This window comes from Gavia stellata, chromosome 6 (assembly GCF_030936135.1).
Source record: "Gavia stellata isolate bGavSte3 chromosome 6, bGavSte3.hap2, whole genome shotgun sequence".
NCBI lineage: Eukaryota > Metazoa > Chordata > Aves > Gaviiformes > Gaviidae > Gavia > Gavia stellata.
In genome coordinates, this window is record NC_082599.1 from 62,770,865 (window position 1) to 62,915,043 (window position 144,179).

A 144,179-nucleotide genomic window follows, 5' to 3' on the forward strand; every position below is an offset into this window, starting at 1 on the left:
GAGAAGGTTGTGCTTCTGTAATGCGGTGGACTGGACATAAACTGCAGGGCTTCAGCAGCAGGTTGCAGAGGTGACATGCAGAAGATCATGTATGGCACTGTGCCAGTCACAGCCAATACCAGATAACTCTGAAATCAATGTAAACAACCCACCACACCCCAAAACTTCAGAGGAGCACGTGGCACCCCAGCTCACACAAATTTAAGAGATAGCAGCAGCGACTTAGGGAGGAAAAGAGGAAAGGTACTGAGAAGAAGCAGAGGAGACATGAAAGGAGAAATGGAGGAGACATGTAGAAGGAGACGTTGTTGGAGACACAGCTGAAGATGCACTGCTGAAAAGAAGTGCTCTATCCCTGTGGAGGTACACCCTGAAGGGGACTGCAGGGCATGGGTGAGCCATACCAGAGCAGAGGAAAATGAGTAAGAAGCAAGGAGCAGCAGAAAGAAACCATTACACAAATTACTCCACCCTCTTGCACCGCCCGTCGCCTCACCAAGGGAATGAATTTGAGTAGGCAGTAATCTGTAGTGGGCATCAAGGACTCATTCTTCCCAGGCAGTTTTCCACAGCCAATGCATAAATTGCCTAGTCAGCAACCACCTGGCTTGCTGGCTGGAGCTGGCAATCACAGCCACAGTTGCACATCGATGGTCCCCAAACACACCACTTCAGTGAATAAGGCTTCAGGGTTCCGGAAAACAGGCGTTGCATTTCTTATAGAGGTGACTCAATCCAGGGCCACCCTGAAAGCCAGATTATGACTGCGGAGCAGCACGTATCTATTGCCTTGGCTGTAAAGATTAGCCACGTGTGCCTAATAAATCCCTGAACCCTCACCTGGTGCCCACTGAAAGGGGCTTGGCAAAGCTGGGGAAAGGGGTCATTTTGGGCCCAGGGGATGTTAAAGAATCCTGCAGGGCTGTGACCTATCCCTGCTTCCTGGCCAGGGTTTGGAGATTAGCTTGGAGCTGTAGGGAGCTGTTGGGGCTAGCCCCTGCACAGCCTCTCTATCATATCCACACACACACACGCTCTTTTCCGGAAGGTTTATCTAAGTCATTCTTTGTACAGAAGCCACTGCATGCTTATGATCCCTTTTTCCTTGCACTTTTCTGAACCTTCCCCTGTTCTGTTGTGCTCTTTTTGAGATGGAGGAGCCAGATTTGTGTACAGTATTTATCAATTTATACACTGTCTTGACGCCTTCTGTTTTATTCTTTATTCCTTTCCTAGCAATGTTTAATAATTGATTTGCTTTCTTCCACACTACTGGGCACAGAGAAGACATTTTCATACAACTACCTGTTATAACTGTTGCACTAGCTCAGGGCTCTTTGTTTCAAATGTGAAGATAGGACAGTTTCCTTCCATATGCACTACTTCACATTGAGCTTCCCTAAATTCCATCTGCCATTTTTTGCCCATACACTCAGTATCCTAAGACTCTTCTGCTTGCAGTTCTTCTAGCCTGCCATTGCCTAAATAGCATTGTACCATCAGCAGACTCTGACACTGCCATTTCCAGATCCTTGAGAAATGTGTTGCACAGATCAGGTTCCAGAACACATCCTTGTGGGACTTATCGGTGGCCTCCTTTTATCGTGAAAATGGACTATTGACTCCTACTGTCTCATTTCCTGTCTTTCAACCAGTTATTTACCCCTGCAATTATTTATTTCTTGGCAGTTAACTTTTAAGAGCTTTTGATGAGTGACCTCTCCAAATACCTTCCAGAAATCCATGGTCAGGATTCCAGGGTCTACCTCCCTTAGCCACAAGCTTGTTGACTCAGAAACGTTTCAGTAGGATTGTGAGGCAGCTCTTCCCTTTACAAAAGCCATTTTGACTCATCCCTATTACAGCATCTTTATGCATATGCTCACTAACTCTAATCTATCATACAGTTCCCATTAAATTGCCTGCAGACATCAGGCCTGTTCTTTTCTAGATTTCTTATGGCATCATTTTAAAAAGTTGACGTTACAGCTGACACATCCCTGTCTCCTGCCACCAAAGCAGTTTTATACTAGAGGTTGTACAGGACAGTTTGTAGTTCACCCTTGAATTCTTTTAGAATTGCTGGTTATATACCATCTGGTCCTTGTGATTCCTTACTATTAATTTTGCCTATATGTTCAGTTACCTGTATGTTCCATGCTGACTCTTTCAAGACACAACCCCTGGTGAGTCCCCCCATGAAGAAGAAGGGCTGGCTTGGGAATCTCGTCCAGCTCTGCTGTAGTGAACACAGATGTAAAGAATTAATTTAAATTTTCTGTTATTTTCTCTGTATGCTCCTTTAAATTTCTTTTCATTTTCCTGGTGCTGCAGACTGTCTGGCAGGCTTCCAGGGCCTGAAGTGTTTGAAAAGAGATTTATTATTAGATTTTATGCCTTATGCAAGTTGTTCCTCAAACCCTTTTGGCCTGTCTCATGGTGTGGTTTACTTTTCATCTGTCACAAGTTCGGATTCTATTTTCAATTTTAGGTCTAAATTTAGCTTTTGGAAGGATGCTTCTGAAAAGCTGTCCCCAGCAACAGGCTCCCTTGTCCCTGCTGCTTAATCATGGCAGGTTCCTTTTTCCCCTTATATGCATTTGCCCTGAGCCTCCAGTATGGTATCCTTAAAGCTTCCATGTAACCCTCAAAGACACAATTATTTTAGCTGCCCCTCCATTTTTAACAAGCTTCTTCATTTTTTGGTAGTTTCCTTCTTTTTTTTTTTTTTTTAAATGAAAGCACCTGCTGGTGGACTTTTTTTTCTGCTTGTCTATAAGGGCTTTATGTAAGGCAGGAAAGGACAAAAGAGACAGAACATCACTGTGTGCCACAACGGACTATGCCCCCAGCACCTTATAACTCTTCACTTGCCTTCTGGAGGGGTACACAGTACTGTATTAAACTACTGCTTCTGGCCGCAGGGATTGTAACCCCAATGGCATTTGGAAACACCTAGGAACAGCTCCTTTAAAAAACCGGAACTCCGGGAATCCTTTGCACAAAAGGGTATTGTGTGGACGCAGGAGACTCATGCTGAACATCTAGACTTGCAGGTGATCGGCAGTAGTCCATTTTGTCTTCCTCACCAGAATCTCAGAATCATGCCAACCTTACTCTCTTCATGTCAAGCCATCTCCCGAGTGGTCACTGATCCTTGCATGGGCTGGCTGGTCCTTAAAAATGACTATACCATGATGCCGGTTCAGGAGTGAATATGTTTCTATTAGCAGACCTATATTCCTTGGCATGCTGGCACTGACAGTTATGGCTAGGGACTCCCTTCCTTCTGCTTCCCTACCTCATCTCCCCTCTCCCTTGAAGGGAGTTTACCAGAATCCCTGCTGCACGTAGGAGAGATCCGTGACTGTAAGGGCCCTGAGTACATCTCCCCCATGTCCCTTCCCACCACCCTGGGAATTTGCTGACTCTCAGCTCCCAGCTCTACTTCCCATATGGAGTTTCCTGACAGTCATACTGGTCAGATGGAAAAAAGCAGCCACTGAGAAATAAGTGATAAATGGCAAAAGGATGGGGAGATAAATATTGAAGCATGACAAAGTAGAAACAAAAAATCTGTTTCAAGGGAGGGTGTATGATATAGTGGGGAGATCCTTGCCCCTATCCCTGCACTGAAAAGGAGAAATGATGAGGAAAAGATAAAAAGACTATTTTGGCCAAATTAAAGAAGAGAATAAAACCACATGCCTGTACAGAAATGCGGGGCAATTAAGTTAGGCTATCAGGAGTGGCTCGGATTGGCCCAATGCAAATTTGAGACACGAAAAGAAAAAAACCTCAGAACTGTTTAGATAAAAAGGGAAAAAGGGGAACAAAAGAAAAGCTGTATAGACCTAATTGTTGGTGTTTGCGCAGCAGCACATACAGGTGCCAATCCCTATAGTGCTTTTCCATACCACAACTGGTTTTTTGGTGGTAGCAAAACAGAGTGTGGACACTGAAGTGGCAGTGCTGTGGTATTCATGCAAAGCAGTGTTAAAGATTTGTAGTTCTATGCGAATGTTGTGGTCACATCTCTACAGCAGCGACAGAGAAGTCTATGGGAACCAGAGGACTATCGCAAGTTTTTTGACAGCAGCAGGAAAACCGTACATCACCTCTGAAAGGGTGCCACTGCCACACACCTTTCCTTGCAACCTCAGATGGTCAGTGTTTACGTACAGCAAAGCACTTCAAACACACTCAAAATCCAATGGCAAAACATGCAGCATCTTCATAAGGCCGTTGCCATACCGGTTCGCAAGCTTCCTTTGCAGCAGTGGCAGGAGTCTGGGGTGCATTTCAACAGCTAGTGTTTCTACAGTAAGCCCACTGGTTCTTTAAGGGCTTTGGAGCCATGAACTTTTCCCGGTAGGAGGGGAAGAGCTGTGCGGCAAATGGAACTTTGAGCGGAGAATTTCACCAGGAGGGTGTGGAGGGCAGAACGCAGAGACTGGGGCAGCAGCGCTCCTGAGGTGCCGTTCTTCAGAGCTGCAGATGCTATGGAATTGTGAACTTACTCTGCAGTGTCTGAGAAGATCAGCAGCTCTGTGAGGACTCGGGAGCCACACTGCAGCAGTGCAGGCGTCGAACTGTCCTGCAGACGTATGGTAACCATGGCACCCCAAACCTCTGCAGGGAGGTGTGAATCATACCACGGTTAAACACCGGTGCCGAAACCCGCAGTATGACAAAGCGTGCGGTTATACGGAGTTCTTGTAGCTGGAGCGTGATAAGATTTGTCTGCAGCTGTAGTATGGGAATCCTTGCGTGGGTTTTCCAACGGGAGCTTACGTTCCGGCACCCATTTGGGATGACACCTCCCTCCAGCAGCGCACGCAGGGTGCCACAGCCTGATGACACTTCCCTACTTTCTACCCCCTGCCTAGAGAAAGCACCTCTTCTCCTCACCGAGACAGAGCGACGAGCTGGCCCGCACCCACCCTCCTGCCCTCGGCCCCCTCAGCCGGGCTCTGAAACGCAGCCAGCACCGCTGAGACAGGCCGCAGCGGGCAGGCCGAGCGCCAGCCCACCGGCCGGTGTACTGCCAGCGCTGTCGCCGTGAGTGTCCCGTTCCCCCTCCTCCGCAGCCCCAGACCCGCCTCCCGACCTCCCGCTTCCTCCGCCGCCGACAGCCGCAGCTCCGCCCGCCCCGCCGAGCCCCCGGCCGCGCTCCCGCCCCTCCCGCCTCATGCCCGCCTCTGCTCGCGCGCTGGCGCTCGGAGCCCCAGTGCGCCTGCGCGTCGCCGGGAAAGGGGGGGGGGGGCGTGGGGGGCGCAGGGACGGGCTGTGCGCATGCGCGGCGGCCAGGAAGCCGGACCTCGGCGCGCGAAGGAGGGGACGGTTTGCCTTGGCATGGCGGAGGCGCGGCCCGGCGCAGGTAAGCGCGGCTGCTGTGCTGGGGGCGGGGGGAGCTGGGGAGAGGGGGCCGGTGGGTCGGGAGTGGAGGGGAGGAGCAGTCGGCGCTCCGCAGCGGTGCCGCGGGGCAGAGGGTCGAGCCGTGGCGGTGGCGGCCGAGCGCTGGCGCGCTGAGGGGAGCGGGCTGCGGTACCACCTGTTGCCGCCGCCCCGCCCGCCGCAACTTCGCGGCGCTCAAAATGGCTGGGCTCGCCTTTGCCGCAGGGCGCGGCGGGGAAACTTCGCCGGCCGAGGGACGCGCGGGCTTCTGGCGTGCGGCAGAGGAAGGGGAACGCCAGGAAGAACGTAAAGAGCCGGCTGGTTGCTGGAAAACTTCCCGCTTGCCCGTGGACACCAGCAGCGGTGCCCGCGCGGGGCCGCCTGGGCTCTCCCAGCCCCACGGGCTGCTGTGGAATTGCGGCGTTTCGTGGGGTCTCGGCGGGGTGTGGGAGCAGAGGGCCGGGGCGTGCAGGAGGTGGCTGCCTGGAGCGGGTGCCATCGGCCCGGAGTGGTTGAGGGGGGGCTCACGGGTGGAGAGCAGCTTGGGGAGCCGGCCCGGAGCGGGGTCGGACGCCTCAAGTGCAAGAAAAGATTTTGTTTGTTTTGTTTGTTTTTCCCTGCTGACTTTTATAACGCAGGGTTAATTCAGACTAACTTTCGTTTTACTAGGTGTGGCTGCTGAGGAGGAGGGTGAACAGCCTTTCAAGATCCATATTCCAGCCTCGCATTTAATGATTTGTCATGTATTACAGGCACTTAATGATGGAAGAACCCTTATGTAATTGCGTCTTGAGCGTGTAACTAGAATTAACGCTGTTGCCCAGAGTCATTCATGATATTTAGTGTTTTCATCCTGTGTTTCGATTTTCTTGCAGTCTGGGTAGACTTTTCAGGTAATCAATGTCGCTTTGGGGTCACTTGGTGAGCTAACTCATTTCATTGTTTATAGAGTTGTTAGATTTCTAAGATCTAAAGCCAGGAAGAATCCTGGGCTTTTGTGGCTGGGATGAAGGAGAAAATACGAATTTCTGCTTTTGCAGCACCCTGATGTTAATTCAGATTAGGGTTATCATTAGCCTACATCCCAAATAGCATCTTCTGTCTCCTCTCCTCTGTTCTTGGCTGCCTGGCTATCATGACGGAAAAGTTACTTGGGTTCATTTTTTGATGGGATGAAAACGGGTCCATAGCTGCCTTGTGGGAAGTGGAGTAGCCTGGGACATGGTTCAGAGAGCAGAGACTGATAGTTTCAGTAAAGAGAAGCTGGTGCAGGCAAACGTCTGCTTGTCTGTTTATCTTCCATGCTCTCAGGCTGTGAGTCAGCTCCGGTCCCTTTTGTACAGAGTATATGTGTTGGAATAAAGGGTCTTAAATAGGTATACTGAGCTAAAAATAGCTTTACTGAAAAGCAGTAGATTAGTCTGGGTGGTACACAATTTCTACATTTGCTTTATAATACTTCAGCTAACACAGATATTCTCACATGGCATTAAGTTCTGGAGTTCATTCCTTGTTATGGTCATACACATTATGTTATCAAGAATTATCTCATAGGTAAGTTTCGAATTGTGCTTGTGCAGTATTAGGATGGAAACTGGCTTTTGACCTGCAACTTCATGGACAGAGTGAATGTATGATTTTGAGCACTTAAATATGAAAGCCATTTCTGCTCTCAGGGTAGATCAGGGGAAGCAGTTGAGGTCAAAGAATGACAGTTTTTGGTCATGGCAGGTGTGCAGCCCATCCAGGATATTTTGCCAATAGCGAACGATTGTTGAGACCCAGGGAACGAGTATAAGAAGCAAAGGGGAAGAATATAAGAAAAAAGGCCATTGTAGAATCATTATTCACATTGATATATCTCTCTAGTTTCCAGTCCAGTGCACTCAGAAGGGACAGGTGGTACTTGTGTTTAATAGCTGTTAGTAGATATTTTTTTTTCCCCATCCGTTGCCGTAATTGCTGTTGAATGTAGTTTTGTTTTTTTGCTTTCATGATGACAGGTGGGTCATTATACGTGGTACAATGCATCATTAAACTGAAGATATCAGGGAGTTGCTATAAAGCATTGAGTAGCCCACTGTAAGGGTGAACAGGAAAGTGAAAACTTGTGATATGTTTATTCTCCTTATGCAAAATCCATTCTCTAGTAAGTACTTCTCTTAGGATGATGAAGCTACTTACGGGGAAGTTGTACTTCTTTCCCTACTTGTGTATTTCTTGTATGTCATCTTGAAATGGGCTAGCTGAAACTTCATGTTCTGTTCAAAATGCGAATGCACTGAATTTGGACAATAGCATCAAAAGACAAAAACATAGCACTGTGCACCAATATACACAGGGGGGTAATGAGCTGGAAAGCAGCTCTGCAGACAGGGACCTTGGGGTCATTGGTGGACTATAAAGCAGACCATGAGTCAGCAATGCACCCTCTCTGCAAGGAAGGCCAACAGTATCTTAGACTACATGAGGAAGAGCATTGCCAGTTTGTCAAGGGAGGTGCACCTTCCCCTCTGCCCAGCACTGGTGAGGCCACCCCTGTAGTACTGTGTCCAGTTCTGGGCTCCCCTGTACAAGGAAGACATGGACTTATTGGAGTGAAGGGCCACGAAGATGATTAAGGGATTGGAGCATCCCTCATATGAGGAGAGGCTGAGAGAGCTGGCACTCTTCCGTCTGGAGAAGAGAAGGCTTGGAGTGATCTTAGTGCTCTATACAAATACCTGATGGGAGGGAGTGAAGAATAAGGAGCCAGATTCTTCGCAGTGGTATTAAGTGAAAGGACAAGAGGTAACAGGTACAAATTAAAACACATGAAATTCCATCTGAACACAAGAAAAAGCCTTTTTACTGTGAGGTTGGTTGTACACTGGAACAGGTTGCTCAGAGAGGTTGTGGCCTCTCTGTCCTTGGAGATATTCAAAACCCAGCTGGACACAGTCGCAGGCAACTTGCTCTAGCTGACCCTGTTTGAGCAGGGTGTTTGGACTAGGTGATCTCAAAAGGTCCTTTCCAACCTCAGCCATTCTGTGATTCTACGGTAATGATGATATTCTGTGTTAATCTTTCTCTAACAATTTCTGGCAAGAGTTGTGGGAAGGGAGCATATCTTTTATAAACAATAAGTTTTGGGCAGGCAGATTGTTTTGCATGAAAATGGGTTGCACTGCTTGAGTCTTTAAGCCTGAAACTGTAACTCCTGTTTAGGAAGAAATCCAGCCTTTTGTAGATCTGTGTCGTCTCTGCAAATGATAGGATGCAGTAGGTGAGTATATAAAATGATCAAGGAAGACAGGAAAGATCAAGCTTGGTGTTCTGTGAGGAAGAGGTTTAAAGCTTCCAACGCGAAGCGAAAAGCCTCAGATTTCCATAATGCACCGTTCCTGGGTTGGTTTTTTTTTGTGGTACAGTGTAATATAGGTACCATAAGACCTTCAGGGAGTGTCTTCCCTGTAACTTGCGCTTTGTTGTCAGCTTACTGGACCAGTTCTTGTCTGGATATATGCAGTGCTGACACAAATAGATTGTTGTGTACTCACTCTGTACTGTCATCTGTCTTTAGATGAAAGAATAGTTTATTTGAATTGCTTTAAAACTGAAGACGTCCGTCCTGAAATTTCCTTTGTCTTCTACTGGGAGCCAGTATATAAACAGAACGTATAATCATAGAATATCCTGAGTTGGAAGGGACTCACAAGAGTCATTGAGGCCAACTCCTGACTCAACACAGGGCAACTTAAAAGTTAAACCAGATATCTAAGAGTGTTATCTAAATGCTTCTTGAACACTGAAAGGCTTGGGGCCATGACCACCTCCCTGAGAAGCCTTTTGCAGTGCTTGACCACCCTCTAATTGAAGAATTTTTTCCTAATACTGCCCAACCTGAACTTCCCTTGACACAGCTTTAAGCCATTCGCTCACGTCCTATTGCTGGCCATCAGGGAGAAGAGATCAGCACCTCCCTCTGCACTCCCCCTCATGAGGAAGAACAGGCATGAAACCATATGATTTTCATACGCTTGGTTTTAATTCACATTCAAGCTCTTAGGGGTATTAAAATCTGCAATGTAGGGGTTGTTTCTGTGAATTTCTTTGTTTATTTTATAGAAATACAGGCTGGAATCTAGCTTTGGAGGTTCCCTTTTTCTTGGGATTTTTGTGTATGTACATGTAAATGTGTCAGGAAATTTGAGCCAATGTTAGCTACTGATTATTACACTTGTATCTGCATTTTGCTGTTTCTTGTCTTGGCAGACAGAAATCAGTTTTAGTAGAAGTTACCAGTTCTTTGGAATTTTTTTTTTAATGTAAAAGCTGACTGTAAGAATAGGAATCCTATTCATGGGTGATATAAAAAGTCCTAATGAATTATTCATGTTTTGGAGGTGCTTTTAAATATCTGAATCCTGGTTTCCCATCTGTTTCTTCAAACTTAATAGATTATTTCGAAAGTGCTTTCAAAAATATCACTTCCACAGCTACATTTCAAGTCCTGGTTATGCTTCTTGAAGGCCATGCTCAAAAATCAATTTGACTGTATTTTAGAAAAGCAGCATGTTAAAGCCATGTCCGGCATGTTTTTTATGTCAGTATAAGATAGTATGTTTTACTGATCTGCAAAACATACTCAAGCTTATTTACTGCATTCATTTGAAAGCCCTCTGCAGCAATCTTTGTAATTCATGCATACATTTTACATACCACATCTCATAACCGAAGAAACAATGGTCTTTAATAACAGAATATACCTTTTAGAGCCAAGCTGTGTGATTTTTGAAAAATATATTTTTATTAAACATTGAGAAGCCATTTGGTTTACCTTGTTACGTCTATCCATCAGACTTTAAATTTTAGGGTATCCAAAAGAAATCTTAAACGAACTAATAAAATGGGTTGTTTCAAATAACGTTTGTATGTAATTATAGGATTGTATCTTATCTTCAAATCAAAATATATGAAACTCTATTTTAAGTAATCTATACTGAATGACTGCTCTTTACATTATAATGTAAAAGGACTACAGTTCATGTTTGTAGTCCTCTTTATTAGTGATAGAAAAGAAACTGGCAAAACATTGGAAAACCTGAAAGTATAGTTGTAGAAAGTAAGAAGGACAACTTTATATTTTGAGTTCTTTACACAGGATACATGTGCTAAGATGAGAAAAACAGAATGTTTCCAAGGAAGCTGCTTGCAGTCCAGATTCTTCCAGATGTATAAGCCTAATATTTTGTACCTATTAGGCTCTGCAGTCCTGATAATAGGACTGGAAGGGACCTACAGCAATCATCGAGTCCAACTGCCTGACCAAAGTTAAAGCACAGTTATTAAGGGGATCATCCAAATGCCTCTTAAACACTGACAGGCACGGGGCATCGACCACCTCTCCAGGAAGCCTGTTCCAGGCTTTGACCACCCTCTCGGTAAAAAAAGTTTTCCTCATGTCAAGGCCAAACCTCCCCTGAGGGACGCAGCTTCGAGCAGTTCCCACGCATCCTGGCACTGGGTCCCAGGGAGAAGAGCTCAGCACCTCCCTCTCCACGTCCCTTCCCCCTGAGTTAAGATTGATTCTTAACTCAATCCCCAGCTGTTTTGAAAGATCTCTGTCTGGTGTTCTGATGCCATTGTCTCAAAATCAGGTTAGTATTACAGCTTAAAAAATCCCCCACAAACAATTTGCATTTGCCATTTGTATTTAGTGTAATAATAATATATAATATTATATAGCATAGCATATAATAATATGATATACTATGTTATATTAATAACATACTATAGCATTAATATATATTAGTATAGTAAATATAAATGATATATAATAATATGTAATTATATATATCGTCTTTGCAAAGACAAAAAAACAAAGTTATTTTAACTGAGTCTCTCTTTAAAAACAAGTTTGAATTAGGTTATGTGGTTAAGAAATCCTTAAATGTAATTCTAAATTCCTAACTTTTAGTAAGTTTAAAGCTTCACTTCCACAAAGTTGTATGTTATATTTTTTTTCTTTGGCCACCAAATCCCTCATGGGAGTTATGACTATTCCTAGAGGTTTAAAAAAAAGCTCTCTCATTTGAAAGTAAATGAAATTCACTGAAAAAAAAAAAGTTAATGCTTTGAAGTGTTCAAAATGTTAATTTCCACAATCTTTATTGAAAAGTTAAAATAATAGGTAGTTGAGAGACCCAGATAGCATGAGCCTTTCGGAGAGTCTCTTATGTTCATAGTGCTTGATTCTTTCTTTGAATTGTCCTGAACCAGGAATAAACTGCACCTGCCCTACTGTCAGAGGTAACCTACCTAACCTGTAAAATGGGCACTGCCTCCATGAGAGATTTTAGTAGCCTCTTCTCTTTTTTACACTGCTGTTTAAGACCTAACCAGTCTGCCACAGCCCATTAAACTGTCCCTGATATTCACCTGATAATTCCTGTGGCCCGCTGGCACGATGTGGTACGAAATTGAGCAACATAGGATTTCTAAGGTGCACCTCTTTCTTTTATCCAGAGACATAAAAATGACAGGAGACCTCTCAAGTAGAAGCATGGTTCATGTTGGTGATGTTGTAACAGAAAAATCATTTTGCAAAGCTGCCCTGCGTAGTCCCTCTACCATTTAATGTGTCTGTATGTAGAACAGTGTTCCTGCAAGCATTTACTACTGCTACTCGTTGGCTGATGGATTTTAATTCATATTGAAAATTCTGTGTAATATTAAAATCTCAGATGTAGACATTGTATTTAAAGGACCCCTTTTTCTTCAGATTTGTGTGTGTATGTAAACATGCTAGGAAAAACTTCAGCACATGTTAAATGCTGATTATCGCACCTGCATGTCTTTTATACGTACAGTGCTGCTTCAAATGTATTTCTTCACCTTACGTTTTTATATTCTTATCTTAACTCTGGGTCATCACAGACTTTCTCTGAAGATGACAAGAGAAGGTAACTTCCACAAAGCACTGCATGATTCAACTCCAGTTTCTGGAAACTTGTTTGCAGTTGGTCTGTCGAGTGTGGGATTGATTGAACTTCTGGGCCTTTGCATGTATAGCAATTTTGCTGAAAAGAAATGTTTACTATTTAATAGTCTTATAGGTGTGTTTTTTTGTTTTTTTTTTTCTTTTTAGGTGCACTGAATTTCAATCCTGATGCTGCTGATTCCATTCCAGGAGAAAGACAACCTGCAGATATAAACTGGGTAAATAAAGATAGGAAAGACTCTAATGGCAGTCAGAATAGAAGTAATTTACCATTTCCTAGTGTGTCTTCTGAAAGAGGTCCAGATTATGAAAGCTCTTCCGCAAAGCATCATGGCTTTTGTAATCCAGAAAGTCAGTATGGGAATTCTGAAGACTTCCACCAATATTTGGGTACCAGTAAAAGTTTGAAGAATCGCAGCTTGCAAAGCCAGAGATGGCACAGGTCAAGAAACGATAGCACATGTACTAGAAGTAAGATAAGGCAAAGTACTGCTGATGCTGCTGCAGATCCAGGAGTTTCAGGTGCTGCCATAGTACCTGGGAGAAGAGCACCTCCCAGAGGGTACAATGACTTTCTCTCCTCAGAGAGTGACAGGGAGGTACCTCATGCAGATAGCAGAGGAGCAAAGCCAAAGAAAACACATCTGATGCATGCATCTGGAAGAGGTTTCAGGGAGAAGGGAAAGCAAGTACATGACCGGGAAAAGAGAGTGAGCTCTAAACAGAAAGTAGAGCTGTTTGAAAACGTTCCATCATTGGATTTGACTCAGTCTGACTCTTCAGAATCGTCTGTTGGAAAGGCATTCTGTGATGCGCCTGTTGGTAGCGGGGATGAGCAGAAAGGCTACAATTACGTAAACAAAAGATATCCCCGGAAGCCTGTGTGGAATAAACCCCCGGTAGAAAAGGAGTGTCAGAAAAGACATGATTCTCACCGTAGTAAAAATACAAAAGTAAGTAAGAAGTCTTCTCTTGCATATACTCCAAAAGAGAAAAATGAGAGGAAGAAAGAACTCTCTGTTCACAAAAATGATGAAAACTTGACCAGTGAAATCAGGCATCAGTTGTCTGATTCTGTCAGGTGTAATGGAAGAAAGTTCCTGCTAAAGGGCGATCAGGCACCTGCACTTCATTTCAGCTGGACCCAGTACTGGAAAAAGCAAAGTGATGTACCAAAAAACAAAGAAACTCATACAGGTAAGCTTTCTAGACTGTCCTGTACTCCCGTATTAAAGATACGATCTGGAATAATTTAAACTGCCTTCACATTTGACTAGCTGAAGAGGCTTATTATTTCACATTAGGTCAGTATCAGTTTCAGAGGGTAGAATTAAATGTAAATGTGTGGTTTCTGAGTGGGGAGGTGTTCTGTAAGTTTACTAAGGAAGAACAGATTTTGTTTAAAGTTTTTCTTGTTTTACTACCAAACTGCAAATGATGCCCTGGCCAGGTACCAAGTTAAAACATGTATATTGCGGGAATTGGGAGTAAAATTCTGAGCATTCTGAACAATGGGACCTGAGGGGGACAATCCTAAAACTGATTTTTGCAGAAGTTTTCTCATGTTGTATGTAGAAGTAGGAAAATGCCAGGTAGAGGAACTGTATTCTGCTTCTAACTGGATTTTTTTGCCCTTTTTTTGCAACGGTAGTATCAAAAGGTAATTAGAAATAGAGAAAGTCTCTGGATACTATTTTTGGAAGTGGAGAATAGAAATGTGTGCCGTTGACAGTGTAAAGCAGACCCACAGGTTTTGACTCTCTGAGTGAATTTTGTGCCAACTCATACCATTAGGGACTGAGAACATTAAATGGAAATCAGCTGAATCTCTTGACTACCACATTACTGGTTTCTGTTTCTAGACAACCTAGGTAGCTTTTTCTTACTGTTTTAGATAAGCTTAAGTGTGCACTGAAAAAATAATCTTACGTTATTCATAGCATCCAGCAGAAGTCGTCCTGTTTTCTCTCTCCTTATTGCCTCTGAAAGAAAGATGTTTTTTTGGTTTGTTTTTTTTTTGGTCCCTTTCCAGTTGAACAAACACTAAGAATTATATTCAGTTGGTTTTTTACAAAGCATCTCAACCTGATCTCCTGCTGCCCAGAATGATAGAGATGGGTAGACTAGTTCCTGTTATCTTAACTGTGATATTGAATCTTTTGAAGATTTTGCTTCTCAGGGTCTCTTCTCTTTCAGAGCTGAGAAAATAGTAGCATAATTGGGAAGCATAAGATAGCTCCAGTCAGAAACTTTATTCCCTTAGGGGAAGCTCAAGGATCAGGATCCTCCTTGATCCTTTCTAACTGAAATACGTTAACTTCAATGCTCCTGGGTTCTACTCAAAACATAAAATTAAAGATACCTCAGTCTTTCTCCCAGCATTATTATTAAATGAAAAACATCATAAGCAATAAGCAGGAAGAGAAGCAGTAATCTTTTAGAGGGAACTTGCCTCCAAAATGGCAGTCTTTCTTTGCATGCTTTAGTTGGGAGCTATTTTGGAAACGGTATCTGCCACTATTTTCAGGGGACTGAGTCTGTGCTTTTTAACTATTTATGGGACAGCTGTCCTTTCTGAGTACAGTATAGCGTTAGTATTCTGGAAAAAAGCAGTATGTTTTAGGTGGGGATGCTTTCTTTGCAGCAGGTAATATTCGTGGGATACCAAAAGCAGAAATGACTGTTAATTCTAAATCTTGTGGTCCTTGATGCAGGAGGGCTGGAAAAGACGCTTGTAAGTGCTTCTGTCCTATTAAGGAGCGCAAACAGTGTCAACTCTTCCAAGTTTCCAGGCATCCATGGGCTTGCTTTCAGTCATGTGTGGTACAAGCACATTTTGAATTGATAGTAATTTTTCTTCTGTTACTTTCATTTTTTGTCCTTTGTTATGAGTTCTAACTTCCCTTGTATTGGCACCATCTAAAAATAGTACATTTTTACACTCGTAATAAAGACATTTTAAAATTCTGTGGGCATAGATCAAGTAGCACTTCTAAATGTGTATTTGGTGGCCTTACCTTGATGGGAGAGTTAATCTGGCAGAACTGAAGTTATGTGTTGTCTTTGTTACGGTTGCAAATCTAACTGTTTTCAGGCTCTTTTGTCTTTCATGGGGAGTTCTTGCTTTATTTTCAAAGTACTTTTTCAAGTTGTTTCATATGGCTCAAAAGGCCCTGTACTTTGACTATAGTTTTCCAGTAATTCGACTCCTAAAGCAGTCAGTTTATGAGGGGCTTATTTCTGTAATCCAGGTACTTCACTGTTAATATTTGTTGCGTGGCCTTCCAGGAATACTCAAGGATGGGAATAAAATTTGATTTTGGCTAAAACTTCTGTAGTTAAGAGCTTTTAAGCTTTTTGGTTTAAACTTTATGCGAAGATAAATTTCCCATATAAAGTGATGAGTAAAGTCTTAAACTTCTGCCAAGCTTAAAACTATTAACAAATTTGTAAGATCAGAATGGTTGCTATTCATCAACAGGAATTATTGTTGCCACTTTTATAGGAATCTCATACTCCCTCTTCCTGCTCTGAAACTAGGGAAGTGCATACCAAGTATCAAACTGGAGTCTTCCAGGAGTAAACTAATATCTTGCTTATAGCCACACAGGAAAAATAAGTTCTGTTATAATTGAAATGAAATCTTGGAATTTCATGTGAATTTTGTTTCTCAGCTAGCTGACGTTTCACGCACAAGTAATATTTTATTTGCAGGGTCATTGATTGAACAGCTGACCACAGAGAAATACGAGTGCATGGTATGCTGTGAGGTGGTCCGAATAGTAGCCCCGGTGTGGAGCTGTCAGAATTGTTACCATGTATTCCACCTGAACTGCATTAAGAAGTGGGCACGATCACCAGCTTCACAAGCTGAAGGTTGGTATTCTCTCTTGCACACCCTTTCTCTCTCGAACATATATAATAGCAAAATTCATCTGTTTCTTAGGTTGGAAAACTACTTAAAAATCTTGTCTAAGGTAACCAGTAAGCTGTAAACAAAGCAAGTTTTAAACAAAAAATGTTTTTTTCAGGGTTCTTAGGAGGATTATGTCAAGCATCCAAACTGTTTTGATTCTTTCTAGTATTCTAGCTAAAACGAATTTCCAGGTTTGGATACGTAACTATAAGATCACTCAATGAAATCAGTGCATCAAGATGCAAAGCTCTGTGGCTGTCTTTTTACACACCAAGAAATGTCTCATCTTCTCTCATCTGTGCTTGGCTGAGCAGTCAAACAGAAGCACTCCAAGCATTACTTGTCTGCTTTTACTGAACCACTTCTTAGTTCTGTTCTCAGATAAAGTATTCTTGAAATCCGTCACTGATGCCATGCAGTGAAATGAAATTCAGAGAAGACAGAAGGCTTCTGCCTTTGTCATTAGCTTAACCGGTTTCAGATTCTTTGTATTATACAACTTTTTGAAACTCTTATACCACTACATTCTGCCCTTTGAATGCTTTGGTGTAAGTTAAGGCTGAATTGCAGCCTCTCTGCTGTGTTGAATTGTGTGATGTAGACACACTTTGAAGACTGTAATGTTAATCTTGAAGTAGGGTTAATTTTTTCAGTACCCTGCTTGTTTAGTGTTTACCATTCTTCATGTGTCTTTCTGTCTCTCTCTGGGCAGACTGGGGAAATACAGTCTTGTCAGCTACTTCCAAATGTTTGAGAGTTCTCACAGACTATAAATCTCTTGCAGAAAGGACAGGTTGCAAAGTTCTTGGATTTCTAAAGATGCATAGACAGACTTCTGGGTTAGGGCTGGTCATGCTTCATACTGACAGTAGAAAGAAAGTTACAAATACCAGCACATGATTTGAAACATAAAGGCATTTGAGTGTTTGAGAAGGGAACAGATTTTTGGGTAAGACTGAGATCCTAAGCCAAACTAAGAGTGACTGCTGAGAACCTTTATCTCCTAGCTGTTTTTCTGTCACCTTCTTTGGAGCTGATTTATCTCCCTGAAACAGCTTATTGCTTGATCAAAAGAGTAAGGTAGGTTTTGTTTATCTGTCAAGACAGTGACCTTAGATGCTTGAATCCTGACAGCATTTCAAATAGCCGTACCTTTTGGCCATTGCTTTTCTTGTAAGAATTTGTGGAGTAAATATGTTACTGTATCCTGTGTGTGAGAGACCTTGAGCTAATCATTAATTGAAATTAAAGGTGGTAGCCTCAGTAGAACTGATTCCATAGCTCCAGTAAGGACACTGATGCATATTTCTTGACCTGCAAGGCCCTGCTACCCTATCTTGATTAGATCTTGTACTTCAGAGTGTATTTGTTTTATGGTAGGTCGTTTCAGTGTAGATTCTACTTTCAGGCTTTGTATAATGTTGAGGAATTCACTAGAACCCTGGCAGTAATTACTGCCTACCAGAGGAGAACAACAACACTGTAATCTACCTAACTCAATAATTTGTTGTTTTTCTGGAAGAGGAAAAAACCTGTTTTTTTTCTGGACACAATTTACTTTAAATCTGTTTGATTCTGCAAATGTTATACTGAATTCCAGGAAATCTTATCTAATCTCAGCACCCAAACTTTTCACTGCTACATTTCACTTCCAGCCTAGTGAGAATATTTTGTTCATAAGATCAGTTTTGAGTGTTCATTCTTTTATGTTTTTGAAACAACTGAATGTTTCACTGAGAATGTCCCTCCATTTGGGGCCTTACAGCAGCTCTTATTTCTATGACGCATAGTAGGAGGCAGAAAGTATGTATGTGTATGTAATTTCTCACAATTTTTTGTGTTCACAGCATTGTATCAGAGAAATCCTGAATGATGAGGTAGATAATGTCCTTGGTGGGGTATCTTCTCACATAGTTCCATCTTTCGGATCAATAGTAATGGGTATCTGTTACAAGGGAAAAGCAGGTGCAGATCCCCCAGGGGCAAGGCACAACACTCAGCAAGTGAAAGCTTTGGCTTTTATGAAAGTGTAGCATTACCATGGTGGGAGCCCTGGGACACCAACACTAATCAAATGGGGACCCACCTGCAATGGAACCCTGCTTGGCAGTGAAGCTCAAAGGAATGCACCGCAGGGATGGATAATAAAACTTGTGCTGATTAACATATCGTACATATGCAATGTCCTGTTTTGCTTATTAGCAAACTCACTGATGTAATGCAGGTGCTGTTTGAATTCCGATATCCGTAGCTGGCCGTCAGGATGGCACCCATGCAAAGGCGGGTACAGATGAGGGGGGCAGGTGAACTATCCTGGGTTACCGTGTCAATGAGATAAAACGCACTTGGGACTCTACACACTCGGGTGGGAAGAAGCGAAGAACTATCTTAGGTTACCGTAACATAGTCTTCTCACACCTTACAGTGTCTCTCTTCTCAGGGAGTCTTTCAGATGTGTTTTACTGAAGGTGTCTTCCCTCAGAGACTTATTTGCCTTCTATTGTCTTGACAGTCATCTGGAAAATTACTTTTAGTTTGGCCAAGCCAGGTAAAAGAATCTCCTGATTATCTGTGAGGAGTCATAGGGCATTGCTCTATTCTTGGTCTGCTTACATTAGACTTGTGGTTGACATCCAGTGTTCAGTATTTCTACAGTGTAGACTGTCAGCAGCACTCAGAACTAGAGAATGGATTTTCATGGTGTGTTAGACATATCCTGGTCAGGAGGAGGAGCTCTGCTAGGCATCACTTTGCCATCATGTGGAAAGATTCTTTCCTGTAAGGAAGAACATGACTTTCTCCTTAGGAAGCATTTTTACTAACATTTTGAATTATGTCTTGGAGCAATGTGACCTTTAGATGTTGCACAGCTAAGGTCAATCTGACAAAAATACCTGCATTGCACACAAGATCTTTTTACTTTGTTATGTTTATAAAGGGGAAATTGTGGCCTCTTGCCCCCTTCCTTCTTCTACTTCTTTTAAAAACTGATGCTTCAATGTAAGGGCACAAGGTTAAGCCTTTTGCTCCCTTCTTTGCAGGGAAGGTGGTTTTAGTGGTATTTTATTTTGGCTAGAAGGATTGGAGATATTTGAGTGTTACAACTGTTTCTTTCTATTCTGCTCCCTCTGCTGCCCCTGCCCTCCACTTCCAGATGAGGTAGTGGTCTGTACCAATCCAATATTGGCCTCTAAGATGGCTTCTGAGTTTCAGTGGTCAGAATATGAATCTGCTTGCCTTTTTTTCTTTTTTCTTTTCCTTTTTTTTTTCCCTCCCTTAATCCATGTTGTTCAAGGGCTAAAGCCATTCTGTGTGCCTTGGATATTACACAAATGTTTTCTCTCTTTTGTTACTAGGACAAAAGCTTTTGATTGTGTCTAGCTGAGAAGTCAAAGCAATAATTTATTCTGATACATGTTATCTCACTGGAGAACTGCGTAAGACCTTTTAGAAATGGTAACACAAAACTGCCAGTGTTGATTCTAGTATATTCTGCTACAGTTGAAGTGACTGAAACGTCTGTTTGGAATTCTTTGTACCTAGCATTGCATATATGTTGAAAATTCCTGCTGTACTGCTGCCTTTGGAAATGTAGCCTTTTAGCAGTCACTCTTTATTCCAGCAGATGTGTTTGGATCCTTCTTATGTAATCACCTATGACTCATCTAGGCAAGCGCGTAAAAAGTAAAGTTGCTTGTTTGAAACTGCATGTAAAGATCCCTAGTCTGTGTATATAATTCCCAGCTGTTCCTACTCAAGGTCCTTCTGAGCCCTGTAATCCTTTAGGATTTTGGAAACTGAGGAGATCGTTCACTGTGCCTTTACGACAACAGGTATGCATTAGGAAGAGGCAGGGCTATGGGCATGTTACCATAAAGATTTTTGTGGCTGAAAATGCTACAAATAGGGATGTTTGCAATATGAAAGTGTATGGAAAAAATTTTGGTAAATAATTAAAGTAAGGAATCTTTTTATCTGAGAAGGAGGGAGAGGATAGCAAATACTAAAACAAACTCTAGTAAATGGGAGTAAGGTGTGTTGATTTTGCTTAGACAACTGTCCTTTTGGTGGTTTTGGTTGGAATTCTACGTACTTCGCTCCTACTTCCTTCTCCTATATGAGAAGATTCATGTGAGGGGAATGTTAATTCTGTAGGGTCATCCTCATTCTCACTTTCTTCAGTGATCAGGATTTGTAAGGAGTGGTTACAGGACCACTCCTTACAAATGTGGATGGCAGGAACCATCCTACTGTCATTCTATCCTACCATAATTGCATTTGAATCCAGGAAGAAAACTTTCATTTCTTGTATTTTTGGAGGAAATCAACTGTGCATGTTCCTTGTGGGTGGACCCATGTGAATGTAGTTATGTCTTAGAGGAGCAAAGGATAATCAGTGATTAAGAACAACAAAATATATCTTGAAAGGCTGTTTTGCTTGCTAAAATGTCAAGTCTTATGAGGAGCGGCTGAGGGAACTGGGGTTGTTCAGTCTGGAGGAGAGGAGGCTGAGAGGAGACCTTCTTGCTCTCTACAACTACCTGAAAGGGGGTTGTGGTGAGGTGGGTGTTGGTCTTTTCTCCCAAGTGACTAGCGACAGGACAAGAGGAAACAGCCTCAAGTTGTGCCAGGGGAGGTTTAGACTGGATATTAGGAAAAATGTCTTTACTGAGATAGTGTTGAAGCATTGGAAGAGGCTGCCCAGGGAAGTGATGGAGTCACCATGGCTGGAGGTGTTCAAGGAACGTGTGGACGTGGCATTGTGGGACGTGGTTTAGTGGGCATGGTGGCGTTGGGTTGATGGTTGGACTTGATGATCTTACAAGTCTTTTCCAACCTTAATGATTCTGTGATTCTGTATACTCTAGAGAAACTTTTGCTTGTAGAGGACTAGGCATCCTGCTGCAGGAGAGATGTTGATAAGAGAGGCCTCCGTTGGCCTCCTGAAGCTTTGATGATGGCCTTACCTTCGCAGCTTTTGAAAAACATAAGATGGAATAACAATGAAAGAAATTATATTGTTAATGTAATAGTTAAGTATACTGTACAGAGTAATCCCATAGGGAATCCCTTAGGGTTTAGTATTCTAGCTTTGGGAGGAGCCACATACGGTGCTGACGGCTTTGTCAGCAGATGCCCCTTTCAGTCCCCTGCTGCCTGTTTTTACCTGTAGCTTTTAACACTTCTCTCTGAGATGCTTCTTCCTGAGATGCTTCAGTTTGTAGCAGTCAAATAAAAAATAAAAAAATCTTGGTCAGGAAACACAGATTGGTCTTGAGCATGAATATGAGAGTAGACTCCTTGTACCACTGTCCTACAGCTGCTCAGCCCATAATTGTACAGCTCTCTGCAGCAGTCTTGGTGCCACAGTGATATGAGCCGGGGTAACAAGGGGTGTGAGTAGGTACTGAGTGTTGAAAAGAACAGACGTGCTTTAGATTTGCATTTCAAGAGTGCCAAGGCAGTCTGTAATCTGGATCACTTCCAGTTTGTGAAAATCATTAGCATTGTGCATTATGATGGGTAACGTAAGAAGTCTCCAGTCCAATTGATAGCGCACCTGGGTGTGCCTGTCATTGTAGTGCAGTTGTCTAGTCACACGTAGGGTTTCCTCTTTGCAATCCCTCCTGCATTCATAACGTGAAAATATCACAAATCTTGGTCAGATTTCTTAATAGTGAAGAACAGTTATAAAAGCACAGCTTTATTAATTTACCAACACTGAATTCATTGGTTAAGAGAGACAGTAAGAGCTAATCAGTTTATGTTTATATATTTTTTTTTTGTACCTATCTATATATAGAGATATAAAAAAAATACCTCTCTCCTCCCTGCCCTGCTGTGTGTTCAGTAGTGCTCTCACACTGGTATTCTTCGTAGCCAGATATGTGCTGAACTTGGGAAACATCTTCATGAATGTCGCTTTCCTTACACTGAAGTTCTTCCTTTACTGCTAATCAACACCCTCCTGAAACACAGAAGCAAGAAAACTACTATTTAATAAAATACCAACTTGAAGAATAATGTCCTAGTCAATAGCTAGATATCGTGACCTTTAATTAAAGTAGATTATTCTGGTTTATATAGCACTGATTTATTCTGGACATGAAACAATACTAAACTGGTCTTCTACAACACATGTAAACTTATAACATGAGAGGATAATGAAAAGGAAAATACAGGTGGCGCTTAAGACTGTAGGTAATTATATTTTTCTTACCGATCTCCAACACTTTAACACTTTTTTTTCTCACATCTTTAGATATGGTGAAGACTGTAGAATGTCTTATAACAGGGTACATGATAATAGAAAAAGTGTCATTTTAAAATTTGTTCTTGCCTCTATATAAAGTTGGAGCCTGGTCAGATGAAGTACTACTGCTGTGTTTATCTTGACACTGTATAAAATGTATTTTTGTTAACCTGCTTTCTCACCACTTCTGAGTAAATGGAAAAACTTAGTTTGGTTGCAGCTGTGGTAAGAAACAAGGTGAGAGCACTTATTCTAGGTTTGCAAATTAGCTCCTTTATTTACTTCAAGTCATTTTTATCTTTAATTTTTTTATCTACAGATGGTAATAGTGGTTGGAGATGTCCAGCTTGTCAGAATGCTTCTACGCAAGTTCCTAAAACTTACACTTGTTTCTGTGGTGAGTTTCTTGCTTGCTTTTGCAAAGAAAAACAATTCGGTCGTTTTGATTCTTTTCTAAAATTTGAATCCCACTATTGCCACTTGTTTGCCTACATCCCTGAAATTTAACCTTGTTTAAAACTTTATTGACACTGGAAGGTGGATGTGCAGAGAACACATATGTTGCTTAAAACATTTTAAAAGTGAAATATTAAATCGTAAGTGATAAATATTTTCCTGTAACTATGTAAAAATAGTGATTTTTATAGAATAATGATAGTATTGGGCTGCTATCCTACAAGCTTTCCTTCTGTAGAAGGACTGAAATAACCTGCATGTGTTATGTCTCTTTGTGGCAAGATACACCAAAATAATACACAATTCAAGCATGCAACTATTTAAACCTTTAAATTGATTTAGCAATTTTGTCATTCATGTTGATCGGGGACACATACAGGTTAAAAAGGAAATAATATTCAGGCTTTTCAGACTTTTATGTAGGTACACGTTCAATAAAAAATGAAGTGAGTACAACATTCACTAAGCCATTAAGTATATGACAAAAAGGGAGAGATGAATTGTATTACTTAATTGCATACATGCAAGCACATTTTGTTTGGGATTTACACTTTTGAAATTTGTGCTGATTTCACGTAGCTTTCCCTTCCTTAAGTCAGAGTCACTGGAAAGTTTCCTCTCTTTCTACAAAACAGAATATCCTGGGATTGAGACAGGAACTCGGAGTCAGTGAACTTGCCCTAAAGAAACTAGACTTATGCTGTAGTAGGTAACAATTCTATGTAAAAGTGTCAGTGAGTCAGTTAAGAGCAGTGCAACGCAGGTAAGACAGAGTTTTTGTATGACAATATGTGAAATCATCTGTTAAATAGGAAAGAAATTCTGTCTAGGCTTAAAGACTGTGTCATAGTTTTGGGAGATCTACAGTACGAATCTCAAGTTGTCCACAGGGTTAATATTAGCAGAGTACCATGTTAGAACATAAGACTTTAAACTTCTATAGATAATTTTACATTAACGATGCAGCATTTGGACATCACCAGTTGCTTATGTAAAGCTGTCTTCTATTTGATGCACAATACTATGTGTTGAGTGTGGTTAAGTGTAGTTTTTTTCACCATTCCGTGAGGAAATTCCTAGCTTATTTTTCTTCTGAATCTTCTAATATTCAGGATTTCCCTGGGTGTTCAACTAGTTTTATTGAAACTCAAGTGAATAAATGCCATCTGTGGTGTTTATTTGTATTTTTCTAACTTGCTACTTGTAGAATATAGGAAGGTGTACTAAAAGAGTTAAAATTATATAACTGTGTCACCAAAAAGACATTTTCTTGATGTTTTTAATTGTTGCAACTCAAATTTGTAACATCGGCTCAGTTGCTTCATTGTTAATTTAATTCCCCTCTTGCAGAGAGCCAAATTAGGTTTGCATGTGTTAACCATGTTAATTAACTTTAACTCTGATGATCATCTCATGCACTTAGAGCTGTGAGATTTGCTAACAGTATGTCAGATTAATTAAAATATGGTTTCAGTGCTTGTCTGAAATACAGAATACTTGAAGCTAACGTACTGGATTTATCACTTCTTGTTCAAGACTTCCTGCTGCATTCATCAAACTGTCAACCTTTAATGTTTAGATTTATGTAGAGTCTGCTTCTTTTTAAAGAAGTTACTTTTATAATTTGCCCAGTCATTTCATTTTGCCCCTGTTCCCCATCACCTTACCAGCTAGATCTTATTTTCTGGGAATGGTGTCTTTTTTTTTTTTTTGCCTTCTGCATTGAGGCAGCAAGAGAGTTTCACCCTTTAATTTTCTTACCTACTATGCAGCCTGACCAGCTAAAGGGGGCTGTTAATTTTCTTGTATTTTATCAGTTTAATTTAATGTAAAATACCAGCTACCTAAGTGCCTGCTGAGAACATAGAAGGCAGAATCTTCAGGAGCTTGATATTCCGGTGGCACTTACTTTTAAAGAAGTTGAGTATGTATCAGCACTGAAAGCTGAGAAGAACGTAAAACCTCTTGTGTCGTTTTGTTTTTCAAAGACGACTACTGCCAGTATTGAAAATACACCTTTTTGGGGTGATACTTTTCCCAAATTCAGTATTGTATTCAAGGCAATAAATATGTTTTTGTCTTTGACGTGGTTTAGGTAAGGTGCACAATCCTGAATGGAACAGAAATGAAATCCCTCATAGCTGTGGGGAACTTTGTGGGAAGAAGAGACAGTGTTTGGACTGTCCACATCTTTGTAACATGTAAGTAAATGTTTATCATGTGAATATTGAAATGATCTAGAGAAAATTTCTGAAGACTGTATTTGGATATTTTTCGACTATAGGATATGCTTAGAGGTGTATTTGCTTTATAGCTCAACTGAAGCCTGGAAGAAATGGAGGCTATTCATGTTTGTATGTCTAAAGTGAGTTCTTATGAGACAATGAACAGGAGGTCAGCAACAACAGTTGTAGCAACATTTCCATCATATTTTAGGAACTGAACCAGCTGCCTGACTTGGTTTCAAGAACTTTCATTGAAGTAGAGAAATAATAGTGAATAGAGTAGTCTTAAATGTGTATGCAGTGATCCACCAGACTTTTTAGGCGCTGCTTTTCCTGTAATGGTGTTTGTATATCTTAATCAAGAGCAGTGGTACCTGGTTAAACCGAAGGACCACTTCTATCCTTTGTTTCTTTTTCTTTTCTTTGGCTTATAAACTCTTGAGGATAAGAAGGTGTTAAATGTATTTATGTATTTGCTGAGACTACCAGATGGTTGAAGCAGAATCCTTCATGGAGATCTTAATCAGTATACATAACTGGGGTTGGTTTTGCTAACATTTATTAGTATAATTCAATGAAGAGAGGCAAAGAAGAGCAATTCTATTTTCAGTTTTGGATGTTTTCCTTTATATTTTTTTAGCCGTGTGGTGGTATTATATTGATAAGGTTAACAACATTAGGTGAGCTTTTTCAATTTATAAATACGCTTGCTATTCAGAAAAATAAATTATATGTTGTTCCCAGTATATCTAGCTTCATTTTTCATGTATGGAAGTTGGTCCGTAAGGCCTGCTTATACTTCTGTTTTGAGAGATTTTTAATAGTCAGAAGCAATTGTTTCTGCTTGTGGTACACAATCAAAAACTTCAGTCATTCCAACAAATACATTGTCATCTTACACTTTTTCCAAGGTTTACTAAAACTCAGAACTTTACACCAAACTTTTCATTTAATGCCTTCTGTTTCAAACCCATTTCAGCATCTTGTTGAATGAAAGACTATTTCCTTACTCTTTAATACTTCTTTCCCACACATGAAAATATTATATTAGATTTCTTTTCAGACTGTCATTTCAGTGCTATAGCTGTTTCCTTAATTGATCATTATACTAGATCCTCTTCGCTGTGGTTTGCAGGGTAAAACTGAAACACAGATCAGCTTTCGGACTACACTTGATGTAGCTGATATCCTGACTCGGCAGAACACTGATTCTCTTGGAGGACAGCTGCTGGCCTCCATCTCAGGAGAGGCTTTTTTGCCCAGTCAGAAATAAGTAGACTTCTTAACTACTTAGAGAACTCCCTGACTGCGATTTGCTACCTGACAAACTTTCCTACAGTGCTTGGAAGAAACAGCTGTTCTTTTCCTCTTCTTTCCTGTCCCAGTCTACAGCCGAGGCTCAGTCTCTGACATTCTCTTCTGGGAAGTCTTCTGAACAGTGGTAATAATATTGTGCCTATTGCAAGCTACAAATTTGTAGTCCCTGTGTTTTAAGAGTGGTTTCGAGGATTCTCGAGAAAGGTAAACACATATACACAGACTACAAGGAAAAATAAAAAAAAAAAAACCCAAGCGTTTTATTAACTACAGGCATGCATTACACTAAGGGTATCTTGCAAAGCAATTGTCTTACCAACCCGAGGACCATGAGGAAGATGGACTGTCCGTACATTCTTGTGTCATCTTGCGCTGCGCGCTCAGCCCAGCAGTGGGTAGGTGCCAGCTTTATGTGGGCATCCCCACGGAGGCAATGGTGACCTCACCGTACACTGGCCCACTGCTCTTTGGGAAATCCCGGTATTTATACATTTGCAGAGGACTGGATTTCGACACACGTGACCAGCGGGTGCCAAAACACGCCTCAGTTGCCAACTCTCAACATAGGGAGCCTATGGCGCATGTGCCCGCTGGTCAGGCGCGCTGCACACGCCATAGCCATCCTGTCTGTTGGTTCGTAGGCTTTGTACACGCGGCATATTACCATAATCCAGCAGTCACATATCAACCATGCTCAAGCCGATAGCAGGATGTTATAAGGCAAGCAAAATTATGAACTGTGCTTTGTATTCTTTCACCACTGCACGTCCTCCCTGTCCTCCCCCTGTATTGCTCAGCCTTTTTATCCCTATGGTCAGCATTTCAAACACTAGACAATAAACCATCTGTTTTCTTGTGCTGACTGTGGTTCTCTCAGCTATCTACTTCTCACCCAATGTTGCGGTTTTCTTAGCTATCTACTTCTCACCCAGTGTCCATCCACGGACCAAAATTCCATCTTTTAACCCTTCCGTACACACCCCGGTAGTCCAATCTGCATTGAGCTGTGAAAATTGGGACCTTTTAAAGTCCCAATTTGCTAACAGTTTAAGTTGTAGCAAATTTAAAAGCATTATCATTCAGCTCGTTCCACATGAGTAAAACCGTGCTGAGATCACCCAGTCCTTGGAGGTAAGGAAACAGCAAGGGTGTTCAAGATAATGGGTGTTTTTGGTACTCTCTGACTTGTGATAGTGATCTGGAGAGGAATGCACTTTCAGCATCAGTGTTACCCAGTTTTGGACATTCCTTAGTATATGTTGGATGCTTCTTCCTCCCATGTGGGAATCTTGGGTATTTATGAGGACACGCTCTGCTTCCATCTGCTGTATCAAAAAGCAAGTACAAACCTGTTTCCCTCTTGCTGTATCAGGAAGTGGTGGAGTTAGAGATGTGGAGCTTTATCATCTGAATGCATCTTTGGCAGTTTCGTGGTTCTTGCTTGAGTTTAGATGATCTCAAAAATCTTTCTTGCAAGCACTTGTTTCTTTGGATTGTGGATCTGCTGTGTGCCTTTTCCCCCTGCTCCCACAGGTTCCCGTAAGGTGATCAGGTTTGAACCAGGAATGCCATTCTGCTCACTGAGATCCTAAAAGATTTTTTTTTTTCTTCCTTTCCCCCCCGCCCCCCTTCTGGGTCAAATGTTTCATTCATTGTCAAGACCTTCTACCTCACAGCGTGACAGGACGATGAATTCCCTGGGGTAAACTGTTCATGCTCTTCTCAAGTCTGTGACTTTAGCTAATAGTAGGGATGTGTCCATTGTTACGGGCGGTGGACTGAGTCTGGTGTGGTGTTCTAGATGTTGCCCTTTCTCCAGTATTTAATCCCATCTATTCGGGGAAACCCTTTGCAATTAAAGTATGTGGGAATCTCATTTAAAGTCCAGCTCCATCTATTGTCTTCCAGCTGAGCAGACCTCTGTATCTGCAGTCCATGAGCCTCTGACAGAGCTAATCTGGATGAATCCTGTTAAGAACCCTATTCATTGGTGGGGTTTGAATCTGAGTCTTGGGGAACCTGCTTTTTGAGTCATGGGATTCTTGCTTAGTTTCTTATCTTTCTTTTTGGCTATTGCATCAACAATCAGAGTATGGGAGATTTAGATGCTTATTAGCTATCCCCTGCTCTTTATATCAGAATTATTTATGCAGTGCCTAGAAACAGAATCTGAATTGCAATATTTTCTGAGTTTTCAGAAACCACACCACTGTATCTACACTGCAGCTATCTGATTTGACACTACCAGGATCAAACAAACATCATCCCCTTTTCATGTGTGACATCAGAGGAACATTCTTCTCATTGCTTTGCATCAGGATGCTTGTATTTGCTCCCTCTGCTGCGTAGATGAAATTTGAAGAGTACAGGAGGTGTTGTAAGTAAGGCATTGTAATAGTTGGTGGTGGTCTAAACTTCAGCCTCCCTCCCGCCGTCTGCCTTCTGTATGCATTGTGTTATGCTATACTGTAGGCTTCTGCCAACGATTGTCCCCTGGGGAATGAGCAGCTCTGAGAGCGATCTGACTAGTGATGTAATCTTTTGGTGGTGCCAGTTGTGCTATTCCAAGCGCCGCTTACACGGTCACATTATTCTTAATGTAATATGAAGTAGCAAGTTGAAGTGGATCAAAGTGGATTAAGTTACTTGAGAATCTGTTTTCCCTTTAAAACTGAGTAAGCATCAAACTCTTCTGGCTGAGGAAAAAGAATTGGATTAAAAATTATGGGAAAAGATCTGGATCCTTTTACTTTAATACTTTGTAAAGTGATTCGTTTTATCAACAAAACATTGAAAATATGGGCATTCCCCGCCCCCCCCCCCCCCCCCCCCCCCGCTGTGTTCTCTGAGTAGGAATTGAGACCTTCAATTAAATCAGAAGGTGGCAAATTCAGAATGCATCACATGCATTCTGCTAGGCAAGAAATTCATGCAAATAATTAATAAGATACAAAAGAGAACAGATCCTGATACGGGTAGTAAGAATGTCTAGAGTTCTCAGCATCACATTAGATGCTTTTGGAAAGGATATTAAAGCTCATACCCTGGTGTTAAGAGAGATTAGGATGACAGCCAGGCTCGGGCAGGAAGCGAGTTGTATGTGGGGGGGTCTAATTAGTCATAGTTTTCTACTTTGCAGTGTTAGACCACCATTTTTGAGGCCTTTGTCTCTAAGCACTGTCTGAAATGTTGTAATGAGACATATGAATCATACATATTTTCAGTTTGAATCGGAGCTATGTTTCCTCAGGCTTTGTGACCCTGGTGCTTATGGCTTTCAAATTATTTTTACATTTTTAAGGAATGTCTGAAATTGATGTTCAGATTTAAAAAATGAGCTTACAGGGATACAGCAATTCTTCAGCCTACTGGTGCCTGTAACCAGCTTACGCTTATGTGTTGATCCCCTTTATACCACCAGAACAAATGATTTTCTACTGAAATAGTATTTTGGTTATTCATTTTAATTTGGGTTTTGGGGATTTGTTTTTTTTTCCCCAAGCTTGCATGCGGATTTTTTAATGGTTGGCCAGTTCCCAACTGTATTTCCTCAATCTGACTTTTTTTTTTAAATGTAGATGTCATTGTGTTAATCTCCTTTCCATGGTGTAGAGTTTAGTTGGATGCTTGTGTTAGGCGTGGCACTAGCTAGCCCATTTTGGTGAAAATGAGTGAGGCTAATTTACACTGTTTTAATAATAAAGCTTTAATATTTGCTTAGACTTATTGAAATGGGTCAGTAACCACTTATATGAACAGCTCTTTTGGCAGAGCTGAGGAACAGGCAAGCAGCTGTTTGAAAGGGGAGTGCTTTGCAAGCCTTTTGCTGGTGTGAGCTGTGACGTGCATAGCCCTTCACAAAATGAGTTCTCTTGACATTTTTAGTTTAAATACACTGAAGTTCATTTTGCTCTGTTAGGTTCTACATCAAAGAAACATCTAGCTTAACCTTCAAGAAAATATTGCTGATAATAAACTTCATGACAAGCTTAACCTTCTTTTAAGACTTGAAGTTCTCCCTGCCAACTGGAACTATGCAAGGCCTTAAGAGCATTTGAAAAAGGTCTTACAAAGGCAGTAAATGAAATTTTCTCTCTACTAGTTTAAATTTTAGCATCTGGTCTTCCTTCATTGATCTTTGGCACTGTATTCTTTTCCACAGCAGTTACTGAAAGTCCCTTTGGACTGTCTTACAGTATCTTGTCTTTTCACTGTCAGGCAATGGAAGTTTAGTTTTTCCCATGTCTAGACGTATCTATCATCACAGCCTTTCTTGTATGGCAGTTCTCTACAGCAGAAGCGGTAAATCGTGAAATAAATCCTGCATGCTAATGATAGATAATGGACTTTCAGTAAAAATAAGACTCTGCATTCATTGAACAGAAGTTAATACTGAAGTCTTCAGCCTGCCTTTTTGAGTTTAGTTTGTAACACTGTTAAGTTATTTAGCTTAACTTTTTGCGTAGTCCCTTAAGACAGACTAAAACTCAAAGGTATCGCCCATCTTTATCATCTAAGGAGAATTTTCTGGACTTTCTGTGTGTGTCTGTGTGCTGAATGAAATTTGAATTTCTATCTTAACTGTTGTTGTATTGATCAAGTAAATCCTGGAACTGTAGGCATACTGTAGCTTCTGCATAAACCAAATTGTACCAGAGGCTTTTGCTAAATAAGTAGAGTGCAAGTGCGTGTGTCTGGAGGGATGCATAAAGAATACTTATTTTTAAAGTCAGAAGTTTGGTTTCAAAGGGTTAGTTTTTGCATTGCTAGAATTTTTCTGTCCATATTAACAAAATGACACAAGCTTACTTAAAACTGTGTCAGAAATACACATTAACAAGATTTGGAGATGTCTGGAAATTAATTGTGTGATACTCTTCTAACAGAAGGAATCTTGCTATAAGACTGCAGTCTGCTATTACAGGTATTTGTGACTTAAAACTATCTGTGATCAGTATAAATTGCTGTTGTGTGGTATAGTATCATCAGAAAGTGTGCCGAGACTGGGCTCATGGAAGCAATATTAACATTGCTTGCATATGACGATGTCGAGGAAAATAATATACTAGGTAGAAAACTTAATGTGACAAGATTTCTGAAGATGGTGTGTCTTCTCCCTGTTCCAAGTTACGACCTAGATGATAGTATTTTGAGTTCATATCTACTTATAATCTGATTCTTAAGTTCATAAGCTGGCATCCAGCTTTTAGAATCCTACATGGGTCTGTGAGAATTGAAGTCAAGACAGTGAAATATATAGTGTTGTCCTTTAACAAGAGGTTTTCTGTGGCAGAATGCGTAAGTTAATTCTCATTGTCTGAAGTTCCACAATACAGTTTTAATTAATTTAATGGTTTTGCTTTCTTCCTGTTTCCCTCTGTATTGTGTTTTCCCTCCTCCATCCAGTTTTGCCTTTTTCTCTCTTTCCTCGTGCCTGCTCTGGTGCTTATTTAACTCTTCATTATGCCATAAAACTGAACTGTCAAAGAGGGAAGGTACTAATTAGTACTTGCGTAACAACTGTACTTGGGGAATGTAGTAATTACCAAGTAATTGGGTAGTCCCTGTTTATGGGGTTTTTTGGTGTTTTTTTTTCTTTTTCTTTTGACTAGGACACCCAGGCTTGTCAGTCCTGGCCGATGATAATTGCTCCACATGAGAGTTGCTGTATTTACAAAGGAAGGGAGCTGGGAGCTGGCTAAGGAAGAGTTCAGACAAGTTAGTTAAGTATAATTTCACAAACCTGGGCTTCTCTGTGCCCAACAGAGGTCTTATATGCAGATAGGGACCATCTAGTGTTTCTTGAAGTAGGAGGTGAGATCTGATAATCAAGTAAAGGACTGGTATTGATGACTCACAGGAAACTGCACTTGATGGTAAGAAAGAAAAGTGAGGCAAACTTGCTGCATCTCCCACGCGTTACCTTACAGGAAGAGGAGCAACAGCTCTTACTGGTGGTGTTAGAAATGCTGAGTTCAGAGATGAAGCCATCAACTCAAAAGAAGAAATTCATAGACAGGTTTTTGTCTCAAATCTGTTTAAGATCACTGAAGAAAGAAATGTATTAATGGTTTGGACATGTGATGTTTGTTTTGAGTGTTATCAGTTCTGGTTTAAGCCCAGCTGGCAACTAAGCACTACACAGCTGCTCACTCACTCCCCCTGCCCCAGCAGGATGGGGGAGAGAATAGGAAAAGTAAAAGTGAGAAAGCTCGTGGGTTGAGATAAGAACAGTTTAATAAGTGAACTGAAATAAAATAAAATAATAATAATGGTAATAATAATAAAAATTGTAATGAAAAGGAAAATAGCAACAACAACAAACAAGAGAGGCAAGTGATGCAAATGAAGACAATTGCTCACCACCCTCTGACCGATGCCCAGCCCAAGCAGCGGTCCCCCGGCCAGCTTTCCCCCTAGTTTATATACTGAGCATCACATCATATGGTATGGAATATCCCCTTGGTCAGTTGTGGTCAGCTGTCCCGGCTGTGTCCCCTCCCGACTTCTTGTGTACCCCCAGGCTACTCGCTGGTGGGGTGGTGTGAGAAGCAGAAAAGGCCTTGACTCTGTGTAAGCACTGCTCAGCAATAATGAAAACATGTCTGTATTATCAACACTCTTTTCAGCACAAATCCAAAACACAGCCCCCTACTAGCTACTATGAAGAAAATTAACTCTATCCCAGCCAAAACCAGCATATCAGTGATGAACATAGTGTTGATGCATGTCTGATCACTGAAGAAAGAAATGTATTAATGGTTTGGACGTGTGATGTTTGTTTTGAGTGTTATCAGTGATGAACACAGTTGAGTTGATGCATGTCTGCTGGTGAAATGCAAAATACGAAATGTGTTAGTAGCACTGTTACTGTTGATTTGACAGAGCAGGAATACTGAAGTTTTCCTTCCACATCAGTGACATTTGAGGCTGATGCAACTGTAATAACCTAATATTCTTTTCTTGTGTTAATAATGCTTTCATAACCTGCAGGAGTGTAGGTGGCTTGTATAATGTTCTGATAATACACTGCGGATTGGGTCATGGTGGACTGTGTCTCTGGGAGTGTAGTAAAGCTAAAGTTAACTTCACAATTTTGTTTGCTTTTTTTGACTTATTTTCAAGCCTGTGCCATCCAGGACCTTGTCCTTCGTGCCCAGCCTTTGTGACAAAAACATGTGAATGTGGACAAACAAGGTGAGAATGCTTCTATTATGCAAACAAAAGTTTATATAAGAATAGTTCATTAAAAGTTTATATAATAAAATTTTTCTTTCTTATAGTTTACTAAAAGCTTACAGAACAAAGTTTATTCTGAGCTGTAACTTGTATTTGTGTGCTAAAATAATTTGGAGAATTCTGTATTTTAAAAAAAAATGTGATTACTTTTAATCTTTTAAGAAAAAAAAAATAGTTGTTTGTGTTAAAATCAATTTATGGTACACGTAGCTGAATTGTCCAAGTAGTCTATGAGTTGATTTGATTTTGAAATCCTATTCTAGTATTTATTTATTTTATTTTGTAGAAGACACAGAGAAAGAAGTAGAAAAAGGTTCACACCTTTTCTGTCGGAATGGAACGTAATGTGGAGTTACTCCATTCCAGAAATAATAATTTCAAAAATAACATGTACATTTCTGGGAAGCTGAATTTTTGTAATACTGCATTTAGTATTTAAAACTTGCTTATAAATAGCATTGTTTCATATGTACTGTATTAGCATCCAGGATGTATCATATGGCACCTCTGATTTTAAGGTTTTTTAAAGTTACTATTTCAAAAGTACATTTTACAGCCATTGTATGAGGCCAGCCAGATAGGAAAAAGAGGAAAACTTATTGTTTTGTCCCATTTTTTTCAACAATTTAATTAAAAAACCCAACTCTTTGTAGACTACTGACTCACTATTAAGGCCTACATCCCTATTTTCATTGTGCTCAGTGGACTTAGGATTGTGTAAGTCTTCGGAAAGACGGCTGTAACAGAAATATCTGCTCTTCTGGCACGGTGCATAACCATGCTTCAGGTTCAAGTAATAGTGTCACCTTTTTTTCCCTTTTGTTGAGAGAAAATTCCTTAGACTCACTACTGTGACAAGTGTCCTACTTTAGGGGGGTGGGAGAGGGGAAGCGGGGGGAAAAATAGGGGGGTTATTTCCTAAAAACTCTTTCATTAATAAGTTATGCTCCCTTTCAAAGGCTTTGGCATTTAACTGAGAAAGTATTTTCCTTTTTAATAAATGCTCTATAGATATTAAGGTAGCTGACAGACTGTGGTGTTATTTCTCTGTAGTCATTCGGTTCGCTGTGGCCAATCAACAAAAATCCATTGTTCTAATGTATGTGGAAATACTTTAAACTGTGGTAAGCACAGCTGTACTCAAGTGTGCCATGCAGGAAAATGTTCACCTTGCCAGTTAACAGCACAGCAAGGTAAGTATTGGAATGCCTTACGTGTATCCACTCTATACTACGAAAACAAGAGGGTGATAAAACCCAGTACTAAGAGGCAAGTGCTTTATTTTTACTTAACAAAACCAAAATCTATTGCTAGAATATTTAAAAATTGGAAAATGTGTCATCATCACTGTACATTTAAGTAAAGAATATAAACCTGATTAGAAAGAATCCTGCCAAGATGATTAGGCTGTTGGAGCGTGTGCCGTATTAGGACAGGCTGGTGGTACTGGACTTTGTTAGCTTGAGAACACTGAGTAGTGGCCTTTCGATAGCTAATAGGAGGTAATCAAGACGACAGAGAGAGGCTGTGCACGAGGGAAGGATGAGAGATGATGAGCCTAAGTTGAAATGTTATAACTAGCTGTCAGGTAAAACTCTTTTTCTTGGAAACTTGGAGGTTTTCAAGACCCAACTGAATAAAACACTGAGTAACGTGGTCTGATTTCATTGCTGACTGCTTCAAGTAAGGGCTTGGACTAGCTCATCCCAAGGGCCCTTCTGACCTGAATTGTCCTATGAGCCTACTTAATCTTTTACTATAATTCTGAGACTCAATTAAACAGTACATGGAAGAAGAATAGAAAGAGGTATAGGAAAGCACATTTCAATAAGCTACTCATGGTTTATGTTAAAATTTTCTAAACTTGGTCTTGAATAGAAATTAAATTGTCCAAGTATGTGTGCCAGTATACAAATACATTTTTGTTGAACAGTTTATATAGAAAATTGCAAGTTGATTTCCTCAACTTTTAAGGTAATAATTAACTTGTGATGTATACTGCTTTATAATAAGTAAGCTTTTTGTGCAGATAGTACTTCCCTTTAGTTTTTATCTCCTTGTCAAAACAAATAAAACAGGAAATCCAGCTTCTGTAGGACTGAGAAACCTCTATTGCTGAAATAAATCTTAGTAAAAGCAACTTCATTATCCTTCTAAAAACTGACTGTAACAATTTTTCACATTTTACCTTTTATATTTGCTATACTACTGGAGGTGTTTTGTCACTGATATTCTCTTGTGTTGTTTTCTGTGGAATATTGCTTTCAGTGTGCTACTGTGGAAGCAGCTTTAAAGAAGTATTGTGTGGGACAAAGGAAGAATTCTCTGATGGATTTGGGAATTTCTCATGTCAGAATATATGTGGCAAGTAAGGTCACTATAATTTAGGCTTTTGAAAAGAAAAAGGTCATTTTTATCACACTCGGTGATCGTGATGTTCTTAGATAATTCCCCTTTTTCTTTTCTCTTTTTATGTTGTTTTGGTTTTTATTCCTTTATGTTTGGTTTTTTCCAGAAAATTAAATTGTGGGAGGCACAACTGTACGCAAGTATGCCATCCTCAGCCTTGCCAGCTCTGTCCACGACTTCCACAAGTAGTGTATCGCTGTCCCTGTGGTCAGACTCCTCTCAGCAAGTTACTGGAACTAGGATGTGTTGAACGTAAAATATGCACAGACCCTATCCCGTCATGTGGGAAAACATGTGGCAAACCTCTTTCATGTGGTAGCTATGGTAATTAGAACTTTCTACATCAGAGTATCCAAATTACCTCATCGGTGTTTTTTTTTTAAAAAAAAGCAGTAGTATGTACTGATGTCTTTTAAAAGCCCACCTAGATCTTTGACTTTCATGTGGAGACTGGTAGAGATAAATGACTTTGTTCAGATGCCTCCAGTGAATACTCACTTCCTACTGCTATAAGAGGGCCATGAAGTAAAAAGTAGCGTTGGAAAGTTGGAGAAAGTTATGTGCAGGAGCAATTTGACACGTCAACGAATGCATTAGGTAACTCAAGTGTATTTAACTGTGAGATTGTGTGAAGCTCCAGTTTTACGGACTACGTATATAATCGTGATTTGTTAGACTTTAGAGGGGAGAGAGACCAATGCTGTCAAGATGAGGGCTTCTTGTTAATGACTGATCCATTCTGTCAGTCCAAGGACAACAAGTAGAAAGGGAATGAGTAATTTAGCTTTCAGCTGAATTTCAGTTAACCTAGTAAGTGAAGTATAAGGAATGCATCGTAAGTCATTCTTTTAGGCTGAAAAGGAAGAAAATATTACTTAGAATTCCTGGGACTTGGGTAAGATAGTATCACACAAAATCTTTTTTTCATATGTTAATGTAAAAAACATTTAAAATGTATGCGTTTTCAATGTCAATTGTAGACCTGAAACTCTAGTCTATAGATTCAGGATTAAAAAGCTGAAAACAATGGCAAAAATTTATGTGTATTTAACTCAAAATGCTTAATTTGTTTGGAAACTGAGCTGCACATAAGCTTAGTATCTTTGACCAGTGATGCTCCTAATAAATATGAAGTTCCAGGTCATGGATTTTATTTTTTTATTAATTGTTGATCTTTGTATTTTCATTTTGCTAGAATTCATTCATACATGTGAAAGCCTTTGCCATGAAGGAGACTGTAGACCGTGTTCTCACACATCAAACATTTATTGTAGGTGTGGCTTCAAAAAAAAGGTGAGTGTATAAAGCTTGACCATGGAAACAGGTAATCTTTGTTGTTCTTTAAAGCTGAGGAGAAAAAGGAGCTGAAGTAGTTGCAGAAAATAAAACTAAGACGTACAAGAGGCGCTGTGCTCCTTAGTTACAATAACCTCCATTGTATACTGATAGATGCTAAGTACATTATACTGTGAAGTGCTAACATAGGCTACTTACTGCAAAGGAAATTTTTTGAAGTATTTTTGCAGTGTTTACACATAATTCCGTTTTTTTAAGCTGGCTGCAAAGTCCTATATTATCCCGCAGTGTTTATATAGCGCAAAGAATGGTCGTTTTACCAAGAGTAATGTAAACTGAGAGAAAAAAGGTAGCCTGACGTAAAAAGCTGACTAAAGCTTTATAGTAATAGCTTGTAGATTTGTTGTAGAATTTTTTGGAGAGAATAGGAAGTTTTTACTTGTCCCCATTCTTCATATAGTGACCCAGCAGATTCTCAGCAATTGTTACATAATAATTAGTATATTTTTGAGCTACGCTACTTTCCGTGATCATAGCTTCGAAATCTTTGGCTACTATCACTAGTCATCACTAGCCTTGATGACTTTTCTGGCCTATTATATATCATCTATAAGTAGAGGTGGCTTCTGAATATGTAAGTCTATAAGTACATAGAAATGACTGAGACTTTGCTTGAGGTTGGAACAGTTTTCTCCTGCAAATTTGCTGAAGGTAGTTATGGGGTAGAAGGCTTCAGATTATCTTTCATTTTGAGGCCTGAAACGAAGTAGTGAGGTTTGGGTTTTAGTTATACAGCTTCTCAGACACCAGAAAGCTGCTTCTTGAAAAAGTATGAGTGAACTACAGTGATAATTTAAATTCAGTCATGAAAAACATGTTGCTCAGAAATGACAACTCAGAATGTAAAGTTGTGATGACTGAAGGTTTAAATGTAGTTGATCAACAGTGTTCTTTTCATCCATCACATTTTATTTTCATGTTGAGGTCTTTAATCTAGGTAAAACTTCTTTGATCATGAGATTTGACTTCGCTCTCTCTTTCTTTCTTTCTAATAAGTCAGACTTGCATTTTTGGGACAGTGGTCAAAGCACAAATTTATGCGCTCCGTCAGTATTCTCTGGGAGAGCTCTTTTGGTTTCCTCCATGCAAGTTTCTGGTTTCTTAGGACAAACCTGTTTCTGTCACTTCACAGCATTATCTGCTGAATTAAGTGGGGAATACAAAACTACATTTTTTTTAATTGGTATTGAATCTCTAAGGAGAAAGTATTGTGTTAAAAGATTTGAGGGTTTTTTCCAGCTTTTGTTTGACTTTTGTATACAGAAGTGTTATGCACATGAAAACTGAGAGTGCTTCTTTCCGTGTCATGTGACTGGGTGTTTTCTAGATAAGTAAGTTGCAGTTATTTCATCTGTTTTAACGTAATGGCTCCCTGTTTGTTTCCTAGGAAGTTCCATGTGCTCTCCTCAGAAATAAAGGTACAATGTTATGTTACGTATATAATGTGAAATTGTTTTAAAAACGATACACAGCTCATGTTAACTTTGGGTTTGATTGACGAAGTTGGCAAACAGCTGATCGGTACTGCTTCTTTTATCCATACTTGTATGCCAAGTTGGTCATTTCTTGAGATGCTGCTACTTTTGGGAAGAGGTTTGAAATAAACATTTTTCATTTCTATCCATCTTTTACATAAGGAAAGACTTCTTCAGCACTTGATCTCAAAGAGTCCAGACAAGCTGTCTATTTCAATTTGAAATGCCACCTGCCCTATTCAGTAGGTTGCCCTGCCGGCATCCTGCATGTCTTTGGGTCAACTTGCACAGCTCAGGTGCAAAGTAATGCTTTTGCTCTGCTCTTGTCCAAGTTCCTGGGGAAATCCAAGTTTTGATTCTGCTTCATAGTTGTGTGCTGCTGGTCTTTACATCTGAGCTTGGCAGAGAGTCTCCATTTGACACTTCTTGGTATTCTGGATGTAGCATCTCAAAATTTGCTTCAGTGAAATGTTTACTTGATGTCGTACTGAGGTACTTACTTACAGGATACATAAGGTAGTAACGCGCATATTTCCTAATCTGAGCTTTTGTCTATGAAGACTTTGCTCTTCAGAATCCAGAAGTGATTGCTTTTGTTACCTGTGGATGGTGATAAGGATGTTCTTTGTTAGCACTAGTTTCATGAGCATATCAGCAGTAGTTTTATTTAGCTGACTTTTACTGCCTTACCAATTTGAGCAGTCTTAAATTGGATGTTTGTGGTACTCCAGCGTATCAGGATACCCTGTTTTCTGTGTTCTATTGTGCAGACTTTATAGTGTAAAGACTAATGTGAAATAAACTATTTCCATGTATTCTGCTCTCCAAAATCCTTTTGAGCAAGGGTTTGTTTAAAGGAAGCCAAGTGTTCACATGGGGAATTAATGTGGAAGAGTAAGTAATTTAAAAGTTTGCTTGTTGACTTACTCTTTATTAGTCTCTTCTAGACCATGCTCTGCAACAGCCATAGCATAATATTGTGATTGCAGGTTTTGTTCTCACATAAGCAAAGACATAAGTTATGACTGATTTTGGTTTTGTTTGTTTGTTTTTAATAGCTGCTATTACATTCATGTGTGACAAGCGATGCAACAAGAAAAGATCATGTGGACGACACAAGTGTAATGAAGTTTGCTGTGTGGTAGGTTTACATGTGGCTTTATAAAATTGTTCATTGTGATGTGTGTTTGGTTTTGGTTGTGATGTTAAAAGACCTTTTTTTTGCTTTTGTATCTTTCCATTTTTGTGCATCTTCAGTTTCTATTTGCAGTATTGGCCATGCTCAAAAAGTTAATGTGTGCGCATTTATTTTGCAGCATTTGTTTCATGGGTATCACTATAAATGTAAAACCACGTTCCAGCCTAAATGCAATTAAATCAGTGTAAAGGTTCTTTTTGTCAATGCAGTGATTCCAGGGAGAATGGGGAGGGGAAAGAAATTACTTAATATAAGAAGCATAAGCTATGATGTAGCTATGTCTGCAACAGAGGTCTTGGCAGAATCTGCTTTAAACATTGTGTATCCATACAGTGATGGAAAAACTGTATAAATCAGGCCTAAGCTATTTTTTGCACTATACGGTTTTGTCAATTAGTAGATTATGAGCTCACGGAGAAAAATAAACCAGTTTAATTCTGCTTTTCTTTTTTGCCTTCCCCTAGGACACAGAACATAAGTGTTCTTTGGTTTGTGGTCGTAAACTCAACTGTGGGCTTCACAGATGTGAAGAACCCTGTCACCGGGGCAGTTGTCAAACATGCTGGCAAACAAGTGAGTTATGTGCAAGAGTACATTATTTCTTATATATTATAGAAATTTATTCACTTAACTGGTCAGAGTTGGACAGAGAATGTCATCCAAGTTGACCAGAACCTGAAGAATATGCAGTTGATTTTGATTGTTTTGTTCCATGAGAAAGTAAGTTATTTCATTTTAGATGAGTTTAATAAGTGTTGGATTTTAGTAGTGAAAGATATTCAGTTATATGTGTTGATCCAGCAATCACTTAAAAAATTTCAGGAACCATGCAAGGAAAAAAATAGCAATTTGGAAAGATAATTCCTAGGTTAAGGGAACTCTTGTTTAACAATGTAATAACTGTTAAAGGTACTGAAGTATGTAGCAGAATTTGTTTAGCTGCTTAAATTCAGACATTCCCAACTTGGTACACTAGTGATTTTTCTCTGGACAGGCCCATCTGAAGAATTAAGAGATGTTAGTCGTGTGTGTCTTAGGCTTTCTGGTCATGTTCTGGATGGTGAAAATGAGTACTGAATTGCTAGAAATAAATTGACAGCCAGCAGGTATTAATTTTCTTAGGATTGCTGAACTATTTAAAGATTTAAGCTGGTGCAATAGCTTTAGATAGGTATGTACTCTGTTAAAAGCCATGCCAGTTGGATATACCAGTTTTCTACAACTGCTTTTTACCACTTGATGTAGGGGACCATATGTTGATCATTTTACACCACTATAATAGGTAGATAATACTAAAATTTCGGATTTTGACCTGAAGCAGACAGAAGAATGCTTCTATGTTTGCTTCTGCTAGCAGAACCTTTAGTTGGTCTGGAACATCTTCATATGTGATAGCAGTTTAATTTTTTTTTCTCAGCCTCATATTTTAATACAGGTTTCCCCTTTTTTTGTATAGATGTGGCTTATCACAGAAATCGTAAGCTATTTATTAAATGCAATTTCTGAAAGTTGGGCAGAAAAAGCCCTTAAGGGATTCTTCACTTTGTATCCATCCTTCCACTCAGTGTTTGCTTAGGAAGTTTGAAAGTTTTCTTTGAATCTGTCATCGTTAAGCTGTGAATTCTAGGTTTATTTTTGCATCTGCTGTAATCTACAATAAAACTGTGAGGGGAGAGTCTTTCTAGAATGGAATATGAATACTCACCAGTAGTTCCCCTTCGGCTTTCACCAAATACTGTCTTTTGTCTGGTAGTTCTGCAGTTACCGCTGGAGAAAAGTGAGTCTCCTTCCTCAGAAACTGGGTACTGCTTTGGAACTGCTCACTGGAATGTGGGAAAGAGGACAGTGAGATGTTGAAAGTGTGAACCAGACCTCATGACATGGGTGAAAAAGAGAGGCAGGTGTTGTACATTGTAAGGATACTGTTTACAGCCGGAAGTGTCTTGGCTGCAGTAGTACATGTGTCTCTACTATATCATACGCACATGGACATAGTCAAAGAACTCTGTTTTTGTGGAGAACGATTTTTCATGGAAGCACCCTGAAAAAGAGAAAGTACTAGAGCCTCTAAAGCTCACTGTGGTTGAAATAGCGTTGTAGTCTGTCTTAATAGCCTATGAATATGACATGCATGCTGACCATACCTCTCTCTAAAAAAATGAATGTTTCTGTGTCTAAATATTTCTCTTGACAAAGCAAAATAGTAATCTGAACGTCTCAGAGGGCCTGTTAGTAACTTCTGGTCTAGCTGAGACAGAATGCATGGATTTTTCTGAGCCATTGTTTTTCTTCACTGAATTTCATGGGTTTAATCTTTGAATCATTAATCTTCTCCACATTGCTGCAATATTTTTGAGGGTTGCATTTCACTCTCAGACCTAAGATTCAGAGGCCTATCTTAGCCTGGGGAGACCTAAGGATTGCCTCTCCTGTAAATCGTTCCACTGTTGGATGTGATGCAATTGAGAGGTCGAGCTTCACTGCTGAAATCTTGCATTGAGGACCTTTTCTGAGCACAGGAAAAGCAGCTACCTACTCAAGGAACCAAATACATCATCATTGGCTTAAACCTTTGTGTCCCTGAAGTCTCCCGTTCTGAATCTGTCTAGAGGTAAATCAGCTAAGCAGTATCTTCAAAGATTTCTTACCTGCTCTGCCTGAACGCTGCTAGTTGAGATTTCAGAGGCATGCATTGTGTGATTCTGACCCTGTAGCTGATGGGGAGTGCTTCTCAGCACTAAGTCCATCCTTGGCTCTGATCCACCTGTCTAGCCACCACTTTGCAGTTGGGCTGCATCAGCCATGGTATCATGTGCCCTGGCATGGTCAGCTGCAAGCCACTTGCCACTCATTTGGATTGGATGAATCACTCAGATTGGATTTTTTGCCCCTGCCTCCATCTCCACTACTTTTTTTGCTGGGAATGGTGAGGGCTGGCATCAAGACGCAGTAGTAGAGTGCATCTACACATCTGTAGTTCCGTGTGCTTCCCATGTATTTTGCCTTTCCAGCGTCATTTCCTCAGTGCTGAGAGGTGAGGTCCCTTTCGATGCCAGCGTCTCTTTATACACATCCAGTCTACTTCAAGACAGCAATGCGTCTCTTGGGGAAAATAAGTGATGTCAGCATTAGACAGCTTTTTTTTTTAAGTTGTCAGATGTTGTGTTTCTATTCTTTGGATCAGACCTTTCTGCACTCCCTCCCCATTATCCCGATGAGTGCTAGTTAAGGAACCTTCATTATAGTTAAGATTCTTCACCTATCACTTCTCATCAATAGCAAGCAGCCAGTGTACCTGTCTAACACTCAGGTCTTCCAGGGACCTTGGTCTGTGGTCTTTCATCTTCCTGGACCAAGGAGGATTTGTGGCTTTGAAGCCTTGGAGGGTTATAGGTTGTTTCAGGACCTGTAGTAAGGGACGACAAAAGCCCTACTTTTTCCTATGCTTGCTTTCCACAGGAAATCCATGGACTTTCTGAAACTTCTCGTCTTTTTCTACTTCTTCTTACTACTTCTTCCTTTTAGCCCTTAAGGCTTTGTTCTCCCCAGCATCCTTATTTGTTGGAATTTATTGTAATTGAGTCTCCTTAGACAAAAATTATGATCCTTTCTGCTAACTGCTGTGCTCGAAGATACATGGGCAAATGACTAGGACCTGACCTGAGATTTAACTGACTGAGCAGACCATAAAAAACAACTGGATGTGAGAAATTTCTGAACATAACAAAAAACATGGTGAAAAGCTGACAAAAGTTTCAGATAGTGCCATGAGGAATGGGTGGATTTCATAGATGTTAAGGGTGAGAGATGACTGAGCTTCACAGATCATTGGAGGAGGGAGCTATTGGGAACCTTTTTGGGAGTGGAATATTGCAAGGCCAACAGAACTTAGGTGGCTGCGTGATGCTGGGATGACCTAGCTAATGATACCAGAAATAGCAGATTTGGGTACAGATGTAGGTCAACTGGGACCAATGGGGAGAAATTTATTTTGGTAGATTATTTGGGAGGAATCAAGGTGGATGCATGCGAAAAAGGAGAGAAGGGGTGATAAAAGGCACCATTTGCACAAATGAAGCTTCTGGTCAATGCACTTCTCTGACAGAGCCCTGTGCACCTGATGACAACTGTCTATCCTGTCCTAGTTAAGACTAAGATTTAATTTCTTTCATTGTAATCTCATTCTCTCTATTTTGTGTGTGAGAGGTCTAAGTGCCAGCAACTGGAGAGTTGGCTGCAGATCATGGGAGCACATAGTCTCTATGCTAGCAACTGGAGAGACCAGACGGACTTACTATACTGTAGGCCAGCAGCTGGAGAATGGGATCACAAGTTATAGGGGCCCCTTAGTCTGGGTGCCAGCACCTGGAGAGACCTGTGTGTGTGTGTGTGCGCAATTCCCTTATTAATTTCAGTCCTGTGTGTGCCTGTGTATGTCTGGGTAATTTGCTAATGAACTTGCTTCAAACCTGGACTGACTGGCTAGTAGGAGGAAATCTGTCTCTGGAAATATCCAAGGTTTCAGGCAGTGACTGTGTAAGGGGTCTGCCCAGGTATGGATATTAGACAAAGTCTATGCTAATATTTGAGATCCATGTGTTGTGCATGTGTATCTAGACTGTATGCGTGTGTGTGTGTGTCTTCACTAGTGAACTTCAATACTGATGAGCTGGAGAGGAGGAAGAGGACTCAGCTATTGGTATTCCTGTTTATGTGAATCTTGTTGTTCAGTTGGCTCTGTGTTAGTCTGAGTGTCTGGTCATGTTATTGTCATATATGTATCGTATGTCTTGTCTCTCTGAAATATGTGTTCAGTCTTGCTACTGGCTGGACCTGCATGTTGATCCAGCAGCCATTATATCTATGGAAGTGGAACAGTAGGAACCTTCGGGGTTTTAGAGTTCAACAGATTTTGCTTTGGTAGACTAGGAAGGAGGAATCGTGTGATTCCCCGAGTCAGAGAACTTGCTGAATTCAGCAGCTCCCTTAACACACTCGTCTTCTCTTCAGGTTGGAGTTGTTGTTTTGTATTTTTATTGCCCCATTATTCTCTTACCTCCTCCATAACTCTCTCTTCTTCTCCCTGATCCACTATCTCTTTATTCATTTATAGACCAATCATATTCTCTTTCCGTTCTCAGATCTCCTTCTATTTGACTTCTGATGTTAATATTTTCTCTTACTGTCCTGTTCTTCTAAGGATTTATCTGTTTGAACTGTAGTTTGCATTCCAATCATTCTCCCTCACGGTTTCTTTATAGTCTGAAAAACAGCAGTGAACTGTATTAATTTTTGTGCAGTGTTAAGTTTCAGTTGGGATGGTGTATGTAAGTATTTCTATTCCTTTGTTTATTTTATCACTGAGATTTGGAATCTTGTGATAAAACTGTTTCCCAAATGTGGAATTTAAAAAAAAAAAAAAAAAGAAAATGTATACTACCTGAGACAGAGAACTTCCAAAACATAAAGTTGGCTTTGAAGTATTTGAACAGGTTCATAAGCTGCTTATGAGGATCCATGTAATACTAAATGACATAAAGAAGTATACAGAAGAAATTAGAGGAAGAAGTCTACAGACTAGTGCCCTTTTGGTAATTTTCTCTGGAGTCTTCCCAGTACCATGTGCAGGGCTTGGCAAAAGGACAGAACCTAACCACTGGTCTGAAAAAGTGATGGCGGGGACAAGTTCGGAGCACAAGATTTGGATGATGTGTTTTCTGGAAGGGAATTCGAGAGATATCTCCCCATTTTTAAGTCAAGGATAGAACAGCAACAGCTTTCAACTTGGCATGAGCATTTCTCTTGCTCCGGTTCAAAATGTTGCTGTCAAAGAACCACTCTCTGAAAGCAATTACGCTTGCTAATGAAGTTACAATAGTCCAGTTTCCTTGTAGGAGCCACAAAAGCTAATAAATTCACTACAGTAGTGCTTAATATCAAAAAACGAAGCTGGAGTAAAACACTTGCCTGTTATTTAAAGATTTCTTATAGTGGAGAAGTGCAAATACATGAAGCCATTGGGATATATTTGACTTGTTTTTTCAGGTTTTGACGAGTTAACTTGTTATTGTGGTGAATCCGTGATTTACCCCCCTGTCCCCTGTGGCACTCAGCCACCAGAGTGTAAAAAAACATGCACCAGGCCACATGACTGTGATCATCCAGGTAAGTCAGGCCATTCAGTTTTGCTTGCGTTTTTTGGTTTGGTTTGTTTTTTTAAATTAAAATGTAGAAAAGTCTACATAGGTCTGTTTGAAAATATATTTGCTTTTTTATTAGACCTTTTTTCAGTAGTTGTGAATATTTCCAAAAGTCTACAGTCAAAAGCCAACCAACTAAAACTTGCCATGGATACTAGTAGTGGTACTTCCAACTGGTAAAAGTATTCGATTTTTTTCTGATCATTATTAGTAGTCACACCACCTTAAATGTTATATTCCAAAGATTAAGTGCTCTATTGAAACAGTAGGATAGTCTAGTGAACAGTTAGTTTCTAAGTTCCTTGGAATTACATTGGCTGATCGCAAAAAATATAGCACAGGTCAAACAGATATGCCTTCTGACAAATTCTGTCTGATAGTATAGTCCTGCTCAGAAGTTACAAAGTTCTCTGCTGGTTTATTTAGAAAATATGGAAGAATATTCCCCTAAAAACTTGCCATCATAATTTTTAAAGAGTACGTTAAAGAACAGATTATCCTTGCATGAAGCATCATACTTCCCATAAATCGTGTAGTTCTGAAATGCAAACTCAAGTCTTTACTGTCTCCTTTAATGCATCTGACTGAAGTATGCTAATAAAAGTGTGCTGGCTTTTCTTTTTCTGTGACTGCAGTGTACCATTCGTGTCACAGTGAGGAGAAATGTCCACCCTGTACCTATCTCACTCAGAAGTGGTGTATGGGCAAGCATGAAGTAAGTGTGGTCACTTAATGTTTTTGAATACTAAATAATGTTCTAACACTGTAGGCTTAGATTTTTGTGGCCTCTTTGGAATGGAATATGTTACTGGAGTTTGAGTTTAACATGATTAAATTAGAAAAGTGCATCTTTTATGCCATACAGATTCAGACCAACTGCTATTGGACTACGATATAAAGAAAAACTCAGTCTTTGCCCTAAGATATTTTAGCATTACGATTCTTGCGTGGACAGTGCCAAATGAAGGTGTGAACAGTAAAAGTACTTTGAGATTTGCATTTATAATTTTTTCATTTGTAGTTGTAATCTTTTTTCTCCCTTCTTCCAGCTGCGAAGTAATATTCCTTGTCATCTCACTGACATTTCCTGCGGACTTCGCTGCAATCAAATGTTAAAATGTGGAATGCACAAATGTAAAAGAATCTGTCATAAAGGAGAATGTCTTATAGATGAAGAGTGTAAACAGCCATGTATTATTCCGAGGCTATATTGTAATCATCCCTGTATGGCTCCGTGTCATCCCTCTTCACCCTGCCCGACAACATCCTGCTGTGCAAAGGTTAGATACCCAAAGAAAATTCACTGCGAATTCACAGGCGAATTGTATGGTTTAACTATCAGCCGATAACAGTTGTGATGAAAAATGACATGTTTGTATTTTGATAGCATGACATTTTTTCCATAAACTTAAAACATTGGATTTTTTTATAAAAACTATGCAGCACTTTTCATTAGCCATTATTCCACTAAAATGGGACTTTTAAAAGGAATAAATTTACCTCCTTCACACCCCTCCATGGCCATAAAAAGACAAAAGTTTAAAAAAGCTGCTCTCTTGTGTGATACAACAGGTTGATCTTCAGTGTGAATGTGGAAGAAGAAAGGAGAGTATGATTTGCTCAGAAGCATCTAATACATATCAAAGGTTTGTACTGTAATAATTCTTTTAATTCCTTGCTGGACTTCTTTGTGGTTTGATTAAATTTCAGGCTTGACTAAATACATTTAATTCACAAGCTTTTTCACACTGTTTTTTTGTACTTTGTATGGTTTCCCTGAGCTTTTGTACCAGCTATGCTGTGCAAGAACGCATTTCTCTTTTCACTGTTGTTAGTCTAACTGTGGTGGTGTGTCAAAACTTGACTCTCCCATCTGTGGGACTCTGCTGTGCCCACGTAGAGCAATTAGATACAGACTAAATGGGCAGGTCCAGATTCAGGCTCCTGAATGTGGTGATTACATATAGCAGTCCATGTGTGAGTTGCTATCTAAGTTTCCCTTGATGTGTGATGGAACCTAGTCAATACAGATGACGGAAGCTAAAGAGTGATTTAAAGACATTTTGAAATAGCTAAATTTAGGCAGGAGAGCTTTGGCATCTAAATCTTGGTTCTTAACATGCAAACTGAGTCTTACCCAACTCCATATATTGCGATAGATTTGTCTCCGGATCCTACTTCTAAACTTCTCTTTCTGTCTTACGAGAGAGGGCAAGAAAGGACAAGGAAAAGAAGGGCTTTGGAACTTTTGAAATGAAAATAGCAAAGTGGTAAAAATGATAAAAAAAAAAATATCTTACTCCAAGGCTGTGATTGAGAGGGAGTCAAAAAATTAATCTAGACAGTTGATATGCAACCAGAGTTCTGCTCTGCATCCCAGTTGATAGGAGACCACAGTCACAGGTTCTTCCTGTCTTTCAAAGAAAGCTTCCTAAAGATTGTTTTATTTGGAACTGCTCTTTGAGGGCCTGATAATAGCCCAGCTTAGGGTATGGTGCTTTGTTCCTACTGAACACTGCCCAGATTCGAATTCTGACAGAAGATGGCTTAGCATGTAGGTAATAGGTGCTTAATAGTACCTAATAAAAACGAGGAGAAAAATGTGCTAATGAGAAATAGTTAAGAACAATTGTAGGCAATACTAAGTTGAATGCAAGGTAGACCTACGGGAGTGGTGATCATTTTTTCTCTTTTAGGAAAAAAAGAGCTTTTTTTGTTAAGATCTGTCTCACTATGAATACAGATCAAAAGACTGACTCAACTTTGAAATACCAGTTTAAATTGACGCTTGCTTGTCATTAATGATAAGCTGGGAAGATAATGTAATTACAAGTCCAAATTTTGAAAGCTGTTGTTACTCCACTGTTTCTATAGCCCAGGCACTGCAGAAGTATTCATACAACGAAAATGGTTCTTTGAAGTCAGTGAGAGTCCTTGCAGGTATAAGCTGAACACATGTGTTATTTATTTATCTAATCAGAGCCCAAGACAAGAGGAAGGGGAAGAAACAAGCAGTTTAAAGCAAGTGTTTGTATCTGTTCATTCAAATGTGTTCCTATATGTGTTTACAAGTTACTCTTGGCCCATGTGATATTAACAAAAGCAGCATTTAATGCCAGATAAGTTTGTATGATAACTCCAAATGTTCAGGTTGCTGAAAGATTAAAATATTCTGATTTTGTGGGAGTTAGCTTTGGCTTTTTTCTCACCATCTGCACACTTGGGGAGAAAGAAAAAAAAAAAAAAACCAACACAGCAAAGTAACTCTTGTAGTACTACTGTGGAAAGGTCAGCAAGTTAATGGGGTATCCAAGTTTTCTCAAAAACGTTACAGGAGTGATGAAACAGCTTTGAGCTTCGTCAGTGAATGTCAGTGAGAGAACGCCCAAGGGAACAGGAAAGGGAATGTGCTGCTGTATCTGTATACATGATACAAATGATGATGTCATATCATCTAATGGCCCATTACCTAGACTTTGTCACCACCTGATAAATATGGTGCCTTTCAGTGCTTTTTGGTTTTATGTAATACGATTATCCTCCTTCCTGATAGATTATTAGTTCTTTGAATATGGTGCAAAACATGTAGATATCTTTTTATCTGACTTTCGCAGGATTTTGTTTGAGAACGGTGTGGGTTATTTCACCAAAAACTCGCTGTATGTTTTAGTTACAGAAATTTTAGCAAGCAAATCAGACTGGTAAGGCTTGTTATTGAAGGGAATAATGAATCTTTATAAAGAAAATGGTAACAGTCTCAGTAGGCATTTTGCTCTTTCCTTATAGCTTGTATCATCCATATTTTCTAAGCAAATTTCTAAGTACTTTACAAGTTCACTTTACAGGTTTTAGTTGCACACAGTTAAGGAAGAATCACATAAAAGTTAAAAAGGCATTTAAAGCTATACGGTCAGCTGTAGTTTGAATATTAAGCAGGTGAGAGGAAAGAGTATTCACATTGCCTAGTTTAGACTTGCTTAGAGTTGGTGCTCTGAAAAATTCCCTGAAGAAGCATGTCCATTTGTTAGTCGTGCTCGTGCTTGCTTAAGAGAGATGACAGAGAGTAACCTCTTAATTTATGGAGCTAGATTAGACTCCTAAAACTAGGTCATGAGGAACTAGAGTCCCATTCTGTAATCTGATGAGGAAATGGTCAGTCTATCTTATTTCTTCCATCTGTAGGTTTAAATCTGCAGCTTTATACACCTTTTCAAAGGTTTATGTGTTGCCTCAAATGAAATCTAACACTCTTCTTTTTCAGAATAGCTGCTATATCTATAGCCACTAAGTTAACAGATCTACAGCTTGGGGATTCAGTGGAAATCAGTAGGCTTATTACGAAAAAAGAAATGAAGCAGGCCAGGTAAGGAGATACATGTAGGAACCTATTTGAAACCCTTGTGTGTACCTGAAACATAAGCGTTGTGAAAGATACATAATATTGTGAGCAAAATCCCAGCTAAATTAGGAAGACTTTAAATAGCCTGACTCTACTGTAACAATACTGCTAAAAGAGTATTGTGCAGTTTCTTAGCAGCTCATGTTTTTGCTGTCATATAGAAAGTTCTCTATGGTTGACTGGTTTGTTGTTATGATTACGTATGGAACAATATAATTGTGGTTTCAGAGTTTTTTTCTACCCAGCAAACTCTGTAGAGTCCTCTGGATTTTTTCAGATTTCTAGACAGTATAACTTTTTGCTATTATCTTCTATTTCAGCATCAAGCATTCCTTCCTGGATGATTAATAGGGCATATTTTCTTCTAGTCATCATCTTACTATTTATAATATTCTTCTATTACCCTTTTTAGATTTCTTACATTTGTATCTCAGTTTGATTGGCACTTCTGTGTTCTCATACTGGCTGGCACTGCAAATCTGCTTTTAAGTCACAAAAACACTTAATTCATAAGATGGGCGATTTTCTATTCCTCAGAATTGGAATACCTTGTCTTTTTACTTTCGGTATCATTTCTTTAAGGAATTGTCAAGTTTCTCCAACGTCCTTCTGTCAGAAACTTGACTTCCTGAAGTCTTTGCCCTTGAAGTCCCTAATTTCTGGTTTTAGTTGATTTTCTGTTACCACCTCTCCTCTCTTAATTGTGAATTGGGTTATTTCAGAGCCAGTCTGTTATGTGTGTTAAAACCTAATATTCCTTTATATTGTGTAAAGTCAAAATAGTGAAATTTCCCATACAGTTGCTGCGTGACCTCCTGTATCAAAAGCTAATACCAGCATACTTCAAGAACATTTGCTTGTCATTCTGTTCTGTTTATTTGTTTAATGTCTATGAAATTGGAGCACGTTATTACCAAGTCCTTTTGGATAATTTTCCACGCTGAAATCATTTTAACTCTGAATGTCTGGGGAAGATGAACTAACACCAGAAATGATGCATGGGAGCACCTGCTCATCCCAGTTTCCAGCTTCGTTCTAGTTGGGCCAGTGTCATACTTCAGAAGAAAGTGGGGGGCAAAACCAAGGTGAAGTAGGGAGAGCCATACTGATTCCTGCGTGCAACTTTAAAGAGCGTGGCATGATATAAGAAAGACAAATAGGAAACAGTAGTTGAGTCTTTTTCTAGCCTACCCTCTCTGTTTCAAATAATTGAATACTCAAAAATGTACAATATAAGCATTAATTTTTGTCTCTAGAATTACTTTAGAATAATCTCTGCTTTACCCAGTTTGAGCCTCAACTACTTTGTTCCTATTTGTATCACAGTGCCAACCAGATACAAATATACTCAATGATATGAAGCCAACTTCAGCTCCTCCAAAAAAAGTCACTGTTTAAAGAAGACAACCATTTGGCCATGCTAGAACTTGGGGGGGATGATGGAGGTGTGGGATGGCAGAAGAATGGGGGATGACTTTTTCAGCTGCTGAAGCTGCAAGTCTGTCATAACAGCTGTATACTTGCCAGAAGAGCAAATAAGACACTGGTGTTTCTGTTGGTGTCCCAGCCTTTGCAATGTGTAATGTAAATTGTGTTGTAGTCACAGCTGCACATCTTTCTGTGTGGGCAGACTTATACTGCCCTTTCCTTGAATAGTTGAAATTACCAGAGATGACTCTTCTTTGTGCAAATCTTTCCTAATATGATATCTGAGCTGTGGCAGGTAGCCTTTATCCAAGGACAGTCAGAGGAAGTATTCTCCCTTCCTCACTCTTTTCATCTACCAAATACCAGGGTGGGGAGGGGGGAAGAGATGGTGGCACATAAAATATTTATTCTTAAATTTCTAGTTTATTGTCAAACCTCCAGTGTGTTCAAAGTAACTTGTAAATGAACGAAGCAGATCTGTAATAGCAGAATTTTTTATGCAAACTGTGCAGAGATTTCCTTTCTTTGTTTCTCTCTCTGGTCCTGTCTGTAGACATTTCATACTTTAGTTTGGTTTCTTTATTAGGGTTTGGGTGGGTTTTGTGACAAATTTGGTCAGTCCTAGAGTAGCTTCTCTAAATTGACTACGTTCCTCTTTTAGAGGAGGAGAAAATGATTCTTCAAGCAAATAACTTTAAACAGTACCAGGCTGATCTTAGAGTACCAGTATGTTAGCTTTCTTCTGCCTCCTTCAGGAAAACCACCAGAAGTTCTGGATCCTATAGCTGTGTGTCTCCAAACATAATACGTGTCACTGAATGAATCAGTTTCCCCTGTAGAAATTACTTGTTTGAAATCAAGGAGCTATTATCAACAGAATCAATTCACTTATGCAATCTAAGGGGCAGAAGTTTGTAACCGCCACTGTGAAATTCTGGAGAGCTCTTGATCCTTCTCTGACATGTTAATCCCCTAAAATTGTAAAATACCTTTCAAAGATGAGACATAAAACTGAAATTCGTAACTCTACTGACATTAGAAGTTATGGGCTCAGTTGAAATACTGATTTTTATTTTTTTTATGGTGCATCATAATCTTCCATATGCATCGCTGACTTTCGTGTTTTCCCTGGCTGATAATTTTTTTTGGATGCGTAGGAGTAAGTGACCGTGTCACATCCTCCTTTACTAATGTCCCATCCTTCCTAGCATCCCTTCAATGCTGGTATCAACTGCATTTTTTTGTTCTCAAATGATCTAATTTACCAATATAATAAAATCTAATTCAGAAGCTGTTTTTCTCAGCTTCTAGATGGCTTTGGTAATTGCTGCTTCTGTTCAAGACCTGGAAAAGGGCTTGTGTGCTCAGAGATCTTTTGATTTTTGTTTGTTTTAGCTGTTTTATCTGATGTAATACAATAAACTATTCTCACACACCCTTCTTAATTCTTTAGGCTGTGATAATGATACGACACCAACAAAGCTGCAGTTTGAAAAGTATGAGTAGCAGCAGTGATTCTAATTGTATTTTTCTTTCATAATTCAGGTTGCAATGTGACGAAGAATGCTTAGCTCTTCAGAGGAACAGGTGGGCAATGAACTTGCTTTTTTTCAGAAGTAGTCCAGGTTCAGAAAGTTAATGCTATGTGGAAAAAAATTCTATCCTGCATGACTTAGAGAACTGATAAATGTGGAGAAGATGGTTCCTGTGTTATAGGGATCCATATTGAGTGATCTGATACCTTACTAGAGTATTACAGTGAAAAGTCCTAAATGAGGAGTTTCAAATGTACAGACTGTATCTTTTGCGAGCTATTTTTCTTTACTCTTCAGTGACATGTTTGAGCGGCTGGGGGGATTGGTGTGTTTTGGTTTTGTTTGGTTGTGGTTTTGTTATGTTTTGGTTTTTTCCTTCCTACCCTCAAATTTAGGCGTCTTGCTGAGGCTCTTGAAATAGATGATAATTCAGATCCTTTTAACATCCGTTCTTCTGGACCAAAGTACAGTGACCTTTTAAAAGAAGATGCGAGGTATGTGTTCTAATGATGACAGGTCTTATAGGTAAACAGTGTTGAGAGCAAGATGGGAAATGCAGAATAGTTCTGTTTACTCTTGTAAAAATGCCTGTGTTTACTCTTCTCTCTTTGGCAGTAGGTGATAATTGAGGCAAAGGAGGTGATGTGCACTTCTCCAGACCTCCAAAATGAGAACCTGAAAAGTAAAAAGTGCCTGACAGGTTTCTTTATTCTGTAACAGGACCAGATTTAGAATGGGAACATCATTTTCCACCATTCTTCTCACTACGAATCAGTACCTGTACTTTGCACATCTCCACTGCTTTCATACACAACCAACCCCAATCTCGGTGCTCCTTGTAAACTTTTCAAGACAAAGACAAAAGCGATAGTTAAGTAATGAAATACGCTCCCATAGCCTGACGTTATTTCCCTTCACCAGTCTTTTTTTTTTTTTTTGCCTTTCTGCCTTTATTTTAAAAATAAAGAAATGGGATTAATAAAGCACTTGATTGATGCAGAGCTAAGCCTATGCCAGTGCTGATGGCAAAGAGGGCTGCTAGACTGTAAATGAGGCAACAGAAAGTCCGGGTAATATCAAAAGCATCACACTAAAACACTACGTAACCTGGAATGACAGGGAGAGATCAGACACGTTTTTAAAAAGATGCTTAAATGCTAAGTGTCATTTGAGAAGTTTTTACTCGTGTGTGTGTGTGTGTTTGTAGGCATGACATTAGTTTTTACCACCTCTACGTTTTTAGAACAGCTGAATCTGTTTTGCTCTTGCTTCACTATCCTAATGATATGTAAATTTCATATTTTTGTGAGGATGCTTTCTACTTAAATCCTTTATTTAATTTGCTGATGTGTTGAGACAAAGGAAAATTTTACATAAATAGCCACACAGAATTTAAGAGTAAATCACCTCTTGCTTTACTTCCAACTGATTAGCCTACTGCAAGATACGAGCTGAATGTTTTCATTGTGGAGGTACTGATTATTAGTATTTGCACTGAAAAGTGGTATTTTAAGGGCTGTTCTCTTAAGTGTATATAGTATATGTTTTGTTCTACCTCTTTCAGAAAACAAAGCACGCATTTTCACTTTCTTACTGTGTTGAATATCTTGTGTTGCATGTGTATTTCCCTCTCTTTTTTTTGGAGTACAGTCCAATCTCACCTTCCTGTCAGCCATTCTCTACCTGTAGTGCAGTGTCTATCTTTCATGAACAGAACTGACCAGAATCATCCACTGTATTCCAGATGGTCTAACAGATACTTGAAAAGTAGCCTTAATGCTTCCACACTTCTCTATGAAAATATCTCTTCTGAGTCATTCTGTGATTTGACTTGCATTTCCTTTGTAGCCACTTTATATGGGTAACTCACGATAAACTAACACACCCAGGCTATTCTTATTCACAGCTTAAAGTAAAAGATTTTTTTAGTCCTCAAGTCAATGACTTCATACATAGAATTACTGGATTGCATTTATCTAGTCCACAAGATAAATGAGTTTCTCCCTGTATTGACACATCTGTCTTTACATCAGCAGCAATCTGCAATTTGTAAAGCTATGGCTTTATGAACTTACTTCCTTGAGTGCTCTTGATGATCTTTTATCTCAGCAGTCTTGCAAAAGATCTGAGTTTCCCTCATAATGGCAGGATCTACAAAGTGTATCTATTGCAGTATTTTTTGCAGGTAGCTCAGCGTTCTGTATACGTTTTGACAGATGCATTTATTCTTGCTTGAGCAGGTTAATCCAGTAACGCAAGAGTTCAGGGCTTGTGGTTTTCTGCAGAACGTAAGTTATACATCTATGTATGGGATCTCAGAATGATGAGAAATACGACAGCCACCTTCCTGTGCGTTCAGGGTCACTGCCTCAGCTGCCAAAACCATGGGTAGAATGCTGTGATATTATCTTGTTTAGGCAATCCATTGATCTGTGAAGCTCATACATTGTCAAGGGCTGAAAAAAATGCACATCTACAAATGAGAAAACTTGAGAAAGCTGTGAGAAAACTCCTGATTTTGAGCTGTAATCTTTAATTACAGAACCCTAAAGCTCCGAGATGCAGTACAACTCCAGGTAACAGGGAGAAGATGAGTAAGTGGAAGCGTGCCAAGATAATGTCTCCTCTGTAGGAGAGTGATGGGAGAAGGAAGCACCACAAATAGCATGGTAATGCTGCTGCCTGCTGATCTTGCTAATGTGTTTGTCAAAATCTGACAAGGAGTCAGAAGAAAAGTCTCTACACCATACAGCTTTACATGAGGAGATACCCTGCTGCCAAGGGGAGTCTGTCTTCTAGCATGGAGATGACTGTACCAGAAGAACCAAGCGCAGATCAGGGGATACAGATCAACTGGGTGGACACTTCAGCACTGACCTTTCTAAGAGGCTCCAGAAATAGACACGGAGAGCGAGCAAATGCTCAAGTTGGCCTGTTGACCTGAAGTTGGAGGGTAGACTGACACAAGTATCAATGCCCAGTTAGACAAGAATGGTGCTAAGGCTGCTATTTGATGAATTAAGACTACAGGAGAAGGAGAGAATAACATCTGGAATATCTGGCTACACGGAGCTACACAGAAGAGAATTTCCTTACTTTGTCACTGGCTGTGCAAGACCCCACAGCAGCTGTATGGACCAGGGAAGTCTTGGATCAAATGTCTAGAGAGACATAGAGGGAGATGGGTCCTTTGTAGGCATCTTCTTAGCCAGTCTTCCCAAGAGTTAACCCTCCACATGCTGTTGTAGACAGTGAAGGCAGAGCCAAGCACTCCGGTGTGTGATCTGGCAACAGGAGCAGTGCACAGGTTTAAGGGTAGGAGACCTTTGTAGCTTTCTTAAACAAGAACTGAAGCCTGAAGGAAGAGGCAGTGACGGCAGCTTCTCAAGCACACGACTGGCAAACTGCAAGCCTGGAATGTCAGTCACTTAAAGGCAAAATCTTGCACTGGCAAGTGTTGAAAGGATAAGGAGGTTTTTGGCAAAGGCAGCAAAATCTGGGGGAAGCAAAAAATATACAGCAAGAACTACAGTGAAAAACCAAGCAATGAGGAACATTCTTATTAAGTAGTGTGGTTGAGAGGAACTGAAATGGCAGTAGGCCTGCTCCTGCTTACGTGCAATGGAAGGAGGTGAGGAGAAGCCTAATGTACACCATTTATAGACAACGCCCAGACCGTCGTGAGGAGAAGCCTAATGTACACCATTTATAAACAACGCCCAGACCGTCAAGTCCCACATTGCAGAATTTCAGTATACCGACTGTCAGATCAGATGTATTTATTTTAAGAACCACTTCATTTCCTTAAGGTACATTATTTTTCATGAAGTGTCTATTGCAGGTTAGAACATTGGAGCTCGCAATGAGCAGTTAGCTGGTTGGTTGGCCATAACCAATCATAAATAGCTGAATTGAAAGAATAGTGTGCAAATCATGATTTCTGTGCTAGTAAGCAATAACAATACTCCTTTTAAAATAAAACAAGAACAAAACAACACACTTGGCAAAACTTGGAAAATTTATTGTAAGAGCTCAGATGAGTAACCCAAAAGAATTAAAAATACTTGAGAAAATACTTCAGTCAGGTAATAGATACTCATCAATATCCTGGGAAATGGAGACACTTCATTTAGTTTTGACAGGACAGTATGAATTGTGCATTGGTTAATTCGTAAATAGACAAGCAAATTCCAGCTCAGGATGACCACAAATGAAATTCCCCAAACAGGATACGAGCAAGCTGATGAGACACCAAAACAAGCAACCTAAAACTGCAAGACCAGAGCCAGAGACAAGTACAGGTGAGAAATAAGCAGTAGCCAACTCTTACTGTCCCTGCTCACCCAGGTACCTGATCAGGATCATACAGAGAAGAGTACTGAACCTGCACGATTTTTTTTTTCATCTTCTTGTGAAATGATTTACAACAGGCTTCGTTTTCTTCCTCATCTTAATGGATGGCTTCTGTTAGCGTTGGGCTTTCAAGACCTTTGCTAGCAGTCGAGTTTGCCAATGTTTCTTGGCAACTGCAGGATTCTTTTTGCCCTTCAGTGAAGTGTGGGTTCATGCTTCTGTATGGCTAGTAATAAAGAGTATACTTCCTTGCATGTTGATCTGACACTCCCCTCCTCTTACGTCGTGGCAGTCTATTGAGGTTTGCTCCCAAATATGGAAAGAAAAGACTGCACACTGTTGAAAAGATACTTTATTTTTTCTTTACTGTTTCATCTGGTGATCTCAAAAGGAAGTTTGATACTGTAAAAAAAAAAAAAAAAAAAAAAAAAAACCAAAACAACTTTCTTGTGCTTTGTCAGCCTTAGTGGCAGAGGAGTAAACAGCCTGAAGTACTATTCTTCACTCTGAACATCTAGATATAGAAGATGCATCTTCCTGTTGGATTGTCTCAGCTGTTCACTGATGCATCCAGAACTCTCTAGGGCAATCCAGATGTTTGTTGAGGGTACCTCTTTCAAAGGAAACTTTCAGATTAAGGAATACCAAAGCCCACTGTTTCCTTGAAGATTCCTCAACCAAAATTATGCTCCCTCAGAATCTTCTTGATTATTCCAAAGATAAAACAGTTGTTCTGTTTTTCCCATCATCTGCATTGACCTGCCCTTTGTTGTTCCTGTCTGAAGAGTCTGTAGATTGGGGCTCGCTCAGATCATCGGGTGGCTCAGGGTTGTTCTTCCATGAAGTTCTTCTATATGAAAGATTCTGGAGGTAAAAAGTGCACATAAACCACTTGCTTCACCTTTGAACGCACAAAGGGTAGTCGCAACTCTGCCATTGTGCAGTATGTTACAAGCAAAAGGGAGTAAGGTCCTGCTTCTGCTCTTCAGAGAGTTATTGGAACTGGGGATGTTAGGTGTTGCCCATGAAATCAGTTCGTGTACAGTTCACCTACTCTAATCCATTTCACCTTTTCCTACAGGGAAACAACATTCTCTTAATCAATTGATTTTTGCTGCCACCATCCCGCCCCGGCCCTGTCCCCAACATAATATGCTTTCTGTTTTGTTTTCCTGTTTGAGTACTTCAGTCTTGACTATCTTGGGATTTCTTGAAGCTGAGAGACATTCTAAGTATTTCTGAAAGAACTCCCACCTGGTTGATTTCACTGGTGACTTCCAGTTGATAACTCTGTTTTTATAGGCTCCTGAAGGGTTGATTTATTTTTTTTGTTAACATATCCCCCAGTCTGTGAGCTGGTTCATCAATAGGTGTTTAAATATTACACATCAGGTACTTGTGGACTCTCTCATTGGATTGTTGGTTCCATTTTTTTCTTACCTCCTGTGATCACTTCACCTTGAAATTTGGGTGCTCATGGCTGGCATTCCACATAGTATTTGCTTTGTGACTGTCTGGAGTTAAGCTTATCTTGAAGAAATCAGTGGTTTTGGTTGGGTTTTTTATGGTTGGGGGTTTTTTGGGGTTTTTTGGTTGGTTTTTTTTTTGTTTTTTTTTTTTGAACCTGAGATTACTGCTGTAATATTCTTTCCAAAGCCTCATGCTGCATGGGCTGACTCTACTTCATAGCCTAGGTGTCTGGAGGCCCCTTTCTTTTTAACTCTACAAGTCCAGCTCCTTTTTGCAGTTCTCCCAGCGTAATACTTTTCTCCACTGAAGATCCAGGAGTTCTGGTAACTACACGCAATGTCCGCCCACTGTTACAAAACCTTAAAGGTTTTCCAGTGATGGCCTGAGTCCATCGTACCAGTGATCAAGGGATGTTGGTAACCGAGCTCCTCAATGTTGCCATTTTGCATAGTTGCTTGAGACCACTTGGTCTTTTGATGATACGTTCAATTCAGCATCCAGAACTTTGGTAGGGCATCTACCAAAGATGGTAGTGCCTACTTTGGTAGGCACTTCTTGGCTGATGAAATTCTGACATCATTGACAAAGTGGTGTTGTGATGGTATGGAATGGTGCCTATTTTTGAAGAAAAAGTTTATTTACTACTAACCAGCTTTGAGATATGAAATCTTCCGGTAGCTTTTTTTCCCCATGGGGATGGTGCCCTAACAAATAACAACCTTACTTGTGGAGTTAGTCTACCTGCTTATTTAAGAACAGAGCGCAAAGCTCACCCTTATGTGAAAGACTTGACCTATTGTGATTAAGCAAGGTGAAAAAAATAATTTAAAAAAAATCCTTAATATCAAGAACACTTTGCTTGCAAGTAGCCTTACACTTTTTCTTTTGTTCTTATTAATTTGTTATGCTAGACGAGTTGAAGACCAAAGTCAGTGCACTTTTCCTCTGTCTTGGTAAAGAACTGCACTCTGTTTACCCAATCCCCATTTTTGTGTCTAATAATGTATCTTAATTAAGTGAATTGCCTTAATGACAAGTAATTTAGAAACATGGAAATGGCAACTTTGAAATATATATTATCCTTTTCAAAATGTAGACTTGTACTGTCAGGCAGTAGGGTTGTATCATAGAATTTTATGCTGGGTTCCGAGGGTTGAAGGGAAAATAATTCATGATTTTTGTAATTTGTGATGACATACTAACAATTTTTAATGCAAATAGTGTAATATATGAATGAAGATGTGCTCTCACTCCTGCTTCTGCTTCAGTCAATTGAGTTCTTTAATTTTGTTCTTGTTGAAAATAATGTTCCAAAAGATGAAGATACTGTATCTTTGTACACTCTCTTGCCTCATTTACCTAGAATGCTATTCTTGCAGGAAGGATTTAAAATTTGTCAGTGACATTGAGAAGGAAATGAGAATGCTTGTGGAAGCTGTGAATAAGGTCAGTATTCAGATATTCTGTATGACTTATTATAATGAAACAGTTTTGTTTAGTTTGGGGGGAGTTTGATGTTACTAAACTTTATTAATACTAATAGTTACGAGTTGACACTGGATCTGTTTGGGCTCCAATAGAGTGCACATTTTAATTATAAGTAGAACAAATTTTTTAGGAGACACAGTAGTTCAGGATCACTTTGGTGACAGTGAAGCTTTCTTTAAAGATTCAACCAGTGCTAGGCTTTAATGCATCAACGGATTATCATTAATTTTTGGATCTCCATTAATGAAGTATTAACCGTCAAAGATGGTGTTTAAGGGTTCAGACTTTGAGGAGGAAAGCCTAGGTTCTTCTGATCCCTGTAGCGGAACTTGCTCACGAATTTGTGGATACCTTCCTGCATTTGCCAGTGTGTCAGGTAGTCTTCCTCCTTCTGTAAGGAGACTCGGATTTAGCCACAGTTGTTTGGCAGACTGCAGTATACTTAGAGGTTGGTACCACAGACGCAATCATAGGTTTTTCAGTGAAAGCAGAATTGCGCCCTCAGGCTTGTCAGGTTAGCATACTCCTGGCTTGCTGCTGCACCATGCCTGACCTGGTATATGTGGTTCAAAGGACAATGTAAACCATACTATCCTCAGTCACCCTTAGCTCAAGGAAGAGTTAACCTTCTGTAGAAAGCATTCATTTCCTTCCCTCTACCCCCTGAGGGCAGTTACTTAACTTTATTCATTCTTTTTTATGTATGATGTTTCTTAAACAATCTTTGTACTTGTCCACTGTCTAATGTTCTCGCCCATTGTTCTCCATACTGGAATGAAAGTCTAAAAGGGGGCCATCTGTGTCTAATTATGTTCAGGCCTCTCCAACCTCAGGCACTTGGTAATAGACACATAGAACAGTTGTTATGACCTAAAAATAATTTGCCTAATGTTGTGTTACCTGTGGTTATCCTGTTTTACAAATACCTTTATATACTGCCTTTATTATACATGCATATGCACACACATACATATTTCTATATCTATAACTGCATATACCAATGTATATGCCTATAGTAATATCAAACCAAGATACATAATATGCATTAAAAAGAGCAACCACAGATCTTGAATTTGCAACATACAATGAATTAGTGACACTAGATGCTGCAGAACAAGAGAACCAGAGAGCTCAAGAGCATCTCCAGTGCTTTAGTTCTCAGCAGTAACCAACTATTTGTTAAATAATCATCCTACAAAGCAGACGAATTGTTTCTGTTAAAGAGCATCTACACTGCAGAAGAGAATGAAGAAGTGAAAACAAACGGGATGTGACAATCTTTTTCCCTGTCTGACCTAAAGGGAGAATTACCCAGTGGTTACTTAAGCTTTTATCATGATCAGGATGAACCAGTTAGGCCCACGTGACAATGCGGTATCTCAAGGATCAGTTCTGCACTGTCCTGCCCCTCAGGCTGTTGGGAATTGCTATTCCATAAGGTACAAGAATTCCCCAGAAGTCAAATTACATTTCAAAGGGGAACACCAAAGGCAAGTGACACAAGCCTTGAAGCTTGGTATCCATATATTATAGTGCAAATGCAGATAATAAATAATTCTTCTTTCATGAAGTCTTCAGTAAGCAAACCCAACAGTTACCTGAGGAGTTCTGTGACAATCTCAATGTTCTGTCCTTAAAAATTCTTTATTTAGTTACACGTTAACTTTCACAAGGCTGTTAAATTCCTTCTTGAAATGTTTAGATTCCTGATTACTAGTTTTCTGTTTAGATGCCCGTTCTAGATCTGCTTACAAACTTCCTGTGCTTCTTCACATGAGCCCATTTAGTAACAGTAGATTGACTTGTGCCCTGCTACACAAGGCTGTAGTTGTTTCACAGAATCATGCAATGTTTGATGTTGGAAGGGACCTCTGGAGGTCACCTTGTACAACCCCCCTGGTTAAGCATGGCCATCTAGAGCCAGTTGCCCAGGACCATGTCTAGATGGCTTTTGAGTATCTCCAAGGATGGAGAGGCTGCAACCTCCCTGGGCAACCTGTCCCAATGCTCAGTCATCCTCCCAGTAAGAAGAGTGTTTCCTGATGTTCAGAGGGAACCTCCTGTGTTTCAGTTGGTGCCCATTGCCTCTTGTCTTGTCACTGGGCACCATGGAAAAGAGCCTGGCTCTGTCCTCTTTGCACCCTCCCTTCAGGTATTTATAGACATTGATAATACCGCCCCTGAGCCGTCTCCTCTCCAGGCTGAACAGCCCCAGCTCTCTCAGCCTTTCCTTAATGGAGAGATGCTCCAGTCCCCCAGTCATCTTCATGGCCCTTCACTGGACTCTCTCCAGTGTGTCCATGTCTCTCCTGTACTGGGGAGCCCAGAACTGGACACAGTGCTCCAGGGGTGGCCCCGCCAGTGCTGAGTAGAGGGAAAGGATCACCTCCCTCAGCCTGCCTGCAATACTTTGCCTAATGCAGCCCAGGATATTGGCAGCCTCCTCTGCTGCAAGCACACATCGCTGGCTCACGTCCAACTTGGTGTCCACCACGACCCCCCGGTCCTTTTCTGCCAAGCTGCTTTCCGGCTGGGTGGCCCCCAGCATATACTGCTGCGTGGGGCTGTTCCTCGCCAGGTGTGGGACTTTGCACTTCTCCGTGCTGAACTTGCCAAGCTTTCTGTCAGCCCATGTCTCCACCCCGTCAAGCTCGTGCTGGATGGCCGCGTGCCCCTCTGGCCTATACCAGCCACTCCTTCCACTTTGTGTCACTGGCAATGTCACTGAGGGTACGCTCGGCCCCATCGTGCAGATCACTAATGAAGATGTTGAACAGGACTGGACCCAGTATTGACTCCTGGGGTACCCGGCTACTTACCGGCCTCCAACTAGACTCCGTGCTGCCCATCACCGCCCTCAGGGCCCGGCCATTCAGCCGGTTTTCAATCCACCTCGCCGCCTGCTCATCCAGCCCCCGCAGCAACAGCTTGAGGGGCTACGAGGCTCGTGGGGGAGACAGTGTCAGAGGCCTTACTGAAGGCCTGGCAGACACCAGCCACTGCTCTCCCCCCATCTACCAGTCACGTCAGTTCATCGTTTATCAAGTCAGTGGAGCTTTGGTGAAGCCACACTGACTGCTCCTGAGGAGTTTCTTGTCCTTCATGTGCCTGGAAATGGATTCCAGGATGAGCTGCTCCACCACTTTCCCAGCAATTGAGGTGAGGCTGAGCATCTTGTAGCTCTGTGTGTCCTCTTTGCCTGTCTTGAAGATAGGAGTGAATGTATGGAGGCCATGCTCTGACTTTTCCTTCAAAATGGTGGCATGTATGGTGTAAAAGGGAACATGTCCCTTGCACTGTAAAGTCAACCTACTCTTCTACTCAATTCTTCTTCTTGCATACCTTTTCTTTTTATTTCTGGAAGTCTCGGAGGCTTTATTTTCTTCTTTGTAAGGGTCATGTTTCATCTTGCAACCCCCATGTTGTTTTGGGCATGTCTCTGTAGCCGGTAAGCATTATCAGTGTTGCTCATTCAGGCCTGTGTCCAGCCTGACCGAGTCAACTCCCCCTTTTTGTGTAGCCAAAGATTGGATTAATATGTTTGACATGACATTATGCAAGGAGACTGTTTTCAGTTGTTCTTCTGCCATGATCCCTAAGTCCTCCTTATGCTTGAGTCTGTGTTCAGTTGTTTGTGTATCATGACTCCTAAATCCTTTCTGACTAAAGATGTGGCTTATTTTCTTTCTTTCTGCATGTAGAGCTTTACTTACTTGTATTACAAGTATTTTGCATGCTAGTCTTATCAAGCATTTGGGTAGCTCTGCCTATATCAGTACTATGTCTTTCATACTGATTACTGTTACTTATACGTACGTATTTCACTTTGAATTGTTAATTTTTTGCACTGTGCCTTTGGAGATACCAACTTCAGCTTAACTGAATAAATAAGTAATAAAAAGGATTTTGATACTTAGAAGTTTTAGCATTAATAAGGTTCAGCTGTATCTGTCATTATATGACTTTGCTTGTTTCATGAGCATCTGTTCCCCTAGACTCATCACTATCTACTCATCTAGCATAGCAGAGTTGTCATTGTTGATAAATGTAAGCAGACAAGAGAGAAACATTTATATCATCCAGTTCCGTCTGCATACGGACAGAAATTCTGATGTTTTTCTGAGCATGGAACCATCACCACTTTTTTAAAGCAAGCATTACTAGTCATTGTAAATAGGTACAGAATCTGTAGAGTTTTCTTCATTCAAATGCTTGCCTCTATGCTGAAGGTGTTGTCATAGATGGGAGGTTCATTACAGTTTATTGCAAAGTAAAGGTTATATCCTGACAGCATGCGATTACCCTGAAGACTCATGGAAACAATTGACCACGGTTTCTGGTCCAGTTACTGTTCATAACTTAGCTATTTTACAGTCCAAGAGGAGACAGATATTAACCCTCTATTTACAGGATAGCTACAATGTACCTCTGATATTACATGTGGTCGTCTTTACATGAATTGAGGTGACTGACCTTTTGTAAATCCACGTTGACTACTCCCAAGGACCTTCTCCTTCATGTACCTAAAAATGGCTTCTAAAAGGACTCACTCTATGATTATTTTTTTTCCCCCAGGCTTTGAAGTGTAACTGATCAACCTGTAGTTCTTGGATTGTTTTTCTTTTTTTTTTTTTTTTAACATAGTTGCAACAATTACCTTTCTCTAGTCATTGGGTTCCTACCCCATTCTCTGGAATCTTTCAGAGATGATAGAGAGTCAGACATTGTCCTGGTCTCTCAGCACCCTTAAATACACTGCCTGCAGTCCCAGGAACTTGTGTAGGTTGGGACTTCTCTAGAAATCCCTGACTCAAACTTATTTTACTACGGGTAGTTTGTCTTCCTCTTAAACCCCGTCTGTAGACCCAAAGACCTAGAAGACTTTGGTAACAACCAAAGCAAAAGCTGAAGCTGTGTCTTGAGTCCCTCAAGCAGACTGAAGCACCGAGTGTCTCGTCCTCATCTGCATTTGCTGTTACAAAGTCAACCAACCCATTAGGACAGAGCCCATAGGGCCCTGCTGTTTTCTTTGTTCTTTTACTGTTCATGTAGCAATCAGTGTCGAGTCAAGCATTATCAGTCTTTGTTAACTGAAATTAAAACTACAATTTTGGTTTCTTTAATAAAAAGTCTATTGATGCGATTACATGGCAGATTTTGCAGATAAATAGCTTCTTTGGTAGAGGGTAGCGATAAATAAATCTGACATCTTCGTGTCAGAAAAATAAAATTAGATCTGATTCGAAATTGGCAGATCATTCTGAAAAATCAAAATTCAGAAAAAGTAATTTTATACTGCTTCCTTGGGGTGTAAGTAGAATGGATACATTCAGGATTTGTATTTCTAACTTAAGATACGTGTGTGTGTGTATATTTTGAGTTGATGGAAACAATAGAGAACACAATTTTGGGGAAATAAATGGACATTTTTAGATGAGTTTTCTGTGAATACTGAGGTATTAGCAATTTGTGGTACTAATTTTGCTATAGCGGCAAAATTTTAGAGGTAGAAGCTCTTTCTTTTTTTCTTCCCCCCTGGCCCCATGAAGGAAAACTTTACCTTTTTTTTCTTTTTTTTTTTTTAACCTTTTCTCTTGAATTTAGGGCAAGCATACAAAGAAGAGCCATTGTTACCCACCAATGAACAGAAATCACCGCAGAATCATCCATGAATTAGCTCAGGTTTATGGCATTGAAAGTGTGAGCTATGACAACGAACCAAAGCGTAATGTTGTTATCACTGCAGTGAAGTACGTAATTCATTATTGTTTTCAAATCTATTAACTATAGTTTAATTAATTGGATGTTTTTATTACTTACTCGAATGAGTTTATTTACAATGCAATTTGCAATGTGCAGTAACTTCCAGCTGAAATTTTTTTAAAGCGGGTTTTAAATTGATAATTTCATAGGCTTCTATTTCCACTAGTCAAGTAAGTCTTCAGAGAAGAAAACCCAATTAGAAATAAAGCTAAGAAAAGATCTTGCAAGGCTATTTTCAGTTCATCTTAGCAGTAACCTTTTGTGGTGTTGCCATCAGCTAAATTTGATAGAGGTATCAAAGATACTAAATGTCACAAAATTTTATGAAAATTAATTGCTGGATTGAGAAGTCATACCTAAATTTGCACCTTCTTTGAAAAAATCAGGTATTGGAACGAACTTGTTCTCTGTGGCAGCTTCAGGTAGATGGAGTATACTCCCTCTTTAGTTAATGGACAAAGAGGGAGCTGGAATTACTGCAAATTGAAGAGATTTCTAAGCAAAACTGGAAATATTTGGGGAAGACCTGCAGAAGGCAGTTCATATTAGAGAAGGAAATGAAAGGAATATATATATAGCTGGGGGAAAAGCACGGTGATTGCACTGGAGACATAGTATGGGAAGGCATCCCAAATCAGGTATCGAGGCGTCCTTGATTCTGCTGCACACTGAGCAGCATATTTAGTTTAGCACTGTCAAATTGTTGTTCTTTGACAACCAGTTCTTTTTAACTGTAGATATTGACTGTCACCTTCCATGCTACTAGAGTGCCATGAGCTGCTCCTGGGCCTGTTCATGGGTTGGTAGCTTAGCTACAATCTTGATTTCTTTCAAGAGAGATGGAACGCCACTTTGATACCCCTTTCTGTTTCCATGAAACAATTTAAGATACTCTTTCTAGTAAAGGAAGGTGAGAAAAGAGATCGTATTTGAAAAAGCTTATTTAAGACAAAGAAATAGATGGGGGGAGGGCGGGCGGGATGAGTAATTAGTGAGGAGGATAAAGTGTCAGAGAAAGGAGCAGGACAGATAACTATGCTTTAAAAACGTATCTTGCAACTTGAGAATGGGAGGCCTTCCTCTGTGGTTTTAGTAGAGATTGCACACTTGCTCCTTCCCTTTTGTCATTCGGGGAACAGCGTACTGTGCAGAACACACATGCTGCTATTTCACCTCTGCCACTCTTGCAGACACCAAGTGGTCTGCTAAGAATATTCTTCAGCTGCATAGCAATGTTTCTGACTTCAGTGGATTCATCTAAAGCTTCTTTTAATTGTCTTTTTATTTGCTACTTCTTCAAAACATAAAAACCACTGAAGCATCAGACAAGTGATAGCTCAAGTTCCAGGGTGATATTTTTGAGTATTTCACAACAGCTTCTTCAATTCCAGGGGCTAGCAGCCACCTGGAATTCCAAATGGTTTGATTAATTTTGTTACGTCCTGTTCTTAGCATTCCCCACGGATTTCTATTATGGGCTCCTCCAAGTATAGATAATTCAAAATGATGCTAGGCAAAGAGACCATTCTTCCTCTTCACAATCCCCTGCTGTGTCACTGAAATGGTAACATCACTATACAGATTGGTCAGAGGAGTGAGAAAGGCTCCTTGGTGCCAAGAAAGCTTCTGTCCTCCAACCGGACGTCTTCCTCTTTGGGGTATCTAGCTTTGCCCTCGGCCCCTGCCGCCATCATCGTTCATCGCATCGGTAAGAGCTGGTCACATTAGCCGCGCTAGAATCACTGATGTACAGCATTGCCCATGTCTAACCACATGGAGAGCGTTCCCAGTATTGACTGTTAAGGCTGATCTGAATTACAGTCTGGTGTTGTTTGAAGTACAAGACCCCGAGTGAATCCTTACAAGTGCCCTTCTCCGTGCTTCCCTGTTGATCGTCTTTGCAGTCACCGTCTTTTGAGCAGTTGCAGTACTAGATTCCTTCTGAACCAGGTTTAAAGGTAATGTCCAGACTGGTATGGTGAAAAGGGGAAGCTTTCCTCTCCAAGCTGACACATGTGCTTCACTGTACCTGTCAGTGGTTTCTTGAAGTCTTTTACTCATATGAATTTCCTCCTCCTATGAATAACTCTGCATGCCAGAGCCTGTTAAGGGGTGTCTGCTGCTTGTTATGTAGTGATCAGTGTTTAAGCAGCTTGTATGGACCTGAGACACCCTGGAAGTGTTTTTGAGAACAGTTACCACTCTAAGACCCATCCTTTTCCTGTTCCTTCCGGGAAGAACAATAGGGTCAGTCTCTCCTTACAAGCAAGGGGACTTTTCAGGAAGGTGACAGGGTCCCTGCACATTGTTCTCACTAAGAAAACCACATCCTGCTACAGTCTCATGACGTGTTCTCTATTATTCTTCTTCACCCAGGATTTTGTTTCCTTTCAATGAGATCAGTGTGGACACAGTTGAGGAGTTGTTACCTAGTTGCAGGCTACACAAGACCAGCAGGAACAAAGACCTAAAGAAATTAAACCCCCTGTAACTACATGGAACACCGTTATCAGGTTATGGCACTTGCATCACGGGAGGCAGAAACTACATCCCAGTGGCAGGGTTGAAAGGAAATTATATGTGAGGAAACAGAATTATTGTTTGGCTTCTTTAAGTTTCTCTGGACACGTTTCAGTACTTGATCTCCAGGTACAAGTTCATTTTACTTAATAAGTTAACTGTCTCTGCAGCCTTTCTGGTATCTGGAATAACTTCGCGTCCGATTTGATAGAAGTTCCGCTGACTTCCTGAAGTTATTCTATCGCTTTAAGGACTTTTATTCTACCCTTCAGTCTCTAGGAATTTTCCCCTCTGCCATGAGGAAAAAGCTAACTTTCTCCCCACCCCCTTTGCAGTCACAAAGGCCTTTTCCAATGACTGCATCTCAACACCTCTAACCTCTAAGGCTTTTTGAGCAATTTAAGCACAAATAATGCTACAGGTCACCAGCCAAGGTGGTTTTAACCACAGTCCTGCTCCAGGAAAGAGCCACATCTTTCGTACTGTTTTTCGTTCAATCTTGACATCGTTTGCCTTGAGAATAGTATGTGTTGCTTCTTGACAGCTTATGCCATAGGATATGTGAAGTCTCGACAATCAGGAGGTTGTTTGAGAGCCACTTGCTTCATTATTCCACCCAAATTGTATAAGCTTTTGGAGACACTTCTCACAAAAACCTGCTCTGTCTGAAAGCTGAGGGATCGTTATTGCAAAGCTACATGGAGTCAGCTCTGGACAGATTAGTGGGCCAAGAATTTTGTAGTAGTTCATACAAAAACAGATCAATGCTGAGCCATCCCGGAGTTACGAAAATTGAACTTCCTTCCAGTCTTTAAGGAAGTTAAGTTTGAGTTCTGACTTCCACAGTTCAGTTTTTTATAACAGGCCATCCCGTCAGCACTACCAGTGCCTTATAGTCTGCAGGTCGTTATTTATGTTCTCCTTGCTTTCCTCTGGAGTGCTGCTAAAAATTTGTCATCTCATCTTTGTTGCTTGGGGCAGGCAGTTGTCTTTTTTTTTTCCTTACTTTGAGAATAAGTTAATAGAATGAAGAATGGCAACTTTCATATCAAAATGTCCAAAGTACTTGCAGAGCCTTTTGGTTTCATCTCCACGGTTCTATTACAGCTGATGATAGGTAACCATGATTTACATTAGCAGGGCAGGAAGATCTGCTCTCTTCCTGGCAAATAATTAGTCAAGGGTTTTTTTCCATTGTACACCTATTTAGTTGAATTCAGGTGTTTGGGTTTCTTCCAGATGAGCTGAGTATGTTTGGCTGTTTTGTTTCTTTTTTTTTTTTTAAACCAATGAATAGAAATATTCACAGAATTTTGGACAGATTGGAGTCAGTCTAGTATTGTTCTGTGTGTCATCAAGGTATACAGGAAGTGGTGTATATTTTGCTTGAGTGGGAGTTGGGAGATTTTTGTCTCTAAAGCCCCTGTAATTTCACGGCTGGGCAGTCTGCCGTATGTATCTTCTGCTCTTTTTTTTTTTTGGAGGGACACTAAATCTTGTCAAAGCAAAAACAGGGCTAGGCCTTGATGTGACCAAGTCTCCTCAGTTTAAAGGTTTGATATATTAACCCTCTACATCCTGGGAACATTTCACTTCAGAGCAGAGCTGCTGTGTTTACTTCCTTGGAAGGCAGGAACATTCTCTTTTCTAGTAAGATTTTTTTTTAGCTAATTGTAGAAATAAGTGCACATGTATTCTTCCAAGTATTCTGTTTTCCTGCATTCCAGAACTCTCATTTATTTTCTTTTTTTAACTACACAAGTGAGATTTAGCCTGACATTTTAGAATAGAGACAGACACCTTGCTTTACTTGGTGAAGGCCTTTCTAGCCTTTCTTCTTTTTTTTGCCTGTTTACCTCCAGTCAGTTGGGTTTCCATGTTATTGCACACCACAGCTTATAAAAATGAAAGAAGACAACAAAATATCCTCCCGTCTACCTTTGTCCTCTTTTAGTCCTTTCAGGTAGAGCTCTGCAGTTGAGAGAGAACTGAAATGAGAGTGGGAGCATTTGGCTTTATACGCCAGGCTTGGAGCTGAAGGAGTTTTTACCCTTTTTATACAAGAGGGGAAAATTAGCTGTTCTCAACTGATAGGACACCAATATACTTGCTGTATATGTACGTGTAAATGTAATATAATCTTGAAAAAAATATGGTCAGTGGCAAGTAACTTTTTTTTTTTTCAAATAATGAACACTTTCAGTGTTGGGGAGACGAGGACGCTTTTTGAATTGGTGACCTGTGTCAGTTCATTTGAACAGACCGTCAGTACTCAGTTTAAAACAATACTGAAATGGGGTTGGGGATCATCACTTCATATTTTAGTGGACTTCTGAATTACCTTGAGAATGTCGAGGAGTTTTTGATCTGTGTTGCCACAATATCACAGGAATTAGCCATTACATGTTCAAAACTGATGAAAATAAGACAAATATGATGGAAATAAGACAAATACTTAAATTTTTTAAGCTCTGAAATAGAACTAGTGTTCATCTGTGTACTGATGTGTGATTTCAACTGCTTGGAGCTCTGAGGGAGGTGGGGAAAAAATAGGAATTATGAAGTATGTGACAAAGCATGGAACTCAACACATGCACATTTCTGGAATTATAACAATACACAAGCCATCATTTTACAGCATTTTTTGCTATTTGAAATGTAATTTTGAAAGAAACAAGATGAACTAGAAAGTAGTAATTTAATGTGATTAGTAAACACAGAGAATCTCATGGTCTAGAGGACTTGGCTCTTGGAGGAGTTCATTTAAAAATTCATGGGTAAAATAAACAAGGAGGAAACATTATTTAGTGATTAACATAAAATCATAGAATCATTTAGGTTGGAAAAGACCCTTAAGATCATAGAGTCTAATTGTAAACCTAACACTGCCAAGTCCACCACTAAACCATGTCCCCAAGCGCCACATCTACACATCTTTTAAAAACCTCCAGGGATGGTGACTCAGCCACCTCCTTGGGCAGCCTGTTCCAGTGTCTGACAACCCTTTCAGTGAAGAAGTTTTTCCTAATATCCAATATAAACTGTTCAGATAGAAATAGGAAAGCAATCCAGTTTAGTGTACGCAAAGTAGTTTGGTCTAAAAATGTCAGTAGCATGGGTTTAGAGGAAAGTGCAAGACTTTGACAAGGTTTAAGAATTTTAATTTATTCAGCTTATTCGCCCCCAGAAAAGATGAAGAAGAAACTGTGAATGGAAAAGATGCTGATATTGGAAGGTTTTTCAGTCTTGCAGTTACATCATAGCAGTGACTGGAAGGTGAAATAAAGCATGCTTACTTTTGAAAGTGGCTCATGAATTTATAAAAAATTTTAAGGCATCTCCACAGCCTGTTAGAGATATAGTGTGTTTTGTAATTACTTGGATTTTTTTTTTAATTAGATGCCTTTTTGAAACAATAATTCTAGGGGGGTTTTTTCCCTGTTTTTTTTTTTTCTTTAATATCCTTCCTCTTTCTCCAGCCAGTGCAGCTTTTGGGCATGGACTGCCTTACTGAAGTTGACTGTGATTCACAGCCCATATATGCCTAAAGCATATAAATATACATGCTAAAGTACACTGTCCTCCTACATTGGAGAAAATACTGCCCCGCACCACAGCCACGGGGTGGCCTTTGCATTGCAGATGGGACAAGCGCAAGTGGGATGCTTCATTGTGTGGTTGTGATCACATAATAGATTGTAACTAGTGTGGAGGGCAGGAAGAGTGACTAGCGACAAGACAAGAGGAAATGGCCTCAAGTTGTGCCAGGGGAGGTTCAGGCTGGATATTAGGAAAAATGTCTTTACTGAGAGTGGTGAGAAACTGGAATAAGCTGCCCAGGGAAGTGGTGGAGTCACCATCATGGGAGGTGTTCAAGGAACGTGTGGACGAGGCACTGGGGGACATGGTTTAGTGGGCAATGGTGGGGTTGGGGTGATGGTTGGACTTGATGATCTTACAGGTCTTTTCCAACCTTAGTGATTCTGTGAAAAGCTAATTATTTCTTTTTTTCCCCTAATGCATAATGTTGTTTTTCCAATCTTGTTCACCTGGGCTAGCTGACAAAGAAGAGGCAGTGTTGCTGCATTGTTCCTGGGAGAGTGTTCATTAGCAGGGCTACTCTGAGTGCAGAGTGATAAACAAGTTTAACATGACTTACTGCCAGAGTTTAAGAACATGCTTCCAAAACATTAGATAACAGGTTGTGAAGATGCAGTGAACTGTGTTCACATGATGCCAAGTTAAGCCATTAAGTTGCTGCTTCCGATCTTGTATCTGTTCTGTGAAAGAAGAGACAGGTGTTGCCCTAGAACGCAAGTACTGAATTTTTGCTATTTTAGGAGTTGATGCCATTGTGCACTTCATAGTCGAAAGGAGTTGTGCACTTCACATGCTGAAAGGAAGGAGTCTGAGCACCAACACTCAAATCTAGCAAGCTGCTTCTGCATTTTTTATAGACAGCGATCAACAGACGTTAAGAGTACTGTGTATCTTGTTCTGGTAATGAAAATGGACTTTGCATACTATTGGTCTCCGTGGTTGGAAAATTAAATGTTTGAATAGATGATTTCAGTACACAAGTATGAACTCTGACACCAGAACTGCTACTTATAAATGTAACTCTTTTGCCCTAACTTCTTAATGAATATAATTTCCTATTGAATTAAATAACCTTTCTTTTATTTCTCTAGAGGGAAATCCATTTGTCCAAGCAATACCTTAACTTCTGTGCTAGATAAAGAAATGCAGAGCAGACCTCCACCTCCTATTCCTCATTACAAACAAACAGATAAGTAAGGAATTTTTTTTTAAAACAGTATTCTTCAATTTTGTGCTGAGTTACCCAAGGAGAGTGTTCCTGAGCTTCAACTTTATACTCCCTGTTTCTTTGTTTTCCCATCCCACACACAGCTTTGGAGCTTGCAGCCTGCACTAAGATTTTCTTTCCACGGAAATAAACCTGAAATGAGGTGCTAAGAAAATGTAGGATTGACTATAGGAGTATAAAAGTAGTAATATAACAAATACTGTGGACTTTTGTTTTGTTTTTAATAAAGATTAGATAGTTGGGAAGAGATAGCTGGTTTGGAGTTTTGAGATTTTTTTTTTTTACCTTTAACTGTTCTGTGTAAAAGAGTAATGTCTTACTGGCATGAAATTATTTCTTTGGACAGGTAGTAAATGTATTTTTCTTGCGTAGATATAACTACACAGTTGGCTAAAGGAGAACTACCATTTTTCTCAGATAGTGAAAGCTACTGATGATGGGCTGTATAAGGCTTCTTGGTGAATAGTCTAATAGAACAGTCTTTATTTTGTATGACCTGCCAGCTTCAGGTACCTGTAGTCATCTCATAGCTACGAATTTTTTTAATGGATGGCTTATTCTTTGCTCAGGTTTACCTTTCAGAACTTTTTTCCCCTGAGTTGTTTCCAGATTAGCATTTGACATCATGTTCTGGGAAGTACCGTTTGCAGAAAGGGACAGTTTCGTGTTGCAGTAGCTATTGGGTACTTAAGGTGCTGCTGGAAAACAAAGTACACTGTTCTGAGAAAATTGTTTCAGAACTAAGCATCTAGAGCAAAACCCATGTCCAAAATGACTGCTTACAGTGTAACTCAATGTGAATTTTAAAAAGGTTGTTTCTCTTTATTTCCACTTACGTCTGTGGGATTCCTGTCTTCAGTGACCCCAATGAAAGGGGGTTATGTGGCAAAATTAAAAACAAATGGCCAAAGCCCTTTATTTAATTACTAGAAGTGAAATTTCTTTAGAAGTGCTTAATTCTACAAAATCTTGTGGAAGATCTCATGCTATCTTATGGAAAACATCTTCACAGTGTTTGGATTTGGTATTACCATATATTTTTTGTTACTCTCGCTTTTAAAAGTGAGCAGATTTGATCATCAGCTCACTTCAACAGTATTTCTTTTGCCCTTTCTTTTAAAAAGGCATGTTGAACATTTAGTCTTCAGTACAGTATCCTTTTTGTAATAGATATTACCAGTAAATGGTATTTTCTGATGAAACTCCAAAACAAATAGTATCAATTCAGCCACACATTGATGGACATTAATTTAATAAAGTGTATGCTTTTTCCAAAAATCAGTTAACAAAGGCTTTCTGGAGCATTAAGGTGCTGTCATTAAAACATAATTCAGAAGCGCATGCCGTTTGCAATGCAATGTGCATGCGTACACTGAGACGTTATGGGAGTTTGTGATTTCAGTTTACTTTGTATCTTATTTTTCATGCGGGCGAGTAACATCTAATATTCTTACAATTTCAGGAGTAGTGGAAACAGTGGTTTATCCAAGCCATTGAAAGAAGAGCCGGTAATTGACTACTTTGATGTCCAGGACTGAAGTGATTGATGTAGAATTACGATATAGAAGCTTAGAGGGGAAGATACTAAGTTACTGTGTGAGGCGCTTTTTGGTTATCTGTCAAATGATCAGTTGTTCAGGATATTCATGATTTAACATCTAAAGTTAGAGTGATTGTGATACTTTAAAAAGTTATACATTTTTACAGTTTACATAACTGCATAATACCTAACAGTAGTATAGCTTTTTAAACCTGGGTTTGGTGCAATTTTTTTATCTCATGTGCTGTCAGAATGATGTAGATTTCCATTGATGCCTTTAAAGCGAGGGAAGTGGTAATCGAATATATTTTTGGGGGTAGTAAGAACAACAATAAATCTCGAAGATTTATTTTGACATATCTCACACAACTTTAAAATGGACCAGAAATAATCTGTGTTAAAAACACTGATGGGAATATTCTTAAAGTATTTTCGTATTTTATTAATTCACTTTTGTGTTAATGTGGTAAATTTGGGAATTTGAGTTACTCTTCTGCATGGAAGGAAATATAAAATTTAGTCCAAGTATGAATATATACACTAAATGCCCATTAAGAGCACAGACTTCCTTTGGTATCTGAAGAACCAGGATTTGGGGAAGGTGGGGAATTAAGCCTTATTTTGCTTTATCTCAAATTTGATATGTGTTTAAAAAAAAAAAAACACAAAACAAAAAAAACACCCCACACCCCAAAAGAAAATTACTAATACTTTATTATTCAGGACCTTGAACAAAATCAGACTTATATATAATTTTGGTGTTCTATTTGGTTTAATTTGTATTTAGATATGTTATTTTGATGGTCTTCTGGGTTGTTTTTTTTTTGCATGGTTTTATTGGGGGTTTATAATCTTCTTCTGTGCTGTGCAAGCTTAAGGTGAATGTGTGAAGTTTGGTTTAAGTATATTATGAATTTGGAACCATATTTGTAAAATTTATAAGACCATCTGTCTAAACTGTCTGGCAATGGAATATCTTTGTTTTATGGGAAATGCCGTAAACAAAATGGGATGATGATTTAAAGAGTGAAAGACACCAAAGTGGTCTCATAGATGGTGAATTGTTTCCAGATGATGAGTTAAGGCAGGTGAGTAGCTCTCTGGGAGAGGAGATTGTAGGTCTGATCAGAAGAGGTGGCACAGCTCTGAATTTGAGTAATACCTGTTCACTTGAGAAGTTTTTTTTTTAATTAATAACTTCGGTAACTCTGACACTGCTGCGCTCTGTTTCTTGTTCCTTGTGGCTGGCTACGTGTAGCGCTAGAGGTGAGCCCCCTGTACAGCATCAGAGGCTGCTGCTTAAAGGGGCTTAGCATAACGAAGAAACAGATCTAGTAGAAGGCTTGTCATTGGTTGTCGATTTATTTTTTCAGCCAGCTCACTACGGTGTAGCGTGAGATTCATTGCCAAGAAAATGGAAGGCAGTTATCCATGCTTAGATTCACTTACAGTTATCACACAACCTTGAGCCTTAACTGCGAAGCATTCTGTGGCTCCGTTTCATCTTGAACAGCTTGTGAAACATGAAAGAACGAGCAGCAAACTCACAGACCATATCTGTCCCCCAAAATGTTTTGAAAATTAAAATGCATGCTGTTATTGCCTATTTTTGTAGGAGCTTCTTATTTCACATCAAAAAATAGTCTCACATGTTTATAAACATTTGAAATGCATATGCTTCAGGTAAAACAGTTACCAGAAGGATTTTCAACCCTCAAGACTGTTCAGGCTTTTTAATTTGCATGTAGTGGTTTAAATTGGTTTTGCCTTTTTTGTCTAATATTTTGTGAACAGAAATTAAAAATAAATTAGCATAGCTTATCTTGCCCTTAATTTCTTAAGCAAATTAATGTCTGATTCTACAAGGTGTACTGCTTTGCTAAGTTCAGCTGAAGAAATAAGTTGCTTGGCATCTTTCCAGGAATGTATTTCTTCAATCCCTTCATTGTGAGGAGTGCATCTGTTCCAGTGCTTGCAGACAAGTGCCAGCTCAATGTGGCCAGACAAAGGCTAATTCTGGTTTTGAAACTCAGAGCTACATTAATATCGCACCATTTCAAGCTAGGAACACCTATTAGGGAGAGTGTACGTAGTTATACTGCAAAGGTAGGTTCTGGACAGGAGCTGGCACGCACATCCCATGAGCTGAAAGTATAAAGTTAGATCCACGTACACTGGAGCACACGCAGTTGGTATACCAGAGGTAGACCTAACATTACAGAAAACCAAAGTGATTTAGTTGATAATAAATAGAATAAAGCTGAAGGCTATTAACTTTTCATACAGTTTCACATGAATATAGCCAAAACTTCACATTTGCACCTCTGATTCGAAATTCAAAACTTAGAAGGTTTTAATAGCATTATATTTAGCTCTGCTTTTTGGGATTTTTATCGGATTATGGCTTTAACATAAAAATGTGAACCTTGGTGAGGTGCACTTCAGCAGTCAGCTATTCTGCCACTGCTTTTAATAAGAAAACCCGGGTAATCTTCAGCTTCTCAAGATGAGACTAATAATTATTACTGAATCTGCTCATACTGAGAAGTCATAATTCTCATCACTAAACCTCTTAACTGCATGAATGTCAAAACACTTTTATAGATCTGTACGTTACAGAATCACTAAGGTTGGAAAAGACCTGTAAGATCATCAAGTCCAACCATCAACTAACACCACCATTGCCCACTAAACCATGTCCCACAATGCCACGTCCACACGTTCCTTGAACATCTCCAGTGATGGTGACTCCATTACCTCCCTGGGCAGCTTATTCCCATGTCTCACCACTCTCTCAGTAAAGACATTTTTCCCAATATCCAGCCTGAACCTCCCCGGCTGCAACGTGAGGCCATTTCCTCTCATCCCATCACTTGTCACTTGGGAGAAGAGACCAACACCCACCTCACCACAAACCCCCTTTCAGGTAATTTTAGAGAGCGATGAGGTCTCCCCTCAGCCTCCTCCAGACTGAACAACCCCAGCTCCCTCAGCCGCTCCTCATCAGACTTGTGCTCCAGACCCCTTACACATCTCTAAATCATGGCTGTTGGAGCGTATCTGTAGTTATGAAGCGAGTCACAGGTACAGAAGCATTTATTTTGAAATGCATTTTAATAACTTGGTTAAAAACATGGTACCATAGATTTACCTGGGAAAGTAGTCTCAAAAAGAAAGTATTGATGTCTTTCTTCCCAGAACACGGTTACATAACCTTAAGAAGGATCTCTGCAAAGTTTAACAGTGGTGCTCTCCTCTCTGTTTTGGTTTGCCTTTGCTGCAACGTATCTGTGACTTCCATAAGGAATAGTACTAAAGGCTGTCATTTTGATATCTGTCATAAGTCCTCTTCATATTGCACGTGTGCCTCATGGAAATATTTTTTCAAATAGCTATTTTGTAAATCTGAGCTGGCCTTTACACCTCTTATCTAATAGGAAAATGAGCGGATAAAAGAAATCTTTGCATCAGTGAAGTCAGTGGCAAAAATCCTATCGACATCACTGGAATCAAGACTTAAGCTTCGATATGCTGGTCATTTTCCACAGCCCTAAGAATAATATAGTTCCTTGTAAATTTATTTGAAAAAAGTACTCTGCAATAAGCATCTTTTGAAATAAATTATGTGATGTCAGTTGGAATTCATGCAACTTCATGAAGTGCTTTTAAAATCATGTATAAAATAGGCAGATCCTTTGGCATTTGGGCTGTGCTATTACCTGTCTATATTGTTTAACATGTTTAAAGTGCTCTGAATATTCAGTGCTTGGGTTTAACCTAAAATTGTGTAAGATGTGTAAGTAGAGTTCAGTACCACTGTTTCTGTGGCGGTTTTGTACAGTATCTGCCGCATAATGAAATGAGCAAAGTAAAATTGTTCTAAAACTCTTATTCTTAAGTTATTTGTTGAAAGTTTTATATTTGACTTGATTTTTTCAAGTTACTGGTATAAAATTGCTTTCTTTATAAACCTGAAATAAATCTAAGTTGAAAGTTCAGTGCTTTGGAATTGGTTGCAAGCTTTGTCTTGGTATTCCAAAGTTAGAAGACTGAGATATCACAGAGAAACAATAAAGATTTAAATACAGGTCTGGGGAGTCCCTTTCCTCAAATTTTGAAATATGAGGCGCGATTTCCTGGATTTGAAATTATTTTAAATGAATGCTGTAAGGAGAAAGAAGCATGTAAAGAGGGACTCCCCAGGAAACAGAGAGTAAGGATTATCTGCTACCTTCTTGGGATTCCGAAGTCCAGGAGGGATGATTATCTGAATAGAAATGTACATTTTGGTTACCTGAAAAATCCTTTACTATGTCAGGCTAAATGCTACTTGGCAATAAAAGGTATGATTTTAACTCATTGTCCCTTCCTTGCTGTTTGCCCACTGTTTAGTTGTAATGGTGACTGTAAAGAAGAGTGGCATGGGGCAGGGGCAGCGGGGCGGTGGGGAGGGAAGTGAGGACTAATGTCAGTTAAAGTCCCTGTGGGCATTAGATTTAACAAATACAGGATGACAGATGTTGGGGAGGGTGGGTGTGTGTGTGAAAACTTTGCCAACACAGTTCAGCAGAGGGCAGGGAGACTCAAAAAGCAAACAGTCTGAAAATCAGAAGTTTGAAATTATTTGAACTGCTTCCTCCTGAAAACTTTTATAATACCAAGTAATGCATCTCCAGTGGCAACAGCCACACAAATGAAGAACAGTAGCAAAAAATTACAGTGGCCTGACCTGATGCTTCAGATGGAGTGCAAGATGGCTCAAGGACATTCAAGAAATGATCCGAGATTGAAGAGTTCTTGAAAGACAGCTGAAAACCTTTTGTCTCACTACCTCAACTGCCAGTAAGTTTGGACTTTTCAGGATATTTTGCAGGATGAAGATGGCATGTTGCAGGTATATAAGCACTGCAAAACAGATCTTAATTGGAAATCTCTGCCTGAAAACAATACTTGCACTTCAGTTCAGGATTGTCGTTGACTAGAAGGTGACCAAACGTCATCATTATCAGTGCGCACAAATGGCAGCAGAAGAGACAAATCAATTTTGCTTTCTGTTCATTTATCTTGTCCATGTTTGGAAATAGTCATTCAAGTCATGACATGGTCACAACAGTCCCTTACTAGGTTAAAAATATAAAAATGCTTAGATAGAGACTACTGTTCAAATAACGCTGGGGTTTGAGTATTTGGGACTTTGTAGATACTGAATTCCCAGCAGGAGCCTCACTACTTAACAAATGTTGTTCTCGTCCCTTACTAAGATGCTGGATTCGTAAGATGGTTGATGTGCACATTTTTATGTCTATACACTTGTTGCTTAACCATGAACCAGAATGCCGGAGACATTAGAAAGGGTACCTCTAGAAAGGCTGTGTTTTGGATGCCCCTGAGCTATAGACCAGGTTTCTTAGTCTTTGTCATCTCAGGATTTTTGGAGAAAGTAGTGCATCTTCTTGAGCAGAGGGAAGGAGACCACGTTGCTGCTATCCTGGGAGAATCACAGAATCACTACGGTTGGAAATGACCTGTAAGATCAAGTCCAACCATCGACCAACCCCACCATGCCCACTAAACCATGTCCTGCAGTGCCACGTCCACACATTCCTTGAACACCTCCAGGGATGGTGACTTCACCACTTCCCTGGGCAGCTTATTCCACTATTTCACCACTCTCCCAGTAAAGAAATTTTTCCTAATACCCAGCCTAAACCTCCCCGGCGCAACTTGAGACCATTTCCTCTTGTCCTGTCAAGCCAGGTCCCAGAAGAATCCTGGGAATCCTTTGGTGTTAGCAGGACCCCGGTGCAGGCAGCAACATGGATCCTTTCAACTTCCAGCCAAAGGATAGGTGAGCGTGGCTTTATGTTCAGTGGGTGATATCTGCAGCTTAATGTGCTTTGCTCCCTTCTAGCGTGGGGCTGTGGTATGGGTGTCTAGACCTATGTCTTGTTCTGCCACCCCATGAGTTACTGTTTCCACCACCGTGTATTTTTTTTGAAGTCAGGGTGTCCAATTTTACACTTCAATGGTGTTTCAGGCAATCCTCTGTAAATTGGTTTAGGCTTCATCACTGTATGACCTACGGTTGCCTGCTCTGGAGCTCTTCTCAGTGAGAGGAAGGAGAGGCAAAACGTGTCTGTCTGTGCAGAGATCAGCTTTGCTTGCCCCTCAACTTTATTTTCTGTGTAATCATGTCCAGGAACTGCCACCTAGTAAATGATTCAGCTTTCTGCTGGATCTAATGTGTGCTTATTCCAATGTCCAGTCTTCTTGCTACATCCACATTCATTCCCTTCAAGTGTAGGAAATTTATTCTAGTCAGAGAACTGGAGAGTTTCATTTGTAAGGAACTGTAAAAAAGCTAAACTAAAAATCATGATCATCGCAAAGAAAAACTTCGCTTAATAGAACACTTTTTATATAGCAGGTAGGAACCAAAGGGCTGTCTCTTCCAAAGTTGTGTAGCTTACATGTTTTACTAGGGAGCATTTTTTATAAATCTAAGTTCTAGGAAATAAAAGGCTGCGGTGAAAACTGAGGAGTGGGATGTGTTGGATGGTTGCCTATCAAACACCACAGTCAGGAAGGTACATTCTGTCCATTCAAGGCACCTAGAGAGCTTATCTTTTTTTAAAAAAGCAAATTAAGGAATTTCAGAATTTTCTACTTACCCAGTAAGTTAGAGACCTCTTAATAGATACTAATAAATGCTGTTTCAGGAAGCATTAATTAAAATCTTCAGTCAGTGCAGTAACTCCTGGGGTAAGTACTGATTTAGGTTGGTGTTTAAATTCAGGATGTTGGCATCAAATAAATAGGTGCCAAAGTTTCTAATTAAGCATGTGTCCGTGTGACTGCTGAGGAAGGACAGTTCAGCAGTTTCAATCAAAGGCTTATGCAATTCTAATTATATTCTATTGAAGTAGGCAGTGATTAAACGGGTTTTGGATTGATGTCACTGAGGTATCAATGAAATAACTCATTAATGGATTTTTATTTAAGGTGTACTTCTGGTAACTTTATTAGGCATTTAAGGAGTGCTGCATCTTACCTGTTAGCTGACATCTAAGTACTTATTAAGTAATGCAAGTAATGTATTTACTAGGAAGTAGCCCATAAAGCCCCGTATGAAATCAGTGACATTTTTATCCCCTGGTTCTCCCATTTTTTCTAGTCCTGACTCTGAGAAATTTAGACTTCAGCCTAAATGTACACAAAGCCACGCCACCTGGAATGGAACAACCCCAGAACAGGCTGGAGCCCATTGTCTAGACAGCAGCTTTGTGTAAGAAGACCGGTGGGTCGGGGTTCCTGATGGGCAGCAAGCTGAACGTGAGTTAGCAGTGCGCCCTTGTGCCAAAGGCAGCCAGCTGCGTGCTGTGCTGTATTAGTAAGCACCGAGACAGCAGCTTGAGGAACATGATTACTGCCCTCTGTTCTGCGCTTGTGACATGACTTCTGTGGTACCGGGTCCAGCTGCAGGCTGCCCGGGACAAGACCGACCTCACTGGACTGAGTCAAACAGAGGACCACCACATTGGTCAGGAGGCAGGAGTACATGACGTACACGAGAGGTTGAAGGCGCTGGATTTGTTTAGCCTCAAAGAGAGAAGCCTAAGAGATCGGATCGCTATCCACAACTACGTAATGGGAGGGTATAGAGATGGCAGAGTCAGGATGCACTGGAGAAGGATGAGAGGAAACAGACGCAAGTTGAAACATGAGAAATTATGGCTTGATACATGCAAAATAACTTTTACCATGAGGGTGGTAAAATACAGGATGAGTTTGCTCAGAAATGTTACAGGATCTTCTTCCCTGAAGACATTAAAAACTCAACCCGATGAGGTCCTGAGCAGCCTTCTCTAACTGGACATGCTCGGAGCAGGTAATTGGACTAGATCACCTCCCTGAGGTCCCTTCCAACCGATACGATCCTACGATTCACAGTCAACTTAAACAAGCTATGCTCTTGACTTAGTTTTGTCCTTGAGCTTTAACAGTTCTTGTTCTACATACAATGTTAGCTGTCAAAAGTGTTTATAGAGATCAGTTAATCAAATTCTCTCCGTGTCTTTGCTTTGTTGGGCAAAGCCGTCTTGGCTGTCTCAATCTCCCTGAGTTCCCTCTTGAACAGGCTGTTGATTCTCATGACCATCTTAGTCTGGTTTATTGATCTTCCTGAACATTGCAGTCTCCAGAAGTCATGAGCAATTCTATTAATGTACTAACACCTGTGCTATATTTTGTCTTTTTCAAAAAGACCATGATTGGTTAACTGATAAAAGAGGTAATTCTGTAGTCACATTGAAGTATTCAATGCTTATGACTTCTGATGGTTGTTTTGTTCCAAATTTGATAGTTGTTAATCTTCTGTTGTTGTTGTTTATTCTGATATGGCTTTTGTACTTTTCTGATGTCTACCATTCAGTAGTTTTTACACATTTATGGGTAGAGTATCTTCTGATAGAACAGAATGGATTGAATTAAAGGAAATAAAATTTTCATGGTTTCCTAGGACTCCATAAGCCGTATAGGCAATTTTGTAACTCGCGATACAGCTGTAAACCTTCAGTGTTTGCAGATTCAAAGACAGTTATAGTTAAATTCAAATATTAATTTTGGGGATACTAACATTATGAGCAGCAGATTTTTAACAGGAGATTTACTTTAAGTGAATGAAAAAAATTATTTCAGTGCTTCATAACAGGTTTCTTTTGCATCAAAAAATGTCTAAAATGAAAATAATTTAGAAAGGCATTGTCTTTTTCTTGCCACCCTTGGAGAGAGAGCTCTTGTTATTCTGAGATTAATAAAGCATTCTTTAAGTATTACCTGATATTTAATTCCTTAAAGATGCGAATACTTTTAATGGCCAAACAGCTTCTATCATCAAAAACTTATTAAAGCAAAGTCAGTTGATTCTGTGGAATGAACATCTTACCAGCTATATCAAGAAGTTATAGAACAGGTTTGTTTTCAGAAGCAAAAGGAGTTGCAAAAAATACCTGAAAGAATCAGCTGAGTAGTGGCAGACGTGTTACTCTTCGAGTGAATGTAAGCTAAAGCCAATCACCCTGTAAAATACTTTTCAAAACATTATTCAGGTCTACAAATTGGAAATATTAATGTGAAAGAAATTAATATCAACAAAAACTAGTTTAGAATTACGCACATGCAGAGCTAAGACTTCCCCTTTTTCGCACCGAGGTCACAGCTGGAGTGTGCCACGTTGGATTTACTCCATAGCCCACTGGCTCCAGCCGGTTGCTGAGCCCTGTTTGGTTGTTCCGTTCAAATTCAGTCCTCCAGCCGAGTCAGTAATGATCTTTCGCCTCTCTAGGTACTAAACCCCCAGATTGTTACTAGATGGGAGGTTTGGCCATTCTCGGTGCAGAGAGTGGGAGTGTGGCCCTATATGAATCCACGACAGGAGGAGTTTTAGGAAAAGCAGGTTGAGCAGGAGAGTGAATAAGGCATGGACTGGCATAATGACTGGGGATTTTCATTCCAGAGCTCCTGGAAGATTGTGTTATAGCCGGCAGTCTTTTGTCATAAGGGTGCCAAACAGATGGAGAACACTGGAAGGGTATGGGGAGGATTTCCTTCTTTATGCCTGAAGAGATGAAGGTAGCAAGGAAGGTAGCGTACATCTACCACTGTAGATGAATGGCACTGGAAACTGGGCTGGAGCCACACGCCTTGTGCTGTTGAGATTGGCTTCCCAAGGACTGGTCTAAGGGTGTAAAACAGCCAGGAGCCAGCAGATTTGGCGGAGATACGAAGGAAAAAAAGCCGGGGGGGCTAGCATATGTGGTGGGGAACAAAGGCATTGTCACTCCAGCAGCCCAGGCGTAGAGACTCTTCTAGCATGCCTTTGGGTCATGAGGTACTCAGGGAAGGTAGTGACATGGGATGCTCAAGAAAATGTTGCTCAGGCATTTTCTGCTAAAAGGGCAGAAAATCAGGCTCTGGAATGAGACATGGGTGGAAACAGTCTTGCAGTGATGGGAAAAGATAGCAGCAGAGCAGGACAAAATGAGGGAAGGAACACATATGCCCAACAGTATTCCTAAGCATATTGCAACCTGCACAGCAACCAGCAATACTCTTCGAAAACAAATGAAGTTGGCCCGGGCATTTGGGAAGTGTGGGCAGACCATTCTGGTGGCACGCTGAGGGACAAAATTGCTTGAACTAAGAATGAGAGATTTAGGCAAAATGAGCTAATGACTGCAGACTGTGATCAAAGAAGAAACAGGCGGGTTATGCCTGAAGTTCATGATTACACCAAAGCTCACAGGTGAAGAAGTTTTGCACGGTAGGCAATGGGGGGAGATTGAGAAGATCCATTCCTCCAGGCTCTTCACATGATGTTTGTTACGCTTTCGAAAGGCACCATTGGTGAAAACTCCCTCCCCTGCCACATGTGGGGTGGACCCTCATCCAGAGTTTGGCCTACTTTAAAGGGCGAGCAAAGCCAGAGAGGAGTGGATAGGAGTGCCAATACACTGAAGACTCAGGAGATTTGAGAAGTTCATTTTGCAGTGGGCACTGAGTTCTCCTGACAGGTTAGCCCAGGAGATAGTGCAACAACGTGCTTGTTGGGTTAAGTACCAGAAGGCTTCCTGGTTTTAAGGTGGACAGGATGCCAGGTAATAGCATGGAGTTACAACCTATCAAGGGATAGGAAAAAAAAAAAAAAATCACTCTGTTCTATGACAATTTGCCACTCACAGGGGAAGTTCTGTTCATCCTTAAGACCACTAAGTATTAAAGGGACCAGTGGATTCTGGTTGATCACTGCTTGCCCTCTAACTGCAGGTATAAATTCCATTCTATTCTCTCCTTGCAGAGCAGTCAGAGATGACAGAATGGATTCTCTTTTATGCTCCGTGAGATACTCTTTCTTTGGCTCAGCATCTTCAGTGATACATTCCTGTGGTTGTAGAACATGGCTTACAAAATACATTAACTTAACATTTTGACCACTACTAGTAAACCCCATGTGATTTTATTCTATTGAGATTCAAGTTCTAAGGCCAGGCACAGTGGTTGCTCAACAGCTTGTGCAGTCTTCAAAGCAGATGAGCCTGATGCTAGAATGAACAAATTCAAAAGACTGCTCATGTCACACGTTGTCCTAATGACTTTCTATTTGTTCTGCAGCATGGTAGGATTGTGGCTGGACTTCTGGCATTTACAGGGCAGCAGATTCCTGCTAGCAGAAAAGACGACTGCTGTATTGTTGGAATACACAGGAAGCCTCAGGACAAATTCCTCACTCTTAGTACTGGAATGAGGGAAGAGAGACAGTTGCACTCAACTAGCAACCCTGCGAAATGCTGTAGTTTTGCTGCCAAGGGTGGTAACACAAGGTGGAGTACATGCTGCCACAGTGGTCTGGGCCTTCTCAGGGCTGAAAAAGCCAGCCTGTGGCAGAAGGAGAGCTGTAGGTTGTACAGAAGTCCTTACGAGATGCTGGTCTGAGCCTGAAGGGCTTCTTCTAAAAGACCACATCAGCTGGGGCCGTGAACTGAATTTCAAGGTAAGTTTCACTCAGAGAATGTGGGTTGTGGGGAAGCACCCTTTATCCCCCACAGCTATGGGGGGGAGGCTTACAGCAACTTGTAAGACAATAGTAGTTGGGTTGGAAGCTTGTGTTTCCTTATCCTTAGGTTGATGTTACAAACGAAAAACAGAAGACTAGGAACGAAATACAGACTGTACTGTTAGACCATGATTATTGTGGAAGCAGCAAGACCCAGGCTTTGGGATGCAGCCTACAGACACATGATCCCGGAGACCACAGCTGTGGCTGAAAGACCGTAAAGGGTACCAAGAAAACAAGCGTGGATTTTGCAGAACTGAAGACCATGGTTATTATTGGGTACAGAGCAGTAGCAGGCAAGGTGGAGGGCATAAAAGTGGTGGTGTTGCAGATAATTCTTGGCCCAGCAAAAAAGAAAACAGTTACAATGAAGACTGCTCATTAGTAAAGCTAAACAATTTCTGCATTATTATGAGCATCTTGCTGGAGAGTGTTATGGCAACCACAAATCCTGCAAGTGCAAACTGCTTTTCTGAGTCTGCTGGGCAGTGGACATGTGTCCTGCTAGGGCAGAAGAGGATTCCCTGGAAGGGACATCCTTGATACTGCACTCACCCTAGAGAACAAGGGGCTGTGCCCGTTGTGAACAAGTTCACAATGAGGATGTCTACCAGGAGGGGCCACTGACACCCAAGTTCTGAGGGGGCATTTGAACACGCAAGTGTTACCTCTACACCCAAAAGTAGCAGAGGAGGTAGGGCAGGAGGCATCCGTGGAGGATGTGCAGCAATGTTAAAGGTGGCACATCCAGGGGTTTGGAGCTAGGCACTATGTAGAAGGATAGATATTTCTTAATTTAGATGAGGTATCACTACAAGAACTGTATGAAATGTTTGTTTTAACTACTTATGCCAACTGTTTGAACCTGGTGATTATGCTCAGCTCCGTCATGAAGCTGTCAGCATGCACAACCCTTTATATTCTCCCACTATTAATTTAAACAATACAGAAGCAGAGAGAATTTTAGACTGCATCAGTACTCTCCTAGAGAGTAAATGAGAGCTGTGTTTTTGATCAGACTTTCCTTTTGGCTGTCAATACTATAAAAGCAGTTGGGAGCGTAGGACACAGAACCCTATAGTCTCTCTGCCATTCTAAAATCATAGACAAAAAGTGGTGCTATTTAATTGATCTAAATAATGGTAACAATAACCTCTGTTTTGCTGGGAGTCTCACAGGACTTAGAGTGGTGAGGGATCTGACAGATGTACAATTGTTACTTGGTGCAAAAGAGCTGCCTCACAAACTGGGGTGGTCTATGCACAGGAAGGTCATACTGAGCGAGATCGTCTTTGCCTGAAGACCTGCTGCATGTTATAGATGTATCATCTTCCTCTCTGAACGGGGAAAGAAATTGGGGGTATTTTTAAGCCAAACATTCACAATAGATATCCCAAGACCTCCTTCCTCCTTTCACATGATCAAACTTACCACAGTGTTAAGGATGTCAAAAAGTTATTTCGGGCAAGAAACTTTGGTGCTGTATTTGTCACAGGTGGTGTAATCACATCTGCAACTGTACATATCACCAGCTCCACTTGTCACACGACTGTGCAGTTAACATGGATGTGAGAGTAAGGTGCCTCAGCTGCAGACTGATGTGCAGGTCTGGTAATATTTGCAGAAGCACAAGGCCCTGGCTGTTAAAAACCAAATTGTTTATTTGGCAATGATTTTTGGTGAGAAATACAAAGCCTGCGTAGAAAGCATCACAGATGTAAAGGCCAGAAGATTGGAATGTGCTGTGGATAGATCTGTAATCTAAACAAGCATCTGTGCTTCATGCCCATGTTCAAAACTCTAGAGGCAGGGAAGAGCTATGTTTTTGATGACATAAAGTGTATGCAAGAAAACAGGGATATATGCCCCAAATGACATTTTTGCCATGGTGTTAATAGCAGAACCACAGTAGGATGCTGCCCCCGCCGCCCCCAGCTTCTAGTCTGCTAAGAAGCTTGCAGACTTCTTAGCCAGCACCAAATTGCCCACACTTACGGTCCCCACCTACACATTCTCCTAAAGCTGGCATTTTTGTTCTGTTTTTCCATTTTAGTGTGCAGTGTTGCCTCTATCTTGCAGCACAACACAAAGCCCAAATGCTGCCCCAGGAACTGCCATGGTCGTCCTGACAGCTTGGCTCAGGGTGCACGGGGTCTCTTGGTCAGACTCACAGGATTAGCCTCTTTGCATGGGGCAGGGCTTGCTTGGTGATTTCTTGGTGGCCTTCTAAGACTGGGACATAGCTGTCCCGCATGTTCTAACTTGTCGGTGTTCCCCTATGCTTTTAAGTTTAGGGGGACCACCCTCTTAGATTGCTGTTACTACCGCTAATATTACATCCACTGAACAGTGTAAAATCTGTGGATGGTCTATAATACAGTGGTCTTGCAACAGCGTCACATAGAATCAGTAAGGAAGCACAGAATCATTAAGGTTGGAAAAGACCTGTAAGATCATCAAGTCCAACCATCAACCCAACGCCACCATGCCCACTAAACCATGTCCCGCAGTGCCACGTCCACACATTCCTTGAACACCTCCAGGGATGGTGACTCCACCACCTCCCTGGGCAGCCTCTTCCAATGCTTCAACACTCTCTCCATAAAGACATTTTTCCTAATATCCAGCCTAAACCTCCCCTGGAGCAAATTGAGGCCATTTCCTCTTGTCCTGTTGCTTGTCACTTGGGAGAAGAGACCAGCACCCACCTCACCACAACCCCCTTTCAGGCAGTTGTAGAGAGCAATGAGGTCTCCCCTGAGCCTCCTCTTCTCCAGACTGAACAACCCCAGCTCCCTCAGCCGCTCCTCATCAGACTTGTGCTCCAGACCCCTCACCAGCTTCGTCGCCCTTCTCTGGACACGCTCCAGCACCTCAATGTCCTTCTTGGAGTGAGGGGCCCAAAAGAAGAACAGGAAAGATGTACACAGTTCATTGGTTTTAGGAAGGAAGAGGATGGCAGTGTACTGACTTGCTCCAGCAGCTAGAATGAGGTCAGAGAAGAGCCAGACATGTGGAAAAAGCCCAGCCAGAGGAGACAAAACAAAACAAACCAAGATGGACAGAGATACGATTTTTAGTTACGGCCAAGAATACATTTGGTGAAACTGGCATGTTGCAATGAAATTAGCCCAGTATCACCTGGTAAAGGAGTAGGGTTTTGGCTGTGGGAAAGTTAAATAGAAACAGCAAAGATGGTATAGGGCTGGCCTGGCAAAGAGAGAGGGGTATGTCTGCATGGAGTTGTTATGGAACTATCGCCTGCAGTGGACTGATCTGGAAACAGATATGAATAGAGAATATGCTAGCGGAAAGAAGAAGTGGCAGGTCACGCAGGTGGATGTGAGCAGTGATCCCTTTGGTTGAAGCCATACTTTATGGACCAGCGCTACTGTTTGGTTTTGATCAAAAATCAGCCCTGTGAAGCAGTCATAGAAAGGAACAAGTTCCAGAGCTTGAGCTGTGACTAAGGGTCAAATGACATTGAGGATCGCTGAAAAAGAGCTTTTAGCCTAGCAAAAAAGTGGTGGAATCTACATGTTTCAGGAATACCAGAGGAAGGGCATAGGTGTAACCCTGCACTGAACTCCGGAGGGACCATGCGATAGTCACAGCTGCAACTCTTCTCCCTCTCTTCCCTTCCCTCACTCAGATCAAGACTCCATCTGTTCCCTGGCTTTTCCAGATTTCCCATTCTCTCAGCTAGACAGGCAGTCACACATTGCTGTCCATTCAAGCCCAAACACATTGTACACAATCGTGACAATCGGTTCCTCCCAGTCTCTTCCTATGTAATCTTTCTCATGGGCAGTTTATTCCACCTATGTTCCATTTTTCTCTTGCCCAATTGTGAGGACAGCTCTTCCTCACAGAGTCTGTGTTTAAAGGGGGACCTTGCAGCCGTTTCTGAGCTAATTGAGCAACTTCTGACTCCCTTCTCTGATATGACTTGCTGCTGCCTATTTTCCTGGCTTTGACAGGATGAACAATCAACTCTGGCTAAGGAGGTATTCGGTCTTCTTGTTCTAATCCTATAGGAATTATAACGAGACTCATATATCAGGTTGTATATATATACACACATATATGTGTATATATGTATATATACACACTTTATACAGTATACACACACTTTATAAACTATATACATATTTCAGGTAACAAATCCTAAAAAAACAGTAATTTTATTTATTTAAGCCCTTAATATTAAAAGCAAAACTCTATTCTTACAGGCAACAGAATCTCTAGAGTGGGACTGACTTAAGACGTTTATTCTTTCCAGGTATATGTTTTGTATGTAGCAGAGCGATGAGCTGAAATAGTGGGAAGCGCTCTTTACAAGAACACTGTACATCACTACAGAATTTAAAGATTTTAACATTAAAGTTTCAACTACGTTATCTATACCTTTCAATTTTTGACACCATTTGTCAGAGATGTGATTCCCCCTGCCACAAGTATGACTTGCTCTATTTAGGATGCTGTCCTAAGCGATTGCCAGCCAAAGTATTCTTTTGCCAGTGTAGGCTGTATCTCCACCGGTAAGACCTGACTGAGATAGCATATATATTAGATTAGAAAAAATAAAATCTAAAGTCCCTTTCGCCACACTCCCCCTGCATCCCTCCAGTTTATGTAAAATGAATCTGGTTCCAGATGTTTTAAAATAATTAGTAAATAAACTATTCCCAAATAAAACAAACAAACAAAAAAAGATCACTAGGTAGATGGAAGCATAAATCAAGACGATAGCTTCTTGTTATGTGCAAAAATGGCTGCAGACTTCAAAGAAAAGGAAAAGTAGTAGGAATAGGGATGGCTGTACAGATTTTTAAATCCATGAAGTTTAAGCTTACAGGGAAGTTAGTGGATTTTGCCCAGACTGATGTACTTCAGAAGCCCTTAATTTCTCCCAGGATTGAGCCAATAGCTCCTTATCTGGTTTTGGCATCCAGTCAGTGATTTTCTACTAGATTAATTCTCTTTAGTACCCTGTATTATCTATCTGCAAAACTAGTCTCATACTGAAACCTGGTCATGTTATGCTCTTATTAATAGAAAATAGCCTAACCGTTTTACTCTGAGCCATTTTCTTCATTTCCTGGAACAAACACTTTTGTGAGTCTTTTCTGCGCTCGTTTAAATATGCAGGCCTTAATTCCTGCATTTTGAATTCCAGTTCCAACAGTGCTTTGTCTTCTGCCACACGCCGTTATTGCCACATGAAAAACTTATTTTTAAGCCTCACCACAGCTTCATGTAACTCTTCCTCTAAATGACTGCGCTCGTCTGAGGAATTTTCCTTGTTACTCATTCTACTCATTGGAATGCCTTTACTTTTTGATGACTGACTGACTGACTTTTTTTTTACAGTCCTGGCAAACAAATGTTTGCTTTAGTGTGTGACAGGAAGCAGATCGCACTTCTGCTGATCACATTTTCTGATGAAATCAGTGTTGATATAACACAGGGATGTTTTTGTTACTGCTGAGCAGTGCTTACACAGCATCAAGGCCTTTTCTGCTCCTCACACCACCCCACCAGCGAGTAGGCTGGGGGTGCACAAGAAGTTGGGAGGGGACACAGTGGGGACAGCTGACCCCAACTGACCAAAGGGATATTCCAGACCATATGATGTCACGCTCAGCAATAAAAGCTGGGGGAAGAGGGAGGAAGGGGAGGACGTTTGGAGTTAATGGCGTTTGCGTTCCCAAGGAACCGTTAACGTGATGGAGCCCTGCTTTCCTGGGGATGGCTGAACACCTGCCTGCTGATGGGAAGTAGTGAATGAGTTCCAAAAGAAACCCCTTTGCCTTGGTGACAGAATGACAGTTTTCATCTGTTTTTTCTCAAAATGTAAGGACAGTAGAGTTGCATAAGAGATGGCAGCTTGATCATAACACCTGCCTTTACTGGAAAGAAAGACATCAGACTGGATGAAGAAAGATACTGAGGGATTCGAGAGACAAAGCAAGGCTGCCCATGTGGTGATAGTATGGTCCCAGTCTTAATAGATGCAAAAAATATGGGTGTCCACTAATAACTTTAAGATTTTTTTATATAGTTACTTAACACAATAAGGATAATTTCATTAGGTGCCATGGATTCAAAAACATTCAGTTGATGCAAGTATTCTGTAGTCTGTTCTTTCCTAATTCTGGCCAAAGTTGCCATAGGTGTTTAATTTTGCCAGGCATTAGCAGACCCTTTCATTTCAAATAAAAGATGAAGTACACAAGTATTGAATACTGAATTTCCTGTACTGACCGTTGGTTGGGCTTCCTTTTACTGCTAGTAGACTATTTTCTTGTCAATGCTTAAGTAAGTCCTTTGCTAGCATTGTCCATTTTGCACACTGGCCTTAATTGAATCCTGTTTCTAGGAGCAAGTTGGTGGGCAGCATATATGACTTCCTCATAATTTTGCTCTTTAAATTACAGCTGATTTCACTTCTATCAGCTTTGGTTGATTTATTTCCAGTTCCATATTCCTTACAGCTCTTCAGTGATATTTTAAACAAAAAGTGTACTAATTTTATACTCTCTTTTCTTCACCCTTTCTCTGTAGTCCTACTCCTTCTGTTAACATTCATTGATTTATTCTGTTGAAACATTTAATAAGGCACTGAATGTGTCATTGCTGAAATCAATGATAATATACCTTGGCAGCTCAGATGTATCAATATAGTAGTATCATCTATCTTTTCTATCAGTGTCAGTTCTGAGAAGCTCTTCTGGGAATCCACATTTGCTAAGACTTTCAGACTAAAAACAATAAGCTACAGAAAACTATACATTTTTCCCTTCCATTATTTTTAAGATATCACCACCAAGTAAAGACACAAAAATAATGTAATTTATTAGTTTCATTGTAGCACACTCTTAGGAGTAGTGGAGAAGGTGGAGAACACTCTAACCTCTGTGTAGGAGAAAATTACCAGCCACAATAATAGTTGCTTTCTACTCAGCTACATTAAAAAAAAAAAAGAAGATAAAAACATGAGCATTTTAGTTCCCAGTTGAGAACTAATGATGTGGAACGCTCCTGGCTGTATGCGCCGAGGGACCAGACTCTCCATATCCACGGCTTACTCAGTCTGACTTCAGAAAACCACTGCCACGTGAGCTGTCTAGCTAGGGAAAACAATGCCCTTCTGTTTACACTGTAGAAGTTCAAAACTTAAAAAAGGTGGAAAACTTGAAAGTTCAAAATGAAGCATCATAGATGTGGCACTTCAGGACATGGTTTAGTGGGCATGGTGGTGTTGGGTTAATGGTTGGACTTGATGATGTTACAGGTCTTTTCCAACCTTAATGATTCTGTGTAATTCTGTGATCATTTCCTTGGCCAAGGCCATCTTCTTTGCTGCAAACCAGGTGATATTTCATGAAGAGTTACAGGGCTGTGCTCAGCCCTTTCGTACAGTTTCCTGAACTTCCATTTTGAAAACAGTTCAAGGTGTAATGTCCTAAATGATGGTGCAACTCAAGTGAGGGCTTGCCGTTGCATTAGAGCATAGGCATTTATTCCTGTAAGGCAAAACTGGCTGGTGTTGAGAGCTTATCTCTAAAGAAAAGCTGTGAGAACAGGTTGTTGTAGAGATGTAGACAGTTTTGCAAAAATCAGCTAGCATCTCTTAGTCAGTTAGCTTGCAGCACGCAGTCTCTAGATAAGTGTGATCAAAGTCCATATAGCAGGCAAAACCTAGCCTGTTTTCCTGGAATCCACCACAGCCGTGTTTGTCACTGAATTACAGTTAAATTTAAAAAAAAAAAAATCTTCTAAAACCTGGCTCTTGTTTCCATGCTCTTTGGTCACCAAAAGATGTCATTTCAGCACCAGTTGCCTCCCTGCTTCGAACTTGGGTGAAAAATTCCATTTGGTTCTTGGTTGGAAAGGTGCTGTTTAATCATGTTTTACTTCCTCAGGCTATTCTGATAGCCAGTGTCCAACTGTGCTCCACTGGATGATACTGTACAACAATACGGGGTCACTGAGTCACGATACAAAAAAAAGAAATGATCCAAAGAGACTACGTATTCTCGACTATTGTGAAAATCATTATTTTTAAAAAACAGTAGATCTAATACAGATATGAGTTTTTACATTTATTTAGTTGAACACAATTATACAAAGGGAATAAAATTATGTTAATGAGTATTTCAGCATGACAAGACCTATTATGATTTTTGTCAATAATAAAATTTGAAGCTGTAATGGTAGCCATTGCAATAGGTTATAGAATGGCCTCATTTAGATGAGCAGTTTTCTATCAGTTTGCAAGCTCATGAAGATGGCTAGGTTTCCTGACACACAAAAGATATTTGCTCTCTTTATTGAGAAATAATTAGGCAGTTTGTTAATACAGTTCATAGCACTTTTGATTCCATCTTCGTTTTACAACCCTCCAATAATGGAAAGAAAGGCAGCACCTGAGAAAAAATGTTAGGAAACTCTGCCTCTAGTTGGAATACAAAAGGGTGGACCCAGCAGAATCTCCTTATAAGCAGAGAGATGTATTTATAGTTATGTTTGTGTGTGTCTTCAGCTTGACTTTATCACAGATGTGAGCAGAGAAGCATAGGAAAATTAAAAGGAAGAAAGAGAAACTATAACTAACATCTGGGGGTTTTAATTTCAGCATTTTGGAAGCAATTTTTTTTTTTTTTTTTTAATCCTCTAGTCATTATCATCTATAGAAGATGTAAACCGGATAGATTTACAGTGTCACTCCTAACCACACCTGTGAAGTCTCTATATAGATGAAATATTCTCAGTTGATAGTGATGGACAAGTTACAAGATAAAGTAATGTTCAACTAAGATGAATCCTTGATATTATTTTTTTTAAAAAAGTAAATTGGCATAATTTATGAAGGGAGATGGAAAATTGCCACCAGCTGATTCTGACAAACGCTCCAATCTTTTAAAGACCCAATTATAAACAAAAATGAACTACATTAAGGCCATGTTCCTTGGCATTTAATACAACACATGGGAGGAATTCAGGTGCCTGTGTCCAAGATGGCAATAGAGAAGACATACTTCCCTGCTAACGCTGTAAGTGCCTTGCCTGATTCAATCAATATCGGATTTTCAATTTGCAAAATTTCCTTAATGCTGGTATTTGAGCGCCGTCACACATGAAGAATCAGCCTGTTTGCATAGCTTCTCTGCAATTCAGACAAAGCAGAGAAACACCGAAGTTTGCCCATGTCCTCTGAGGGGCCTTATCCATTGAAAGTTGACAGACACATTGAAGAATATGGTGTATAACAGTCAAAAGTTAGTTAATTAAAAACAGGAGAAGTGCCTACTTTTACCATAATAACCTGTTATTTAGAGTATTCCTCCAGGTGGATTCTAAACATTTCTTGCCTGAGGGGATTCAACTGTGCTCTTCCCATATCCCAAAATAATAACCTTAATGAGTATGCAAGAAGCTACTCCCTACCCTTTGTATGGAAACCATAGGACTGTCAGCAGAGAACTCACTCTTCCGAAGCAGCGCATATCGGGGAAGCAGACAGTGCTGCTGCTCAGTGTTGAGGGGTTCTCCCTGGGCAGAAGGGACTCCCAGCCTTGCGTTGAGCATAGTTTCTCTTCAGAAGAAAAGCAATGCAATTGGATTATGCAGGGTTTTTTTCTGCCCAGTACTTCATGTCAGCAGAATAATAAAACACAGTTAAAGCAAAGGTAATACTAAATTCTATTTTATTATCTTAATGTTTTTACCTGCCATTCATTTGACGACGTATTGCTCTTTGAAGAACTCTTGACATTTTTCTACTACGCTTCTATGTTCTCCTCGCTTACTGGGCATTACGAAACTTGTTTCACAATTCATTTAAACCTTGGCAATGATTAACCTGCAATGCTAATGTGGCAAGTCAGTATCACTGTGTCTGCTAGCAGATGCCATTGAGAGGGCGGAGAGACTATTCATTTTGGCAGAGGATGAGTTCATGAGGCACAATTGCTTTAAATGCTTCCACGATGAGCGAAGTTTTCCCTACCCCAGTGCTGGGGTTTAGCAATGATAAAGAACAGGTGGATGTGAAAGCTATACCAGTGTACTAAGCAAACACATCGGTGTTCCTACCCTCATCCTGCAGAGGTTTGCACTGCAGTTTTTTTAAGTCAGTAAGAGTAGTTTATTTCACCACTTCTGTAACTAACAAAACTAACTCCAGCTGGCCCAGACTGTGCAGTCAGAAAAATCTACTACGCATATTCTAAGGGTGCATCTCCACAGTTTTGGCATCTTTTCCACACCACAATCTCTCAGCTCAAGGTTTACGTGAAACACTACATCAAGTGGACGAGGAACAAAATCACCCTAGTGCTATAATGAATTGAACTGCTGTCTCTTGAAAGAACAAGCCCTATGTGGATGGATCAATATTTAATGCAGAGGACAAAGAAAACCAACTTTCCATTAGGAATTTTGGCATTGTCTCAAAAACACTCTATCTGTAGCTGCTTGCAAACATATCAAAGTGGCCTGCCAAACAAGCTAAAAGAGGCAAACCCATAGTTTTGTGCCTTTCATTTCTGAAATTAAACAAAACCAAACAAACCCAACAAATTATACCTTTCCACATGAATGGCTGTAGGAGCTTAACTGTCTGAGAAGGCATCGATGCACCATGCACCATGTAAACTAACGACAGGATAAAGCAGCCCAACTCAGTTTGAGGATTTCTACAAAGCTCAGCCATGGAAAGCTTTATCAAGCCAACAAAACTCTTGAGTTTTGGTCTTATTACAGAAGCCACAGGAGTTTACTGAAAAGATAAAATTATGTCATGCAAAGTCTGCTCATGAGCATTGCTTTGCTAACAACTCAAGTAGAATCAAGGCATGTATGTGCATTTAATGCAAAGAGGCTCTTTAAAGGATTACAAAGCAAATATCAGTCTTGTTAGAAACTTGTGTTGCGATATCAGCACATGCCCTGGAATATCATTACTCAGTAAGCATGCTGGCATTGTAACCATGTGTGACAGCCCTAATTTCCCCAGCCTTCGGTCAGCTAAGATTCATATACCTTCTGAATGGAGGAACAGTTGTTGAATCCAGTTGTTTTCTGAGCCTTTTGTAAGTAAAAATACTTGCCACCAGTTTTGCAAATACTGTTCAATAATTATACCCAGTTCAATAAAAAACACCCAGTTTTTTGTGATGGTATCCTAACATGCTTCATAGTGTGGTGGATACAGCTTCCTAAATCATTCCAGGAAAGGATCTTGCAGAATGTTCTCTACCAATGATTTTGTTATTTAGAAAGAATGAGGAATCAGCCATGCTGCCAGATGCCCTATTTCAGTAGCGTTTCACCTTCATACCAGTTTGTGCTCTTCTATCAGCATGCTCTGACCCTGGAACACTGTCGCCAACTTCTTTCGTAACAGAGAGGTCATACAGGATTTCTGGAGCTGCTGCTGGGTATTCCATATCCACAAGAACAGTGTGATTACATCACTGTGGTATTGTTCAGCCTGCCTAAAAAGTGCCAGTTCACTACTTGCATTGACTATGTTGGCAATGACTGATTTCATCAGGTTTTCATAGCCTTCCATTTTCATGTGCTCTGAATGCAAGATAGACACCAATCTCACACTTTGCTTCAGGTGTGTCTTAATGATCCCATAGATATGATAAGCTACTGCAGCATCTCTGAAGAAATGCCCTAGGCACAAGCACCTGGGCAATGGAAACTCTCTAGCTCTCACAAAGTTACAAGTCCATTGCGATGTGCTAACCTGAACTGTGTTGTAGATGACAGTGGTAACAGACCGTAAGGAATCAGGTGATGGCAGGTTGTGATGCCCCTCGCCTCTCTTTGAGGAGAGACAAGTAGTCAACAAACTAAGTCTCAGAGCAGTACCACCTGGCAGGGTGCATGGGACTCTGGGAAACACTTGTTTGTACCCAGGAAATAAAAAGCACAGTGCAGGTGGCTTGCATTTTGGTCAGAGTATGAGACAAATATTTGAACAGTCAGGAAGGTCTGGCAAAGGTCAGACAGGGAAGGTGTCACACTCAACTTGGGTTATGCTGTATCCTTTTTGGAGTTATCGCTTCCCAAGATAAACGTTCACTTCCTGCAGTCCTGATCCTCGGATGTATTTGTGGCTGCATTATAACGCCTTTATCGGTTTTATTCAGATTACAAACATTTCCCCCCGTTACTTACTATTGCAATCATTGTCACCGACAGACTTTACTAGAAAATCTAAATGGCTGATGAAAAAAGTGTCCGAGCAAATCCTAATCTTCCTTGCTCCCTGTCTTAGGTTTTGTTATCTTTCTGCCTCTGCTAACACCTTGAGATCTGTCAGGAAGTGGTTCTGAAATATACGGAAGGTATATGGAGTTAATTCCATAGAAATTTCCAACCAAATTTCAGCCGGTACCAAATCAAATGCCTTGGCTATTTTCATGTGGGCTGTGACACTAGAGCAACTTTAACTGTTCAGACATGTTATCTTGTCCCCCAAAATTTATATATCACGATCATCTTTCCTCAAAACAAAATTATCATTGAGACAGTTAGCTCAACTTTCCTGAGTCACTCTTTTTAGGTATTGATGACTCAATATTGGTGAGGACAGTCATTTACTCTTTTGGAATTTTCCCAATTTTTCAAGATTTCTAAAAATTTAACATTCCTGAGTCCGAGAAGTCACTGGCTAGCTTATTTTCAGTTTCATGTACATAAACTGCATTAGTCCTGATGACTTGAAAATGTGTAATTTTAGTAAGATTTTTATTGTCAGTCACATAGACTGTGATCTGGATGTATTAAGCATTTTTTTTTCCTTTTACTTTTTTCCTGTGATAATAACTGTAGGGTTTTCATTAATTTCCTTAGGCAGATATCTTGTTTTAAATCATAACATATTCATCATTAGCATTAATTTAATCCTTTTTCTATTCTCAGTATGTAAACTGGCTTCATTATACTTTCACATTTCTTGTGTCCTGGTTTGTGGGGGTTTTTTGGGGGGGGGATGTTGAGCCCTCAGTAGAATATTCACTCCCCAAATTCATTTTTGTTAAGAGGAATGCCTTCTAAAGGTCCATCTGGATATATCTGGTTGAATTGGTGGTGTACCTGCTGCATTCCTATCTTGCCAAAGAGAAACATGGCAATGGTCCAGAGCTCTGTGCTTTCAGTGAACGTTACAAATGAAAAGCTTTTTCTTTTTTTTTTTTTTTAGCAAAATGCTTATGTAATATTATGATTCCAGCATTGCGCTTTTTAGACACAGTTCTATATAATGTCTTAACCTTATTCCACTTTTGTTCTTTTTTTATTTCTTACTCCTAGAAGGGTACCATCAGAGTAGTCTGTTGCTAAACCTGGCATGTATCACAACACTGCTTATCTCATGCTATTTGAAGGGAAATGATAATACATCAACGTAGGAAGCGAGTTACTTTTCCCAGTCCCAGGTCCTCATTGTGCAAAAACTTTTAAGAGGCTCACAAATCACAGCTCTCAGATTACAGGGCGTCCCTGTAATGGGGGACACCCCACAACCCTGTATGAACTTACCATCCTTGCTCCACAGAACTGCACCTGTTTTTCATCAGATGGCTCTTCATGGTTACAACAGAGGACAGAGAAGAGAGTTGGAAGTGCTGCCTCTGTTCACTCAAAAGTTGTTTGGTCCAAAGCTTCTCTTTCTTTGGCTTAGCTATTTTAGACAAAAAATTTGTTATCAGGTTGAAGTAAAATTGAAGGCTGTAGTCCTAATTTCTCCCCACTCAACCTTTTGTGTATGTAGTATGATACTGTACGATACAGTTTTCATCTTTATCGTACACGAGTTTCTTTCAAAAGACTTTGCAAGGCACCAGATGGACGGTACTTAAAAAATTATCAGCTATTTAAAATTTTCTTCTCGATGCTCATATGTGATCCCATGCCTTATACACTGCATGCTGTTCAGTCCTTGTTTTGAAGAGGGAATTGTTATTTTTTGTGTATGTTTTAGAATTACATTCACTATTCTAATTTATCATTGTATCTAGTTCCTTAGTACCATTAATTTTGATAATAATCTGTACCATGACAAAGTGAGCTTTAACATTAAAAGTACCCCAGAATATCCTTGCCTCTGCAGGTAACATCAATAACATATTGGAAATCTGCTATCGCTAGCAAAAGATACCATTCCAGTTGCTTTCTTGAGCTTGGAAAAAGGCAGGGGGAGGATGAGGAGGCACATCGCCAACACACAAACTCCTTTTTCATGCAGCCACCGTTCCCGTTACTGTAGTTACACCGTGTTTTGAATAGGGGTGGAACTGGAAGCCCATACTAGAGATCAGAATTTCACCATGCCTCTCTCCCTCTCCTATTCTTGCTGCCCTACCTCCTCCACCTCACTGCCACCTTATGATGGCCAGAATCACTTTCCCTACCCCCTTCTTTAAAGGCCTGTGGGACAGACTGTAGTGTTAGATAGCCATCTTCCATCCCACTGAGGTATGGGACCCACAAACCCACCACAGTCCCCTTCCAAAAGGCACAGATACGGACTGACATGAATAGAGTCCTTCTGCTCTATTCTAGCACTTTGTTGGGAAGGTAGAATAGTGGGAGGCAAGAAAAAGGCCCTTGGCTTCCAAGTCTGTTTTCCCTATTTTTGGAGTGAAGATGCTACAACCTCCTCTGGGAAGGAAGTTTAAGGTAACCAAGAGCTACAGCTCATCACTAGCGGTACGTCATTAATATTTAATTTGATACACTGCCCATCCACTGATTCATTGAATCTGCTTCACTTCAGGTCAGAGCTTACATGCTGACTCCAGCCTGAATCACGGTGCCTTCAGCTGTCCCCTCCAACCCACGAGGCTGCTGTGTAGGAGAGCAGGTTTCTGGGAACCATCTTCACCTCCTGATAGTCCCAAGGCACACACTGGACTTTCTCCTCCACCTATCCAAAAGGCGACCCACAAAGCTCCTGCTCGGGCCTTCTGGATGCTGCCATCCCTTCAGAGACCTGGAGGATCAGGGCCCTGCGCTCTGGCTCCGGTTTCCTTCGGAAGACAGTTTCCGTCGGCTGGGATCTGAGGAGCAGCAGCCTGGCGGCCCTGGTGCTGCGAGGGTATCTGCAAGGCGAGGTCTGAGAGAAAAAGGAAGCATTTTTATTTTTTTTTGGTGCCCGACAGCCACAGCTGAAAGCCAGTAAAACAACCCAGGGCGGCTCTCACGCACTCAGGCGCAGGCACACACCCCTCTGGGGCGGCCTCCCCGGTGGCACCAGCCCGGCTGACGGCGGGCGCTTCTCCCCGCCAAGGCCCCGGCGCTCCTCACCCTCTCCCCCTCCGCGGGAGGGCAGAACCTCCCACCGACCTGCCGCGCTCCCGAGCTGGGAGGTTGCCCCTGTGTAACTCGTGGCTGGTCGCAGCACCCCTCCCTCGCCCTCGCCCTCAGCCTCCCGGCCCCGCGCAGGCCGCCGCCCGGCCCCGGCCCCTCTCCCTCCCTCCCGCCGCGGCGCCGCCAGTCAGGCGGGGAGGGGGCGGGGGCCGGCCCGGCGCCACCGCCCCCTGCTGCCTGAGGAAACGGCTCTCACGTGAGGGAGGCGGCAGCGCCGGGCTCACCCTGCCCGCTGCCCGGGGAGGAGGCGCCAGCGGGGCCCGGGGCCGCCTGCGCCATGCCGACCAGCTTCACGGTGGTGCCGGTGGAGGCGCAGGGCGAGGAGCGGGAGCCGGCGGAGCGGGATGGGCAGCGGCAGGAGGAGGGAGAAGACGACGACGAGGAGAGGGACCGGGGCTCCGGTGAGAGAGGGGGGAGCGGGGAGGTGTCGGGGGGCACCGCCTGAGGGCAGCGCCGGCGCTCTGGGAGCGGGGCTGCCCGCCGGAGGGCCCCCGTAGCCCGCGGAGGGGGCCGCGTCGCCTCTCCGCAGCGGGCGGTGCCGGGGCTACCTGCCCAGGTGGAGGAGCGCGCCTCGGGAGAGGGCGAAGGTCCGGCGCCCGGGGTGGCTGCGAGCTTCTTTCCCTTTGTTTCCGTAAGCCGTGGCCGCTGGCCGGGAGGAGGAAGTGCGCCCGGGCGGCAGCGGAGCAGCCCGGGGCCGGGCGCGGCGCCCGCCCGGGGCGCTCTGGGCGCCTCCCGCTTGCGGGGGGCTGCGGGAGTAACCAGCGCCGGCGGCGGTTCCCCAGGCGGGCGTGAAGGCGCTGTTTAAAAGCCCGGTCCTGCCGGAGGGAGGGGCGGAGGGAAGATGCAGACCGCGGAGAAGAGCGCGGTCGTAGCCCGGCCCGCTCCGGCTCTTCGCCCAGCCACCCTCCCGGGGGTTAAGGAGGTGTTTGCTACCTGGTGGCGCGGCGCTGGGAGCCTCGCCTCCTGCTAGGCCTCGCCCCCGAAGCCGCCTGGGGCAGCGGAGTCGGGGCTGGGGTGGAGCTCGGGCACCGCGAGTGAGGGTCTCCTCGGGGCAGCCTCTTCCGCAGCGGGCGGGGTGCTGGTCTGCAGGCCGCGGTGGGGGAAGAAGGGCTTCGCCTTCGGGTGGGAAGCAGTAACTCTTTCTTCTTTGGCTCAGAAGCCCTTAACACTTCCTCTTTCCCAAGCGTGTTGCAGCCGCGCTACCAAGTATGGTGCTTGAATCACTGCTAGCACTGCGAGAGCTAGTTGGGTCTTGCACAGTATTTTGGATGCTGTGTTACAATCACTACTCAATGTTTTGGGTTTTTTGGGTTTGTTGTTTTTTTTTTAGATGTTGGACAATCACGGGTGAAAAGATGGGTTTTTGTAAAATGCAGTTCCTCATAATGGCGGCTGCTTCTTTTTGTGGTATAGGTCACAGATAAATAAGGCTAATACGGTGGGATGTGAACGTAAAGAGATGAAAACAGATATTTGACAAACTTAATATATTTACATTATTTTAATTTCTTCTTGCGTAAAGATTCTTTCGGAAGATGATCCAGTAAAACACCAAGCTGACGAAGTTGGGTTGTTTTCTCCCAGAGCTTTCCCCCCTCAAACCCCTACCTACCCATAAAAGATAGATACTACGTGTAGCTGCGTTTCCTTTGGTATATTCAAGCAATGAGCAAGTGTTCTAATAACCGCCACTTTTTTTTTTCCAAACTAAATGGAATAGAAAAACCAAAATAGTATAAACCGTGGCGGTTTGTTTCCTGTACGGGATGGATGTCAGCCGTACAGCGTTCATCCGTTTGGGCAGTTTTCCTTATGGTAGAAGAGTTAGTCAGAAAGGCATGGAGTGTGGCGTTTGGTCGGATGGTATCTCAAAATACTGAACATACATACAGGAGTTGTTAGACCATGCATATATATGAAGCATCTGGAAGGCTTATAGAGATCTTGGGAGGGCGAGGGGAAGAGTGGAACTGGCACTCTTGTAGTGACTTATTTCTAACCTTTAGCATTGTGACTAGGGGAAAAAAAAGACTAATTCATTGTGCAGTTAAGTAGAATTTGTGTGGACTAGCAGTTAAATTTGCAAAATGTATTTAAATTATCTGCTGTTCTGGATCTATATCACTTGAGCAGATGAATTTATCGATGAGCTTTCCTGTTAAAGTGCCTGTAAAATAGGGAGTAGAGAGGAAAACACTGAAAAGGGAAGGCATTGACTTGTAAACAAGATAGGGTCAGAGAGCTCTGACTTCATTAAGAGAGTAAATGGTGTACTCTGATACAGAGGTTTGGGAAGTGAACGACATACTTAATGTTGCCTCTGGTATTATATGGATGTTTGTGGTATGTAAACCTGTAATGCATAAAATTGTTAAGTTAATGCTGTATAATCAAATAATTCTCCTTGACTCATTCTTCTGAAAACTTCAAAGAATTCTAAAATATTAGAACAGCTAAAAGCTGTTGTAGTTAAGCCCATCTAAAAGCCTGCTGCTCGGAGAAGGAGTGCTTGCCTTTCTCCCCACTCCAGCCTTGAGAAAAAGGCTAGGGAGTAAAATATTTCCTTCCCTGCCCTCCTCCACATCCCTGGGTTCCCTTCTTTTTCCTGCACTTGACCTTGGTGCTCATCAGACACTTCACTGGGCTGGTCCAATGTGCTAAACTGGCAGAAAACTAAACTCGTGCAGAGCGAAAAACATGCTTCCCCTGTTTTGGAGTTGAGGTGAGTGAGTGCTGCAAAAAGTTTGGGAATGGCTAGAGTTGTGTCAAGCTGGGAGGGGGGTAAAGCTGAGAGTGGCGATGGAATTAAAAAAAAAAAAAAATTGAGAGAGAGAATGGGAACTTCCTCTTTGGCTCACCCTTAACCTATACAGTTCAGCATATAATTTTGTTTCAGTTGTTTCAATTGCTCAGGAATCTAGAATTTTATCAGTTTTGATTGAATTGTTTGGCTTAAAAACCAAGTAGTTGTTCTGGAATTTCCTTGACTGCACTAGTACCTTGTTTTTTAAAAAAAAAAAAAAACCACAAAACCCCCAAATAAACAAGAAACAACACACACACCCCCCAACACACAACTTTTTTTTTTAAGGGGAGCAGGCTGTATGCTGTTTAGCCACTAGATCATCAGTAAAGTAGTTCTGGTATCTTACTACCAAGGCACGTACCAATTATTCTGTGCATTTATCCCTTTTCACACATTCTTATCTGATAACTCATCTGTGTGATAATGGAGTAAGCCGGTATGTTCTTACTGTATGCTCTTCACTCCTTCATAGTCATCTGAAACTCTATAGCCTTGTATTTTCTGGTGATGTGACGCCCTCGCATGTGTGAAGGAGGGGAAGACTTGGGTGAGTGGCTATTTGGCTGGATTATAGCACTGGCCAGAGTAGTACTTGGGAAGAGTAGGGAGGCAGAGTGGAAATGAATGCTTGGATTGAACAATATAATTGAGGGTTGAAGCCTGCTGACTCAAATATGCATGAAGTAGCAGAAAGCATATGTGCCTGTGTCTTTTAATGTGTTTGTAATACGCTACAAGGGAAGGGTAGTCAGGAAATAGTAACTGGTTGAAGAAGAGAAGCAAACAGGAGTCTGTTCTAGGCAGTAATGGGTGAAGTTTTATGAGAAGTTCTGGCTTTGATTTGTGTTGGGTTTTTTGTTTGTTCTCTTCACACATACCGGTAGTGACTGTCTATTAGATAGAGCTGTCAAAACTTTGTAAAGTTGATCAAATCTCTGTTTCCGACGTGCAGAGCTGCTAATGGTGTTTCAAAGCATAACTAGTATTTTTAGTATCCCGTAGTATTATTTACTTAGCCACAGCAGTGTCTTATTTAGAAACCCATGTGAGAAATAACTCCTACAAAATCTCTTTACATTGAAGACCCTCAAATACAAGGAATATCAATGACAAACCTGGCCTTCTACCAAGAAGTCATTACATAACTAATGAGGCACGAATGCTGTGAGTTTCTGTAAAATGCTAATTCCTGCAAAACCAGGAAATAGTTGAGGCAGGTATAGAATCATAGAATCGTTTAGGTTAGAAAAGACCTTTAAGATCATCAAGTCCAACCACAAACCTAACCCTGCCAAGTCCACCACTAAACCACGTCCCTAAGCGCCTCATCCAGACGTCTTTTAAATACCTCCCGGGAGGGTGACTCAACCAGTGTCTGGCAACTCTTTCAGTGAAGACATTTTTCCTAATATCCAGCCTAAACCTCCCCTGGTGCAACTTGAGGCCGTTTCCTCTTGTCCTGTCGCTTGTCACTTGGGAGAAGAGACCAACACCCACCTCACTACAACCCCCTTTCAGGCAGTTGTAGAGAGCGATGAGGTCTCCCCTCAGCCTCCTCTTCTCCACACTGAACAACCCCAGCTCCCTCAGCCGCTCCTCATCAGACTTGTGCTCCAGACCCCTCACCAGCTCTGTCGCCCTTCTCTGGACACGCTCCAGCACCTCAGTGTCCTTCTTGGAGTGAGGGGCCCAAAAATGAACACAGGATTCGAGGTGCATATACATGCAATGGAGGGAAGACAGGCTAATCTCACTGAGATGTCTAGTATATTTTCAGTCAGCTTCTGCTCAAACACAGAACCAGTCTGTAGTTCAGAACTTACTGTACAGAAAAATATGGTATTACATGTTCCCCTTCATCCCATTGCAGTTTGTCCAGTTTTCTGTACCCTGAAAAAATGCAAACTGATGTCTTCACTTTTTTTTTTCATCTTCACAGGTTAGTTATCCTTCTCTGCCTTGTTTGTGTGCTTAGTCAGTAGCGTGCACGATGTTTCCAGTACTGGCTAAAGGCTCAGGTCTAGGGATATGCAGGGGAGCGTGGGTTGACAAATATGGTACTGTTTTCCACATGCTCTTCCAGGCTCCAACAACTTGTGGGCCAGAAAAAGATGGGCCTTCGATGAACCTGGATGCCTTTCTTATTTTTTCATGAGTTTAGATTTTTAGATAAAGCTCTAAATTTGTTTGTATTGTAAATATACTCAGCAAATTTCTCTTCTGTTCTTTTACACATTCAGGAATTAACATGTATTTTTGGCACCTCAGAAACAGTGGCAGTAAGATCTGCTGCTCGAAGGCAAATTACCTCTTGTTTATTTGTTTTCTGATCCAGTCATCAGATTAAAGGCATCAAATCATGCTAATGCTTGTCAGGTCCCTCTCCAGATCACTCAAGATTTTCATAAACCTTCTCCCATCTTAACCTTATCACCTTTTTTCCAAACTGAAGACTCTTATTTAGTCATTCTTTACGTGGCAGCTGTTCCATACTTACTGTTCTACTTCCTGTCTTTCTCTGAACTTTTTCTACTTCTCTTCATTTGGAAATGGGGGAAGTTCCAGAATTGCGTGTGATAATCAAGTTGTGAACAAACAGTGATGTGTTTGGGGTTTTTTTTTTATACCTTTGTCTAATGCGGACTTTTTTCCCTTTTCATTCCTGATGTTCAGGCTGTGATTTGAAAAGCGATTATTGAACTGGTGTTTTTGTGAAACAGTCATAACCAAAGCATCTCATTCATGCGAGGTAATGATCAGTTGGAGCCCAGCTGGTTTAGGATTGTTTTCCTTCATGTATGTATGTATCTACTCTTAAATGTCTACATTGAATTTTGCCTGCTGGTTTAAGATTCATTTAGTCTTGGACATCTGCAGCTCTCCACAGCTGGCCTATGCCTTGACGATCCTAAATAACTCGAAATAGTTTCAAACTGCCACATCTCTGGTCACCTCATATTTTTTATTTTTGTTGCTGTTTTTTATCAATGTGTGGAACAGCATGTGTCCCAGCAGAATTTCAATGGCCGTCTCCCTCTCTGAGTGTAGACCATATTTGTCTTCTATTTTCTTACTCAGTTATTTGTCTATGGCTTATCTACTGTCTTCTCTTTTATTCTATGGCTGCTTTATTTCCTTAAGTATGCTCAGAGAAGGACTTAATCAGAAGTCTTTTGGAGATCTTAGCAGACTGTATAAATGAGATTTCCATTATCCATGTGCTTGTTGATTCTTTCAAAGAACTCTTTTAGGCAAGTGAGACAGAATCTCCCTTTCCAGAAGCCGCATTGGTTGTTCTCCCCCGGCACCCCGATGCCATCTTGTATAATGCAACGTTGGAATGGAAAATACTACTTCTGTTGCGGGTATCTGACATTTGATCACAGGCATGGGGGTTACACGCAGGGATTTTCTTTGCTCTGAGGGGCGTTGGCTGTCCAGGTCAACTCCTGATGTATGCCCAGCTCTGCCAAGGTGCTCTAATTGATCCTTTCACAGTTTCTTACAGCTACGTGTATCATTGTGAATTTAAGTGTTTCTGTTAGCTATTGAGAGCTCAGAGGGAAATGGGGGCAAGTAAAGGAGGCAGAGTTAAGGGTAATAAACTAAATAACTTCCCTGTGGAGTAAGGGGTCACTTAGCATTTTGTAACTGTTTAAACATTTCTTTTAGACCCTTGCAGTTTTGATGTTTTTTGTGAAGGGGAGCTCTTAATGCTTGAAATGAACAGCAAGTTATTATTTGTACTCCATTGTGTTAATTTCATGTGAATCGAAATGCTAACATTCTCTTACTGTACTTATTGCTAAATGTAAATAATTCTAGTCATAAAACAACTTTTAAACTAGAATATTCCAGGAGAAAGTAACATCAAATATAGTAATATCAACCCTCATAATTTTAACTTCTCTGATCCTGTAATGAAAATCTTATTACTGATATTTTTTGATCTCTTATTGCCGAGTTTTCTTTTGGTGATAATACTTTTGCAGCCATCAGAATATGATGATTAAATGTCTTCTGGTGTAACTGTTTTTTACTGGTTTTTGTAACAGAACTTTGCTTGTAAGGTTTTGTTGTCTTATAACTTCAAGATGACTGTTACTGTGTGAAAAGCTTACAGGTAAGCATTGTAAAGGCTGCCTTTGGTAAGGGATGCAGTTTGTTACTGCATAGCGGATCTTATTAGCTGCTGCTGGGGAAAAAAAGTATTTCTATTTTCTCCAGTGCTACTGCTTGTGAACTGTTTTAGGGAGCCAAATCGGCAGGAAACTAGCTATGACAGAAAAACAGTTGTTTTTCAAAGAAGTTGTTTTAAGAGGCTTTTTCCTTGAATCAGCTCACTGCGGAACAACGGTGTTGTTCCACCCCAACACGGAAAACCACCCCTTCTGGCAGCAACTGACCTGATGAATTTGTCCTTTGTTGCTTTACATAAAAAGAGATACTAAAGCATGGGGAATGAAACAATTAGCGTTATTTTTATTTGCTTGCTAGACTGGTGAACTATAGAATGTTGTCACAAGGGACTTACTTTCTGAATCTGAGTAGAAATATTAAAGCTTGAGGGTTCCCCCCTTAACAAAATGTGTTTCTTGGTTTAAATGAATTGTCCTACCAATCTTTTTTTTTTTCTACACAATTCTTTTGTGGCTTATGTGGTATTTTTTGCATAATTGGATAGTATTTCTTTTCCTACTTGATTCAGTGTACCAGTTGGACAAGGAACGTTTCTGGTACACGCTATAATTTGTATAACTGCAGTTATTTGTATGCCATGGCTTTGTGAACTATCCAGACAGTAGCTAGCAGAATTTTAATTCTGCTAATAGTGTGGCTTACCCTGTCAGGTTTCTATTTACCTTTCCCTACCCTAAGCTAGTAAGAGTACTTCAGGTTTGGAATATGTTTTCCTTGGCTCTTTGCACCTTTGACACAGTGGTGACAGCAGACAAATTTAGTGGAGAAGGTGTCATCACTCCCAGCAATGGTTGTGAACATTTTTTCCTTCCCTGCTGAAAGAAAAATATGTGGTGAAGTGCATTGGGTTTATGTGGCAAGGTTTTGGTAGCGAGGGGGCTGCAGCGGTGGCTTCTGTGAGCCGATGCCAGAAGCTGCCCCTGTGCCAGACAGAGACAGTTCCAGCTGGCTCCAAGACAGACCCGCTGCTGGCCAAAGCTGAGCCCATCGGTGATGTCGGTAAGAAAGGGTAAAAAAAAAAAAAAAGCTGCGAACAGCAGCTAAGAGAGAGGAGTGAGAATATGTGAGAGAAACAACTCTGCAGACACCAAGGTCAGTGAAGAAGGCGGTGGGGAGGAGGTGCTCCAGTTGCCAGAGCAGAGATTCCAGAGCAGGCTTGTGGTGAAGACCATGGGATGCAAGTTGTCCCCTGCAGCTCATGGAGGACCCCATGCAGGAACAGTTGCCTGGCGAGAGGAGTCCATGACAGAGCAGGTTTTCTGGCAGGACCTGTGACCCCATGGGGGGGACACCCATGCTGGAGCAATTCTTGAAGAACAGCGGCCCATAGGAAGGACCCTGTATTGGAGAAGGTCATGAAGGACTGTCTCCCGTGGGAGGGACCCCACGCTGGAGCAGGGGAAGAGCGTGAGGAGGAAGGAGCGACAGAGACAACGTGTGATGAACTGACCGCAACCCCCATTCCCCGTCACCCTGTGCTGCTTGGGGGGAGGAGGTAGGGAAGTTGGGAGTGAAGTTGAGCCTGGGAAGAAGGGAGAGGTGGGGGAAAGGTGTTTTTAGATTTGTTCTTATTTCTCATTACCCTACTCTCTTATTAATTGACAATAAATTAAATTAATTTCCCCAAGTCAAGTCTGTTTTGCCCATGATGGTAATTGCTAAGTGATCTCCTTGACCTTTTCTTGACCCACAAGCTTTTTAATCTTATTTTCTCCCCTTGTGCTGTTGAGGAGGGGGAGTGATAGAGTGGCTTGGTGGGCACCTGGCAGCTAGCCAACATCAACCCACCACATGAAGTCTATGAAAACTGCGGTCTCTCTGATTTCATATGCAAATTTTCAAGTAGTTGCAAAATTGGATGAAGTTTTGATGCAGTAGGTTGTGTAACACTAGGTTCTTGCTATGCTGCCCTGCTTTACAAGAGGTATAACTGTTTGTTGAGCAGCTTCTCAACCCTCAAAATTGCCGTCCTTGAGTTTTAGGGCATCAAAAGTGTTACCTACTTATTTTTAAAGGTCTGATGGTAATGGATTCATGAGCAGTTATCTTCAGGATCTTCAAGATAGATTCATGAACAGTTAGCAGTATACAAACTTCAAGATGGTCCCTGAGTAAGTTTGCTTTTGAATCACAGCTATCGGAAAGCATGGCTTAATAATGTCTGTGTCGGTTGGACAGTATTTATTATCTGCTTCCTGATTTTAACAGCTAGCATTCTTAATTAGGTACCTTAATTAGCTGTGTCCTTTAGCTAACTCATAGCAACTAAAAATAAGCAGCATTCAACCTGTTTAGGAAATCGTTCTGGGAGCCTTTGGGCGGTGAGATGTTGAGTGGTAACTGCTTTGCAAAAACTGATTTTTATTTTTTTTTTTTTAAACTCATGTATCTTCTGAAAAAAATCCTCTCTTTCTGGAAGAAGAAATGAAAAACTTGTTCTGGTTTTTGCCTTCTGACAAGGGGCACACAAGTTTGAAACTTTTTAAAATTAAAAGCATCTTCCTACAAGCTTACTTTTGGAAGAGAATAAAACCTTTTAGCAGATTAATTCCAATTGTGAAGAATGGGAAGCTTGCATATTTTTCTTCTAGCTTCAGAAAGGAAAGTTTAGAACGTCCTTGAAAACACGTCAGAACTTCACTTTGTTACCTGTAGAACTGTCCTGATAGAAACTTACAGGACAGAGATAAACAACCTAATAGCTTGCTCACAGATCAGTGACCAGTCCTATCTCTATCTTCTGCTGGCCTTTCTTGCTTTGTGGAACATCTGCTGAGGACTTGCACAAGCCGCTTTATTTTGCTAGCGAGGAACAAGAAGCAATCCAGGGGTTTGGGGTGGGGTGGATATCAAAATGGGGAGATACAGGAGGCAGGCTTTTTGCAGCATCTGTGAGTTAAAGTGGCTCTTCTAGGAGCATAGTAAGCACCAGAGCTGGTTCTAGGAAGGAGGAACTTTGGGAAATGGGCTTGGAAGGAGCCTTCAACCCTTTCAGCCTTTCCACAGTTGACCGTGCTTGTGGCATAGGTGTTAGGATCACAGAGAAAACTAAATTCTGGATGTCATTCAAAGATTTGACGACAGGAACTAGTCTGTTCTAAGCAATAACATCCATTTAATAGAACTGAAACAGTTTGTATGAAGTTCTTTAAGGCTGGTGTAGAATGTGTGCAATAGATACAGCACTGTTTTCTAGTTTATGCATTAATCTAATCTGAACAAGAATTAACAAATTATGCAGCCAGTCTTAAAGAGGGACCCCTTTATAATTTCAAAATACTTGTTTTTAAAGAGAGTGCTTGCAAAGTCACTAGAATTATATTTTAAAGTGTTTTTTATCTGCCACATCTTAAGTACAATTAATGCAAGCTCTTTGTACATAAAGTCAGTGTTTAGCAACTATACTTATCGTTAACTTGCTTAAGATCTGCTAATACGTACTTGATGCATAAAATTGGCTTGTTTAATAGTAGATAGATCGTTGGAATAGGTTAATACTTCTTGTCGCTAATGTATACTGATCTGCTTAGTGGAAGTATTTTAAAGTAAATTTATTTGATGGCAAGAAAACTTTAAATGTATTTATTATTAGGTGAAGGCACGGGATGTTTTAGTAACTTGATCCTGCCCATTTCACTAAGCATGGTGTTTATTGGTGACGGAAATCCTCCAGCTTAACTCTCTTTACAGAGTTCAGTGACTGTCATGTAGTTTGGCCGTCTCGTGTGCATGCTTCACCCTGCATGAAGCCTTAATGACTTGTTTCAGGATTAATCCCATACTAGTAAGAAACAGGATTTGAGGTCTTACACAAAGCTGGGAGGAAGCAACTGTCAGTTTCCTGTTTCAGTTCTTGATATGTGAAGAATCAGCAGAGGGGAATGACTTGATTTTCCGTAATCATGAGTGAACAAGATTATGAAGAAAGCGGGCCAAATCCGAGTGAGTCTCTCTAAAAGGCAAAACCATGGTTCTAATGACTCTTTTACTGAAATAGCAGGTTCTGTACTTCCAGCTGTATTATAAAGAATTGATAAAGAGCTTTTGCAGTGTGTTTTCATTAGAAGTAGGCTGTGCTTGATTATAATAGTAGCCTAAGTAAAGAAAAACTAAAATTTAGTGATGTTGATAAGGTAAGTGATGGGTGTAGTATTAGAATCCTCCATTATGTAAAGGGGTTTACAAGAAGCTTAAGTACACCTTGTTCTGCTTTTCAAGATAATTTACATGATTTGTGCTAGTCATTGATAAAAATAATGCAAGAAATTGGTGATACAGTAAATATATTTAGACATTTCTTTACTAAAAAACCCAATAACCTACAACGTTGAAGTAGATTGCACTGCGTTCTTAAACCCATCTGATGCAAAAATTCAGAGGCAGGATGTGTTCAAACAAGGTTATTGATGCCTTTTCATAACTTGAATTAAAGCAAGGCAACTTGAGTTTATGTTAGAGCTCTAAAGAATACTTCTATATATTTTTTGTTTAGGAGTGGTAAGAAATAAAATTTTTAAGCTTGTCTGAGTTCTCTTTAGTTGCTTGCCTATTAAAAATTTGGACATACAGGAAGTAAATATGCATGATAGAGAAATAGAACTACATTTTTTGCCACAGGCAGCTTTCTTGGACGTGACACTTCTATAGATCATAAAATTTAAGTCACTAGAACTGTATTTTTACCTTAAAGCTTTTATTTACATTAACAGTAAATGCTTGTTTACCCTTCTGCAAATGGGATCTTATCTTCATGTTCTCAGTGTGTAGTGGTTTGTTCTTAATGTGAATGAATACTAACTTAATGAAAACGTTACCATAGTTTTTATTAAAAGCTGTTACTTTTCACCTGTTTCTGGCTAACCGGAACCTACTTCAAGGTACGTGGGCTGTGATTAAGAGCTGCCTTTTGGAAACTAATGAGAGGTTAGGACTTTTCTGTGAAGTACTATTCTTCAACTGCATTCTGCTTTAGACAGTAGCATATAAAGTTAGAAATTTTTAATGGGAAGCAAAACTTTGTAGTTTTACACATCTACTTGTTTAGACAACAGCTATACCTTATCATAGCCAGGCGAGCTTATTTGAGGCCGTGTGTTCAAAAGTTTTAGATCATTCTCATTTCTTTGAACACCAGCTGTATTCTTTTGCCATATAGAAAGAATCTGCTTTTATTTTTCAGATAGATGTTAAACTCTTACAGCATGACAGGGGACATAGATGCTTGCGCTTTTTTGGACAAAATGTGTTTGAATACAAAGGCAAATAGGAACATTTCTTGAATGTGAACAATGATGATGTAGTGGGGGAAGCAGTGAATCTGGAAGGGATTTAGGGGTCAGACTGGAATAGAATAGCATGAGCTTGGTTTAATGCCATGGTAAAGAGGGCTAATGTGATCCGTGGAGTAGCGAGGTGATGATTATACTTCTGTAAATAGCATGACTGATACTGGTGTTAGAAGGCTGTGTTTGATTTTTCAAGTTTGAAAATTTTTTTTTGCATAACTTAAAAACCAGAGAGAATGTTGCCACAAAAATTATTAAAGGTTGGGAAAATGTTTTATGAACTTAACTGTTTTAGTTTTTTCAAAAGGAAGCTTGAGGTTATTTGATAAGTATAGTTACCTTCACAGATAGAAAAAGCTAAGTGTGAGTGTTTAAATTTGGAAAGCGTGCTAGGATATCATAGCTAGAAGTCTGAAAAGAGGCAAATTTAAATAGAAATAAGGAACAATTTGTTTGATATTTTTCCAGTAATTAAAAAAACCTTAATCTTAATAAAGATAAATGCGTAGGCTTTTTTCTTGTTTCAGCTCTGAAAACATCAAGAGAGACACTGGTGAAATCTCCGTATGTTTTTTCAAAGTTACGGAGCCTAATGCAGAAATGAAATTCTGCAACCTGTGGAAAGACAGGAAATCAGATTAGATGGTCTAATATTTTGGCCTTAATCTCTTGAACAGGCATCCTAGTGCAAATTTAGGATCACTTAAATGATCGTTTCCTTCTACCCCAAGCCCTGCTCTGCTGCTTTCCCCAAGACAAGACACCTGTAACACGGTTTTTTTTGTATTCTACCTCTTTTGATTCGGGGTGGGGAGGAAGGGAGAAAACCAGTTACTATAGTTCTGTGACTTAGTAGTAGTGGCATCAAAGCTAAGGAAGTGGTTTTGCTTACACCGAGTGCTCGTTCCTACACTGACGGTGTCTCTAGTGGCAGCACAAGCATTTGTGTAGTGAACACACAAACTCATCTGGATTAAAAGTAGCAGCACAAACAAAAGCAAAACAACTCTCTCCCAGCCCAGCATTAAGCACATGCTGCTGTAGCATTTACAATGAATAGTTCTGTTTGTGTGAGGAACAGTGTGATACGGGGACACAAATGGGTCAGTAGTAAGTGTGAGAGGGAGAAGAGAGGGCCACCTCTCTGGTGGCAAAGGTGGCTTCTGCCTGTTTAAGCCATACTGGTGGGTTCTATCTTACCCAATATAAAATGGACCCGTTTGGATCAGCTTAGAAATTGTTAACTGGTAACATACCTTAAAGTATTCTACCTGTCAGTGTTTGTGAGGATCACTGCTCCGAAACTTCTGAGGAATGTGAATACATACAACGTGCTGTCTTTTGCCTCTATGACCAACACTTTGAATTGTGATATGCAGACATATTTCTGACATCAGCTTTGTTTGGTGTGTGGAAATGTTAATGAGAGATCATCTGATAGCATTGGCCGTTCTAAACTTCAGGCTAGCACAATGCTGGGGTGGTTTGTGATAACTTGTGTGGGTTACACTCCATCGGCAACTGGGGGGCTGGGGTGTATGGGAGTGCCTGTTGTGATCATCTGCGTGAGCACTCTGAATGTTACCTCCCAAACTTGAGACGTGTCTTCTACCTTCTCTGCTTGTAGCTGTGTATCTCATGGAGAAAAGAAAATGTGATTTGTTGCAGCTGATTTCCATGTAAATATAGCTACACCCATCACAGTGCTCGAGTATCTGTAGAAATCAAGAGTAGGAATTTTTGCATGTCCTGTCAACACGGAAAATACCGGACAGGTTTCTAGGAAAGGTGCATTAGTTATGGCTTTATTTTGTCTACTGGTCTATCAGTAAGCAGAGTTGTGCTATGGTATGTGAACATTCCATAGCAGATTAAAAATAGTAATAATAATTTTAAAAGTATATATTTGAGGGGTGGAAAACAGATTTCTTTCTAGAGCTTAGGCTTTGATCACCTTATGTTGGGTGGAATGAAGTGTCACATCAACAGGTGGTTTTTTGTGTGTGTCATAAGACAAGAGGAAACACTGTACCAGAATCAAGCCCATAGAAGATCTTTTTGTTGTTTTTATTTTGCCTTTTTCTTATAGATCTTTTAATACCAGTGGCGGTCCAAAATGAAATACTGGCTCAGATGGACTAATAATCTAGTCCAGATTTTTTTGGGCCCCTCACTCCAAGAAGGACATTGAGTTGCTGGAGGGTGTCCAGAGAAGGGCGACGAAGCTGGTGAGGGGTCTGGAGCACAAGTCTGATGAGGAGCGGCTGAGGGAGCTGGGGTTGTTCAGTCTGGAGAAGAGGAGGCTAAGGGGAGACCTCATCGCTCTCTACAACTACCTGAAAGGGGGTTTGTGGTGAGGTGGGTGTTGGTCTCTTCTCCCAAGTGACAAGTGACAGGACAAGAGGAAACGGCCTCAAGTTGCCCCAGGGGAGGTTCAGGCTGGATATTAGGAAAAATCTTTCCTGAGAGAGTGGTGAAGCATTGGAAGAGGCTGCCCAGGGAGGTGGTGGAGTCCCCATCCCTGGAGGTGTTCAAGGAACGTGTGGATGTGGCACTGCGGGACATGGTTTAGTGGGCATGGTGGGGTTGGGGTGATGGTTGGACTTGATGATCTTACAGGTCTTTTCCAACCCTAGTGATTCTGTAAGATTTTTGCCTGTAAACCCTCATAACTTGAATTACTTTCAGACGTCAAGCAACAGTAAGTATAGAATTTTGGAGTGCTTTAATTGGATTCCAGAAGACATGTGCAGCTTAGAGGAATGTCTAAAACTACACTGGAAACTGATTTTTTTTGTGTATTTAGCTCACCTCCACACCTGAGAAGAGTTTGAGTTAACGCAATTTCAGAGAAGCCTGAGGGAAAGGTGATTCGCTTGTCAAGCCCTGGAACAGGCTGCCCAGGGAAGTGGTTGAGTCACCATCCCTGGAGGTATTTAAAAAACCTATGTAAATACGGTGCTTAGGGACATGGTTTAGTGGTGGACTTGGCATTGTTAGGTTAATGGTTGGACTCTGATCTTAAGGGTCTTTTCCAACCTAAATGATTCTATGATTTGATTATCTTTAAGCTTTCTCATAGAATTCAAGGGAGTAGGCTTAAAACATAAAGCTGTAAATGGCTTGAGACTTATTAGTGGAACAAAGTACCTATTTTTATATTCCATATTACCTCAGTGGAAGCAACGGTAATAGTTTTTTCTATTTGCTCCATTCCACTTGATGCAGCAGAGGCAATATTTTACAGCATTTGTGAAAAGTGTAAATCCTGACTTTTTTTCGTTCTGGTTTTCTAATGAATCCCTTCTTTTGAAGAAGGAATGAGCTAAAGATTGGGATAGTATCTAATTTTCTTAACCTCACCATAGTTGTTGACCGTGTGTTAAAGTCCTAAAACTAGTTCTTTCTACTGGATGATGTAATACATCTCAATTTGAGTTACATGTTTGTAAGGCTCACTGTATTTCTAAGCATATTAAATAAGCATAATCCCAAAGGCATTGTTTTTTAATTTACAGGCAATATCGATTTTGTTGACAGCAATGCTGAAAACTCAAAGGAGCTTGTTCAAAGGTGTTCGTAATTGTAGGATTAGTCAACGAACTGCAGATGAGAGAGTACTTGTCAGTACATTTTTGTGGTCACTTTTTCAGCATTGATGCTCTTTCAAATAGAGCTGAAAGAGATAATGCTGATCACTCTGTATGAATGCAAAGCAACACTTGAAATTTCCCAGCTCACTTTTTGAAGAGTAATCCTTTCTGAAGGAATTGGAAGTACCCCAAAGGGAGTACTGATTTTTAGCTAATAAGTACAGCTACCAGCTGTCAATAGGTGAGAAAGTCAATAGAAGTGTGGTCTTAGCAAGACAAATATCAAGCAACCTTATTTTTATTTTGACTTGGGAATGTGCCTTGTAAAGAATGCTTTGTAAAAACTTCAGCAGAAATAACGTGGCCATTTCAAGGAATGGAGCTAAAAGAAAACCAGTGTTCCAGAAATCTTTGGAAGAAAGTGCAATGTCTTAACTAAGAAGTTCTAGTGCTTGTATGCTTTAGCAAGATGATGAGAGGAATCGGCATGTATTTGCTTGGGGGACAGAGTTGCTTTGTGTCATTTATGGAAAGGCTAACTGAATCTTTCTCTAAATACGAAGGAGCCAATTAAAGGATAAATACCAATTTCTCAGACAATCTTGTGCCAAACCAGCATGTTCCATGCACATCTCGACGTGCAGGTCCATGAGGGAGATTCTTTTGTGTTCAGAGTGCTCCTTCTGCTGGCCTTGCATTAAGCATTGTGGGAGGAGGGGGACCTAGCCAGGCTGTAGGAGTTGAAGCAACGGGGGACCAATTATAAACTGTAGAGAAACAGAAAAATGAAAGCTGGAGGATGTGGATAGAAGGAGACGCATTGGATAAGAACAGTAGTTGTGGATGAATTCATCAACAGTTCTTCTCTGGATCGTGGGATTAATTCGAGAGCCCTAATGCATGATAGCTATCTTTTTGAGTCTTTTATAGTACGTGGCTTCTATGTCATGATACCAATAAGTATAGTGATACTATGGAGTGTCTGCTGGACGAGGGAGCTACGGAGAGCGGTAGGAAATCCGTCAGGGATGTAGTCACTCATCTGCTTGAGGGACCGAGATCTATTTCTGTCTTTATTACAACCAAGATAATACATTGTGCTGAGACTGGTGTCCGTGTTTGCAAGAGCTTTGTTCTGGGACTTCATGTGGGGAGAAGTGTCCTGGAGGGGGCAGAGTGGGGGACGTGGGGAAAAGAGTGCAACTTGTTCTCCGGCTGTTCCTTAGTTCTATAGCGAAGAGACTGTGTCAGTGCTATTGCTGTAATTTGTGAATACAAGGACAAACGCACAGACAGGCAAAGTGGCGTAGGCAAGGACTTGAGGCTGTTAGGAAATGCCAATGTTGTGACCGTATTGGCATGTTACAGCTTTTGTATTGCGTGGGCTGGAAGGCAGTGAAAGTGATCCTGTGTTTTTTGAGGGGTGTGCCAGAGCAGGTCAGGGGAGCTACAGCTTAAGGAGATTATTCTGTTCCTTATTGAAATATCAAATATAGTGTGTCATGGAAGAGTTGCCACAACCTTTACGAAATAATTCCTTTTACGTTGTGTTTTTCATAAATTTCTGCCTCAACTACTGGGTGTTTTTTTTTTTTTTTGAGGGAGTCAGTAAAGTAATGAAAAGGTAGGTTGGGAGTTTTTGTTGTTGCCCAGAAGGTTTATGTGAAATTCTATTGTCAAGTGCTTTTAAGTGAGACTTAAGTAAGACTATTCCTTTTATGATATACCTTGTGTTTTTTCCCTTTTGTTTCTAATTGTTGCAATTTTCCAGCAGGGGATGGGATTGCCAGGGAAAGTAGTCCATTTATTAACAGTGCAGAGATGGACAGAGGAAACATGTATGAGGGAAAGAATATGGCTCTCTTTGAGGTAAGTTAAATAACCCAAAAATGTATTTCATCTTTTGATTGAGGCTCTGGTAGTAAGATTTCTACTTTCTAATATAAACGTCTACTTTATAATGCAAGTGTAATACCCGTTTAATTCACTGAATGATTGCAATCATTTACAGGAAAAGAAAAGTGTATTGACATGGTACGTTTAAGTTCCACTTTTGCAATTAAATAGTACTTTTAGTAAAGTTTAACCTGAGTTGTTCTGCTCTAGCAGCATCAACTGGTCTTGCTTTGATGCTTGCTGTTAACGGTAAACAAGGTCCTTCCAACATTATTTGCTTAGCCACCTTGCTGTTGCATTTTACCCACTATTTTCTTGTCGTCTTGTGCGCCTCTCTTCTTCCTTTCAAATATCTTTGCACAGAAGATGTGATCTTTCAGTTCTCTCTTTTTGCATGACCCAAATAATGTATTTTTATTTTTTTTTCCACTAAGTTTTAGAGAAGATTGTGCTAAGGATCAAAGTAATGTTGGTCATTAATTGTCTCTCTTTGTCATGTTTGGAATTTCTTACTATTTTTTGACAGAAACCGTGGTGATAGAGTTTTGCCACTGAATTTCTTTCCTTTAAACTCTATTCCACAAAGCAATGTCCAAAACTTCACGTTTTTCAAATTAGCTGTGGTATTCCTCAGTGTTGATAAATTGGCCATAGCTGCTTTTTGTCCCTAATCTCCTTTGAATATATGCTTGCATCAGTTATTTTGAATAGTGGCTGACATAAAAACCTCAGCTGATGGTATAAAGATGACTGTCTTTTACGTATCTGAGATTATAGACCATGCTCTTACAGTGTTGCCTTGAAAGCCTTCTAGTGACTTCATCACCATTGCTGTTGTAGTGGTGAATCTTTTTTTTTTTGGGGGTAGTATATGCGTTTCATAGTATGTTTCCTCCAGTCTTATTCTTCTCATGTTTTCCTTAAGTATCTTGGTGCTTGAGAGAATCATTTGAGGCCACTCTCTAGACACAAGCAAGATGCTGGAAAAACACCCTAATGACTCGACCTGCCAGTACAATCCCCTAAAAACTGTATTGTGATAGGAACAGATTTTTATAATTAACAATGGCCCTTCTCTAGATTTCCCTTATATTCCAGCTGTACAAGCTGCATATTGTAAGATAGTGTAAAAAAGTGAAAGAAATATTGCAAGATAGCCACATAGTGTTAAACTTCTAGAAAGATTTAGAACTCTTGTTGGTTGAAAGCTGACTGGTATTTTGTTGAGCTAATTTTTGGATTTGGGTGAATCGGGGCTGACCTGTTAAGAATGTGTTTGAAATAGTATCATAAAATCATGACTTTTAAAAAACCTATTTAATAAATGCATTATTCTTAAAATCCCAACAGGAAGAAATGGATAGTAATCCCATGGTGTCATCTCTTCTTAATAAACTAGCAAACTACACTAATCTGACTCAAGGTGTGGTGGAGCATGAAGCAGATGAAGACAGCAAGCGAAAGGAAGTCAAGGTATTTAAACTTCTAATAGGTTATTGAGGCAAAGCTGGGCACAAAGAAGAGCATTTTTCAACCTAAAAAGAAAATACATGGATACCTAAAAACAGGAGTGAGATTTGTTAATATTGTATTTAAAATTGGAGCATTTGCCGTAGCACTTGTGTTAATTCAGTGTACTTCTTAGCATGTTTTAGCAAGACCTTGCTGTAAAAGCTCTAGATAAAATGTGTGCAAAGCTAGGACCTGAAGCATGCAGTGCACTTAGTTTCCTCTTCCTCCTGTCCTTGTATGAGCATCAGTACCTTTTGTCTACCTCTGGTGAGGATACGGTATGATTTTTCTAGGCCTCTGTAGAAATGGAATGTATGCAGCACTTGAGTCTGCAGTGAGAGGTTAGATTGATCCCTCTGAGCAGGGAGCTGTTTCAGAAGGACAAAGCTTGGATCAAAAACCTGACCGAGTACCAAAGCTCCCAAGCAGGGAGGGATGCTGTGCTGGAACTGATTGAGCGTGGTGACTGAAACTAAGAAATTTAGGGTAGCTACTGGGAAAAGGAGAGTACTGGGAGTCACTTGTGTTTGTGTAGAAGGGCTGCTGCTACTGAGCTTGTATGCTGAGCTATGGAGAAAGGAGGAGAAACACATAAGAATGAATAAAAGGAAATGAGCACCTAGCAGAAGAGACAGATATGAATAGGTGCTTGAAAGTAGGGTTAGAGCTGGAGCTCATTTGCCTGGAAGAGAGATTTATGGTATGGTACCTGAATATTTACAATAGAACTGCTTGCATTAGGACTTGACTAGTATAGGGGGTTGGTACCAGGACGATGGGCAAGGGCGAGGAAATAAAGTCCAGCTATTTGTTTTATCTTTTTGCTTATCCTGCATTTGTTTGTTGGGGGGGTTTCTTTTTGTTTGTCTCATTGTGCTTGTTCTGTATTTGTTTCTTATCTGAAGACACAGCTCGAGATACGAGAAAACCAACACTGATCAACTCACGCTTTCCTTGGTGTGATCCCTGTCCTCTGTCCAGCCACTGTGCAGAGGTTTTTGTTAATGCAGTGCAGCGTTAGTCCCTCTGGAACTGCCCAGCCCTTGCACTTCATCTTGTTTGAGCACCATCGTGTGGCCTGAAAACCACACATGTGTCTTTTTTCAGTTCCACGTCTGAAATTCAGTGACGGTTAAGTAGTAGCCTGGCAGAGTAGCATTTTTAATGGTGTAATTGAGACGGTAGCATTGATGTTGCACGTGGATATTGCCCAAGATGCTAAAAATGACGATTATAGTCTAAATGGCATTCCATGGTTCCTTATAAATACTTGGAAACTCAGCGTTTTCTTAATAATTTTGTTAACTTATAAAGTACTAATGCTTGCTTACTTATTTAAATTGATTGCCTTTTTTCACAGTCTGAGTTGTGATTAAGAGCTTCTGTATCTGGAAACCTATGGTGTATAACTATTGCTTCCAAGTTGAGTATTTCAAGGCTTGATTTCTTCATAAGTGTAGAAGGCTGGAACTATAATGATGAAGCCTGAATGCTTTTGTGTGTGTCTCGACCCATGATGATCACCACCGAATAAGAAGTACAAACAAATATACTGTGTTGTGGCAGGTTTTACAGCTTTTGCAAAAACAAATTGTAGTCAGCTCTGCATTTCTTCTGGCCTTGTTATAGTACCTTGTCTGTCTCTTTTTTAAAAAATTGAAAATACTTATTTTTGAATATCATTTTGTGGGCCAGCTGCAGGGCAATTGGTGATCAACTTTTTGCAGAATATATTTGATATTTTGATTACAGCAGTAACTTCTCTTCAACGGTAGTCTGTAACTGGTATTTCAGAAGAAAGTTTGTAAAGCTTTGTAATCAACAGATAAAGGGGGCATCCTACCCCTGTCAAGTTTCATCCTAATTCCTATGGAACAAGAGGTTTTGCTATCACAAATAGTTTTATGGCTTTTCAGGAATCTTTCTGCATAAATAGCCTATGAATATTTGTGAAGCTGGACACTGAAACTACCATTCAATTTCACCTGGCATTTGGTCAGGGAACATTTGTGATAAGTGTTTGTGGAAGAAAGTGCTTATGGACTTTAATTCCTTTGCACTAAACAATTTAAGTTCTGACTTTGTTTCCAGGTTCCACGTATGGGCACATTTATTGGTGTGTACCTGCCCTGCTTGCAAAACATCTTGGGAGTCATCCTTTTCCTACGTTTAACATGGATTGTGGGAACAGCTGGAGTTCTCGAGTCTTTCATCATCGTGTTCATGTGTTGTGCTTGTGTAAGTTAACCTTTTTCTTCTGCTGCCTTCTAATATATGAGTAGCAGAGAAACATTTCTCCATAGTGGTTAAGTATCAGTGCAATTGAGAGACATGGGATATATATAGATATCTCTCTATATGTATATATATATAGATATATATATCGATAGATAGATTTATGCAGTGAGTGTCATGTGCCATTCTAGCCTGTATGGAGTCTCTTTTGAGTTGATCACAGTAAGCTTTTGTTTGAAGTATTATATGGATTTTATTAAATCAGCTTTTAGCAAGTATTTTGTGATTTACACTGAAATCTGAACTGTTCTGCTTTTCACAACTTCAGAGCAAACTGAAATATAAACTACAAACCAACCCACAGCATTATGTCCATAAATTAATATTTTGGAATGTGAGACCACTAGTAGATGATATTGGCATAACAACAATACTTGATCAGTTTGTCACTGCTATTTAATTGGAATAATGAGCACTTTAAGTATATTCAGTGGTGTGTATTCTTCCAGGTCTTTTTAAAGACTGTCGTAAACATCTGAATTAACGGAATCTTCTTCTACTGAAAAATTTAGTACTTAATTTACACAGATATCCCGAACCAAAGATATGATCGTTTTTGGTTGCTGTAACATCTTATAAAAAAAAATTAAAAAAATTCCTAGTTTCATTTGATCACTTTGTCTTGCCCCATCTTTCAAAAAACTTCAAGTGTTTTAAATTTCCTCTATTTCATCTTTCTGCAGACTATGCTAACTGCAATTTCAATGAGTGCGATAGCAACAAATGGCGTAGTTCCAGGTAATGAGGAGTTTTATCTTAAATGGTGAATGGTCAAATGATGGAAGTTTAAAGCTGGGATAAGAAATTACTGTAGTCTGAGATATCGGAAGTAATGCTTTTGTGTCAAGTGCGTATTTTCTTCTAACTGATTCATAAATGACTTTTTAAGGTGAGATGCAATCTTTTACCTGGACCTTCTGGGAATTATGAACTGTAGCATGTTTTTGTCATTGATCATTTGATTCTGTTTGAATGAAAGATAAGATGTTATAATTTGAACTAATGGAGACTTATCTTCATGCAAAGCAGACTTTTTTTTTTTACAAATTTACAAATCAGGCTGCTTTTTTTTCCTGAATTTGCCTAGTCTCCATTTCTAAACACTGGAGCAAGTTATGTTGTTTTCTGCAAGAATAACAGCCAGTCTGCTGGCAGAAATCTTTTTCTTTATAAGCACTCTAGGTTATGCTCATCTCCTTCAATTTTCAGGATGAATAGATGAATTTGTTCCTTTTCTGTTACGAAGCCAACCTTTTTTAGATGCAAAATCAGTTAGCCTTTGAAGCTTTTATCCTTTTCAGATTCTCAACACATTAATTGATAATACCAGTGTTCAGACATTGTTATGAACTCTGAACAATTTGCCTAATGAAGTTAAAATCATTCCTCACTTGCAGAGCTTCTCCAGCTTAGTAAGGGTTCTGGAACTGATGCATAAGTTTTTGGGCAAAAGTAAATGCTACAACTTGTGCAGGGTGTGGAATAACTGCCTTTCATGGATACAGTACTGTATATGAAATATAAATACAATAGAAAATTTTGTTTCAAATAATTATATTTTAAAATGAAGTAGTTATTCTAATCAGTGTCTAGATAACTAAAATGTTCTGCCTTTTTCTCCCTCATATTTTTAAAGTTCATTGTAAAAGTTTTGCTTAACATCTGAGTGTCACAGAAATCTTTGAAGTTGGCGGTTCTTACACTAAACAGGTCTTTGTTTTCACTTTTTTTGTTTTTGCCAGTTTCTTAGAGAAATGCTACTTCTGTTGGAATATATTGAGGAGGCAGAAAGCACAGATAGGAAACCTAGGATTGAAAGAGACCTGAGCAGCAGGATCTTGTCTCCTGCTGTTACATGCAGTAGCATTATATTTAGTAAAAGGGTTGGTGATGCATCGTAATTTTTTTTAGTTTCTCATTTTTTCATCTTGAAAAGCAGTTTCAGAATCTGCCCTTTGATTAGAAGTGTATTTCTTATTTGCAGACTAATTTTATACAAGGCTGGTGTATGTTTATTTAAAATAAAGCACTTCCTTTCTCTGTCTCCTCTTAGTTCCTCAGTTGTCATGAGTGGGACAAACATCAGGAATTCAAGAGAAGATGGAGAGGGAACCAGAGAGGGGCATGCCTTGAGGGGATTGGGGGAAAGTCGAGATAAAGAGCTTGAAACTTAGAGTCTTATTGAAAGGCAAATGGTACAGTGGAAATTAAGGAATTAAGCTTATGACTTAAAGAAAGATGATGTGTGTATATGGGAAATATGAGTGAGAAGAATTGAAAAATTCAGGGACAAAGTGAATAGTGTATTAGTCGACAAGTAAAAGCAATTCCTACCTAACACTTTTTAAATGGTGTTGAAAAAAAAATGCCTGTAGTGAAAGTGGTAATGGCTTCATATACAGAAAAGAAAAAGAATGCATATTAGTGAGACAATTTCTATTTTGTCCCTATGTCATAGAGAAATTATTCTGGAAGTTTATTGTTTGATTGTGAACAGCTTGAGGTTAGAAACTAAAGATTGATTCACATCTATTTATACCTGTATATCCTTTTCTTAATTTACTTTTAGATTGTTTAGCTTGTGGATTTTTTTTCCTCTTTCTCCTTGGTGTTTATTTTCTCTTCCCCAGAAAATACACATGGGGATATTCACTTTGAAATGTACATTCTAACTGCCCAGTTGGTATAGACATTGAATACAGTATCGGTATGAACATTTCAATGGAGACGCATGCAGTAGTTATCTTGATTATGTTGATGGAACGATTCAAATTTTTGTTCTCTACTGATGTCCTCGATCTGAAGGGCTGGAGTCTTTTTTTTCTTTTGGTTAAATTCACAGCTGGAGGCTCTTACTACATGATTTCAAGATCTTTAGGGCCAGAGTTCGGTGGAGCAGTAGGACTTTGTTTCTACTTGGGTACAACCTTTGCAGGAGCAATGTACATTCTTGGTACCATTGAAATTTTATTGGTAAGTACTACTTTCTCTTAAGATTAAATGTATTTGGGCTGTTTTGGGAGATTGCTGAGAAATGCGCTTGGCCTAAAATGCATTCTAGTTTGGTGATTTTTTTTTTAATGTTTTGATACTGTATTTCCAGTATTTCAATATTTATTCATACTTGTGATGATTTGAAAAAGTTCAAAAATTTCTGATCAACAATAGAAAAATAAATGAAAGGCTGTTTGATGTAAGTTTGTTCTACTTAAAGTAGGAACTCAAACAGAATTCAGTAACTGACATCTACTAATTTTTACCAGATGTAATATATCTGTTGTCACCTTTTCATAACTTTCGGAATACCGTATGTCCCATAAATTATGCCTGTGCTACTGTACACCTATAGAGTTGCAAGGAAAGCTATATTAGTTTTAGTAAGACATACCTAAAATTCCAAAACTAAAGGTACAGAACCAACCTGGAGATATAAACCGGAAATTAAAAATAAATAGGAAATATTTAAACTGGAGATAAAAAATAAATAGGAAATATTTCAGTAGATTTTGCAGAAAAGAACATCAGATCAGCAGGTAGACTTTGGAGACGTGTTAAGATTTAATTCAGTGATTTTTTTGTACCGACTTAAAATTGCAACTTTTGTATCACAAATGACAAAAAATGCCACAAGAAACAGTGCAGTCCTTAGTGAAATGTCTTATTAGATTGCAGGTTAAATCATAGTCGACAATGCCTATTTTCAGGGCCTCTGAAATGTCATTTAGATTCAGTGGTGCTAAGTCAGTTATTTTAACTTAAAAAAATAGTTTATTTACAAAAGTGTTAAGGAATCAATTTCTTCTTTAAATGGTTGCCTGCATGTGTTCATGGTGCACCACAGCAAACTTACAGAAAGTTTGATCCATGTGTTATGCTGCTTTTGTGTTGTATGTCCTCCTCTCCTTTTTCCAAACAGAAATGCGCATATGCACATAGCACTTAATTTAGGTCACTTAGACTTGGAATTGAAAAGCTAAAGATTCCATTTTGAGACTTAGTTTATCTTTTTTGCTTTGGAGTCTCCCTTTTCTTCAACTCTGAATGAAGTCTTACTCATTATTTTTTTTTCTTTCATCTAACACAAGAAGGTTTTGGTTCCTTTCCTTGTGAATCTCCCACCTTTTAAAAAGGATGTGGATTTCGTGGTATTACCCATCCTTTGTCTTTTCAACATCTTTTTTTTGTTGTCTTGCTGTAACTTCTCAGTATATTATCAATATATTGTTTCATTTTTCCCAGGCTATATGCCTTTGAGCCCTGAATCCTTCAGTGAGCTCTTCAGGGGAGCTTCCACTTACTTTGTATCTGCTGGAATTAATTTTCCATTTTACTGTTCTGGTTTTGAGATCATGACTATAAGATTTTAAATCTGGCAGCTACTTTATAGTAAGCAGTCAACACACCTAGGTGGCTCTGCATTTCTGTTGGAAGAGCCGCTTACTCTAGGTAAGTCCTTTTAAGCCATGTTTTCTTAAGGTCTGGGAGGACTCCTCTCCTTCTTCCAAATGATAGTCTGTGGGCTTGGCATCAGACAAGGATAACTCACAGAAACTTTTCCGCTTCTACAGTGCTTGGCACTGCCGTGTGCACTGGGGAAAGGTGCTGACCAGTGAAAGGTTGTGGAGAACATGAAGGGCATATCTCCTACGAGGCAGGAATTAAGAATCTATCCCGCTTCCTCCTTTTCAGACTACTGGCTTTGAAATTTCATATTCCTGTAAAGATGCTGTGGAAGGCTGTCTGTATGGCAATGGCCCAGCTACTGTGGCTTTGCCTCATCCAGGAGAGGCCAGGCAGTTATTGGTCGTCATATCAGAGACTGTACAGATACGCACAGGAGGTACTTCAGAATTCCTCCTTCATGTTACTTACTACGACCCATGTCATAAATTCAAAAAAGCCTGGATTTGAAATGAGAGAGTGTCCTCGCTCACTACTGCTAGCTTGTGAGATCTGATGTATATTAGCAACACTAGCACCATGTCTCATTGTGGATTGGATTTGATGCACTGTTCTCTCTACTTAAGAGTTGTGCTGGTTTTATGTATTGCTAATAAACATGTATGGGGTTCAGCTATGGAATTAAAAATAAAAAGCCTCCCCGGATGTCATATCTGGCTGAAGACCTCGGAGCAGACCCCTGTCAGAGCCACAGGGCACAAGTACTGAATTTTTCTTTCCTCCACTGTGACATGGTTTATTTGGAGGGGCAGGAATCGGTCGTTCGCCTGTGGCTTTCCCAAGCAAAGGCTGTGAACAGCAGGGCTACAAAGCGCCCAAGAAAACCTTCTGGTGTACCTCCATACAGAGCCTGATACTTCTGCAACATTACAGTATAGGCTTTTCTGATAATAATATATAAATAATCTATCTGTAATCAGTTTTTTGTTTTGCTTTTTTGTTTTTTTATGACAATTTTAATCTCTTCTAGCATTCTAGTAAAAATTTACTAGATTTAAATTTAATTTAAAATTAATTTAGATTTATGAAATTTAAAGAAAATTCTAGTAAAGAATTGCCTATGGCTATTTTTGGATTTTGGTTCGGAACACATCAGGATATCCTCCCGTTCAAAATTTTTTCCTGCCTTTAGAAGTTAGATTGTTTAAGGATAGTCAGTTTAGCAGTTGTTTTGAAGGAGTGGACTTGCCTCAAGCCCCAGTACTCCCCTAATAGCTGAGCAGAGATTTTTTTTTTCGTAAAGGTGTTAAAAGAAGGAATAAAGGTATCTTTATTGTGTAGTGTAGTACACAAATGTCTCAGAACTATAGGTCAGAGTTTGTCTTTTCTTTGCATTTGTCAATGTAAGTCTATAAGCTGTGCTTCCAACTTTTCAGGTAGAACCCAGAACAAAATTAAATGAAATTGAGATCTGTAAGAGAATCCTGTTCGAAATTACAGTAGTTTAAATTGTCTGTTTTAGCACAGGACTAAGTTTTGTCACACTAATCTTAAATTGTGCTGTTGCAACTTCAGATTAAAAATTAAGGTAAACTCACCATAAAACATTTTTCAAGGTACGATGTTTCAGGTAGCTTTGTTTGAATTTTATGAAATATAATGCAGGGACTATAGTACTGAAAACACTTTTAGTTTTTTATTATGCTTTTGTTTGATTCTGCATTGATTGAAACAAAATATGGAATTATTAATCAGCAAACGCTTCAAATGAATCTAAGGATATATCTGATTTGAGATAGTGTTTTGGTTTTGTGGGTTTTTTTTCTTTTAATTTTTGTCAGTAGGCCCCTCTACCCCACCCCAGGTCCTTAGTGGTTTTTCCTGTCTGGCAGAGATATGAATTTGGGGAGTGGAAACTCTTAAAGGGGAGAGAAGAAGCTGGATCAAAAGCTGTACCTCATTCTCAAAACTCATTTTTCATCCCCACCTCCCCCTTCCTTTTACCTCTACGCTTTCTAAATGCCCGTGTCATCTGGTTGAACTGGTTTGTGAAAGAATAAAAATGATACTGTAATAGAAGTTTAGATTTGGAAGTTCAAGTAAACAATTTCTTAATGTTTGTTATTACACGTATGATAGTTCGCCGTATCTCTTGCAGACCTATATTTCTCCAAGTGCTGCAATATTTAAAGCAGAAGAGGTTGGTGAAGAAACAGAGGCTATGCTGAACAACATGAGAGTTTATGGAACATGTATTATCATTCTGATGGCCATAGTAGTTTTTGTGGGAGTAAAGTATGTTAACAAACTTGCACTGGTCTTCCTTGCCTGTGTGATTCTTTCCATCATTGCCATATATGCTGGAGTTATTAAGACTGCTTTTGACCCACCTGACTTTCCGTAAGTGCAATATCTTTAAGTAGTGTGGGTTATCAAAAAAAAAAAGTGGGGGGAGAGAATAGCTACTGTAACCATTTCATGTTAAGCTAAACTTCAAAATACAAGCAGATTGGCTTCAATGGTAGGTTTTATGTGTTTTAGGCAATTATGTGCTCATTTGTTATTCTGAGTTACCTATCTGAACCTTTCTCTCGTTGTTTATAAGGCATGATACTCTGGAAAATGTTCTTTGGTACTTAAAGTTACTGTCTGTTATTCCATCCACACCTAAAGAACAGGAAGGTGGTTTTAGCTGACAGTAAATATAGCTGCTTTATCTAAAGAATTAAACTAAAAACCTATAGAATAGAGTAAAAACTTAAAGAAAACGTTGTAGCTATAAACCATAGTTATGAAAGAAACATACTTTCAAACTTTCTTTGTCATGAGGAAACTTTTGAAACTTCTATTTCTCCCTGTTTAAAATGGAAACATTGCAGTGTTAAATTCACTTGTGTTTGGTTTTCTACCTTCTTGTTAATAAAATCAAATTTTGTTCTTGTCGCACATGGCATATTGCTTCTCAACACCTTTAGCTTGTACCTCTCTTAGCTCACTAAGAATTATTTCTTTTCTCCAGTTATCAGTATGTGAGTTGCATTTTTGTGCATCTTTCTCTGTTTGGAGAGAAAACAAAATCATACTGGTTAACACGTTAGCAGAATGGCCTGGTAACTTTTGTTACGAAGTGCCATCTGTTATGCAGGGCTGAAGTTATCCTTTGCTGTATGATTGTTACAGATTCTGTAGGACTTTGAAGTGTTGAGGGTTGCATTACAAATTGAGCATTAAAGCAGTATTTGTGGAGTGTACTGTAAAATGATAGCAAGTCTTCTATTGAAAAAAATTAAAGTGTGTTCAAAATTGACCTTTTTCTGAAGAAAACTTGAATTTCTAAGAAACTGTAACTTCCAGTAAGAAAATACTTAAAATCTTTGTCAGCTATATAGGTAAAAGAGGGTTTATCTGGATATGTAGCATAGGTAAGACTTATTACCAAGTTCCTGGAAACCTTATCTGTGGCTGCTACTTTGATATATTATTGTTTTGGGGGAAAAATAATGAAGGTTATCTTCCAATAAATATAATTGTTTGCATTTTGGCCAGTCTACCTCGAAATGAGAAACTCAAGTGTGGTTTTATATTATGATACAGCTGACCTGGTGTTGAGCTGGTCACCAAAAGGACCAACTTCCACTTAGCTGGTTAGTTGGGTTGGCATCATTAACCTCCGTTAGGTTTGGCCATTGTATAGATAGTAAAATAGTTTACCTTATGATCTCCCAGTTGAATCAAACTGGAAGACGTATCCATGGGTTGAATCAGCTCACCCTGCTGCTATAGGGTCACCAAATCAATAGCAATTGCAAAGAAAAATGAGCAAGGCAAGTGGCAAGATGGTCTTTTTAGCAGCAGCTTTCTGTTAGATCTGCTCAACTTCCATGTGATGCCATACCCTGAAGCTGTTCTGGTGTCCTGTCTCTTCTCGAGGCATCTGCTCTTAATTGCTATCAGAAACAGGTTTTTGCACTAGGTCAATATTCTGCTTGGTTTAGTAGACCTGTTCTAATGCCAAGTGGTATGTTTTTACTGTTTGTTATCAGCTTCTTAACTGAGCTGCTTCTGAAGTGTTCAGTGTGTACTATGTGTTCTTTGACTTATCTGCCTAACACGAATGTTTTGTTTGATGTTCCTTCTTCCATCTTCATAGATACTATATATCATTTCATTATTCACCAAGCCTGGAATAGACATCTCCTAAACATCTTTTGTGTAGCTTAGCAAAGAAATGTTCCTAGAGCCTTAATATTTGCTGTTAGGAATTTGCTTTTTTCAAACTGTTCTGAGTTTTCTAATTTTTCTTTCATTTCTGAGTGTTTTAATTGCTTCCTGCTACATGATTCTTTAATTTGTACTCCCATCAATGTTTTCAAATTTTGCTGTTTAACCCTCCTGGCTTATTTCCTACCTTTCGGATTTTAATATTTTTTGAGGGCCATCTAAAATATTTATTTGCTAGAAAAGGTCATGACATACTTGCTTAATCTTACTTTTGTATATTCTTGGTCAAGCTTATTGTTATATTAAGTATTACTTAATTTCACTTCTTTCTTGTAGGACTGAATGAATCATGATCTCTGTTATTTAGTGGCCAAGCTGCTTGAGGTTTTTATTCCAAAGAATAAATCAGAAGGCAAAATAGCTATTAATACCTTAAAGTAGAAATGTTTGATCGGTGTTTTAAAGATTATTGATAATAATTATGAAGAGACTATATACCGTTTTAGTAGATGTAGTATAGGCTATAAGATAGGTACTATAACTAACAGGTTTCTGAAGAAGTCTAATGGACAAAAAATGGTTTAATGAACAACAATATGTTGAAGGATCACTGGTTTTATTTTTTTGTTTATAGCATCTGTCTCCTTGGAAACCGTACACTGTCAAAACGCAGCTTTGATGTCTGTGCCAAATTTATTGAAAGCAATAATGAAACAAAGACTACAGCTTTGTGGAGCCTATTCTGTGATAGTTCTTTGCTTAATGCTACATGTGATGACTACTTTAGTCTCAATAATGTAACAGAAATTCAAGGGATTCCAGGAATAATGAGTGGAGTTCTAACTGGTAAGTTGGAAAGCGCAGTGATTTAAAAATTTTGGACACCATTACTGAACAGCTGCAGGCCAAATTAATATAGTGGTCTGGCCTGTCACTACTTCTTTACCGCTAATCTGTTTGTGTGAAAGATTGCTACCTGGAGCATGCTTCCTCCTATAAAGTTTCCATCTGTTTTTAGAAGCTTAGTATCAAATGCTTTAATTTGGGGGGTCACTGGAGTTTTATAGGTACTCTTTCAAAAGCCATTGTTCTGTTAAAAAAAAAAAAAAGTGTTTATCACAGCTAATTTTTTTAAGTGTTTAGCTCTTTTGTATGCCAGATACACTTAATGTATATCCAATGTATATTGAAGTAATACATTCTCAAACTCTCCTGAGGGAGAACTTGTTTCCAATTTACAGGTGGTGCACTGAAGAATGAAGTCCTGTGGCTTGTCCAGTGTGATACAGCACGTTAGTGATGGGTTTGGAGAAAAGCAGTCTTTCTAGCTTCCAGTCTTAACACTTGGACAGGAGCTGTTCTACAAAGTGTATAGATTTTCTTCTGTTTGCATTCCTGTACAGTTGTGGCAGCTTGGGATTCCAATTGCGCTGCGTCATGAGATTAGTTTTGAACGTGTAGTGGATTGTATTGCATACAAACAAAGAATGTTTCTGGGGATGAAATGGATGTTCTGACACCTCTCCCCTGCTTCCCCTTAAAATAAGGTTTGATTTATATAAATATACAACTCTACATTGGGACACTAGGCAATCACTACTGCCATAGTAATTCAGTTTAAAAATATCAAATATAAAGTGTACAAATATATAAAAAGATACTAAATTAAGCATAGGCTTCTCTGAATCTAAACTTGTATTTTTTTTAAAAAACATTCAGTTTCCTCAATGAAAAATGAAATTATTTTCGATTGAAATGTTTGTTACAGGAAATATGACTTAGGGTTTATTCTGTGCATTTTATAATTTACCACATGCATATCTACAATTTTTCCTGAATATTTTTACATTTCCTGCCCCAGCTCAGAAGACAGCTGCGTGTTCTCATTTTTTTGCTACAGTGTAAGCTTTAAACTGCTGTTTTGTTTTTGGAGTTTTCAGGCTGAGTACTAATTTTTCTTCTTTTGGAAAAACATGCTTTGGTTCTGTTCACCAATTAACATTTCATTGAACTAGCACTACTGTATAAAAGTGCATTTCACTATCCTACTGTCACATAATGCTAAGGTATCTAACGACCACTGAGAATCTGCCGAAAGCTCAGTGTGAGGGATTCACCTTCCAGTGTTCATTGCTTGATGATTACCTATGGTGAATGTCATCAGTTGCATTCTGTTCAATCACTGAGTCTGATATGGTTTTTCTGTAGTTCTTTGCAGTTGGTTTTGCTTCTGCAATTTTCAATAACTGAGTATTACCTGTAAGCTTTCTCAAATTGCTACTAGCTCCTTTTTCCGGGCTGTTTGAGTGTACTGGAAAGCACTGGTTACATCCTGCTACTGATCCTTGTAGAAGCTTACTGGTGGCTTTCCTGCATTTTAAAACTGTATTTATATTTACTCTTACCTGTTGTTTTCTATCTTGGAACCATTTTTTATCCATGTGAGGAGTTTTCCTCTTATCCCATGGTTATTGTAGATCCCTTGGGTGAGGAATCTTTCAAAAATGTGGGAAATCCAGGTGGACTGAATTAAATGGATTGACTTCATTTATGTTTCCCTCAAGGAACTTGAATACTTCTGACAACTTTCTTTTACAAAAGCTATGCTGAGACTTCCCCAGTTCCTCAAAACTCAAGAAAAACCTGTGAATAAATGCTGGTTTTATCAGAACTCAAAGATAACACCCATGTGTTTACTGCTTCTATCCATTGCTATTGTTGCTATCAACTGTATTCCTATGCAGATGCTACTTGTGAGCCTTTTAGTTTCCCCGTCTCTCTGAAACTCTCTTAAAAAGTTGGCCTTATGTTTGTCGTGTTTCAGTCCTCGGGTAGCAATATGATTTTGGGTAAACTCATAGCACCTCAGGTCTTCCAGTATTCTTGGAGGTTTCAGGCTGAGTACCAGTTTTTCTGCTTTTGGAAAAAAAGCGCTCTGGTTCTGTTCACCGATTAACATTTCATTGAACTAGCGCTACTGTATAAAAGTGGATTTCAGTATCCTAGTGTCACTTAATGCTGCCTAAATTAAGTGGATCGCTTGTCCTGCTTGCTGAGTGTGAGCACACGTTCCGATACCTAATGTGAGCTTGACCTTGAGTGGCAAAGATTTCTCAAGGAGGATCTTCCTCCACTGATGGCGTATGTTCTGCTTTGTGTGAAGACTTTGCAGCTGCAGACTCTGCATATTTAAGTTTCTTGAGCTGTGGCCGGGAATACTCAGATATCATGCCTGGGTGTTTCAGGAAGCATGTGCAAAGTCCTCACATCATTTACTGGGCACTCTTATACGCCTTACATGAATGTTGTCCGCACAATAATAAATCATTCTACAAATAGCTGACCAAACATGCCCATGAATGTGGCACTAACAATAACAAAATAATTCTGGAAATAGCTTTCCTTCTGCTGCATGGTAGCATTTTTTTAGGTTAGATATATCATACCAGATCTTGTTTATGCATCCCTAAATGTTGGTAGAGGAGCCTCAGCAACCCATGAATGGTCCTGGAAGGGAAACCTACGTCCCACAAATGTCTGAACTCTTCTGAAAAGTGACTCTTTTTCCTCACCCTAACTTTCAAGACCACTTGGATTATCACTTTTGGGAAAATGAGCATAGAAAATCAGTGTAACAAAGCTCTGTGTGACATCTTATGAAAGGGGAAAGTGATTTCTATTTTACAGAATCTCTAAGCTGACTTTACCCGCTCATGCTGGCATGCACACTTCCACAATTAGAGTTGTATCCATTGGAGTGCTCAGGCCGTTGTCACTTCTGTATCATACTGAATAAAGAACACAGGCTGTTGAGTCCTCATTAAGTATTTAGTGCTTTTGATTGGCCACAACAAACTGATTTTTGGCTTTCCTTTTATGCTCCATAGGGAGTGGATGCTAATTTGGAGATTTTTGTCTTGTTTTATGTCACTCCTCAAATCTCTGCTAAAAATCCTGGAATTTACAATTCTCTTGTTTCCTTAACTACTCTTATGGCTTTGGTCTTATCTCTAGATCAGTTTTGTTATTCCTCTTCATTTGAATGAACTAACAGACATAGCATTCTGTAGCAATTAATACTTGCTTTCCTTTTCATCTTTGTTCTGCTTGTTTCTCATGCATGCTTCCATATATGCTTACCAATTGTCAGATTTCTGGTACAAATCTGGATATGAGTACCCTATTTTTGGCTGCTTATGGAGAATCAGTCGATCTCCTATTGTGCTCAAGGTCACCTTTTGCTATTGTGAAGGCTTAGAATACTGTACTTAATTCCCTTAAGTTGTACTGGATGGCTGAAAATTGGCTATCGGATCCATCGTCCTGGCAGTCCATGGGACTTGTTTATTTCTGTGATGTAAAATACCTTGCCTCTTCGACAGGGAGGGATAGTATCCGCTTTGTTTCCTCACGCGTGATAGAACAACTTGTCTCATTTTAAAATAAGAACCACCGCTGGACTTTCTCACCATCTTGTCAAGGGGCACAACCAGTGTTTCCACAAGCGTAAGCTCTTGAAAGCTCCTGGTTCTTTGAACTGTCAGTCATCATCAAACAAGCATCCTTAGTTTGTTGGGGAATTTGAGCCACGTTCTGCTGGTTTTTTGCTTGCTTTGGGTTTTTTGCTTATCAGTGCTCTTCTGGAGTCTGGTTACTCTGCTTTTGTCACCATGTGGAACACCTTCAGCATGAACAGTTGAGTCCTGAACTGTTGTCCACGGTTATTCTGTACAGCAGGTCTCAAAGAACTCAAGTTACTGCTAAGTAGCATTTCTTTTTTGACCTGCTCCTCAAAATATAAGAACAAGAAATACGAATGTATGCTAAGCTTGCCTGAACCTGGAGATGATAGTCTCCTTATTTTTTCACAGTACATCCTGATAATACATCCATATGTCTGTGCAATGTAAATGAACATACTACAAATATGTTAGAATTTAATTCTGTAACTAAATCTTTCTTTAATGGAAGAGAAAACCTTGTATGACACATCCCATACACTACTGCATTTCTACTGGCATACAGTGGGAATGTCCACCAGTTACAATTGGTATTGATCGTGTTGCTGCTGCATTCTTGGCTTTATAAGGAAATGTTGGGAAAAGTCATGATTTTTGTGCATGAAAAGCCATCTGATTCATAAGATTATTGCATTCTCACTACTTTATATCCTGAAACAGAGAGATGATACTGGCTTTCGGGTTTTTTTTCCTCTCTTGCAGATAATCTGTGGAGTACTTACTCAGATAAAGGCTCAATAGTTGAGAAAAAAGATCAGCCATCAGTTGCTGGATCAGAAGAGACAAAAATGGGTGGACTCCCTTATGTTTTTACAGACATCATGACCTACTTCACAATGCTGGTAGGGATTTATTTCCCATCTGTGACAGGTAGATACAACTATTTTTCTTGAGTGAGGTTGTGTACTTACAGCTGAAAAGAGATTATTCCTTTTGTGTGTGAACGTTTATTGATGACACGTGATATTGCTGCCTGTGTGTCCAAGTTTTTTACATACCTAAAACTTTCTGGTGCTAGAGAGATGTAGCTGGTGGGTGGTTATTTTAGGGAGTTATAGGACTTAAACAAGGAATCAGTTTGAGTGCTATTTTCTATGTCTGGAAAGAAGACAAAAGCTCCATGTGTTACTAAATGCTTATTCAAAATAAGATGCATACCTTTATAATATTTTACTACTCAACTGTTCTCTCAGGCATTTGAAGATTAAGATGATTGTTTCAGGTATTCAGACCGTCAGCTGCCTGTGATTTGTTTAAATGTCCAATAGTTACAGTTGCAAAAAAATAGTGGAGATATTTTTGTCAAGCTTAAAGGTTAGATTAGTTATATATAATTTTCCTCAGGTCACATTTGACTGAAATAACCAGAGACATTTTTCTTGAAAAGTCCCAGCTCAAGCAATTGTAAAGTCAAGTAACAAAACAACTCTGATGCGAACACTGCTACAACACCGTTAGTAGAATACCAGACGGAGGTGTCCCTTTGTATTCTTGTCCCCCACTATTCCCATTTCTCTACTTCGGGCTCTTCTGTCAACATCTCATCGTATCTGAGCCTGTGGTTAGGGTTTCATTGCATGGAGTTTGACAATGCTTTTACACTGGAATATCCTGTCATTAGCTTCCACATTTTTGCCTCTCAACAGTGGTCAGGGCAATTCTAGGAAAGATGGCAGAATTAGTCAGTGACTGTATGATTTCTTCCGTCCTGTCACAGTATGTGCTAGAAAATATTTTTCTTCTCTTGTTAAATTCAAACGTGGATGTGTAGATGTGATTTCCTAACCATTCTTCTTGTACTTCCTGCCTGCTCCTTTCTTTTTTGTTTCTGTATTTTTATTATTTAGTTTATTGCTTTGCTTGCATATCTTACTACGTATGGTCCATTTACTAAACAACTTAGTGCATTTGGTCACACTGGCTAAAATTGCTAAATCCCCATTAGTTTATAACATCCATCCCCAACATTTTGCTACTCTTGTATATTTCCCCATTTTAAAAATTATTCTGAAATTATATTTGAGAAACAATTTTTTTCACTTTTTTGATCTGTCTCTTTCCTTAGCTGTCATTGTTCAGTCAACAATGGGTGGTAACACAAATTTCTGAATAAAATTAAGCTGTATAAATTAAGGATTTGTGCAGGATTATAATACATTTCTCTAGCCTGCTCCACTGGTAATGATGTGTTAAATCAGGCTTAAAGTTGAATGTTCCTATTCTATTAGTTATTTACATGGAGTTAGTATTAATTGTTTTTATGACACATAAATTTGGTCTCTTTTTAAGGTATTATGGCAGGTTCAAACAGATCTGGAGATCTTAAGGATGCTCAGAAATCTATTCCTACTGGAACAATTTTGGCTATTTCAACTACATCTTTTATTTGTATCCTTTGTGCTGTGACTTTCTTTTCTAGTGCGCATTCTGTAGGTATAACAGTATAGTTTTTTTCATTGAAAAGTCATTAGAGTTGCCTGAGTATAAAATGAGTGAAACCTAAACTGAAAAGAAATATAAAATATTTGTCTAAAGTATAAATATTAAAATATCTCAATTTTGTTTGTATATATGAATATTATACTAGTGCTTCAAATTCCAAGATATAATTGATGTTTTTAGTTAAGGGATGTAGTAGAGGTTTTTAGCATCATGCTTCAGGTGGCAGATTGCTTTGTTGTTATACTCAGTATAATAAGTGAAAATTTTAAAGCAAACTACCAGCAATAGGAATTGTTAGTCCTTCAATACCTAGAAGACACAAACACTTACTTGTGTCAGAAAGTATCTGTTCTGTTGCATGATGTATGAACTGGCTACTTCCAATACTTCACAAATCAAATGTGCATAAAATGCAGTCATAGAGAACATAAACTAAAAAGTTGTAGCAGGGAAGAATTAAAAAAAAAAAAAAAAAACAAAACAAAAAAAACCCCCACAAACTACAAAAGAACCAGAACAAAAAAATCGACAAAACCAGAACAAAAAATCCCCCCCCTTCATTATCATGGACACTTTCATTTCATCCCTAGGTGAAAAATGGTGTGTTTTCTCTCTCTATGTATATCGTTATTTACAGTGTAATCTTCCTTCAGTCTCAGTAATAGATCTCTCCTGTATAGTGTTGTTTGGTGCCTGTATAGAAGGTGTGATATTAAGAGATAAGTAAGTCATATTCAACTTCTAATTTTACAGGGAGTATGTATGATCATGGGTTATGTTAATAGGACTTATTAATGGCTCTTCTGGGAAATAATCTATGTGATACATTTTTCTTTTGCTTAGGTTAAAACTGGAGGGAAAGTCTATCTGTTAAACTGAGATGGCTGCAAAAACTAGTCAGGTTATCAGGCTGTATCCCTTCAAGAAGTAGAAGCAGAATCGAAGATAGATGTCTGAAGTGGAACTGTCCCTAATAAAATGTTCTTGCAAAAGACAATCATAGTTAGTATTTGTGGAGCTGATGGCTGGGGGTAAGGGGAGCAGTAATACTTAGGGAGAAGTAATATGCTCCTGAGGAACACAGACAGAAAAAGATTTTTGACAGTTACATGACAAGGAGAGTTCATGAGAGAGATTGCAATGCACCATCAAGCCTATAACTTCCACTGGATGTATGACTATTTTTTTGTTTTTAAAATGTCAGTTGTAGATCAGGAGTCATGTCAGTTTTCACCCATGTAACTGCCTGAGGATATCTGAGGCACAATAGAAGCATGAAGGGAATAAATGTAATGGAGATAAGCATGAACAGAACCTCCAGATTTTGATAAATTTTGCCCTTAGGAGAAGTTGAGTTGACTAAGATGAATCTGTTGGCAGGTTTCACATTTGTTTCCTCGCTGGTGTCTGGTTCTCTTTTCTACGAAGGCCCAAGTTTGCTTTTGGTGATGAAGCAGTGGCGTTGGGGTATTGTTTGGAAGGTGATGGAGATGATGCTGATACAACTTATTTCAAAATACAATCTTTTAGTCTAGAAGGAAAACCATAAGTTAAAAGCTGGATTCTAATCAAAACTTAATACAAGAAGCAGCAGGGGATCATTTTTACTTTAAAATGGTATTGCTGCATCCGTGAAAATCTGATTTCTTTTTCTTCAAAGTAAATATACAAACCAAATCAATCTGATGCTTAAGAAATAGTAAATGAATTCTGAATTATGAATTAATGCAGAGCCAATATCTATAAACTCACATTTTTGAAAGTAACGTATTTGAAACTTACGGGGGGTGGGCCCAGAATTTTGCAAGCTGTGAGTTCAGGTGATCCGTCACTAGAGCAGGATGCATTGTAGCGAGAACATTGAATCCATGTTCTTTCATTTACACTGCTGCCTGTTCTTGTTTGGATAAAATCCAGCGTAACAGTAAAATGTATGGATTTTGGTCTGGTTTACAGACTGCTTTATGGGTTGTTTTTCGTTATGGATTGTCATATCTGCCATGGGAAAAAGTAGGTTGTGCATCTTTCAGTGTTTGTCTTTCATCTTTTCAGGTCATTCCTACCCCATGTTTAGTTAAAACACAGGCATTAGAATTTGAGCTAAGAATGAATGTGCAGCTGTATAAATGTCGTCATAGAAGCATAATATGTTTTTTCTCCTATAAAGAGTGTGGTTTCCCCTTTTCCCATCTGCTGAAAATAGTATGTAGCCATGCATCCAAGCTTGCACGTATGCAAGAATTTGAACACTGGCTTATTACATTGACCTGATTACTATGTTTCTTTGCATGACCGTGTTTAAGAGCAGGTCTGAAAAGTGATAAAGCATTTCATTTTTCTTAGTCTGTAGCCTTTTCTTTTCTCTAGTGTTTATTTTAAATAACCTGAAAACATTGAAAAAAAAAAATCATGTTATCACAGTGTAGGTAGTCTTAAAATTGATTTTTGAGTGTTTACTAACAAAACCAAGATGAACTACAAGAAGTTTACTTGCTTTTAAAACAAAACCATCAGTTTATGGGGTGCGCGGGGAGGAAGAACCTTTTCGTAGTTTACCCAAGATGTTCATAAATGAACATAAAGTTAATTATCTAAAAAGAAAAAAAAGCAGTGGCATTGGATGGGACACTCAAGACTGTAATGAAGGCACCTCTTCCTGACTTCCACCCGCTTGTTTGCCATAGTCATTTAAAAATTGCATCAGGTAGGGTGACAGTCAGAAGGCATGTGGAATGTGGATACCTTGAGATGGTTGTGTCTAGTAGTTTCTCTATTTACTTGTCCGTATGTCAGTGTAACATTATTAAACAAACTATTAGCCTTTCCTTTTAGCAAATCTGCTTATGCCCCAGGGTATACCTGTATTACTTGTAGAACAGACTTCTGAAATCGAGTTCCTAGCAGTCACAAGGATCTAAAGGATGCATATGTAAATACTTTCGCCGTTGCTGTTAATTCTGTAAAATTTGCCAAGATATTTGATAATTGCTGCATGTCTGCTTAGAGGCAGCTCTTACAGTGAATCAATTATAATATGTTTTCTTTAAAACAGCAGAATAAAGATAAATTGGTTGGTTGGGAAATCCTATAGTGCATACTGTGACGTGGTGTTTATTGTTGAGGAGTGCTGTTGTCCAAAAAGATTGAAATGTGGGTGTTGAAACGATAGTAAAAGTTATTTTAATGCTTACTGATTTTTTTTTTTTCTTTTTTTCACCTTCCCTAAGGTTTGGAGAAGCAGTTAATGGAAATCTAGTGGTTGGTACGCTGGCCTGGCCTTCTCCATGGGTTATTGTGATCGGTTCATTCTTTTCAACATGTGGTGCTGGTCTCCAGAGTCTCACTGGTGCACCCCGTCTGTTGCAGGCCATTGCAAGAGATGGCATCGTACCGTTTATTCAAGTGAGATTTCTTTTTTTTTTCTTTACAGTACTTCAAATATGGCTTATTTTGACAAAAAAATGAGGCATTATGTCTGCTTTCCTGTAGAACTGTGAGGAAAAGATTTGGAGCACAGTTCTAATTGTGTACAGTAAAATAGATCAAGCTATTGTAGGACCAAGATTGAACTTGGATATTTCTGTGCAATGCAATTTAATTATTTTTGTTATTACACATAAAAGTTAGTCGTTCAAAACTGAGAATATAAGTCTTCTATAAATGGAAATAAATGAACTAAGAAGCAACTAACGACTGAACTTCTTGACTCCAGGCTGTGTTTACAACTTGTATTTGTGAACAGTGTTGATTTAATCTCACTGTGGAACTGCATGATGCTTCTCGTATCATAGAGATACAATTCTAATTTTTATTCATTTTTGTAAGCTAAATGAAGTCAACAAAGATGTAACAATAGGATTCTATCCCATGACTACGAATATTAAGATTGTTCTGACATCCTTGTGCATGTTTTAAAAATAAATCAGACTTTTCTCAAAGGAAGTGAGGGAGCTGGCAAACAGAAGAAGATAAGAGAACTTTTGCTGAAAGATATTTAACACAATTGCTGGGCTGCATCTGCAAAAAGTAGACAAGACGACTTGAGTTAAAAATAAGGAAATAAAATTCCAAAAGCTGATAATGTGTAGAGAGCAAAGCTGTGATTTCTGTGGTGAAGTTTGAAAGCTCACTCAAATTGCCAAGAATAGCCAACTGTTGCACAGCACAATAACCTGCCAAAAACAGATTCAAGTATAAAAACCAGGATTATGTCTGAATAACTATGAATATTTTGGGAACAGAGTTAGGACAGTTGTC

General features: G+C 40.0%; 2 protein-coding genes across 4 annotated transcripts in view; both read left to right on the forward strand.

The window, feature by feature from the left end:
• Positions 1-5,321: 5,321 nt before the first annotated feature.
• On the forward strand, positions 5,322-76,160 carry NFX1 (nuclear transcription factor, X-box binding 1). Its single transcript, XM_059818436.1, has 24 exons — positions 5,322-5,380; positions 12,527-13,576; positions 16,094-16,255; positions 22,868-22,945; positions 25,100-25,205; positions 33,672-33,743; positions 34,839-34,978; positions 36,054-36,153; positions 36,301-36,518; positions 37,390-37,487; positions 38,938-38,968; positions 40,084-40,166; positions 40,688-40,796; positions 46,269-46,388; positions 47,059-47,138; positions 47,473-47,703; positions 47,996-48,069; positions 50,685-50,786; positions 53,796-53,837; positions 54,181-54,279; positions 60,988-61,054; positions 66,701-66,846; positions 74,071-74,172; positions 75,670-76,160. Exons 1-24 carry the CDS (start codon positions 5,356-5,358, stop codon positions 75,743-75,745), a joined length of 3,411 nt encoding a protein of 1,136 aa, XP_059674419.1. The 5' UTR covers positions 5,322-5,355; the 3' UTR covers positions 75,746-76,160.
• Positions 76,161-103,028: 26,868 nt separating this feature from the next.
• LOC104254536 (solute carrier family 12 member 7) overlaps positions 103,029-144,179 on the forward strand; it is a 68,424-nt gene continuing 27,273 nt past the window's right edge. For 2 of the 3 annotated variants that reach the window (XM_059818654.1, XM_059818655.1), the window contains exons 1-12: positions 103,029-103,152; positions 120,410-120,504; positions 121,882-122,004; positions 124,135-124,281; positions 125,022-125,076; positions 127,181-127,311; positions 130,898-131,139; positions 133,595-133,806; positions 138,183-138,350; positions 139,770-139,868; positions 140,588-140,645; positions 143,150-143,324. In XM_059818654.1, the coding sequence (XP_059674637.1) occupies positions 103,029-103,152; positions 120,410-120,504; positions 121,882-122,004; positions 124,135-124,281; positions 125,022-125,076; positions 127,181-127,311; positions 130,898-131,139; positions 133,595-133,806; positions 138,183-138,350; positions 139,770-139,868; positions 140,588-140,645; positions 143,150-143,324 (1,629 nt within the window). Of the gene's footprint in view, positions 103,178-117,062; positions 117,071-120,406; positions 120,505-121,881; positions 122,005-124,134; positions 124,282-125,021; positions 125,077-127,180; positions 127,312-130,897; positions 131,140-133,594; positions 133,807-138,182; positions 138,351-139,769; positions 139,869-140,587; positions 140,646-143,149; positions 143,325-144,179 lie in introns of all 3 variants that reach the window. The other variant, XM_059818653.1, reaches the window with a different exon arrangement.

Coding starts and splice junctions, on each gene's coding strand:
- NFX1 (XM_059818436.1), top strand. CDS start 5,356: ATGGCGGAGGCGCGGCCCGGCGCAG. Junction 13,577..16,093: donor AAACAAAGAAACTCATACAG/GTAAGCTTTCTA, acceptor TTTTATTTGCAG/GGTCATTGATTGAACAGCTG. Junction 22,946..25,099: donor AACTTACACTTGTTTCTGTG/GTGAGTTTCTTG, acceptor GACGTGGTTTAG/GTAAGGTGCACAATCCTGAA.